General features: G+C 42.4%; 3 protein-coding genes across 6 annotated transcripts; 2 read left to right on the top strand and 1 right to left on the bottom strand.

The window, feature by feature from the left end:
- Window positions 1–4,849: 4,849 nt before the first annotated feature.
- LGI2 (leucine rich repeat LGI family member 2) lies at window positions 4,850–24,095 on the top strand. Its single transcript, XM_063336664.1, has 8 exons — window positions 4,850–5,116; window positions 5,227–5,298; window positions 8,044–8,115; window positions 10,991–11,062; window positions 11,576–11,647; window positions 12,749–12,918; window positions 18,100–18,264; window positions 20,058–24,095. The coding sequence occupies exons 1-8, from the start codon at window positions 4,929–4,931 to the stop codon at window positions 20,873–20,875; spliced, it is 1,629 nt and encodes a 542-aa protein (XP_063192734.1). The 5' UTR covers window positions 4,850–4,928; the 3' UTR covers window positions 20,876–24,095.
- Window positions 24,096–53,389: 29,294 nt separating this feature from the next.
- On the top strand, window positions 53,390–108,548 carry CCDC149 (coiled-coil domain containing 149). Of its 4 annotated transcripts, none has more exons than XM_063336118.1 (14): window positions 53,390–53,545; window positions 62,644–62,805; window positions 63,344–63,382; window positions 75,846–75,953; window positions 81,495–81,611; window positions 83,796–83,968; window positions 85,451–85,523; window positions 86,859–86,943; window positions 88,194–88,338; window positions 94,573–94,649; window positions 96,027–96,059; window positions 99,730–99,837; window positions 104,409–104,999; window positions 105,621–108,548. In XM_063336118.1, exons 1-13 carry the CDS (start codon window positions 53,498–53,500, stop codon window positions 104,996–104,998), a joined length of 1,758 nt encoding a protein of 585 aa, XP_063192188.1. In that variant the 5' UTR covers window positions 53,390–53,497; the 3' UTR covers window position 104,999; window positions 105,621–108,548. The 4 variants fall into 4 exon arrangements, with proteins under 4 accessions (XP_063192188.1, XP_063192187.1, XP_063192190.1 ...); XM_063336117.1 differs by having other exon boundaries at window positions 104,406–104,999; XM_063336120.1 differs by lacking the exon at window positions 96,027–96,059.
- Window positions 108,549–109,399: 851 nt separating this feature from the next.
- SOD3 (superoxide dismutase 3) lies at window positions 109,400–110,911 on the bottom strand. The gene is made up of 2 exons (XM_063335993.1): window positions 110,772–110,911; window positions 109,400–110,320 (listed from the first exon to the last, which is right to left on the bottom strand). The coding sequence occupies exon 2, from the start codon at window positions 110,302–110,304 to the stop codon at window positions 109,594–109,596; it is 711 nt and encodes a 236-aa protein (XP_063192063.1). The 5' UTR covers window positions 110,305–110,320; window positions 110,772–110,911; the 3' UTR covers window positions 109,400–109,593.
- Between the last annotated feature and the right edge of the window lie 13,082 nt (window positions 110,912–123,993).

Below are 123,993 nucleotides of genomic sequence, written 5' to 3'. Positions count from 1 at the left end.
AAACAATCATTCATTCTTAGTTTTAGCAAGACAGGGCCGTCTGCTGCATCCTGCTGGCACTCCAGGCTCTCTCCTCAGCTTCCAATGAAGCCCTTGCTCTCCACGCCGGCTCCCTCCTGCGCAGTATCCCGGCCCCGCCGCACCTGCCTCCCCTTCCAACCCATCCTCCTCTGGCTTGTGAAGAAGGCTCCGCAAAGCCTCCGAGATCCCCCCAGAGAGCATGGTTGATGCTGTAACTGGTTCATTTTTAAAGATTCCAACGTACAAACCAGAGCCCACACAAAGGAAAAAAAAAAGGTTAACTCTGTTGTAAAGCCTTGCTACAGAGAAAAAAAGCAGTGAACTCAGCTTTATTGCGAAGCTTTGCTAAGCAGTTCCCAAATGTCCCAAAAGTCACTTCAGAGAGTCTTACCACCCCATAGATTGTAGTAGTACCACTGAGCAGCAGGATAACAAGCAGACCCATCAGTACGGCAGAGGGAGGTAGGCACGGCTCTTGCTAAGCAGTTCCCAAATGTCCCAAAAGTTACTTCAGCGAGTCTTACCAACCCACAGATCGTAGCAGTACCACTGAGCAGCAGGATAATGAGGAGCTACATCGGTACGGCAGAGGGAAGGCAGGCACAGCGCTTGTTCAGGGCATCCCCTGTATCTTCAAAGTGCGCTCACCTCTCTCTCTCCCTCTCCGGCCCAAAACAGCCCCCCTTATATCCTGCACCGGATTGAGTGGAAAAGTACAGGCTAGAGTCGCTGCACGCGTGGCCAGCACATGCAGCGAGCCTCACCAGGCTCATGATCCAGCTTTGCTAACAGCGGCTGTCTGATACCTGACTACACTGTTGTACTCCCTTCTTGTTACCTTCTTCTTCGAAAGTCAGGTTCTCATGGATACACACATAGTTTTTGCAGCAACAGTACTGAGGTCCTTTTTCTCAGCACGTATACTGGGTTTGGTTCAAGTAGTAATTTTCCATCATGTGTCACTCAGACCATCCTCTATTATCGCTAACACACATGCCTGGCAGCCCCTTGTTTAAACTGTAGCCATACCAAACCCCAGACTGGGCTTCTTGACAGTGTGTCGAGTGCCACTTGGAAAGGGTGGACACACCTTGGAAAGGATGGCCACAGCAGCCATGCTTCATGGGGGAATGTCTTGGGTTCATGGGAACATCACTTTGTTGCCGTTTTAGAAAATTATTGTGGTGCCTTTTTTATTTAATGGAATCATAGAATATCTCAAGTTGGAAGAGACCCATAAGGAACACCAAGTCCAGCTTCTTTCTCCTTACGGGGCTACCTAAAACTAAACCATATGACTAAGAGCTTCGTCCAGATGTTCCTTGAACTCTGTCAGGCTTGGTGCTGTGACCACTTCCCTGGGAAGCCTGTTCCAGTGACTGACCACCCTCTCAATGAGGAACCTTTTTCTAATATCCAATCTGAACTTCTCCTGACACAGCTTCGTTCCATTTCCTTGTGTCCTGTCGCTGATTACCAGAGAGAAGAGATCAGCACCTTCCCCTCCACTGCCCCCCCATGAGGAAGTTGTAGACTGCGATGAGGCCACCCCTCAGCCTTCTCTTCTCCAAGCTGAACAAACTCTTTCACCATCTCGGTTGCCCTCCTCTGGACACATTCTAATAGTCTGATGTCCTTCTTACATTGAGGCACCCAAAACTGCACACAGTATCGAGGTGGGACCGCAGCAGTGTAGAGTGGGACAATCACTTCCCTCGACCAGCTAGTGATGCTGTGCTTGATGCACCCCAGGACACGGTTGGCCCTTATGACTGCTGGGGCACACTGGTGACTCATACTCAACTTGCCATCAACCCAAACACCCAGATCTCTTTCCACGGCACTGCTCTCCAGCCTTTAGTTCCCAGTTTGTACATATAACCAGGATTACCCTGTCCCAGGTGGAGAATCTGGCACTTGCTCTTGTTAAATTTCATACAGTTGGTGCTTGCCCAGTTCTCTTGTCTGTCCAGATCTCTCTGTAAGACCTCTCCACCCTTGAGGGAGCCCACAGCTCCTCCTAATTTAGTATCATCAGCAAACTAACTTAATGTACATTCAATTCCTGTGTCCAGATCATTTATAAAAACATGAAAGAGCACTGCCCCTAAAATTGAGCCCTGGGGAAGCCCACTGGTGACTAGCTGCCAGCTTGATGGAACCCCATTTACTATAATCCCGACCCATCAGCCAGTAGCTCACCCAACATATTATGGACTTGTCTAGCTGTGTGCTGGGTGTTCTGTCCAGAAGGATACTGTGAAAGACAGTATCAAAAGCTCTTGATTTCTGGTAGTCTTCTTGTATTTATTTTGGGGGGGGGCTTACAGTGACCTCAGGATAAAGCACCTGTGATCCAGCTGGGAGAGAACGATAGGAAAATCCAACAGGGCTCACGGTTTGCAACAATTTCTGTCTGCTTGACAATGAAATAAACATCCTGAGATTATTGTGGTTGTTGAATTAAGATGCAGATGTGGTGCGGAAGAGCTCCTGCTAAGAGGTGTATTACATGAATCATTAAAATCACTGAAGAGATAAAAGCAAGCACGGAAAACTGGGAATACCACTGACCTCAAATCATTTCTCTGCCTTGTTTCTACCTAATCAGACGATAAAGGAATTAACCCGCTCACTCAGGTGTTTCTCATGCTTTCTGAATTTTTGCTCCCCCTCCTCCCCCCCAAGGGATTATGTATGGATGGAGATGATGAGCCCTGGCTCTGCTCAGCACGAAGAAGAGGTGTCTCACTGCTGTCTTCAACTACCTAATGGGAGGCCATGCCAGAGCTCGCGGTCACTGGCGAGAGGCAGCAGACACAGGTTGCAGCAGGGGAAATTGTCACAAAAATTTCATGGCTGGCCTGTGCCAACCGAGGAGAGAAGCTCGGGTGCAACGGATAGAGTGACAAGAGTAATTCTTTTATTCATGCGCATGAGGTGTCCCATTCAGGTTGGGGCACCCCAAAACAGAAATGTGGGGCACACATTTCTGATACCTTTCAAGCATTCAGATACAATATGATTTGATCAATCGCTACTTAACATACACAGGTCACTGTTGTGTAAAGCAACTGTAATTCTGCGGCGTCATCATCCATCTGCTGCTTTCTTGATCTAGACGTCCATGGAGTCAGTCTTGCTACAGTGACTTATTTATGATGGCAGATAATCGGAGGGTATCACAGAAGTGTTAGGGGGGATAAGGATGCTGGCATCATCTCGGTGCTCCAACGGTATCCTTTTTTCTTCAGGGTGGGAGCTGTCATCCTCCTCCTTGCAATGAGCAAGGAGTCTTTTAGTCATGCTTATTTATTTATCATTTATGATGTTTATTTATTATTTATTATCACCTCTCCTGTGAGGAAAGGCTGAGAGAGTTGGGGTTGTTCAGCCTGGAGAAGAGAAGGCTCCGGGGAGACCTTATTGCAGCCTTTCATTACCTACAAGAAAGATGGCGACAGACTTTTTAGCAGGGCCTGTTGCCACAGGGCAAGGGGTAATGGTTTTAAACTGAAAGAGGGAAGATTCAGACTAGATATAAGGAAGAAATTTTTTACGCTGAGGGTGGTGAAACACTGGCCCAGGTTGCCCAGAGCAGTGGTAGATGCCCCATCCCTGGAAACATTCCAGGTCAGGTTGGACGAGGCTCTGGGCAACCTGATGTAGTTGAAGATGTCCCTGCTCATTGCAGGGGGGTTGCACGTGGTGACCTTTAAAGGTCTCTTCCAACACAAACTATTCTGTGATTCTGTGATTCTATTTAGGCGTGTGTCATGGTTTAACCCCAGCCAGCAGCTAGGACCATGCAGCTGCTCGCACAGTTCTCCCCCTTCCCCCAGGAGGGCAGGGAGAAGAGGGAGGAAAGAAAGGGAAAGGGAAAGGGAAAAAAAAAATCTCGCGGGTTGACACAAAGACAGTTTAATAGAAACAATAACAGAAAAGGAAAATAACAGTACTACTACTAATAATAATGACACAAGTCACTCTCACTGCCCGGTAAATTGGTACTTTCCCGAGCAGCCATCATGGATTCCCTGCCCCAGCCAACTCCCGTTTGTATACTGAGCATGACATCTGTGGTACAGAATATTCCATTGGCTTCCATGGCTCTGTCTGTGCTCCTTCTCAGCTTCTATGGGAAGCTGAAAAGAGCCCTTGAAAAGCATAAAGATCACTTAGCAACAACTAAAACAACATGCAGTATTGGCATTCCTTGAAATTTCTTTCAGGGCAATTACTAGACAGAAAATTATTTCTTTCCTGTCTGAAACCAGGACAGCATGACTATGCAGTACACAATGTAAAAAAAACCAACCAAACAAACAAAAAAAAGTTAAGCAAGTTCATACAATTTCACGCTATAAAGACTGACAGGGAGTGAGATTTTCCTAACAAAATTCAAGCTAGCTAGGAGGAAAACAACATCCTAGAGACAGCACTCAACCACTAGCCCAGGTTGCCCTGAGAAGTTGTAGCTGATTTTTTAATTATTCTTATTATGATGATGATTATTTTTAGTTGCCCTGAGAAGCCGTACCATTTCATCTGATTTTATTTTTTTTTTTTATTTTATTTTATTTTAAAAGTAAATTCGGAATCCCTGCGTAAACAACCCATCCTGAAGTTAAGGTGTGCATCGATCCAGCGACTCTTTCAACTCAGAATTTTGATGATTTTTTTTTGCAGGAACATCCAAGGAAATGATGGCGGGGCTGGGGGCGGGGGGGGCACCCGCCGGGAGGCTGAGCGCGTCGGTGGCCCCCGCCTCGCACCGCCCAGTCGCCACGCCGGGACCCCCCCTCGCCCGCCCCCGGCCCATCCCCGCAGCGTCGGGGCGGCGCCGCGCTGATGTCAGGGCGCGGGAGGCGGCGGGGAGCGTCCGCCGGCCGGCGGGGGCAGCCGGGATGGCGGCCCCGCTGCGGCTGTTGTCCTTCGCCACCGCCATCCTCCTCCTCCTCCTCCTCCTGCCGTCCCCCGCCGCTCCGCGGAGGCCACCGCGCTGCTCGCCGCCCTGCAGCTGCTGGCGGGAGTCGGCGCTTTGCGTGGGGGCGGCGGGGGCTCCGCGCAGCCTGCCCGCCGGCCTGGGCTCCTTGTGAGTGCGGGGGATGCGCGGGAGCGGGAGGAAGGTGGTGGTGATGATGGTGATGGTGGGGGGGAGGGTGCCGTGCGGTCCCCCTCGATGGGTGGCTTGTCTTTTTGCAGGAGCCTGGTGAACGGGACCTTCTCCGAAGTCAAGGACAGGATGTTTTCCCACCTGCCCTCCCTGCAGCTGCTGTGAGTATGGCACGGAAAGTAATTAGCTCTTTGCCCGTTCCTCCTAATTAGAGTTACGGGGTGCCCTTGGTGAAAGCGAGGAAACGGCTCAATCCCCAGCCTGTGCTGATAGAGCTGCTCTTTCGTAACAGAGGGATGCATTTTCCGCTCATAAACCACTTCCTAAAACGTGTGTTTAGTTCCAGAAGGAGGAGGACAAAATGTTTTCTGATGCCCAAAGTTCTTAATTTTAAAATTTCAGCTTTAATAAGTTCAAGGCTGAGTTTTCCCCCCGGAGTCATGTGGTGGTTCTTGCTCGTGCTCGCTTTTTGCCCGTTAGTCTCGCGTTGGCTTTGGGACGCTGTGGGTGCCACGGGGGGTGAGCGGAGGCTGCCGGGACACGCCGTGGAGGAGAACCTCTGTGGTGTCTGCAGCATGACTCTGGGCTTCAGCATCCCGCTTGGAGGGCAGCCTCTCAGATGCCTTCTGACCTGGTGGTCCTCTGTCCCAGGGGACGGCGGTCTACCTCCCACCGCTCTTCCCCAAACTTGCTTTAATTTGGTTGTTCTGGGAGGCAGCAGCAGGGAAGAACAGAGATAATGTGGTGCTCTACAACCCCCCCGGGGAGCCCGGATACTTGTTTCTCTGGTCAATTGCAGAGAAGCCATGCCACTGCCTGTCCCCTGGCAGCCTGCCTGGGACGCCTGATGCCATGCGGACCCTCCACACCTCCCCATGTAAGGACCCAGTTACCCCCCAAGCAAAGACACGCTGCAAATAAAAATTCGGCAAAAAGATGCAAGGCACACCAGAAGGCCAGGCTAAGCACTTGCCACAGAGATGGATGTTAAAATTGGTCTTGGCAAGAGATAGTCCCTAAAAGCACTTGGTAGCCCGATGGCCAGCCTCCTCTCCTCAGGCACATCCACCTCATTCTCAAAGGCCTGTCTCGCTTGTTTTGAGGAGCAGCACCCCATGGAAAACGCTGAGGAGAAGTGGGCAAAGCAAGGGGTGGAGGCTGTCACCTCCTTTAGCGTGGCACTGGTCCCAAAGCCAAGTTTTTGTGGGAGATGGGGGCTAGCACAGAGCCCTGGGCAGAGGGTGGGGGACTTTGCCCACTGGTGAATGGGGGCAAAGAGCAGACCTGTGCCAGCTGGGAAGGAAAGGGATGAATCCAAGAGTGGGTTGAGAGAAACTGTGGGTGGAAAATTAGAGATGGGGGGAATCTGGCTGGTTTTGGCTAGCGGTACTGGGAAGAGGGAGGAAGAGCAGAGGAAGGTTATCCCTTTTCCTTAGCTGTAGCAGATTTCCAGGAGGAGATGGCGGGGTGTGTGGGGTGGTGGGACAGAGGTCAGTTGTTGAGAAAGTCAGAAGTTGCCCATGTCACTCGTGGGAGCGAGAGGGGTTTGTCACCGCCACCACCATCGCCTTGGGCCCTGACAAATTGCGTTGGTTAGTGTAATTTGTGACTTTTCCCTTCAAACAGGAGAAAAAAAAGGAAAGATGAAATGACAAAAGAGATACATGCATAATTGAGCACTTGGGTACCTCAGGACTACATCTTCTGGGGCAGTAGCCATGGTAAAATAGTAACGCAAGGATTTATTTTTGATGGCAGTCTGCATTTTTGTCAGATTTCTTTGGGATAATTTAAGGAGCATTTGTCTAGTATTAGCATAATAACCAAGGATCACAGGGAAAGTTTGCATTTCATGTTCATTAGTCTTCTAAATTAATTTTAGTAAAACGCCTAAAACCATACAAAGAGAGGATTAATGTTACTCTAATAAAGTGATTAGTGCAGACATATCCTATCATAGTGGAAAATTCAGAGATTTTCAAAAAATGATTTCATTTGAGTAGCGTTCGGTTTTTAGACCAAGGAAGCAGTTTTGCTGTTTTCTTAAAAGGAGATCACTCTCTGTGCCTTTGAACATCGGAGATCGTCTGCTGTTGTGCTTTGATTCAGCAAAGAAGGAACTTTGCTGGCAAAGCCTTTCCATGGCATCCTTCTCCCTGCCTGCCCTGTCCCGGCTCAGGTGACAGCCGCTCTGGCGCTGCTTTGACATGTTTTGTCCCTGAAGTTCACGTGGGAGGGCAAGGCAGTGCCTGGAGCAGGCAGCACCGCCGCTCTTCCTCGCTGCCTGCGGACACAGGGCTTTGCTTTGCAGGGATAGCAGGGCTCTGTCTCTGGCGGTTTGGGCACGTCTGTGTTTCCAGCCGATGAACCGGCTGCATGAACCGTGTCCTGTCCTCCTATGCCATGGGCCGTAGCCCATCGGCGCGTCGGGCTTGGAGCATCCCCCCGGGAGCGCAGAATGAGCAAGCGCTGGCCCATTGCCACTGCATAGATGAGAGCTTGGGAGCTCAGGAGCAGTGCTGAGGTGGTCTCTTGGAAATTGTCGGTGTGGCCAGAGGAGTGGCGGACAACCACGGTCCACACTCTGCAAGACCTGCCCTCTAAAGACAGCTTGTCCTGCTCAGGGGACCATAAAGTCGAGGGCCAGGTTGCATTTAATCAAGGTGAATGGCACAGTGAGCATTATTCCTGGGGAGTAGTGGACATTAACTAGCAACACATTATGCCTCTGATTTTTTTTTTTTTTTTAATAGATCATTCTACAGTATTTTATGTGTGCTGCATTGGTGGGGCAATATGGGCTCGAGTCAGTAAGATTAGTTTGGTCATGGGCAATAAACACAACGGGCATAATCCAGCGTGTCAAGCTTTAATGTGCTTTCCTAATGCCTGCTCTCCGTTTGCAGCTTGCTCAACTCCAACTCCTTCACCGTTATACGAGATGATGCCTTTGCTGGTCTCTTCCATCTAGAATACCTGTAAGTTTGGTATTTTATGTCTTCCCCAGTCCTTTATAAATCAGGGTGTTTTGATAAGTTGCCAAGGCTCCTGCTGTGGAGTCTGAGTCTTTAGTGTGATTCCCAGGAGCAGGGGAGATGAAGGATTTATGTTCCACTCCTGTGCAAATGTCCTTTACGATGGCTCACCATTTTTCAGAGGTTGCAGTGGATTTTTAAAATATGCTGTGAATGCGAGGTGCCTCTGTGCAATCACAGTACACCAAAAAAGCGTTGCTGAGCAAGACCTTGTCCTGGCTTTCCAGAATAGTGCCGAGGGGCTCTGAACCTCGGGAGAGACGGGGGGAAGCCTCTCCTGGCCCGCTGGCAGCCTGAAGAGGAGCTGCGGAGTATCTGTACTGCCCAGAACAACCCTGGTTACCAGACTTGTTCTTTGCCCCCAACTTTGCCTTTTTTTCTGATATGCCATTTAATGCAGGTGGCATTTATCTTTATATTATAAATGATGATAAATATATGAATACATAAATATATATTTAATATAATAGAAATTACTGTAATTATTTATATTATTATTTAAATTTATTTAACTTTACTTAGTTCGCTTGCTTGATTTTTACATTACCTTCACTTCCTGATTTTTTTTAATTTTTTTTTTATTTGTTTAAGGTCACCCTTTTTTCTTTTAAAAAATGTGTTAGCCCTGGTACCAGGTTGTCCTCGCTTCATACCCCAAAGGACTGCCATGTCTCTGTGTTACTGGACATGAGCTGGTGTGTTTGAAACTCCGAATACGAACTGAAAAAAATCCCTCTTTCCGCCCACGTTCCCATGCTGAAGGTGGCTGTGGAAAACATTTCCGTCTTTTTCTAAAGGAAAACCAATGCTCATAAAACTGACTCTTGCTAAAGTCTGGCAGGCAAATAGGTATTAAGGTGGGGTGTATGTATTCAGGATTAATCGTCTGATACGTGCGGAGCAGCCAGCAATGAAGACTGGTAAAGCCTTACAGGTTCAATTTCCTTTAGCAGCAGCTGAACAGTGGTCTCGGCTAATGGTTGTGGTCGCCCACCCTGCCAAGTCCACAGAGCTTTTCCTCTTCCCAGCAAATCGCACCTCCACCTCTTGGGAGCCTTTCCCTGGGGTTTTTCTTGGCCTTGCAGCCAGTAACACCATTACACCTTCTATAACTCATGTCTCTCAGTTACCAGTGACCAGACCTTGCAGAGGATAAGAAAACCTCCCTGACAAACAAGAATGACACGTTTCTTTGGGTACAAAGCAAAGTCTCTGGATGAAGAGCAGCTGGGGACCACCCTGGGAGATACCTATATCTATCTCTCTATCCCTATATATACCTACCTATATATATCTATATATAGGTGTATACATAGATAGATATCTCTATATGTATCTCCAGCTGTGTCCTGCTGTGCTTGCAGCACTGATAATGGCATTCAATACACCCTTAAACTAACTGACTGTACCAAGTCTGGATAAGACAAGTCTGATAAAGACAGGAGCTTTGCTGGTGAGCAGAGTGGCGTTCCCAGGGTAGCATCCCTTTGAGGCCAGGTTTGGTGACTCAGGAATCTGGCAGATTACGGAGTCCCAGCCCGGATTTGCATCGCCTCGCTGCAGTGCGTGCAGTGAAGCTGTGTTTCTTTGCACGCAGGGCTGAGCTGGCGCCGTGCGGGGATGGCAGGTGCTGGTGAGGGTGTCGGGAGGCAGTTCGGCACTCTGCTCTGCGGATTGAATTCATGTCCCCAGGTAGCCTTGTAACAGCTGACCCTCCTCTGACATGTGGACACAACACTTTCCCATCCGCACCCTTTGCACGCAGTCAGGGTCCCAGTCATTTTGTGAAGGATTTTGGCTTTGTCTAGACAAGTGCTCTGGGTTCTACCGTTAACTCCTACATCCCCATCTTGACTCTCTCGAGAAGAGACCTTGGCTCATAGCATTTTTCCTCTGTTACCCTGGAAGGCAAAAAACAATGTATTGGAGGAAGGGAGACACTTTTATCTCATAAAACCTTTTATAAAGTCAGCAAGCATAAAGTCTTCATCCAGGTACAGCTGTACCGTGCAATATCTTGATGGCCACCTGGCTGCGATCGCTTTGCAGGGCTGATGGTGTATTTAGGAACGCGTCCTCAAGCGCTCAGGGGTCAAGATGCTCAAATATCAGCTCTTCCTTTAAATGCTGACGTGCAGTCAGGGGGAGCAACATGCTCCTGGAATCGATACGTGCCTGTCATTGTTTCCCTGGCGCACTGGGCCGTGACTCGAGTGCAGCCAGGCGCCCTGCAGAGGTGGGAGACAGCTGGACTGGGGCAGCGAGAAGAAAACCGAGGCAGTGGTCCTGCCATTTATGCAGCCTTTGGCTGTCTGCAGGTCCTGTCACGGCTCTGTGGGCGCAGAAGTGACACTGTGCATGCAGCCACACGGGAGGTCCCCATCAGAGGGTCCGTCTGCAGCCAGGGCACTGCTGTGCTGCCCCCTGGCTTTAAAATGCAGGTGATTGGCAAGAGGAAGCTTCTAAAGTCCATCTCAGAAGCCTGTCCTACACAGGTCTCTTGCCTCACACAACACACCCCAAGAAGATTAACCAACAGAGGAATAGTGGTTTTTGTTTTGTTCAATTTGTTCCTCTTCTGCTGGATGTTTGTGCCACGTCCTGTCCCTTGTGCTGCCTGGAACCCACATCATTCCTCATGGTCCACCTGAGGAAAGGGAACGTGAGCAGCTCCACCGAGACTTCCCCACCTTTTAAGTCTGAAGGGGCTGCCTAGGAACCTGCTGAATTTGGAGACCATAGCTTAAAGCCCTGGTGATGCTAATAATAATGTTAATTGAAGTATTTTAAAATACTTTTTTTTTTATTTATTGCTTAGATTCATTGAAGGAAACAAAATTGAAACCATTTCAAGAAATGCATTTCGTGGCCTTCGAGACCTGACTCACCTGTAAGTTATTTAACAGCTGGTAGAGTAATTTGAACTAGAACAAAATTCTTCTGGGGGAACGGCTGGTTTTCCTGCTTACACAGAAAACCTCCCTTCCCCTCCCCATGTCAGCTTCCTCCTGTTGTCGACAGTGTGCCTTCCACAAATTAAAAACTAGCCTTAAAAGATGGGGGCGGCTGTAACCTGGGAATACAGTACCGGTCCCACTGTCACACGGCCAATGTGTGGCTAACACCCCCGCTTCTTTTAACCGCGCTCACTGATTGCTCAGTGCGTTACATCCCCACCTGGGCAATAAAAAAAGCTTGATGTATTTTACTTTCACCTGAGCTTCAAGCAATCTCCATTCTTGAATGAGAATAATTAATTTGTGCCTGGTCCTCATTAACTATTAACAGTGCCAGTGGCTGGATGGTAACCGGATAATTAACAACCTCTAAGTGAGCTCAGGCTTAGTAAGAGTCAGCCAGACAAGAAGCAGCAATGATACTAAGCTCTAACTTTCTTTTCTAGTTCTTTGGCCAATAACCATCTCAAAACTCTGCCAAGGGATGTCTTCAGTGATTTAGATTCTTTAATTGAACTGTAAGTAACAAGATTCTTTCTATTGCCTGCCCGCTCTGTCATTCTCAGTTTTACATCCTGGGTTTGTGTGGTGCTGTATCTGATGTCTGCACAGAAAAGAAATGCGCGTTTTGTTGTTCCAGCTTTTCTCATTTGAAAATTGTTGACTTGGTAGACTCCTCTGAAATGACTGCCATTTCTCAAATCACTGTTGCTTTTTGTGACGCTGTACATAGCTTGCGTTATTGTACTTCTTTCTGATGTTTCATATAAATTGTTTTTTAGGGAAAGGGAGACAATGAATTTTAAAAACACAATTTCTCTGAACACTTTTTCCTGTTATTGTTGCATATGTTCCCTGAGATTATTTTAGTAAAAGGCATTCATTAAAAAAAAGAGCTTTTTTTTCTTGTTTTTGTGCAGTTGTAGCACATTGCTGACTTGCTGTCAGTGTTTTCTTGTGTAACTGAGCTGCTAGTCAGCTTCCTCTATTTTTGGCCTGGCCAAACAGCAAAGTATAATTGTAAGCCACAAAAATTGCCAAGGAATCGAAGAGCAGGTACAGTGTTGAAATTGCACGTACATTAGTTGCGGGAGGTTAAATTGACTCCACATCAGCAGTGACTCTAAAAATGCAAGCTTTACATCTGTTTTTTTAATGTAACGCAGAAGTGGTACCAGCAAGGCCACTCTGTCAACTCCGGCGGTACTGGAGTAGTTTAGTGAAGGAATGGGATTTATCTGTGTCAGCAGTAGATAGTGGGAAGGATGCTCGCAGCAGACGACCAGATTGTCAGGATTTATTACTTTACAATCCTAATCCTACGAAAACTTATAAACATGAGTGACTTTACACGTGAATTATGGTGCTCTATTGCTACAATTATATGTGAGCATATTTCCTAGATTAAATCGGTTTTTCCAAGGACAACACTCCGTGAAGGAAGAGTCCGTAGTAAGAGAGTCCAAATAAAACTTAAGAAACTTCCCTGTTCTCAGTTCAAAACCAAGTCAAGGCTACTCAGATATTTTTAAATTCAGCATGTCAGGGTGATAACAGTTCTGTAGTATTCATATTGCTATCAACCTTTTCAAATATGTTTATTTCTGTGTGTTTTTTAGAGATTTAAGGGGAAATAAATTTGAGTGTGACTGCAAAGCCAAGTGGTTGTTTTTGTGGTTAAAGATGACAAATTCCACTGTTTCTGATGTCCTGTGTATTGGTCCAGCAGAATATCAGGATAAGAAGTTAAATGATGTGACAAGTTTTGATTATGAATGCACCACTACAGGTATTCAGAATGTATATTTCTAAGCACACTACAAATGGTTAAATATCAGAAGTTTAGACTTTACCCTTTCGCTTCTGTGAGCATGACCTGGGGGGAGGAAAGGGTTACGTACAAAGCACTTCCCAGTACAAGCATAAAATAGGAAAATTACATTTGGAAGCCCAAGTAAGTACCGAGTTTTTATTTGGATTAACCGATAATGGGAGAAGAGCTGTGACTATTCATATTCCAAAGGACTTGATTATGACTCACTTTGTGACTTAATTTTCATCACAGAATGCTTTCTATTGTCTGGAATAAGGCCATATAGTTATGGCAGATGAGCTTCCCCAAATCTCTGTATTTCACAGAAAGCAATGAAAAGAAGTTCAAATAATGTGGCTATATCTGTTATCTTTATTCAATAGGCCACAATTTAATAGCATCAAATGTGGCAGCAATACCGCCAGCAGTTCTTTATGGAACTCCATTAAGTTGGGGAGAAATATCCAATAATATTCTGACTACTGTCTTGTTTAGGATCTTGATTTTTATTTTAGGTAATGTAAAGCATGCTGAAGGAAGTGAAGAGAAACTTGCATGTGGTAATGCTTATATTTTATGACCGAACAGCCGCAGTTACCTACCTTTAAATGTAGTCACATCGTATAACTGAGAATATCAGCTGCGAGTGTTGTTTTTCATCTTTCATGTACACGATGTCAGCACTCTGCCTTTTTCCTATACGGTAATACCAGAGGCATTCAAGTTCTTATCTGTCATCAAGTCAGCCGTCACTATTAAAAGACAATAGAAAAGTTGATTACTAGCAACGTAAAATAAAGTTTCAGGACAAGGTAATCCAAGGGCAATATATAAAGGAAAAGAGAATGAACTCAGAATTCAAAGATATGTCAGAAGAGCAGCAGAGGTAAAGCGCAATAATCTGCTACATAAAAGGATGTCAAAACCAGGAGAGCAATGTAGCTTAGAATGGTACCGAAGTTACGTTCCTGTGTCTGTAAATCCACCGAGATGCAAAAGTACAAAGTAAAAGCAGGCTTCGTTTCATCTCAATCTCGTTTAAGCAGTTGCACAGCACTAACAGTGTGCGAGGAGAAGCCTTATCTCCCCAGTCCTCAGACCTGCACTGACCAACTGCCCTCTGCCGTCTCTTTGTGCCTAGAAAGCTAACTATAAAGTTGCTGCAGGCAAAATTCACCCTTCACGTTAGTCCCTTTGTCTTCTGTAAGTGACGAAATTACACCAAGCATAAATCTAATTTCACATGCTGCAGAGTTTGCTGGGGAGCTAAGGCATTACGTGGTGCAAGCGTTGCCCAGCTGAGTATTTGCTCAAATGGCATTAGAGAATTGTTCTTGCAGCACAGCATAGAGCTTTAATATGTTCTTCAGGTAGCAGAGGAGGTTTTCAAACCATTCCTTCTCTGGCTGCTGTGAGGGCAGGCTGTGTGCCTGGCCTGGGGACAGGCAGCACCACGCTTCCCGGAGCTCCCCTGCATCCTGAAGGTGGAGGGTGTGGAAGACATGGAGCTCTGGCGTCCTTACAAAGTGTCCGCGAGGGACAGACTGTATGCAGAAGTGACCCGTAAGAGACAAACCAGAGACAAACAGAGTAGAAATGCAAATCTTCAGGAGTGTGTCACCCCTGAGACAGCACCGCGTCCCCCGCGCTGAACTGCAGGCTGCCTTGCTCGAGCTGTAACCCTCCGGTGGCCCTGGCAGTCTGTGGTGTCAGGCCACGGCTGCTTTTTCCTTCTCTGCCATTGCCTCCCCCAGACCCAAAGGGAGTGTAAATATGCCCGTATTCATTCCCTGGGGATTGATGATGGGTCACAGGCTCAGGCTTGTACCTTATTCTGAAGTAAAGCAACACACCCTGTAGGTGTGTTCTCCTTTCCCACTTGGTGACGGGCAAACCTCTGTCATTCATCCTAGTCTTTAGCATCATGTTTCCCTTCTTTGCCAGGCATGATCGAACTTCCCATCATTTCTGGTCTCTGGTACTGTGTGTCAAGCATGACTGGATATAGGATGTGGTAATGAAGCCGTTTGCTTGGTAAAACGTGCATCTCAGTGGCTCCATCAGTTCATTGCACCCGCTGAACTGCCTTGATGGTAACAGGAGGAGAGGTGTAAAGAGATGCTACCAAATTAAAAAGAAAAAAAAAAAAAGGCCAAAGAACAAAACGCTCCTATTGCTTCTTCACAGAGAAAGTGATTCTCAGTGTCAGTGATCTGCACTTCTGACTCTTTTTGTGATAGCATCTCTCTTTTCCCTTTCTCACGGCTTGCATCATGGAGGCAGGTTAAGCTGTTTCGTTCTGTTTGTTGTCTTTCTCCTGCAGCAGGAGGCCACATGAGGGGGCTGTGCTGTGGCCATAAGCATGACAGGGGAACGTGTACTTACTTTCAGGAGACTGTGAAAACGGGCCTCGGGCTCCCACAGTCACTGGGAACAGGCCGTGTGTGTACCTGGAACCTGCTTTGCCCAGGCCTGCCAGCAGCAATCTTCTCCCCAAGCTTAGGAAGCTTGGTTTCCTCTTTCTTTACCTAGCTGAGACTGTCTTCTGGAGGTGGTCCTCTCTTTCCCCGCTGGCTGGAAGGAAGGTAGTTTACAAATGAAGAGTTACCTGCTCCATAGTCACTCCTGTGCTAGAGGTCAACTGTGCCACCACGGTGAGAGATGGGAAGGGATGGCTAATGCTCCCTGACAGCACTTCCAGGTGCCTCACCTGGAGTAGTCATCTCCACCGTGGGGAAGAAGGGCCATGAGAACAGGGAAACCGACTGGCAGCTGAGTCACAGGATGCAATTTAGGAGGTGCTGCCCAACCAGGTCATTGCTCCCTTTTCTCTTTAGTGTCCTCCAGCATTCCCCACCTTCTTCCCCTCTGCGTCGGCACTCCTCTGTGTTGGGGAATCAGGGAAATCAGCCCAACCACTGAAGCGCTGTGTCCCTCATCCATGATGGCTTGCACCAGTTCAATAGCCAAAGGAGCGGAGGCAGATTGGGCTGCTGGATGATGGGGGGACCACCCCAGCCCTTTAGCTGGCAAACAAACAGCATTAAAAAGATGTGTCTTGAGACAGGGAGAGTAAAACTGTGCATTGGGGAGAGAGGCAGAGGGCGACAGCCAGGAAGAAAGGGCCACATCCCCTTCCCCCTCCTGAGCAGGCTGATCCAGCTTAAAAGTGAAAAATGTTGGGAAACATCCCCCCCCATCTCTATATTTACTGTACGAGCTCTTTCTAGCATTAAAGCAAGGCATGTGGACCTGCCTGTAAAACTAAATTGAGCCCCCAGGACCTAAATTTTTGGCAAGCCTGATGTGGCAGCACCTCCTTACTGTGTGACCCTGTTCCACATTACAGCCTGCTATTTCCAACTGGTGCTAAAAACAACCTTGATGATTGCTTTTTACGGATCACGACTGATTTTGTTACCCATTTTTACTCATCCAGTGACATAAAGAGCCCAATGACAGGTACAAGTAAAAATAGCGGTGTTAACGCTGAATCATTTCTGAGTGAGCAGTGGGTTTTAACTCACAGACGGGTTTGTTTTAATTCACAGATTCCCTCAGTGTTTCACAACTGTTCAGATTTCAAGAGATGTCTTTTTCAGCACTAGTTTTTTGTTTGTTTTTTTTTTCTCAAGATTTAAAAAATATTTTGATTTTTTGTGACTCTATCTGCTATTGTTCCATCCTTAGCTCCCTTTCATGATTTATCGCTTACTTTTACTTTCTGCATACTTCAGTGTCAGTTTTCTCCAGTCTTTTCATTTTCCCAGTGAGAATGAAGATAACTTTCTTGTTTTCCTACCAGCATTTATGAATCAAGCCCAAACTCTATTTATAATAGTCCCTCGAAGAATGGAGACTGTCATTTCTTTCGCAGCTGTAGAATCTGCTCTGTTTGTTTAATGGTAGTCATCTATCTTTATTCTCCAGAAGTGTAACTCCTCAAGGGCAAGGCTTTCAAGCATACAGAGGCGGAGAGTTCTTCATTCAAAAACAATTATTTCATAATGCACCAAAATGAGGAACTCGAGTGAGGACTTAATTACCATTTCACCAAAATCCCTGGATGCTCTGGCCCTTCAAGCGTAGGAGAGCATGGTGAAGGCACGTAGCAAATGGAGCTTGAGACAGAGCGGTGCGCGGTTCTGCAGAGAACCTCCATCATAGCGGAAGATGCGTTTCCTTTTCTGTATATCTATATCCATACATAACTTCGGCGCAGGCCTTCTGCCCCGCTCCAGACGCAAGTGCCAGCCTTTCTTTGTCAGCTCTGCTATACCTTTTCCTGTTTCTCATAATAATGACCTTGTCCAGCTGTGAGGCCAAAGATCAAATTCAGACCCAAGTCTCCTCGCTTTGCCCCAGATAGGCTCTATGCTGGCTGCTGACTTAGCCCAGGGTGAATTTTAGAGTTAAATCTACAAAGACACTTGGATTTTGAGAAGAAATCTTGAATTTTGAAGTTACGCTCTTAGTCTTTACAGGTTGCTCCAACTCCTCAGTCTTAGTATTTAGAATAAGTTTTCCAGTGGATAGTAATTTGCAGGTTGGTTGTATTTTATGCCTAAACCACTTTACAATGCCCCATAAAATGTTATGTTAACTAAGTTTTTGATTACACCCTGTTGTCTATGGTCTAGCCAAAATGGGGTTATCCCCAGGCAAACTTCAGATTATCATTTCGCTTTCTGCCTGGTTTAGCATAACACAAATTGCTAGTGATTAAATTTGCATGACTTAAGAAATTATTGGACTTCAGCTGGAAGTTGCTGTCTCTCAGCTTGAAAGTGATTCTAGCAAGGCCATTTCTCTTGACGAGAAAGTAACTTCCAGCTGTGGGGAAAGAGACTTCTCTCTCGATATCCTGATTTCATGGATACCAGCCAGCCTAGCTGGAAAATCTGATTTCTGCCACTATTTACCCATTTGGTCTCCTTGGCAACTATATTTCCGGAGGACAGTTTATGAAGCCTGAAGCAGGAGATGCTTTCCCCTCTTGCTGCATGCCTAACGTGAGCACTGACACTTCCATGCTAGTGTTATACCAAATCCAGAGTATTTCACTCATTTTTCAGTGTAAATTGTTATACTCAGTGACCACTTACTCCATGTTTCCAGCAATGATGTATCCTAACTGTTGTAAATGTATGTTTCTAGATTTTGTTGTTCACCAGATTTTGCCCTACCAGTCAGTTTCAGTGGATACGTTCAACTCAAAGAATGATGTGTTCGTAGCCATTGCACAGCCCAGCATGGAGAACTGCATGGTGTTGGAGTGGGATCACATTGAAATGAATTTCAGGAGTTATGACAATATCACAGGTATATGAACACTGGGATTCCAGTCATTGATGAACTATTGGTCTTTCACGAGGACGAGATTCGTAGATGGGACCAGCTGATGGATTTTGTCCTGAACCTCTGTTGAATGTGGCAGATCAAAGTGTGTAATTTTTGGACAGGAGTGACTTCATCTTCTGAATACATGCACATTTAACCTCACTGAAGAACACAAACTAGGCTTTTTTTGTCTGATCTTGTAAATTGTTCTAAAGGCTGCACCCTAATCTGGTGGTGTCTACAAAGGCAGCAAGCCCTTACCTCCTCACATCAGCTGTGTGTGTTGTTAATGAAAGTTTACAAGATGCTACCCCTCAGGAAATTTTGAAAATGAAAAATTTTGCTTTTTTAGGTTTCATTGTGTTTTGGTAGACATGGGGGAAATTAAAGGATGTAAGTTCGGAAATCGACGGCCCAAAGAGAGTTAGCAGAACTCTAGAAAAGCTCTGGAAATGATGTTGAGACTTTGGGTCATTTCCAAAGACAGCTGTCTTCCAAACATATTTCACCTTCCTGTGAATGACATGATCAGGAGACACTTCTGCTGGGGACATGGGTCCTAGCCCCGTACCCACTGTACCTGCCCAGACTCATTTCTCAAACAACCGTCCTGTGTTCCTGGAAGGCCTGAGCTTGAGCTCTGGACCCTGAAATGTGAGTGAGAGACTTTTCCCAGGGGACACAGGCACTTAAAGACCCTTTTGCGGAGCCTAAAGAGTGTTTTGTAGAGCTCAGGAGCCAGCTTTGCACTCCATGGGGAGTTTCATTACTCACTCTATGCTTGGCATCCGGGTATCTGAATTTAGCCCTTTACGACATGGGCTTTTGGAGCTGAGCTAGTTGTCCAGATTGCCTTACAGTCAACATGCAGAGAATAGGCGTTGCTGTCCTCTGCAAAAGGAGACATCTACAGGCCAGATGGAATCTCTTCTAGAGTGCTTTTTGACTAAGTTAGACCAGAAAGAGCCTGGGTGATCAGCTTGAGCATTCACGTCTCTGCTGCAGTACCGTGCGGTACTTGAGATGAATCCCACCCCTCCTACACTGTGGTGGTAGATCATCCCAGCCTGGCTGTGAAACAACTATGGGTAGGGGACCAGCAGAGGTGCCAGGGCAAGTCTCCTGTAGGGACTGTGACCAAGCACGCGTTGGGGAATCTGTGTAGTTACAGTTCTACTTAAACCGTGCGCTTCAGGGAGGAATTCCTCCCTTCTTCCAACAAAACCTCTCATAAATAGTCTGGTTGTTCTTCTTTTGATGTAGTTCTTGTATAGTGACTTGACATTCTCCAAACAGACCATAACCCCACCTGATCTAATCTGGCAACTGCAATATTCCTAAATATTTCTAGTTTAACGTAATCTCAAGAGTACCTAACAGAAACAACGTTGTTAGATTTTACTTTTTCATCTTGCTGTCGGGTGATACCTCCACGAGATGTGTAAATATTTCTATTTACAGTAGCAAAAAGTTGACTCATCCTCTTGGAGCAAGAAAAATAGACTATTTCATTCTTCTAGTTAAGATGGAAAGGTAGACATTCTAAGGATAAGAGAATTTCAAATTCCTTTGAACATTTGAAGTCATCTTTCCAGGTACTAGGGAGAATAAAGCATGAAAAGAAGCTCTTAAGGCGTGTAGCAGAAGACAAAATTATGAGATGGTGCAGGTTTAAAAAAGGGGTGGGATGATTTGATAATCTCTCTGGTTTAAAAGGTGCTTTGTACTGTGCTAATATACGTGCTTTTTTTTTTTTTTTCTTTTTTGGGCAATAGGTCAGTCCATAGTGGGATGTAAAGCCATTCTTGTTGGTGACCAAGTCTTTGTGGTGGTGGCACAGCTCTTTGGTGGCTCACACATTTACAAGTATGATGAAAGCTGGACAAAGTTTGTCAAATTCCAGGATATCGAAGTATCTCGCATTTCCAAGCCAAATGATATAGAGCTTTTTGAGATAGACAGTGAAATGTTTTTTGTCATAGCAGATAGCTCTAAAGCAGGTTTGTCAACAGTGTACAAGTGGAATAACAAAGGATTTTACTCATACCAGTCCCTTCATGAGTGGTTCAGGGACACCGATGCTGAGTTTCTCGATATAGATGGGAAATCGCATTTAATCCTCTCCAGCCGCTCGCAGGTTCCCATTATACTCCAGTGGAACAAAGCTTCCAAAAAGTTTGTCCCACACAGTGAAATCCCCAACATGGAAGATGTCTTGGCTGTGAAGAGTTTCAGGATGCAAGATAGCCTGTACATCACGCTCACGAGATTCATTGGTGACTCCAGAGTTATGAAATGGAATAGCAAACAGTTTGTGGAGATACAGGCTCTTCCATCCCGAGGAGCCATGACGCTGCAGCCTTTCTCCTTCAAGAACAATTACTACCTAGCCTTGGGAAGTGACTATACCTTCTCCCAGATTTACCAGTGGGATGGTGAAAAGAAGATCTTCAGGTTATTTAAAGAAATCTATGTGCAAGCACCACGGTCTTTCACAGCTGTGTCAACGGATCGAAGAGATTTTTTCTTTGCCTCTAGCTTTAAAGGAAATACTCAAATATTTGAACATATCGTCATTGACTTGAGTTTATGAAAAGCTGCTGGAGTGAAATTGGTGTAGAATGACATTTATACACAGAACAAAAAAGAGACCTTTCCAAAACCAGGGTGCACCTATGGAGTATGATGACATTTTCTGAACTTTTCAAACTTGCATATTAATCAGGGATTGCATTTACTTGGTTACTGCATGACATGTCCATCTTATCCTTTTTCAAAGACACTTTGCAATCTGCAGTCATTCAGAGGAGAGTGCAGTGCATTAAGATTAATGTTGACATCTAAGAGAATGGTCTAAATTTTACCCAGAAAACTACCTTGAATTGATCATCTCATAAAGAAAGCAAAGAGTAAGCCATACAAAGTATAGAAATGATCTTAACTCTTAAACTAACATGTTAGTAATGATTTTAAGATTAGAGACAGTTCTTCATGGTTGCTGATGGATTGTAAAAGTAAAGCTCCAGAATACACTTTATTTTGGTTTCTTGAGGTCTGTCTTCAAAATCTGTCTTTCTGGTTTATAGCAAGACTGAAGCATCATTTTAATTCATTGTAGATTAAAGGGAAAGTCAAAATCTCTTGCCATTTTTCTTCCATTAATCACTATTTCAGCAATAAATTGTGCATAACAAATAGCCCAGCCCACAGTATCTGGGTAGTCAGGAAAAGCAGGGTATGTCATTTCTGGACTGTGAGATGTTAACAACATAGACAGATAGTAACAGAGGTCTGCTTGGGGCCATGAATGAATCAAATACAAATTCTGTCCACTTTCTGTTTTCATAGGTATTCCAGAAATCCACCCCATTTTGCCCCCATTTGCACTCTTTATGATGATCCCAGTAGACTCTGGGATGTTTTAACAAGTAAATCTGTAGTGATCTCTCATTCTAGAAGGCGCAGCTTAAGTTTAGCCTGAAACATCTACGTTCACCTTCTCCGTGCTGTAGCTTGTCTGTACGCAATGAGATGATTTATTCTCCGGTGTTCTCCCTTCAGCACAGCTCACAAGCAATAAATTCAGGTTTTGGCCATCACAAGCTGCATTTGGGGAATCTTTTGAAAAAAAAAAACGAGTCTTTTGAAACCAAGGCAGCTGGAGCCGTTTCAGGCTAGAGTTAACCCTGGCTCCAAGAAGGTTTTCCTCTTGGTAGCTCCATGCCTTTGCCAGGTTGCCAAGCCATTGAAGGTTAAATGGGAGGATGTGAAGGGACCATGCTGCATTGGTGTTTTGGGTGGCTACAGACCAAGGCATTTAGTCATTCTAGATAGGGCAGAACCAGTACGCAGAGCCTCTGTCAGGATAGCAGCTAGGGACTGTTTCCCTGGAAAGGTTCTCTACCATCCTTACCCAACAAAGTTGTGTGTCAGAGCCCTTTTTTGTTCACTTACACAATATGTTTCTTTAAGTTTTCATGCCACTTAGCATACTACGTTGTTGTATCACGTCTTGCTGCTGCATTTCTGCCTCGGATAATAGGGAGGCTTTGCGTAAAGCAGGCGGAGCAAAGGAAACTGTCCTTTATTCCTTCATACTCAGGGCTGTCTCACCATTTCTGTGCTGAGTGAGCTTCACATTTTTCCCCTGGACACATGGAACATGGCCTATTATCACAAATAGAGAGGTTCTCAGGGGCTTTCTGACATCCAAGATGTGAACAGTGCCACAGAAGAGGATTATGCACAAGGACTCCCATGAGGAGTCATAACCTAGCAGTGACCTGGCGTATCACAGCCTTCCCCAAATTTTGCCTTGCTGCTATGAAATAAAATTATTACTGGCCTGTCAGAGACATAGCTTGTTTTATTCTGTTTTAAAAGTGTGTGTTAGGTTTTTTTCTTCTTATGGAGGTGCTCATCCTGGTTTTATTTCCAATTACATTGGCAACTTAGCCCATCCAGCCATCTGAAGTATTGCACTCTCCCCTCCGAATCCCAACGCGGTGTCAGTCCCTGTTGTTCAATCAGACCAGTAGATGCAAACCAATCCTCTGCAGTAGGTTTTAGCAATAGCTCTCCTAGGATTAAGCTAACAAATCCGACAAAACGCAGAGATGATTCATATGTCTGCCAGTGAATGTGATTTCTTACCATGTTCCCAGTTTACTTTTTGATGTGGGTATAGCTGGCAAGCGATGTTTCTTTAACCTGTGTTGTAGGAAGGCGTTTTTTATTGCTTTTCTGTCAAGCTTGCGTGTTTAAATAAGAGGCAGATATTCTGACGAGGAGGGGCATTTCTCAGTGCGCCAGCACTTTCTTGCAGGGCTCACTGTGAGTACCATTCCCTCAGCAGGGGCATCACTCACAGCTAAAGGCTAGTTTAGAGAAATTGGATCTTGACATTCTTTACTTGAAGAGAAGCAAGAGGATGGTGAAAGGGGGCTTGTATATCCAATACCAGGAGATTGCACTCTTTTGAGAGCCACGGGGATTTTGAGACTTGGCTATTAAGTTGAATTAAATTAAAATGATCTCTGAAGAGACAGGCTTAATAAAGAGGATAGAGTGAGCCACAGGAGTCTAGCTCATTCACATGGGACCAGAAGAAGGAAGCGAGGGAAATGAATTCTGCGGACAGGCTGATGCTTCTGCTGAGTAGCCGTGTTGGCTGGTCAGAAAGCCCAGCTCAGCATCGCTCCCAGCTTCAGCGGGAGCCTGGAATCGGACGCCGGCCCCCCTGTTCTGCTGAGTTAGTGCACAGGGGGTCAAAGCAGCTAAAAGGGAGAGCAAAAAGCGCCAGTTGATGAAGAAAAGGTTGCAGTACATTTCTCAGGATTAAACAAAGGCAGTGTCTCAAAAAGAGCCTTGTTCTGCTCTTCCTGCTCCCAAGGAAAAGCTGCAGGAGGCAGACGTAACAACAGAAATCACTAAGCATTGAAAATACTTTCTGCCTTTCCAAATGCAACAACAGTTTTGTCTCCATGGCCTATATTCAGTAATAGAAATTGTTTTGAGTAATAAATAAACTATGCATCCATAATTTACTGCAAATGTTAGACTGCCAGGACAGTGAGAAAGGATAACAGAACATGCCACCTGGTAATTTTTAATGTATTCTAAAATACATACAACTGTGTAAAGAACGGTAGTTTGTATAAGCGTAGATTTAATACAGTGTGCTACCTACAGTGGGGGCGTTTTAAGGCTGTATATACATTGAGCTTTTTTTAGTAAAGAAGAGCTGATGCAATCTATGCCACTGACCCATGTATGTACTCTTTCAATGTATGAATAAAATGTAGTTAATGAGACTAATAGTGGTGCGGGGTGTGTGTGGTAAAAGATCCACGCTGTGAAAATTCACGCTGCCAGAGAGATGGACAAGGTGGGCAAACGAGTCCTTCTCCATTTATGATCGGGTTTGACTTCTGAAACCTTGGAGGAAGCCCTGCGCAGCGTAGTTAACCTCAGTTTCTGTGCCTGAGGTACCTCGGCCCTCCAAGGTGTTGCTGTTCCCTGGCTTTCCCCTTCACTCTTTCCTTACACCCCATCTAGTGTTAGCAAGTATGTAATGCAGCTATTACTACGATTTTCGGTTCGTATTGAACTCAGTTGTTTCCTTTCTTTCTTTCGTACCACAAAACCGAGAGATCTTAATTTTCAAAATAGTTTTCAAAAGATACTTAAGATACTTAAGCGGGTTTCTTACATGCAGAGTGGATAGGAACCAAGCCCTAAAATTAATCCCTAGACTTTCAGATCTTAGCTGTGGGGTCTCTTAAGATTTGTTAAATTTTACTGAATCATTGCCATTTACTCTGAAATTGCCGAAATAAGTATAAATCTATCAACAGTGAATACATTTTATTTAAAGCAATCCTTGAGCATTATCCACTGATCCTGCTGGTCACTAACGCGGGGAATAATTCTTTTTGTTTCCTCTTCTTTCTTCAGAAACAGCGCAATTCTCTGTAACTAATTATAGGCTTGTGCAATCAAAGACATGTCTGACATACCATAATGGGATGCAATTGCTCCGGGATCATTGCTTTCCTTTTGGGTATTCCACCTTTTTATGAGTCAGCAGCCCTTATGGTGTGGTTCACTGAAACTCCATCAAACATCAGCTTCAAATCAGCGCCATTGCCCCACCTGCCCTCCCCCGCTTTCTTTGCCCTTCCTAGATGAACATTTTTTTTCCACTCATTACCACCTTCTTCAAATCTTCCTCAGAAAGTTTCTATTCCTCCTTGAAAGTAACAGCGAGATACCAAGAGAACGGCATTCCCAAAGAGCAATGCGGGGATGGTCGGTCCTCTGCAAATCTCAAGGGGAAGAGAGAGTGGGGTCTTTCCAAAAGGTCAAGCCGAAGGCAGATGTGTAAGAAACAGCTGTAAGAGTCCCACTCACCCCAATTAAGTCCCATTCACTCCTGGCCCACAGACCTGAGCTGCTACCACTGCTCCCTCTTGGCAGCAATGCTCACAGCCAGGAATTACTGCAACTTTTGTTTCACACCCTAACCCAGAAAAAATGGAGCCGAGCTGCTAACACTGGGGCGTTTTTTTCCTAGTGTCTGGAAACCAGCCCCTTAACCCCTTTTGCATTCCCCGTACAGTCCATCCTCCTTTTTGAGAAACTGCAGGCTAGATGATCTAATGAGCTTCAAAACTGACCTTCAAAATCTGACAAAACCAGCTGGCCACGTGCTGTTACATCCTCCACAAAATAAGAGCCTGATACTGTGAAAGCATTACAAATGACAGCTACAAAAAATTAATCCACCCTGCAGTACCACTTTCCCCATAAGCCATTGCCATTCTTGCCACAGAGCTGCGTGATGATTTGCAGAGGGGTTTTGCAAAATCTTGAATGGGAGGAAAGTTTCTGGAAGATGAAGTCCATGTTATGAAGCGCTAGGCAAATTCTGGTTTCTTTAGGTCTGAGCAGATGGTTTGGAGCCATCCACTTACATGTTGGGTAGCTGCATACATTGCAAGTTGGACGTGACAAAGCCACACACAGCAAAATCAAAGTCAGCCTGAACCTAAGATCATGACTCCCAGTGAAGAAAATGTTGAAAGGAAGCATCTGGAGTTGCACAGTGCCACCCTGGAATGATTCACAGGGGGGTATGATGCACTCCAACAGGCAAGCAAGGGAGATATATTTTTTACAATCTGTGGGTTGGGTTGAGAGAGATGATATGGGTCTTCATAAAATCATAGAATGGTTTGGGTTGGAAGGGACCTTTAAAAGTCATCTAGTCCAACCCCCCTGCAATGAGCAGGGACATCTTCAACTAGATCAGGTTGGTCAGAATTCCATCCAACCTGATCTTGAATGTTTCCAGGGATGAGGCATCTACCACCTCTCCAGTGTTTCACCACCCTCAGCATAAAAAATGTCTTCCTAATATCTAGTCTACATCTTCCCTCTTTTAGTTTAAAACCATTCCCCCTTGTCCTATGGGAACAAGCCCTGCTAAAAAGTCTGTCCCCCTCTTTCTTATAAGACCCCTTTATGTATTGAAATGACACAATAAGGTGTCCCCAGAACCTTCTCTTCTTCAGGCTGAACAACCCCAACTGTCTCAGCCTGTCTTCACAGGAGAGGTGTTCCAGCCCTCTGATCATTTTTGTGACCCTCCTCTGGAGGTCCATGTCTTTCCCGTGCTGATGGCCTCAGAGCTGGATGCAGCACTCCAGGTGGGGTCTCATGAGAGCGGATTAGAGGGGTAGAATCACCTCCCTTGATGCTTGTGATGCAGCCCAGGATGCGGTTGGCCTTCTGGGCTGCAAGCAGCCATTGCCGGCTCATGTCCAGCTTTTTCATCCACCAGTATCCCCAAGTCCTTCTCGGCAGGGTGCTCCCAATTCCTTCATCACCCAGCCTGTATTGATACCAGAGGTTGCCCTGACCCATGTGCAGGACCCTGCATTTGGCCTTGTTGAACCTCATGAGGTTCACATGGGCCCACTTCTGAAGTCTGTCCAGGTCCCTCTGGGTGGCATCCCATCCCTCCACCTTGTCAGCCACATGCTCAGATTGGTGGTGTCTGCAAAGTTGCTGAGAGTGCACTCAATCCCACTGTCTTTGTCAGTGGTGAAGATATTGAACAGTACTGGTCCCAGTATGGACGCCTGAGGGACACCACTTGTCACTGATCTCCATCTGGACATTGAGCCATGGACCACTACCCTCTGGATGCAACCATCCAACCAGACAGCCCATCCATCAAATCCATATATCTCCAGTTTGGAGAGGAGGATGTTGTGGGGCACTGTGTCAAAGGCCTTACACAGGTCTCTCTTGTTCACTGATGTAGTCACTCCATCAAAGAAGGCCACTAAGTTGGTCTTGAGAAGACCATGTTAGTCAGGTAGCCTAGATGGAATTTGGTGGAAAGCCAGGAAAGCAGGTGCCAGAAGTTTAATATAAGTAATATTGAAGTAGAGATTAGAAAACTAGAGATGGTGAGGCTGTAGACAAATGTTTAGTTACCTTGAGGGAAACAAATCACATTCTCTCAGCGCAGAGATAAATTGATGCGAGATCAGGGAATCAGGGAGAACAAAAAATATGTTTCAAAGTAAAGGAAAGGAATAGGAGTGACAGCATATGAAGTGTGAGTTTACTTAATTGCTGTGTCGAGAAAGTATCTAAGTGCCTTTCCAAGGTCACTCAGAGAATGCAATCCACATCATTTTCCTTTCCAGAGTCACCCTAGTTTATGCTTAATTAAACTATGCAAGCTCTGCACACTCTGGAAAATGCCCTTTTTATTACATTGTAGGCAATTTGCATTTCTGAAGGGCATTTAGGAACCATGACATCACCAGAATGAAGGGCTTGAGGTAGCGTTGCTCCCATTTTTATTCATTTGCAATTGTTGACTTTTATTCCAAAGTTCATTTCTATTTCCTGCTTGGACATTAGCACTGGATTGTACAAGAATGCTCATTTTCCAACTTCAATGGCCATTTCAGTTCTTCTGACTCAGCAGCCCCTTGGGGCTGACTCATCCTCCAGCTGCAGGTGTGCCCTGGCAATTAATTCTCCATTTTGGTCCCGTGAATGAAAGGCCAGCAGGTCAAGAAAGTACTCACCACCCACCGCTGGTGGGGTCAGTGCGGAGCCTGGGCCGGCACATGGAAGGAGAGAGCGGCGCTGCTCTCTGCATGTTGATTACTCGCTCTCTGCCATTTCTTTCTCTTCTGGTCTCGCCACTGTGGTAAATGGTCTTACCAGAGTTTTACAGAAAGCAAAGTACCACTGAGGCCAGGATGGTGCAGATTTACTTGAGATGCTTCTGAGAGCAAGCTGGAATTAGAAAGGGGAAACAGAAGTTAAATCAGCAACCCTGGTTAATGGCATCTGCCTACTATTTGTTTGTAAACTCTGTAGCCCAGGGGTCTCCTTGAATCCCCAGCTTCTCCTGGTTCCTGCTGACAGCATTTTCCAACTCTGCTCTGTACCATTAGCATCTGGGGAGAAAACTGCAGGCCTTTCATTTCGGAGGAAGGCTCATTACAATTATCTGTGCCTCTGTCACCTCGGGATCTGATTACGGTGCCTGGGTTGCACCTTGAAATCGTTACAGTTAAGACTTAATGAAGTGAGTAACTATGGAGTCCTGCAGTTACTCCCCACCAACTTATTGCATCTGCCTCTATCACAGGAATAGCTACCACCTGATTTTTACAATTTTTAAAAGGTGAAACCTCATATTTGGAGTTTGTCCTATAAAATCCCACGCAGCTGGGACTGTGAGAGCCTGGGCGGCTCCCCTTCCCCGTCACAACACAGGCTGGATGAGCTTGGAGCACGCTGCTGGCTGAAAATGGGTGCAGGTAGGAGTTAAAAAACCCACATTCACTGCTTTTTGGGCTGGGAAAACAGTAAAGAAACCCTGGGTGGCAACTGTGTGGGGAGGGCTGTGCTTGCATCCATGCTGAATCTCGGTCCCGCTCCATGCAGCGGTGCAGACAGAGGGGTGCAGGCAGCCCCCTCCAGCCCTGCGGGAGCTCCACGGCTCCCACGTGCTTTGTCCCAGTGTGCATTGAGGATGCGCCTGACCTAAGCCAAGGAAATAAAGTGAAATACAAAACTAACTGGGACTTTAATGCCTTCTTGCCACTTTTGGCTTGAAACGGAGTGTACACGCGTGCAGACGCACTTCCCGATCCAGTGCTGCCCCACTAGTAACAAATAGTGATGGGTTCCTTTGCTTTTTCTTGAATATGGATCAAGACAGATTTGGGGGTAAAATGGAAGGTAATAGAGAGTTTATCTCCTTTCAATTTTCTTTCTTTCCCCTTTGCCCCCAATTTATTTGCCTCTGTCTTCCTAATCGCTGGGAGATTATTCTGTCTGAATCATCAGGTTTGAAGAACTGTATGCCATTTCCCCTTAAATGACAGCTGAGATATTTATCTGCATTGTTGTAGGGAGACTCATATCAACATCTGCAGGTCAGATGAGGATAACTTGCCTTTTGATATTTTTGATGGATTATCAGTGAGGGCCAACTGGTGCAAATCCCGGCCCTTTGGTGTGGTGGGCGGAGGAGAACAAAGAGTTTCTTGTAGCTTGGCATTAGGCACCTCCAGGAGCCGCCTTCTCCGTAAAGAGACCAGCTTCCCCATGGACGGTGCAGAGGGAAACACTAAACTACCTATCCATGAAAGTAACGAACTAAAAAAACCTCTTTTAAAAAGACATTGACTTCAGTGTCCTGCTCTACTCTGGAATATTTTGGCAAATATGACCAGGACTTTGAACACAATACTGCTAGCTTCTATGATGTTGCTTGGTATACAAGGGTTGCAGGAAGCATTTCTAAGATGCCTGGAGCTTTAGGATAGGCAGAGATTTACCAGCAAGGGGCAGGAGCGGGATGCAGTTGGGAATAGGTTACTTGCTGATGTGCTAACAGCTGTAGGGGTATGAGAGCTACCCTTTGAATTTGGGAGTTCATGAAGATGCTGAAAGCTCCAGGCTGCCAGGTGAAGCTGTACGCGCCTTTGTCATCTGACCATAGGCTCTGGGTCTTTTGGAGAGATCCTCTTCGGTGAGCACTGGGAGGGAAGAATCCATTTGCAATATGGGGACTGTAAAGACAGCTGTGCAAGTCCAGTGAGAAATGCTGCACGTTTGCTGCAGTCATCGGTCGAGGCATACTAAATTCCTTAGGAAAAAATGCAGGAATGTTCACTTTTTCAGCTGTTACTCAATTCCTTATTGGTATTGTCTTTAGTGTTTGCTTTCCTGAGACTCCATCTCCGGGTTTTATTTAGTGAGCTGAATATTAATTGTGTTTTCTACCTTCTTTGTCCATGTTGGTCAGACCTGCGATAGGAAGGATCAGCAGAGACAAAACATTCAGGTATCAGAAAGGCTGTTAGACCATGACCTGAGCCAAAACAGAAAAAGTCACAGAATCACAGAACGGCTAAGGTGGGAAGGCACCTCTGGAGGTCATCTGGTCCAAACCCCCTGCTCAAGCAGGGTCACCTAGAGTCAGTTGCTCAGGACAATGTCCAGAAGACTTTTGATCTCTAAGGATGGAAACTCCACAATCTCTCTGGGCAACCTGTGCCAGTGCCGGTCACCCTCACAGTAAAAAAGTTTTTCCTTTTGTTCGTTTTTTTTCTTTATGTTCAAGTCCTCCATATGTAAGGGGAGCAAAGAAGAAACATACTGCTTATAACCACTTGCATAGAAAATCCAGCCCTTCTAAGAACATTTAATTCTCTGTTCCTCCTATCCTTGTCAAAATGTGTATAGATGAAATCACTTCCATGTCATTTACAGCACCAAAGTGTTCCTAAGTATAGACTTAGCTTAGTGACCTTGTAGTGAATGTCAGCAGTCAGTTAAGTCACCACTTAGCACTGACACTGAAGCTATTTAGGAAGTAATGAGTTGGCACAGCATACTAACTTCTGGAATAACTGGGAGCTTGCTAATGTCTGATGCATGCCCCACACAGTGGTATAATTTAAGGAAGAGAGTGAGTCACTCCTACTGCTCCCAACTGCAGCCCAAGGCATTAAGTTTGTCTTCACTAAAAACATCTCAGGCTCATCCATGGGTTTCTTCCCCACTGTACTTCACCTTCACTTGTCTACACTGACAGCTAGCTCAGGATCTTCCCATTCAACCCAAGAAGACCAACTATCTGTAGTTATCTGTGCATACTGTGACACTGAGGTAAACACTGTAAAAATTATCTAGAGTCATAACAACGATGACAAAATGGTCTTCCACAAACCCTCTGATCTGACATAGGTTATGAGTTGCTCTCAGGGTCTCACCATGGGTGGGCAAAGGAGAATGCTTATTGGGCCCTCTCTTATTTGTAAGAGCTTGGGTGGTAGGAAAGCTTGACCAACCCCCTATCCATTTGGGGAGACAGGGTCTGGTATCGCCGTCCTGGCGGTCCCCGGAGCCTACACTTGGAAATAGGAATAGATAAACAACCCACTTTGTTCCTTGGAAATGATGCGTGGTTGATGGGCATGGGCAGCATCTGAGGGTGTGCTGGTCTTTGGGCAGAGGACAGAGTGTTATAAGGATTTGAATTTCTCTGAGCAACAGAAAATGGGGATGGGAGCTCCTCGGGGAGCAGCTCCTCCCACCTGGAGAAGGCACAGTGTGTGGCAACTGCTCCTGCAGCTTATTTTGTACAAAGAAAATTTCAGTCAGAAGCACCTGATTTACATGAACAATTCAGCAAGAGAAACTGGGAGGAAGTTTGCTCCAATTTGTAAGGATGGGGTTTGGGGCTTCCCTTCCCTTATTTGGTAAAACCTGACAATCGTTGTCACCAAGAAACCAAAGCCCAGCATAGAGTTACAAACCATTTTGTGTGGGGAAAGCAGAAAGGACGCTTGGATGCTCTCAGCCCCCCCCCTTCTTCTTGCAGCATGACCTCGAGCAGGTACTCAAATGTGCCACCTCGGTGTGCTGGCTGGTGACCCTACAGTTACAGGCACTACCTCCAGTAGGTATCACACCTGCAAAATTCTGTATTTTTGTTTCATGTTCTCAAATCAAGACCAGTCTTCCAACTGGTTCCTCTACAAAGGTACAAATACAGTCCTGTGAGGAGTACACAGCTTCAGTCTGAGGCAGCTTCTGAGCAAGACAGACCACTTCTTTCACTGAGTTCGTTCTCCAGCGTCAACAAGTCAAATCTGAATTTGCTCATATTAAATATAGTTTCAGAGAAATCCACCGTTGGATACATCCTATTACACAAGTGTATGAAAATCAAAGGGAAATTGATTAGGAAAGGTTTCTATCTTCTTCTTTTTTCTTTTTTTTACTGTTTCTTCTCTCTCTGAAATCTTTCACGTGCAGATGTTGATGGTTTGTCAAGCACATGAAACAACTCAGTTTCTGCAGATGCAAGGAAATAGAATATCTAAGGAAATTGCAAAGTAGAAGCAAATGAAAGATCTTTTTCAATAACGTGCAAGGTTACAGAAAACAAGGATATTCATGAACCTTCTAAAACTGAATGCAAAGCAATGAGATTGTATTTACTTTAACAGGAGAGCTTTCTTTTGTCTCTTTGTATTTAACCCCAAATTATTTGCATTGCCTCCCATGGCAACAAATTCAATCCTTTGGAAATGTATTTGCTTTTTGCTAGTAATATCTATTACAATAAAACATATGACATTTATTGTCAAGAGCTGCACGGGAGATACAGATGGAAATTCAAGAAAAGTAAAAAGGAGCTATTATACCGTGGGTTCAGCACACCAAACTACTTAACCTCTCGTCTCTAGTCTTTCACACTTCAGGTCAGCAGGCATTTGAAGTGTTGCCAAGATAACATACTCCTTTTGCATGGACTAGAGATTGCTCAGTAGTGACCTCTCTGCCCAGTTAAAGGCTGGACTGAAAAAAGACTGTGTGTCTCGAGGGATTTCTGCCTCATCCTGCTTGGCTGCATACTGAGAAAGACCATGCAGGTAGTGAAACCAGCAGGTCGTTAGATGACTTTCAAGAAATAGCATGAAAGAATGACTTCAGCTGGTGCAAGTTGTGTTTGGTTTGCTTCTCAGCAGATGGCTAGGTAGGTAAGGGTAACACCAAGAGCACCATGTGTGATGCGTGTGATTGCAGCACTGCTGGGGACCAGGAGGGACGGGAGATTTGCCCATCCAAAAGGGGTGGATGGCTGAGGCAAAGTACTGCACCAACACCGCACTTCTGAGCTGGTAGATCCTCAGGTCTCCACAGCGCGCGTGGGTCTGTTCGGCTGGACATCGTTGCACTGTGCACCACTGGAGGTGTGCCACTGTGCTTCAGCGGCTGTAAATTTGGCGTCCCTGCTGGAAGCTTCAGAGGTAAAGAAGGCATCCTACTTTTTGCTTCTTACTCCCTTTGTGAAGAAACAGAAAAGGCGATTTCAAAGATCTTTCCTTGCATAGTCCACCTATCCTCAATTCCTCTGATATCTGAGATTTATGATAAGTAGCGTGGGATCATGAGCAACTCAGGGAGTAGAAAGAGCTCTGTTATGGAGAGAGAGCTGATTTCTGACCAGGAAGACCACACATTGAACTGAGCCCTTTCAGCTCCTCCCCTTGGTGCAATCCATGGACGGAGGACAGGATGGAGCAGCGATGCAGATCTGTACCTCTGCAGAAAGACATGGTGCTGGCTGGGGAGGAGAGCAGAGCTGGACTTCAGTGAGTGCTCGTCTGTTTAACTTCCTAATAAATCGCATCATTACGGTAGGCCAAACAGTGACTTGGAGCCCTTGAAATGGGAAACAGACCTGCAAATACCAAAGGACTACTGCTGCAAATTGCAAGGAGGGAAAAGTGGATGTGGAAGAAGAGTGGCCAAAGAGTTATAATCTACTTGGGTGGGAAGGAACCTAAACCAACTGTCAAAGAGGGGGAAAAGATGTTTTTCTTTTTGTTTGTATGCGTTGCCTGCTGGGTTCTGAGTTTCTGACTGCATTCACTTCCCTCAGGCAAGGTATCCCTCTTCATACACAGCTTCAGGGAATGCAGTCAGATGTTCTGAACACCCACAGTGGGTGCATTCAGTCTTCTGGGATTTCAGGATGCAGGTTTAGCCCATTCTATTACTCGTTAGATTGCTCTCAGTACCCTGAACCATAACCATCTGATAGCATGGCAATGTAGTCAAATATTCCCAAGACAGTACTGGAATACATAATGGATTCAGTGGAAACCTCTGCAGAGCTCAGGCACCTAATATTTCCACCTAAGACTTGCATCTTATCCCATCGTGTGGTTGAGGATAATGGAAATTTGAGGCGATGTTTTCAGGCAGTTTCTCTTCTCATACTGTTGTGCAGTCCTAAGAGGGCTTTTTACTCTGAACCCTGCATAATCTGTGCCCCCAGAGTTGCAAGCAAAATATGCTTAAGAAAACCACAAAACTTGGTAAACATTGGAGATTTTCCCACATGATTTTTCTGACTATCAGTCTAGTTTATGCTTCTGAAGAGCACTCATTTATCTCCTCCTGGCTGTTAAAGCTCCTTTTCTCTCTTGTTCCCTCTTCCTATTGCTCTTTCAAGCTACATCTGGTGTGGGCAGCTAAGCTGAAAGAAAGAAAAAATGGATGGAAGAGAAAAGATGAAAGACCTCCACCAGAAATCTCTCACTGATGGAAATCTGAGGTATCTCTGTGGTCAGAGGGTAAGAAGGTGTTTCCAGAGGTCTTCCTGTCTTTGTCTCTTCCTGTCTGTCATGGGTATTACTTGCAGGTGAGTGAAGCAGAACTAAAGTGTTAGTCTGAAATAATTCGAAATAATTTGAGGGCTAAATCCCTCAAACCATCATGGGGTGGTTGCATTTCAAATGGGGCTGACTTTGCCCCATCTCTGCCAGCTCCCCTTCTAGTCCCATTCCCAACACCATCCTGAGCCACATGAGCATTTTTCAGCAGAGTAACCCCCACAGGCACTTCTTGCCCCCGTCTGGTAATTTGATTAATAGGCTGGATTGAGCAGCATCATCTTCTCAGAGCAACCTCACGTCACTGGGTGCAATGGCTGGTTTCCAAACCACGCAGTGTGGAGCACTAGGGCTTAAGAGACGGCTTACAGAATTGTCCTGATAAGCAATGACAAAGGAAGCAGGGACATTAGTCACAAGGAGACCCGGGCTTTGACAGCGACAGCTGATGATGTACAGCACCTGCATTTGGTTTGCAATCAGTTCAGGCTACACTTCAGATGTTTAGGTGTCTTTTTGGTTTGGGTTTTTTTATTGAGTTTTGTTTTTTTAGCGCATCCACAGAATTATGCTCATTGCTCCAGTTGCTGTGTATGCGCCAGACTGAAAAAGTGTTCTCTTTCAAATCCCCAGTGGCCTGCTAAAGCCCCAAACCAAGCAGCAAGGATTAATTCCTCCCCAGATAAGATTTTCCTAAATCCTAACAGATAATTTGTTTGAAGTTTAATTTTAGTCTGTTATTACACACATGGGCCTTATCTTCATTCAGAGTCGTTAGCAAAATTAAACAAGCTTCTTCAAATAGGAAAGGGAAGCACAGCAAGAGCACAAGCCAATGAGTGAAACGCAGGGCTAATGGCCCTAATGGTAGGCTTACGCAGCACTGGGAAGCCCAAGCCCTCAAGGAACCTTCAGTTTGTCATGTTCTTGCATGTTTTGATCCATGCGGCAAGGGTACACCCTGCCCTCCAGAATCCCATGATGCTCGAGTCACCTGTGCTATGATCCATGTTAGGGTACCTATACCCTGTCTCTCCTTCTAGTTAACAGGATGCCTCCTGAACTCCATGCTTCCCCAACTCTTGCCCATCTCTCTACATTGCAACAGCTCTGGGTTTGTTTCCTTAGGTGCCAGAAGAAGTTACAACGGCAATCCACAGCAGAGCAAAGAAGAGAAGAAAAATGCAGCCACATCACATCTTTAAAATATGCCCTGTACCAGCCGTACCACTGGTTGAAGTCTATCCTAATTGCTTTGCATGGTGAATCCATATCTCCACCGGTGGGCTGAGCGCTTGCCCTCTAGCCACCGTGACATAGGAGCCTGGGGAGGAGGTCACCTCCTCATTACACCACTCTGTAAATTGGGTTTGAGCCCTCAGTCTCAAGGTGCAGAGGAGTGTCTGAATATGTTAGCATTGCAGGGTGCTGGTGGTCAGGGTGATGTTGAAGGGAACACCTAGACAACTGCCATTTTTATGCTATTTGACCTCGGTCAACAACGTTTCTACCAGTGCCCAGCTGACCATGTTAGCATTTGATGTATAGTCTTGTCTTCATAAAATGCAAGATTCTCTTCAGAAAGTGCTCTGAATTCTCCCTTCCCCAACTGCAGTTTGTGTAAAAATACCAGATCTAGAAATGAGAGAAAGGGACTAAGTTTACTAGTGATTTAAACCAAGTTGGGAAAAGAGCAATGCTGCTGGTCTCTGCCTTTAGATCTGTTTCTTTCTTCTTTAGCTCTGCCAGGACCACATGGGCTCCCTCTAGCGAGTACAGGACAAATTCTTCTGCGGTGAAGCTGGGAAGGTTACCTGGAGCTCATCAACTTTGGCATACAAAACTGTGGGTGATAAGGTAGTTAGGACGTGGTATCTATAAGATTAGGCCTCAGGACAGGATGCTGAACATCTTAAGTTGCGTTTTCTGCCCTGCCTTCAGTCCATATGTCCACGATCAAGTCACTTAGGGCTGGACTGATGGGAATGTCAGGGGAATGCTAATGTGTCCCTTGGGCATCCAACCAAACAGCCTGGGGGCTGTCCCCAATGCCTTGCACAGCTCGTAGGTAGAGGCAGCCACCTCAGAAGAGATTGAAAATTGTGATGGGCATCCACAAACCACTCTGTGGGATTTTCCCCTCTCAGGATTAAGTGTTTACTTTGAGGGTGGCAGAGCACTGGCACAGGCTGCCCAGAAAGGTTGTGGATTCTCCTTCTCTGGAGACATTCAAAACCCGCCTGGACGCATTCCTGTGCAACCTGCTCTGGCAGGGTTTGGACCAGATGATCTCCAGAGGTCCCTTCCAACCCCAACCATTCTGTGTTTCTGAGATTTAACCCCGGCCTTCCTGCAATATGCAGATCCCTATTATCAGTAGGTAGGGTTTCACAGCCCAGGCCTCTCCTGGAGCAGGATCGGTGATGAACCCTATGGGCAAGTTTCTGTGGGATGAGCTAGATGAGTGCTCCAGAGCATCTTTGTGGGTGCTTGCTCATACCCTGCAATGAATCCAGGATTATGCAGGGTAACTTGCATAACTCCCATGAAAGCGAGGCGCTGTACACATCTGGGAACCTATCAAAGGTAAAATGACTTGCTGCAGAGCTGCACCCTGCATCAGCCTGCGAGAAATGTGTGTGATTGATTGCTCGTCAGCGTTTGGGGGCTTTTAGGTGGAGCAGAGATACATCCTTATCTCTAGTATCTTCTCCTTCAGTGCTGCTTTTAAAGCAAAGTGGTTGTGATCACTGTAGACATATCAATTGTGCTCTGAGACACAGTGGATCAAGTCTAGGGGCTTAAATAGAGGAAAGCCGTCTGGAAGTTTTCGAACAGACCTTATCATGAGACAGATATGGAGTTGTTCAGTCCAAATGGAAAGGTGGTTCTGACCACATGCACAAGTATAAATGCAGGTGCCCAGCAAACTTTACCTGCAAAACAGCATCAGATAGGGCATGAGGGACTGCAGCCTTAGGCAGAACAAAGGTGTCCCAGCCCAAGGTCCAATGCAAGCTCTAAGTATGGATTTTGGCGCTAGTCTCACTCTACCTCGGTTCCTAACCTCAACCATTGATAATCGTATTTCCTAATCTTCAGGTGTATTGCAGAGGTAGCCACCTAATTTATTATTTGCCTCTGGGTATAAAAATCATGACAATGATAAAATTCTTAATCTTTAAATCAAAGATTGTAAATCAGATTTTTTTAATCTCAGTTAAATAAAAATTAAGCAAACCAATCTAGATTAAGGATGTAATCTCCCTTCCACACAGTCTACCTATATGTTCACTAATATAAATACGTTTTTAACTATTAACTAGCAACTTCAGTGGTTACAGCTCTGCCCCATATGTTTTAAGGACAAAGTAGAACAGTGAGTGAATAACACTAGTTCCTCCTATTTCTCATAAATAGGAAAAATCTACTTCTAAGATAGAAATGAAGACTTGCTAATCCTCGTAAAGGCAGCCTTGAGGGATGGGAAATCCTGTATCTGAACACCAATGTGATGCATCAATAAAAAACATTGAATTCAGCCATTACCTTCTGATAATGGAGAATTGACTGTATAATTTAATTTAGGACAGCCTGCAAAAAGAAACTATAATAGCCAGAAAATATCTTCATTCTCCCCGCCTTGTAATATGGGTAGGTCTGTGTAGAGTTAGATGGAATGGAGAATTATTTTTCTTCTAAATTTAAGTATTGCACAGCCAAAGGACAAGAGGCAAGAGATACAAGTTGCTGTAAGTGACATTCTGGTTAGATATAAGAGGAGAAATTCTTCTCAATGAGTATGGTCAAACACTGCACTGTGTTGCCTGGGAAAGTTGTAGGATCCTCCATCCTTGGAGATACTCATAACGTGACTGCACAGAGCCTTAATAACCTGATTTAACTTTGACGTTTGCCCTGCTTTGAGCAAGGTGTTGGACCAAATGACCTCCAGAGGTCCCTTTAGCCTCAATTATTTGATGATTTTATGACAGATACCAAAGTCCTTCTGACACATTAATTGACAAGGGTTTTTATATTACCAAGAGGGGGCAACGTGTTTTCACTCACATACACATATACACACATATGCTGGAAGTAGGCAGGCTGAGTTCTAAAGGCAGGACAAAAAACACCATATAGGCTTTAAATACCTACATGTAATTTCACGACTTCAGAGAGCAGCTTCCTGTTGAAGTCTTAAAGATGAATTTTGAGGTCTGCAAGTCTGGCTGTTCCTTAGAGGTCGGACCACATCTTTGTAAAGTGGCTCACAGTCGGAGTTGTATACAAGTGAATACAAAATAATAGTACAAGTGAAATCAAAAATAATTTGTTCAGAATGCCATTTTCAGGCTTTCTACTTGCACTAATCTGGAGGGTTTGGTTTTTTTTCTGGAAAGAATATACTACCTCCAAATAGACTAGATAGATAGTGTTACGTTCATCTAAGAGGTCACTAAAATTAGGCCAGTTCTTAAGTTATTAAGAGCAGGTCATATTTTCAAGTTACTTCTTTCATGATATTTTCCACAAATTCATTTTGAGCTTTTTTCCCTTTCCCTTACAAAATGACCCATTTTGATACCAAAACTATTTAAAAATTGTATATATTCAAGTTTCTACAGCAAATACACCAGTGCATATATGTTCCGCCTCAGCGTGGATAGTCATGCTAGCCTGTTTGCTGTAAACAGTAACAGCATGGTGTACCTTCACACTGGGAAGAGGAAAAAAGCGTTTTCAACAGCAGCCCGAGTAGGATCGTAAACAACATAACAAGCTGTAGAAAGACTAAAGTGACGCTCTCTTGCTGAACAAAGACCTCTAAAGACAGATAAGCAAGGTAAGGTACCTGCGTACCAATACGGCTAGTGCAGATAGGGGCTGAATTTCAATTCCTCTGCTGTGGAACTGTACATCCCCTGTGAGATGCAAAGCATGCTTTCCATAGACTGAAAGCCATTCTGATTCAGACTAAGCTTTGTAACTCACTCTCATTAGAAGTAAGTTAGGTAATTTAGATTAGTCTCAGGTAATTTAGATATCCAAATCCAAGGTTCAAATGACCAAGCAAAAAATCTTCCTTCTTTTCATCACTTTGCTTTCGGATCACCTCTATACAGTTTGGAAGTGTGATCTAGTGGAAAGTCAGCATTCAGAGACAAGGAGACAAAAAAAAAAACCCAATGTTGTGCCTCTGATGAGCAGATGACAAGGCAGCAGGTAAATTCCAGATATTTGGATTGCTGATGGTGTTGATATCAAGAGGGGTTTCTCTTTATTGTGATCACTTTTTATATCATTGAAACTTTGATTTTTTAAAAATTTTTTTTTTTTACTCCTGTACTAGTCTAAATTTTTGTATTTTTTCAGTATTTGGAGATTTACACATACTGAGGAATGGAATTATGGGGAGTATTCCCTGTCACAGTACAACTTTACATATTGTTCAGCATCACAGCTAAGCGGAAGAAGTGTTGTTAGTTTCCGTAGGGAATGATGCTAACTCTCACGGTGGTAGTGTTGAACAGTCAACTACGTTTTCTGAAAGCACGCTTTGGTAAGTCTCTATACCAATAGAGCTCTGGGATCAATCAAACCTTCAGATGCTTTCCAAATAAACCATATTTGTAGACTTTTCAGTCTTATGTGGTGACGGGCACAATCCAAAAGAAAAACTGTGCTCCGAACACCCCAGACGTTTTGGGAGGCAAGTTTGAAACTCTCACCCTAATATGGGGTCACCTTTAACAACTTTATTTACGGAAGCAAAGTTCTCTCTGATCGAGATCATGGTCTTGAAATCTATAATGGGATCTGATTTGTGTGGTTTGATTTCATCTGGGGTTTTAAGAGTGTTGGTTCATATTTCTTCATGTGCTATTAATTTGTGTTCCCTGACAGAATAAGCACAAGATTCATTTACATGAATAACCCCTGAGGGTTGAAATGCTCTAATACTGTAACAGAATACCTCATTGCTATTTATTTCTTTTGTGGCAGTGGTTTTTTTCCCCACTGGTTACTAACTGCTTTTGTCCTAACATTATGCCAGTGTAAAACTTGAAGCTGATTTAAATCCTTCCCTTAACAAAAAAGAAAAATGGTAGCTGTAGTGTCAGGTGTGACTGCAGTAACCAATGCAATGGGGGGGTTCACTCCCACACTGGCTCTTGCCAGCGTGATACACATGGTCCAGGTGACAGAAGCAGCTACAAAGCAACAAGACAGCTGTGGATAAACATCTGTGGTGCAGCCTGCGTGGGACAGCTCTTTGCCTCTTATGTAGATAAGCCATAGGGCAAACACTATCCTGTGGACTGCTCAAACTCATGAAGTTTTTCCCTCCTTTTACCATAGATCACTTTTTCCAGTATCATTTTTTAATATGCCTAATTATTGTAAAATTCAGCAGAAGTACGGTACATGTGGAATGGATCCTTGAGCAGAAAATATTTTGCAGAGCTGCCTATACTACTGGTGCTCACCTGAAGCTCAAGAACCTTGTGTCAGACCCCTGAAAAGTCACCGAATCCTGCCATTTTTCACTTGCACATAGGATCACATAACACCGCTGATTTTCTGTGTAGTTTGCACAGGGTGCAGCTCGCTCTTCCATGCCAGAACCCCTCTGCTTGGGCTGGGAGCTGAGCAGCTTGGTCTCCATCGCTCTCTTGAGAATCTGCCTCTCCTCAGCTTTGCTGTGCCACCTTCCCCTCTTGCTTGGGGATGTGTTTAGTGCCCACACCCAGACTTGCTTGCTGGTAGGTAATGGCTTAGTGCTTTGACTCTGCTGTGGGAACACTTTCAGCCTGCCTTGGTGTTGTCCAAGTTGCTCCTGCACCCTTTGTAAGTTGTTCAGGTGCTGGTACTTCTACCTGTCAGGCTCTGCTTGGCTGCCTATTAGTCTTTGAAAGGACTACAGGGACAATCCACCATCATTAGCCCTCTTCCTCTGTTCTGTGCCTGTCCTTTATCCCTTGTGCTGCTTGGCGAGGAGGTGTTCCTCACTGAGCTGTTCTGCATTCTGCAGCTGCACACCTTCACCACTAACTGACCTGCTCCATGGGCTCGGATGTGCCATGCTTTGCATCACATGCCCGGACACATGTCTTGCCACTGTGAACAGAGGGTAGCTCAGCTCCCAGAACAGGAATGCAACACACCACCAGTATGTACGTCCTGTTGTATGAAGGCAAGAACCATCTTCTGGCTTTTTCCTAAGTAATAGCCTCCTTTTTTTTTTTTTCTCCCCCATTTTCTTTTTTTGGCTATTGAGATGGAAACAGTATTGTCTTTGTATGTAAAACTGTTCCCATTATACTATCAGACGGATATTCAATGCACTTGGCTTAGCCCAAGCCTATACCTTTTACATCCCTAGCTTTGTATGGCTGGTATTCATCTTGTTTGGTCAATTCTTGTGCTTTCCATCATTAGCTGGCATTTTTCAAAATCCTGCCTCAGATACCCAGCCCACCCTCGCAGGCAGTGGAGCGAACAGTCTGCAAGAGCCGTGGACCGATCTGCTGGACCCAGCTCTTGTGTATCGCCCAAAGGAAAGGCAGTGGTCCGACAGCACGCTGATGGATCCAGGTCTGTCACACACAGCCTCTGCTTACACTCCAGGCCGAGTGTGCTGCTCAGGCTGCTGACAGTAGTTGCGCTTTGGACTTATTTATCCTTGGCTTACATTACTAGAGGCTCGGAGAGGATGTGCTGTAGTGCCTCACAAGTGCTTTCTTCATGATGCTCTGCAATGGCCTCTGTTCAAGCTGCAAATGCACCTCTTGCCCAAAAGTAACTGCCAGAGTTATGCCAAAGACACCAGTCCTCACTCTGGCCTCGTCTGAGAACGAGCTGGGTGCCGTGGATGGGCCAGTGACAGATCTGAGGATTCAGGAGAGGAAACCCTCTCTGATCTAGGCTTTCGTAACCATGAACTAGTCCTTCAGTCAGGCCCTGGTGTGGAGAGCGTGGAAAGCTGCTCAAAGACAGACGCGCAAAATAAAATCAGAGAGAAAAAGGGCCCATGTAGAGCCAAAGGGCAGAAAGAGACCAAAATTAAAATACAAAGAGGAGGAAAAAGAGACAATGCAACAAAAATAGGGAAATTCAGAGTAGATTTATTGTAAAGAGGGGGGAAAAAGGGAAAGGGAAGCTGAAAGCTAGAAAATTACCCAGTAGTTTGGTAAAGGGCAGGTAGATGCATATTCTCAGGCTCTAATTGTCCCTTCAGTTAAACTTTTGTGCTTTTATTTACAGTTAAGAGAAAGAAGATGGACTTGTCACATAACGAGCTGCTATTTCAGGTCACAGTGACAATCTTAGATCTTGCAGCCCTAGGGATAATATTTTCTGTATTACTTGTGGAGTATCTCTACAGCACTCAATGCTGATGTAACCGTGCCCCAGCACGCAAAAACTTTTATAACTCCTGTCTCAAAAGGAAGGATTGAAACCTTGGCCTTTCTAACGTCAATGAAAAAACTCTATTTCACTTCAGTGTGAATTCAGGATTTCATCTCAAACATGGAGTTTGTTCAATACTGAGAGCTCTGTGAACTGAAGGTCACCACCAAAGCCAAATCTTGGGAGTTCAGGTGTTTTTTTCCCAGAAACTAATGTAAGTTGGCAGGAGTTTCTCCCATTCCTCCTAAGTAGAAAGGCTGTACAGGGTTAGTATAAAATAAGCTGCAATTCGTCTTACTTTGAAGAGGAATTCCTCTGTATGGTACAGCAGGGGCAGGTTTCACAAAGGTGATTAGAAAACAAGCGTTTGCACACAGGACTTTCAATGAGGACGTTATCTCCCTCTAATCCAATAATTCTCGCTTTTTTTCCTGGCTTGGGGTGTGCAGCGCTTTACAGGCAAACACAAGGCAAAACAGCCATGTGCTCTGAATAGCTTACATTCAAATTAGATTGACAACATAATGAAAGATGAATAATGTTATATTTGGAAGTCGTTGATAGAAATCATCCCCAGCTCGTATCTTGAGAGGATAGTAGGATGAGTGGTTATCTGTGCCTCTGCTGCTTCTTTCACAGTCATTTTCTTTTCTCAACTTGCCTGGCACTCTTCAAAAATAGCCTCTTTAAGATACGAAATTTATCTCTATTCTTCTAAAAAAATATCCTCCTAACTTTCTGGATGGACTCTTATAACGCTCAGATTATGTTTTAGAGTTGGTGTACTCAAATCCCCACTGATTTCCAGGATGGATCTTAAATCACACATTATATACCCTTATCCCCCAATACTCTGCTTGGGATTTACAGTTCCAGTTAAAGTTACATCTGTGAAGGAAGATGACATCTTGCTGCTCCCTATCCTTTTAAAATACCAAATCGATTTAAGGGCTTAACTTATTGTTATAGTTTATCCTGAACCTTCTGAATCAGTTCATTGAATTTTAGCTGTAGCTATATAAAATTCTATACAGTGAAATTATTTGGCCATACTGAGAACGGCTATGCCATGATCCATCAATGCCACTAACTGCCAGCAATAAAGAAATCCTCCTTTATTCTCCATTCATTCCAGTGAATTTCTAAAACTACTATTGAACACCAGGAGTATATTTTACTAGGTTTTAATTTTTTTCTCCTTCTTTTAAAGAACACATCAATTATATTTACCTGAAATGCACTTCATTGTTGAGTGGCTTCAGTAGCTGTCAAAAAGAGACACTGGGAAGACCCAACGAAATACAGACTTGTAAGACTGAGTGTAGTAGTGAGCAAGATAATGGAAACATTTATAAGGGAGAAGATTACAATTCAGTTAGAGATGTGATTTAGTAAAGGGAAAGCTGCATGGTTCTGTTAAAAGAAGATCATGTATGACAAATGTATTAGGGTCATTTCAATGCATTGCTGAATTGATAAAGATGAAATCGTTGACATAATTCATCCAGATTTCAGGAAAGTATTTGTTACAGACTGTACAGGAGATCGATTTACAAGGTCAGAAAGCTGAGCATAGGGGACAACTCTTGAAATGGAATACAAATTGGTTTAGGCACAAGAAACAGATGGTGTCAGTAAAATGAAACAATTCAGGGTGCGATGAGGTACGGATATGCTTGAATGCGAATACTGAATACCACATGATTCAGGTCCCAAATCATTTGTTGCGCTAGGAATGTGGACATAGGCAGGTCTTCACAGCTTTGGAATTAAAAGATTTGCAAACCTCTCTGGGGTGATTGATTGAAAACAACCATGAAAATGCAAATCATCGTGGAGAAAACCATGCAGTAAATGCACTTCTAAAGTCCTCTATGGACAGCAGAAAAATGCCTAAAATTCACAGGTGATTAACCACTTCTACCTGCTTTTTAACACCATCTGTGCACCTTGTTAAATACCAAATTGAAACAGATACATTTTCCTGGTGTGTCAGAATCTGCCCAACCACTAAAGTTGAGACAAATGACATTGTGCTGTTAGTGAAAGCCATGAACAGTGCAGAACTGGAGGGCTGGAGAGTGCAGAGTGCGCTCTCCGTCAGAAAAATGTCCAAAGAGATGCCTTAACCAGGCTTTGACTTCTTTGTTCTTACTATGTGGATTTTTTTATCTTTATTTTAGGAATAGACTGAGAACAGTCTAGAACTGAGAACAACTATGACTAAGCACAGCAAGCTCATAAGAGGGTCCTAAAAACTAGCAATGTTCCACCAAAGTCTCATTTTTTGCATACACAAATTGGCTGCCATCCTACTCAAACACGGAAACACCAAGGGGCCTCACTACTCAGTACACTCTGCTAGACAATAGTGTTATTGTTTCTTTCAAAGCAGAAGGGCCAGAGGTCTTAAAGTTTGGATGGGAATTAGGCTCCTTGTAGCATTTAAAGTTCCACCACGGGTCTCTACACATGTTCTAGCCCTAGAGTTTCTTAAACAGTGTGGTCCTCTTGGCTCCCACCTCCAGTGGTGAAAGCACTAGTTAATTTTATTTACCCCAGCCTTTAAATGTACACATTTCTGTAGAGCAAAGATGCTTCTACTTAACGAGAATCTTGATATAGAACCATAGAATCATTCAGGTTGGAAAGAACCTAAGATCATGGACTTCAATGGTAAACATAACACTGCCAACTCCAGCACTAAACCATGTCCCTATGCGCCATGTCTACACATCTTTTAAATACCTCCAGGGATGGTGACTCATCCACTTCCCTGGGCAGCCTGTTCCAATGCTTGGCAACCCTTTCAGTGAAGATACAAAACTTTAAAGTCCATGATGGAGAAAACCCTTTGCAGAGAAAATATTTCTGGCAAAACCATGTAGGGTATGAACTATTCAGCAGGGATCTGAATGTCTTTGGCGCCTTACCTCTGCATACAGCTAACCACACCAAATTGCTAGTACACGCCCTCAAAACCACTGCCTGTGCCTTGCTGGCAGGTTTCAGGAATCTCGCTTGCAGAGAAGGCAGATACAAAACAGATGGCTAAAGAAAGTACCATAGATACGCATGGCAGTAATTGAAATTAATTTTCATTCATTTCCATAAGCTTGGCTTAAAATAATGATTCAGAAGCTGGTTCATAATTTTCATTTGTCCCTACAAGCTGCCTCTGGAAGACAGGGCAAGGGCCAGGGAGAGTATCCACTTCAGCCTGTGATTTCTGCGCGCTGCTGAATTCAAGTCAGAGCCCTCAGCCCTTATTTTATCCAGTTTTATGGGGTTCTGCTTGGTACTGACTGTTTGGTGCCTCCACCACTTGTCAGAGTAAATAAATAAACATACCATCCACATATGACCTCTCACTAGGACCAGGAGATTATATTTTAAATTGATTCAGTGACCAACAAGCATGAAGAAAAAACCCTTTCTTGGTGAAAGAGTTTATTTTAAAAACAAACAGTTAGGAACTGAGAATAAAAAGAAAAAGCTATGAAATGCAAACGTAAAGCAAGCAGCAATTAATAAATTAAAGGTATAGATCTAATTTCAGTGGAATAATAATTTAATAGGATCATAATCTCATCAGTAAAATTGTCACCAATACAAGAAAGCAGCAGGGGCAAAGAAAAGAGATGGTCACCCCAGAACAGCATCTACTCCAATGGCTCCTATGATAGATGCATTATGTTGTTTGATTTCTTTCCATTTGATTCAAACCTGAAGCGTAGAAATAGATCTCTCAGTTTCTTCTGTTAAAGCTGTTGCACTTTTATAATGAAGTATTTATGTGAAGAGCGGGAGGCTATATCCCACCAGTCGTGGCTTTATCTGGGATGTAGAAACTCAAGCTTCAGCTCCTCGATCCAATTAACATTTAACTGCTTTTAACAACTGGAGAAGCTTCCACGGAGATAAAAGAATGCTCACCAAACTTCTCTTAGAAGAGACTGAGGTTGAAGTCCCAAAGATCTGCACAATTTGAATGTAAAACAGGCAAACTTCGGCTCAGTGTCTCTGTATGGTGCCATTGCCCAGTCTAAGGCATGCAGTCAGGGTTTGATGAGAAATTTCCTCATTAATCCAGAAAAACTGCATACCAAAGCATATACATTTTGGTTTTTTCCAGATAGACAGTTTCAAATGGAAAATTATTTTGCTGTGATGTTCTCAACAAGTTTTGTTTAAATTTAATTTTTGTGCTTTTAGTCAGTGAGCTTTCTTTTGTTATTCCCTCTACATTGACTGGGAAGCACAGGATCAGGCTGGTTGTCCTTCATGTTCCCCACCTCATTCTTTGCTTACAGTCTGTCGAGTATTGACCACATATGTAAAGTGATGGTCTTTGTGCCGAAGAGTCCGGTGTGGTCACAGCAATAAATGTCTTTGCAATGGTCAGACAGCTTTCAGGGATTTGATATATCCCACCAGTTGAAAAATGAACTTGCAAGTCTGAAAAGCCACTCATATGTCAGATCTGATGACAGTACTAGGTCACTCTTCAATTTCATAGTAGCAGAAGGTAGTTTGAATTCCCCACCTGGATTTCTTAGTAAAACGAACTATTTCTTATATTTTCCTAACACACTCAGAGGAACATAAAATGCAGTACACGTTTCCTTAGTACCCGTCAGTTGTGCCTGTCTGAGTCACTTGACAAAATATTTTCTCTGATCTTATATTGCATTTTAGTTACATCAATAGCACTATATTTTAAGGGAAATAATAATAAGGCAGGAGGAGGGCAGTGAGAGACTTTCCAGTCTCTCTTGAGAGACTGTCTTGACAGGAGGAGTTTGATGCCTCTGGGAAAACAGAATTCATTTACACTAACTCTATATTCAATCGTAATGACAAGGCCTTAAAACAGGCTCTGAGATTTTGTACTTTTTTTCTTTACTGCTGTCTAGTTCCTACTGATTTGTCCTTATTCTTATGGTGAGGGGAAGAAGAGCCATGAATTCTTCTGGTGAACATAAAATAACTTATTGACAATCCCGACACAGTTATCTACTGTTGCTAGCAGAGACAACATGCCAAACTTTTCCAATACATCCTAGATCAAACCAACTAATTTTACCAATGCTCTTAAAGAAGTTAGAGCCTTCTTGGCCGAGTTGGATTTGAACTCCCCCCAGCATCTTCCAGAGTCTCTTCTACAGTTTTGGGGGACTTCACTGAAGTCCATGCTTGGTGTCAGGCTGAGTACGCCCACACAAGAGTGTGATTGAACTGAGCAGTTCTGTATAATGGGTGTTTACCAGGAATATCTAAGGGCTGGTGACCTGCTCAAACACCTGTGCCACCCTACCCATTTTCTGAGCACTTCAGCCATAGCTAGCTAGGAAGCACCCAAACAGCTATTTTCCGATGAAACCTTCCATATTACCTGACACTAAAGATTTCTCTAGACAGAAGCGTGCCTAAGAGGTAGATGCTGCAACACCACAGGGCCTTGGAGAAACCAGCCTTTAAAACAAAATTGCTGAAAGCACTTACATATGAAGTTAGACATACTATAATACTCCTCAAAAATCTATACAACAGGCTACTATTGACTTTGGATTCTCAATTACTCAGAAAACCCCAGAGTTAGGATTGTTCTCTTGCTTATATGTGCTCATTAATTTTCAAAATCAGTTTGTTTTCAAACTTGCAGTCTCTCCTCTGCCCTCCCACCTCACAGCTTTTCCTTCAATTCTTTCCATGAGCATCCCACCCGCTACCTGCACTCCTTCCTCTTGGCTGCTGCTTTGCATAGTTCTTCCCTTCCCTCCTTTGGCCAGACCTCACCTCCTAGCTCCTTGCTAGACCTGGCTTGTGAGATGACAGTCAGTTCCTGTCTCTTCCCTCTAATTCTCTTTTTACCACTCTCTCTAGGGGAGAGACCTCCTCTACTTTGAACGCCAGTATCCAGTCGCACCAGCTAACAGTCATACAATAGCTTTAAAAAAGAAAAGAAAAAGAAAATAAAGACTGTCTCCAATTTTAATGTTACATGGAGCATCTAATACACAAAGGAATACAATACATTGAAGGTCCAAAACTGCTGAAGAGGAAAAAAGAAACACCATCACTTTAAAGATCTTTGTTGTTTGCCTAAGATGTGTCCTTCACGGACTTGACTGGGCACAAAAGGATTCAACACAAATGAATAACTGCTAAACTGCTTCTGATCTGCAGATCATATTGTCCTGCTGACAGATCATGCATGTGAAGTAGAAGAGCTGATACAGGATAGTGAAACCAGCAATGAACCTGAGAAAATTGAGAAGGCGCAGCTGGAATATAAATGGACAAAAAGCAGCCTCTGACAAGGAAAGGCAAAAGCAAAGGAAAGAAAACAAACAGGGGAACAGATAAACGCTGAAAGTAATGGTACCCCCCACAAACATAGGATGCTTCCAACAAGATGTGTGCATAAGGGTTTGAGCGTGTATTTATCTACCATCAGATTAGCAAGAGCATGAACTAAAATAATGCTGATATAAATTAACAAAGGTACTAAAGTGGATGTTTTATCTATGATAGGTTGTATCCTCATTCAGAGGTATTTAAACCCTGATTAAATGGAACCCTGAAACATCTGTGGAGAGTCAGATTGAATCATCCTTCAGGGGACAAGCACTACATGTTTTCATTACATTTCAATTATGTAGCCTGTCCAGGTCTTAAGGATTTACACTGTTTTTTTAATCATATATTTCTTTAGAGTTGGACATGGATGTAATGATGATGTTAGTGCAGTAGACAAATGTTGACAAAAATAAGCAGCAAAATTTGAAGCGATCCACTCATTGGCTTACCTACAGATAAAAAAAATGGGTTGTTTTCTTTCTTAATGTCTGACAAAGACAATGATTTCTGAAAGCTGTGTTTTAGAACTGCTGATTAAATCTCCTGCAAGTGAAAACTGTTGGTTAAATCTCCTACGTATGTTTAACTGAACAGTTGCATCAAGGTGCCACAGTAGCTTGGATCTGATTCTGAATGTGTAATTTGTCCAGGCCAAAAAAAGTTTTTTTTTAGGAAGTCTGGAGCCTTCTTAATGAAATGTGGAAAATGCTTAGAGAAGTGGAGGGTAATCTGGTGAAAAGACAGATGAACTCAAGATACTGAGGGAAAGACTGATCACAAAGCAGAATTGCAGAGAAGGAAGATGAAACACTAGAAGCAGGTAAGTTTATCTAGTGAATGTATAGAGGAAGAAAGCAAAGAAGACAACGGATCTAGAGAAAAAGACAATGGGATGGTAGCTGGAGTGGAAGGCTGAGAGATGATTTTTTTTCTCAGACGTTCAATGCCAACACTGTATTCTTCTGATGTTGGCAAGGTAACAGTGCAAAAGCAGTCACCGCAGCAGGTAGGAGATGCATCAAGACACCTTGTTAGTTTTGCAATTAAAACAGCGGATCAGTACTCCTGAAACCTGCAGTTTTGCTTCATGGTTATGTTTGAAACTTCGGTTTTCTTGGGCAAGGCAATTACTTCTCTCTTCGGTTTCCTATTTATAAGCGAGGGGTGATAGTACTTCTTTTCTATCACCTCCTTCTTGTCTGTCTGAGCTAAGGCAGGAGCCGTATCTCGATACATGTCTGCCTGGAGGCTGGCAGAGTAACCTGGTCCCAGGCAGGACCGTTACATAGGAGTGTCACAGCAACCACTGGTGAGGGAGGCAGAGAGGATCAGGAAAACTGAAGAAGCTGCCAAAAGGCTTGATACCAGGGACTAAAAGTGATTACTTAAAAATACATATTTGGATTCTTTTATTTCTTTTCTGATCCTATCAAGTGTACTCAAGGCACATTTCAGCTTATTTTTTATTTATTCCCTTGAATCTTTCTTTTACTTCAAAAGAAAGTGGTTATTCTCATCCAAGAGCTTGGGCTTTCTGAAAAACACCAGCTCTCATCAGACTTTTGATAAAATCATAAGAGCTAGAAACATTGAGAGTTTTTTTGTTTTAATAACCTCTCTTTCATGAATATTTACTTCTCATTTGAATAATTATCAACAATAAATATTAAAACCTTATGTTTGTGGGGCGTGCGAGCAGCTTTGGGATTAAAATGAGTGACATCCTGAAAAAATGAGGGCTATTAGGGGGTTATCTTTCTTACAAGCAGAGCTCTTTCTGCAAGAGCATTCTAAGTCTGGAGTACTACAAGACCAAGAAAATGAAGGAGAGAAAGATGCAGAAGTGGGAAAAAGATTCTGTTTGGTTCACCTATACTAGCAGTTATATGGCTTTAACTATTAAAAATACTGTGAAAATGATAGAGTTTCTAATATAGTTTTCTTGTTAATTTCATTTTCATTATTTGCTATTTGCCCGTGCAAACAAGATGCTGTTTTCAGCAATGGTTTGCCAAGAAGCCTGTGAGGATATGCAGGATTGTGATATATCACACCCATGACAACATAAACCATAGAAAAATATGACCAAAGACGAAAGACAAATGTACCCTCTAGAGCACTAAAGTTACAGAATGCCTAGAGTTGAGGAACAGCTAATTTTGGAAAAATAGGCTATAATTTGGAGAAAATGTCTAAGTTTGATTTATAATTTGCAGGTAAAATGTATGAACTCGGTATTTATCAAACTAAAGTTCCATGCTAAAGCTAGCTGCTCTCCTGGACGTTTTTATATGGAGATAACCACAGGTATTTATTAAACTTGATAATGTTACATTCAAAGAGAGCTCCTGCTCGGTTTATATGTGCCCTGTGTTTCTTCCCATATAAGCCATAAATTAAGCACCCTGAACAGAAATATTGTCAGTGGCAAGGCTGAGGCATGATCTGCTCGAAGGGACGTGAAGTTGTCAAAGGAGGATCTCTCAGCCATTCTAGAGAACAGAAGGACTCTGTCTAGGTGCCAAACCACAAACAAATCTTAACAATGGGGAAATTGTGGTAAGGAATGAGACACGCATATTTTATTATGTTGTCTTGCACTGCTTGTTGTGTTATTTAAAACAAAAAGTAATTGTGGCTTAAACTGCCCTAATATTCCATGCAATTACTTGGACTTTGCCTGGAAAACATATGTCCTGGGAGCACTTGCCACATTAGGAGCATAACAAAGATTGCACGTGATGTGCCTCAAGGTAGACCTGGTCCGTGGGGACATACCATGCAGTGGCTGTGGCCACAGGGCTGTGGAGGGTGCATCTGAGCCATGGAGGTATCTGGAAGGGTTTGGAGTGTCACGTGGGTAGTGTGCTTGGGTTTCAGTGCTGACGGAGGAGTCTGCACTAGCAGGGAGAAAAAGAACTCAGACCAAGTCCTGGGTCATTGCATTATTTACACCTCCATGAACTGAATGACAGTAGAGATCTGTGCCCAAAGTTAGCAATGTTCCAGTATCACGTTTTGAGAAGATGGTTTTCTACCTCCTTGTCCTCCTGCTGTGTCTTACTTTACACATACAATGTGATTGTGTACCTAATTCACAGGGGTTTTGTTACATATAAACAATATCTATGGTTGATGAAAAATTGGACATGAGCTGACAATGTACGCTCGCTGCCCAGAAGGCCAACCGTATCCTGGGCTCCATCAAAAGAAGTGTGGCCAGCAGGTTGAGGGAGATGATTCTGCCCCTCTACTCTGCCACCTGGAGTACTGTGTCCAGCTCTGGAGCCCTCTGCACTGGAAAGGCATGGACCTGTTGGAGCGTGTCCAGAGGAGGGCCACAAAAATGACCAGAGGGCTGGAGCGCCTCTCCTGTGAGGACAGGCTGAGAGAGTTGGGGTTGTTCAGCCTGGAGAAGAGAAGACTCCGGGGAGACCTTATTGCAGCCTTTCAATATATAAAAGGGGCCTACAAGAAAGATGGGAGAGACTTTTTACAAGGCCTGTAGGGACAAGGAGAAACAGTTTTAAACTGGAAAAGGGTAAATTTAGACTGGACTTAAGGCAAAAAATTTTTATGGTGAGGGTGAGATGCTGGAACAGGTTGCCCAGTTGGATGCCCCATCCCTGGAAGTGTTCAACACCAGGCTGGATGGGGCTTTGAGCAACCTGGTCCAGTGGGAGGTGTCCCTGGGTTAGAACTAGGTGATCTTTAAGGTCCCTTCCAACCCAAACCATTCTGGGATTCTATATAGAAGTCTGTATTGCAGTACAGATGCAATACCCTGATGCCCGTCCCCTCATTGACGGCTCTAGCAGTATGTCTGGCTGTTCAGTGGCTGTGGTGACAGACCCCAGGGGTTCTTTGGGATGACCACGTAAGGAGAGGAAGACCGTTCTCTGGCCAACACACCTAGACACCTCTGCAGGGCCCTGGGCAGGCGCCCTCCCGCCCGGCCACCGCGGCCCTGCCCGCAAACTTCGCCGCGTGGAGGCTGCTGGGGCCCGGCAGAGGCGCCCTAGGCCGCGGGCCGTGACCCGCCGCCCCGGGCCCGGCTCCGGCAGGCCCGTGCCCAGGACGCCGCTGGGCGGCCGCCGCCGGGCGGCAAGAGGCGGCCGCAGGCCCCGCCTCTCCCCGCAGGCTCCTCGGCGGAAGGCCGGGGCGGGCGGAGCCGCTCTCCGTCGCGGCCCGCCGGAGCCATGAGCTCCCACCGCAGCGAGAGCGACTGGCAGGGGCTGGTGAGCGAGGTGAGGCGGCGAAGCCGGGGGCAGGCGCCGGGCCGGGGCGCCCAGCCTCCCGCGGCGCGGCCTGGACGCCGGGCACCGGCCCTCCCAGGGCCGCCGGGGCAGAGGGACGGGCGGGGGTGGGGGCGGTCCCCTGCTGCCGCCGCGCCGGGGCGAGGGGCACAGCCGGCGGGAGGGGACCCCGGCCCGGGGCCGACAGAGGCCCCGACCTCCGCGGCTGGGGCGGCGGCAGGGGGGCATCGAAGTATCGGCTGGCGAGGCTGAGCTGTGCGGCGCCGACCCCCTGCACGGCCGCTAAATAGCAGGGACGAGTGCCTGCGAGCCTCTGGCCTCCATCAACCGCCCTGTGGCCGCCGTTAGTTTCCGGTGGCCGGGGACTCGCCCGCGGCCGTGGCCCCCGGGCCCTGGCCCCGCTGCCGGCTGTGAGGGCGGGCAGGCGGCGGGGGACAGCCCTGCCCCGGCGGGTCCCCTCCTCAGGCACAGGCTTTGTGTTCTTTCCTCACTGCAGTCACGAGTGAAAGGGGTTTGACACCCACGGTGTCCTGAGTGCAGTCTGGTAATAGGGTAGGGGGACCATGAGCTTCAACAGGTAGAGGGAGGATTTTCAGTAGGCAAGAGCAGAAAATTTTATTACCTTCTACGACCACATTAAAAGATCCACAGCATTTACAGGTACGCATTTCCCTGTAACGACTTGAGGTCAGTGTTCTTTAAAGGAATATCATCAAAGTTGAGGCTGTTTAACAGGTAAAGCCATAAAGTTTGAAGTAGGTTGGAATGACGATTTTTACATTGCATTCTTGAGTTGCATTAATTTTGCATAACTATAAAAATAGTATTTCTATGTTTACAGCCCGCAAACAAAACTTCTGTGCAAATGGCATGGGCCTAGATCAACCTGACCGAGTCTTCTGCCCTGAAGTATGATTCACACTGGTGAAATCCTCTGATTTCAGGAGGGCTTTGCCTCCATTATATTAAGTGAGCGTGGCTTGAAGCCCTGACCTGTCAAAAAGATGCATGAATTCAGGGTCCTGAACTTGTCACTTCTCCCAGTGATTTCAGTGGGAGTTTGTGTGGGCCTAGATCGGTGCTAGTACAGTACGTCCAGAATTGGAGTCTACCTGTGCGCAGAGTGCTTGCAAGCACACAAACTAATCCAGAAGAAAGTGAAAAGTATGCTTTCAGGAGCATCCTGCTTGTGCGGCGTTGCATCTGATATCTCGTTTCCCAAATGGAGTTTTATTTGGGGGCAGGGGTGGTGTCACATGGCGGGGAAGGGTAAGAGAGAGAAACAATTCACGAGGTGTGTTCAAAGGAAATGTCCCTATTTTTGGCTTTTAAAACTTATCTAGAATTGCTTTGGAACTTTTTTACTTTTGATATGATTTTACCTGGAAACTCAATCCTGAAATAGAACACTTATTTCTGGTTTAGGGGCTTCTTGATTGTAGTGAAGTTTAATGACTGTGCTAAGCTACATTCTTGCAAATACTTAGGTATACATATAATTTTATTTTTTTTCAGGAACTATTAGGAGCCTAGTGATTTATATTCCATTTTTCCTTCCTTCCTTTCTGTTCCCACAGCAGGCTTGCAGCCTGTTTTTCTGTATGAAGTCTGTAGCACATGCTGTCAGGGTATAGACTTCCCCCTTTTGCCTTCCCCTTCCTTTGGCTATTGTGATTAACTTTGTGCGATTTACCCATTAACTCCAACATCCTAATGGGTCTGTGAGAAAGTGGCTCTAACTTCTGAGGTAACTTGTAATAATTTTTTCCAGTTTCCTGTATCCCTTAGTGGTACAGAACTTCTCCAGGCCTCTTAGCTTCAGTGCTAGGTAATTTAAGTTTTGTTCCCTACACATTTCGTAGGTACTTTGAAGTGCTTTCAAAATGTGAGATAACACAGGCAATAAAAGACATGGTAGCTCTAAACAAACACTTTCACATTGCTGATGCTGGGCAGTTAAAATATAGAATGGAGTTCAAAATCTTGGTATAAAAGACCAGAAGCTGATGGGCTCAGATCCATGGTCACATCCTTTTTCATTTCCACAGTCTCAGTCCTCCAAATTTGAAAGACAGAAGTAATTGAAATACTCATCAAAGCAAATGTAATATTTTTAAAAGTCTGATATTTTTAAAAGTCTGGTAGGATGTATTTTTGGTCCTTATATATATACATACACAAACATTTGTGGACACAGACCTTTTTGTAGTTTGGTTTTTCATTCTTCATTAGATAAAAAGAATGCTTGTGTTTTTTTAGGTGTGTTCCAGTCTCTTTCTGTGTTTACTCTTTTTTTTCCCTTTTTACTTGTGTTCCATTTCAGTGCCTTTTCCCTGTACTCTTTCACACATCTTTCTCTGCTTTTATTATGCTCATCACTAACTTCTTTCTTGTTCTTTTGCCTCCATGTTTGTGTATTTTTCCACTTTAGAGCCACATGCGTTTGGGGCCTAGTGTGCACCTGGTACTCTGAACAATCTTTGCACCATGTGTACCTTGAACATTCTTTAAGCTAATTCTAAATAGAATGACGTAGGAAGGAATACTGGGACAAAGCCAACTTAGCAAACACTGAAGGAGCAGAAAGAGTCATTATTTCCACTGATAATCTTACCAACTGAATACAAAAGAACAAGCTTCAGGAGTGAGAATCCACATAAATTTTGCCCGTTCTTAAGCTGAGTTCAAGTATTGACAATGGATGAATACATATATAAAAAGTAAAGTACTCTATTGGGTTAACACAGAATTTTTTCTTGGAGTCTGGGTTTTTGTCTTAACATTTACCTCACTGAATGACCCATGTTTAGGGTATTTAAAAGCCTGTGTAAAGCTGTAGGATGAAGACCTGGTCAATAACTGCTTGTTTGACACAAGTGAAACTGAACCATAGCATGAACTTTCTTGCTGGCTGGACTGAGATGGTGGCCTAAGTCTTCCAGAAACAAATGATCTTCATAAATCTCAAAATACTATCCCAAGAGTATGGCCTATTCCTTTGAACAAGCTTTTGAATGTCTTTTATTAAAAAAAAAAAGAAAAATCCTTGCTGTAAACAAAATACGTTTCCCACCTGCAAGAGGATGTAAAGAGGAAAGTGTGACAGTTATTAGTTGCTTTGCAGCGTGCCCTGCTAGAAAGCAATCACGGAAAGGTGGTTATACAGTACTCTTCACTCAAGAGAATAGAATTCTTGAAAATCATTTTCATCACCAGGGTCTTGGTTGCAGAGTTTTGTTTGTTTGATTCTAAGTGTTTTTAAATGTCTGTACTTATTTCTCAGCCTGACGACAGTGTTTATGGGTATGCTACGCTGTTGACTTACACAAACTCATGTGAGTCAGCTGAGTTAGTGGCTCCGTTTTCCTGTCTTGATAAGGGAGATGAAAAATAACTAAATCTCATGAATACAAATTAAAACCACAATATATGAACTTTGTTCAAGGGTAGTTGGGGGCTGCTTTTTGAAAGGCTGTAGAAGCTTCCAACCATGTTCTGCTGTGGAGAAGGGTGTGATTTCACTTTTTGCCTGAATCCCGTGTAATCTGTCTTGGAATCATTTGATCTGAGGACGGATGACAGAATCAGGGATGGAGAAAGTAGTAGGTGGTAGCATGATTTTGGGGCGGTGGGATGAGTTGAACAGTACTGGACATCATGTGTGATAGGGAAAGAACACTTTTATGTAATCTGCAGTACCACCTCTGTCCTTGCTTTAGAGAGCTGACTTCTACAAGTTCAGCCTCCTTTCTGCTGCAGTCAGCGAGTGTGCTTCCATTCACTTCATTGAGAGTTGGCACCAGTCCTAATTTAATACTGCTTGGAGAACGTGTACTTTTGATGGTGTTTTCCAATGGAAGCAAGAAAGGTTTCCTAGGAAACCCATAAGACTAGAGTGGTTGTCCTCTGTCCTTTCTGCTAGCTTCTCCCTCGGATTTGCCAACTTATTAAATCCAATGTCAAAACGCTTCTCTTTTCCTTGTCACCTCCCACACATTAGAACATTTACTCTGTGCTATTTACAGCTACTCATATGTGACTGAGCCTCCTAAAATTAGTTTGAAGAAATTTAGTCTCCATTTAATTTGTCATTCTCAAGAGGCTATTTCTTGATTATTAACTGTGTATGGTCTTCGGCAATACAGAAGGAAGTGATATGCTTGTGCTCTTGAGCTCCCTTGCCTAGGAACTGCCAACCTAACACTTGGAGAAAGAGTTTTGGGGAATTATTTATCGAACGTGTGACTATTGAGCGGTAGTTCTAGTTGAAATAGCTAAATGTTCCAGACATGAATTCTGAATAAGAGTGAGAAACCTAACCTGCTTGTAGTTGGCAGAGCATACCCTTCCCATTAGTTGCACAATCTTTTTTTTACGTGGACAAGAGAGAAGAGGAAGGAAAATTAGTGAGATTTTCATGTTTATAATAATCTCTCTAACTTTCTGTTATGTTGCCTTTTCAAACAGGATATGAAACGTAATTCACCAAACCTACATGAGGGGACCTGACAGGCTTTGAAGCCACTAATTTCAGAGCTTTTCTAAATGTGGGCAAATGCCAGTGGCTGTAGGGAAGAACAAAGTGGAGCGGGTGCTCTGAGGTCCCTAAGTGATTGGGTTGGCATCGTAATGGCTTTGTCATTTGGAAAAGGAAGTGGAAATGCTAAAGGAGTTGGCATTGTGACTTAACTGCTCTCCAAAGTTCTCGGGACCTATGGGAGAGATGCTACGGAGACCTGCATACTGGGCTTTTCAGGCAACCAAACAAGTGTTTTCTTCTCATGTTTCCATGTTCCGGGTTGGACTAAGGTACATACAGCAACGGTAAAGGGCAAACACAGAGAAATTGATCACATAATTCAATGCATACAAAACTTTTAAGGGCTGGGCTGCCTTGCAAAATAGTGTTATTTTGACTAATCAAATCAAATGATGGTAATTCTTAAGTGACCAGTGAAGATGATGTGGTGTAATATTATCATCAAGACAAGACATGGTGTTCTGGGGAGCTGCTTATATCGCTTAGATCATCAGTGAATGATACCAGCCTGATGTGTGTTTCAGCAGTCAGGAGGTAGCTGGTGAAGCAAGTGCTGGGCAGCAGGAAAAGCAGAACTGGTATTGCGGGATAAAACCAAGGACACTGCATTGTCTCGGGTTTTATCAGAGATGAGGACATGAGATGAGATGGCAGGCAAATGGCCAGTAATTGTGTATTTCTCGGGCTTTTGAGAGCTTGACTCTTTCAGGTAAGTTGAACAGTTTAATCTGAAGTCAAGGGCAGCAACATCACTGAAACACAGTCAACGAGCACCCCAAATAGTGATGGTACAATGCATTTTGTGACTCTTCAGTTTGTCATTGGCACAACAAAATTGCCTTCAAGAGTACTGTGAGGAGAAATTTGATAAAACTCCAGACCAAAAGGTGGTGAGTAGGATTCGTGGTTTCTCTGAGAGCATGGTGGACAATAGGGCTTCCAGGCCCTCGTACAATGTGGTGGACCATCAGCATTTGAGAGAATGCTGGGTCCTGGAATGTTGAGAGAACACAGGATGTGATCCACAGTGATTCCAAAGCACAGTTTGGAGATAGTATCTCTACTTTTACCCTCAGAAAATTAGGTATTTTCCTCTTGGCACTAATTGCCATAAAATACCCAAGTATAGGCCAGTAATTTGTACAAATTTAAAATAAATTATTTTGTGATAGGAATTTGGTGTGTTTGTTGGTTTAAAAAAAGAAAGTCTAAAACCTTGACAGTGTCCCAGCTTCATCAGATTATTAGACCATGTCTACGGCGTCGTTAATGAGATCTGTCCAGATTTGTCACTAAAAATAGCAATGGACAAATACAAAGTGTTTGATGTAGAGGGTCACCTTGGAGCAGTTACACTCTCCTGTAATGTCAGTCTCTTTTTACTCAATTTCACTAAAGTAGTTATCTGGCTGTAAAGCAGTTCAGGCAGTAATGTAGGATGTCATATATATTCCTTTAATTATTATGATCTTCCTTGTAGCAATTATAATTTGCTTTATTGCAGATAACAGTAAATTGGTAGATAAAAGTCACTAGACAGATATGAAAAGTTGTACTCTGTAGCTTTTAGATTGAAAGTGTAGCAGCTGGTTCTTGGTTAACTTTGTTTTTTAAACTTAAGATTCTTTTGGAACATCAATTAAAAAGAAACAAAAGATAATAAGAATATTTCATAGTAACTGTAGCGCATAACAGAATTCACTTGTTTGTCTCACTAATAGTATGTGAGACATAGGCTTTTTCCTTCAGTTGCAGAGGAAGAAATCTCTGTATCAATGCCAGAAGCATCTATTGAATGCTTTTGCTCAAACTATATGAGAAAATTTTTCTTACTGCTTGCATTGCTCCAAAAAGACTGTTAAACTCCTATGTTCCTTTTGACAGCATACCAATTTTGCTGCACTTATTTGTCTATATATGGGAAAATGGGTGGGACTCAGTTGTTTCCCTGAGTAGAATTCATTTCTGGTGTACAGTTGTTAGGTCAGTTTATGGCCATTATTTTTTTTAACATTCAGAGTCACATATATTGAATAACCTCTTTGAGGTCTGTCTTTGTATAATTTGGTTTTCCTTGGTAATGGGAATTTGAAACACAGCTCTGTCAAATAATCAAATTCCACAGAAATGCTCTGGCTTTATTGTTTCTTGTACCATAAGCCCATGGAAACAAATTACTATACGTTATTACTATTTTTATCCCATTTATTTGGGAAAGTCAATATATGCAAAAGGTAAAAAATGGCTTCAAAAAGTCTTCTAGGTGATCACTTTTACAGTAAAATCCAAACAGTACATTGATGAGAGATGCCAAGCCCCTTCCTTCTGTATGGCAGATCATCAGTATATCAGTCATCAAGTATAAATATACTTTAAACAAGGATGAGGTCATTATTCCTTTTCACTTAGACCCTGAACACAACTGTCCCCACAATCTGTTTATGGTTCATTATCCTCAACCTAACAGATAACGGACAATTCCCTTGCCCCCACCAATGCTGCTGTGAAAGGTAAAGCCGCCTTTTGTGCTTTGAGTGTGTCCTTTGTGGAGAGCTGTGACTCATGGCAGAAGCAAGATTTGTTTGGCATTCGGTCTGCATTTCCTGCCTGATAAGTATAATTTTTTTTATAGCCATATCCACATGCTCCAGTTAGCTTCCGACTCTCTCGTACACTGTTCTGTACACCAGCACTTGTGGCAAGTCTGGGAGGCACCTGCTGGTGGTGTGGGTGTCCTAAGGCAGATGTTTGGCTTTGCTCCCCTCCCACTGTGTACATTGTATAGGCTGTTCTGCACCACGTAGGTGGTGTCTGGATGGGCCAGCTTCATTCTTCCTGGTGGTTAAAGGAGCAGGACAGGCTACTCAGTTCAGGGGTTTTGGGCTGTTGGTTTTTTTAGAGTGATTGTGAGGTTTGCTTTTACTCATTTTTACTTGCAATTATTGTATCAGGTTGTTAGCATTCAAAAACAATTTAGTGAAGCATATTTTAGAATTGACTAAGACATGAGACGAAACCGGGAAAAGAAGAAGAGAGATTGGAGATTGTCAGAGGCAAATCTTTCCCTGTAAGGAAAGGAATTATTTTTTCAAGTTCGAAGCAATTTACCATGTCACTACAATCACTTGCTGACAATATTAAAGTTTAGCTTCTAATACCTTTCAGTCCTTTATCAGGGGACTTGACATTTGTGTAAGGTATCAGTAAGGACATAAGTACATAGGTACAGTTGCCTTTGTTGATGCCAAGGCATCATAATCCAGAAAATTTATGGCAGGATTTCAACTTCAGTATTGCCAGAAATAAAATTAATCCAAGGTGGAAGTGTCCTTTTTGAGAGTTCAGATCCCTCTTGGAATTGGTTTTCTCATTCCCTTCCGGCTTTTTTGCAACTAAGTGTTTACCATTTTTGTAAAATGTTGGCTGTACTAATATACCAAACTCACTTTTCCCTTTCTCATTGACTTGAAATTGAGGTTAACAAAGTCAGTTCTAAGCAAGTAGTACATACGAGTGTCCCAAAGAACAGCACTGACTTGAACAGTATGGAAATGCTGATGCTCTTGCTTTGTGCAAGAGCCCATAATGACAAAGTATTCTTGTCAGAGTATATAATGAAACTATAAATTGTTTTCATGACTGCTGTGATATTTGGTCTCTTGCAGAGCACATTCAGAAAGTATTTAGTGCCACGTCTTATGTGAGTAACATCACAAATAGAAATAGATGCTTTAGCATGAGCAGTGTCAAGTAATGGGTAAGAAGAATCTGCTGATTGAACATCACATTAAGTGAAAAAAGTTGCTTGAAACTTCTGATAGGTAAGTTCAGGCACTGCAGGAAAGGAAGACATACACGTTACTATCTCTTCCTCCCAGTGGGGAAGAGCAGTGAAGCAGATCAGACTAATGCAGAACAGCTAAGATTTGCAAGTTCTGCTTTGCTTTGTGCCTGAGCCCTGTGCTTCATAGGCAGAGGCTGGAGGGGAAGGCTCACCTCTGCCTCCTCTGCCTTCCCTCCCCATTCAGGTGTTTGCAATATTCCTGCATTATTTCCCATTCTTTTAACTCAACAAGCACATGTGTATGATATCACTGCAGAAATAGTTTTTTTACCCATGTGGGTAGGGTATCACACTGTAGTTGTTTCAGACTCAAGGTAAATTTTGGTTGTCACTCATGCGAGCCCTTCTGCTGTAACATGGTCCTGTTTCACTGCCCTGGTGGAAGACTCCCCCCAGAGGACATTGCTGGGAGCGGGGAGGAGGAGGAAAGAAGGGGAAATGAGGTGGGAAATGCTGGTTGCTACCTGACAGCTGGCTATTGTAGACACAAGTAGAAAAGGGACACAAGTTACAAATGGATTTCAGGCTTCTGATACAACAGATTTCTTTCCTGTGATTAATAAGCTAAGACAACTTGCAGCAGACTTTGATCTTGTGCAGGGAGCCTTCCTCCATCTTTTCAGAGAAAGACTTGAGCCTCTTGAATACAGTACTGGTTGTGGTAGAAAAGCCTTGTTACAATTATGGTGTTTTTTTCTTCTGCAGTATCTGGTGTGCAAAAGGAAGCTCGAAAGTAAAAAGGAGGCATTACTAATCCTTTCCAAAGAGCTGGACACCTGTCAACAAGAAAGAGACCAGTACAAGCTTATGGCCAACCAGTTGCGGGAACGACACCAGTCTCTGAAAAAGAAGTACCGGGAACTGATTGTAGGTTGTTCTTTATGAATACTCTATAACTGGGTGACAAGGGTGAACCTCCAAAAAAATGGAAAGAAGTCCATGACGACTCCTGTAAAAATGTTTAGGTACTTGTTTACAGTAGTCCTTCAGTTGTACAGCCCTGATCGTATTATTCCTCATTTGTTCCGCATTGATGAGGTAGTACCTGTTATATAAGACACAGAAAGACAGTGTGTGCTCTGAGGAAATTAGTTTCAGTCATAATTTCATTTAAAAACTGACTGCAGTATTATTATTCCACAGCAACTTAATGTACTGTTATGAAAAATAATGCAACATAAATTTGTAATAACTTGCTGTTCTAGAAATGTAAACAAATCTTCAGCCTCAGACAATTTTTTGAGTTGAAATTAATATTACTGGTATTAATCAAGATGCAGTATTTTAGAAACAATTTTGATAACAGTTTAGCTAAAATACATGTTTTAAAGTTTGATCCACAAAGTTAATATGGTTGCTGGCTTGAGAAATAAGTTGCAAATAAAATATGTCCATTTATTTGTAGGATGGGGATCCATCCCTTCCACCTGAAAAGAGGAAACAGGTAGGATTTATTTTTCAGTTGGTGTTATTTATCTGCTACAAAATTACTTAGCAAAAATGTGAAAATATTAGCTAAGAAATCTGGTAAAAAGCAAGCTTTTCTGTCTATTGAAAAGCTCAGTCTAAACTGTGGCTGCTTGTGCTTTTGTCTGAACATGTTTCGCTCTAAAATATCTGAACCATCATTAATTAGAATATATGGCTATTGCTTTTAAACTCCCCTGAGACTGAAATTGGTCAGTGTACGGAGACTTGAGATTGTTCACCTTGTTTATCCTTCTTGTATTGAGTCGTAAAATGCGTTTGTGACAGGACTTCTCATACTTAAAAGCAATCTGGGAATGCATTGTCTTCATTCCATAATTGTTAATTTATTGTTGTGAGTACTGATTTCCATTAGGTACTCTCACAGGTCACTTAGGCTCTATGAGTTATAAATGGTAGAACAATGGTAATTGCATTTTATGGTTCCCCTGAAAAACTTTTTGCCTGCTCGCTTTTTTTTTTTTTGTTCCTGGAGATCCACGTAGTAAGTCCCTGTTGTGAAGTGCGTGTTGTCACATCCTAAAATTATCTTAATTTTTAGAGAAAAATGGCACCCAAAACACCACGTTTGAGCAGGGAGAGGAGGAGAACCCAAAAGAACAAAAATTGTTACTGTAATTGACAGTTCTGAACGTCTTTAACCGTGTTTAAAACATGGTTATTGCATTCTCTTAATGGGTCAGAAGTTTTACTCATTATGCTTTCCCTGGGAGTTTGCATGTAGTTCCTGCTATTTTCTTAAAGCTTTAGGGACTTAGGGTTTTGGTTGTTTTAAACTAAACTTTCAGATGCAATGTAATTACTCCTTCAGGCACGTAAACAAGTAGCTGCCAAGAAGTCAGTGACTCAGTGTAGAATCATTTAACTTCTTCAATATTTCGCATAATTTATTTGAAATTCTGTTATTTCAACAAAGTTCTAATAAAAGTTTATGACCAGATAAGTTTGTGCATTCTGACTACTAAAACTGGAGCTGAGGAATATACAATTAGAAGGACAAAACCCAATGCACTATATGGGTCATTACAGAGATAAGTAGGAAGGGATGCCATCCCATGGATGTTGTTCTAATTCCTCTTCCGTCTTTCAAAACAAATAAATCTGACACTTGTTTCTAAAATAATAGCAAAATTTAGTCTAAATTCAGAAGCTGCAATTATCTTAAGTTTGGGCAAATCGTACTGTGGTGAGCGCCTGGAAAGTCATTTAATAATCTAGCTAGGGGTCTTTTTTCTGAGGAAGTTACGTATTCACGCTAGGTAACAGTGAAAGAAAGAAAATCTTGTTCTCAAATGGGGTCATTTATAGATCTCCCCCAAGGACAATATATACTTTAGGTTGTACAGTAATAGGCTGTTAGTGCACTTCTTGAGTTTTCATTTTCCCGAGAAGTGTGTCTGTTGCATACAAGGTGGATAATCTGGAGTAGTTAGGGCAACCTTTCTAAAGAAGAGTATAGTTTTGATTTGAGAAATACATTGAAGAATAATAAAGCAAAGTTATGAATATTTCTCCATTATTCATGCACGTATGTTTCTTAGCATTTTCTCATCTAAGAAAGAGTGAAGTTCTCTATGCTCTTTTGGACTTTTTCCATCGCCTTTTTGCCCAGAAGCCTAGTTGCCTGCTGGGAGAAGTTTGTGACCTCACTCATTTTATAAAAACAGAGACCCTGATCCTATAATGAATTTTGTGTGACGCAAAAGTGCATGCTGTTCTCGTGGTCAGAAATTAGATAAAAAAATGATATGCTGAACAATTTGCTGTTACATTTCTTTACCGTAACTGAGAAATCATTGTTGAAATTGCAATCTAGAACCTTAAATGTAATAGGTGGGTTGGAATTGCTACTTTCTTCTCCTTCATCTCTTCATTTTTCACCTTTATTATCAATTACGCTTTGTGACTTCTTAAAATATCTTGTTTTCACAACGTGCCTTCTCTCCTTGTTTTGCAACACAGAATTTTCATGGTTTGTATGGAAATACCATGTAACCAGGCAATTTCTATCAGGAAGCAGTTAACTCAGAATTTGGTTTTGTAAAATTGGTGTTACTTAAAGGTGTCTTCATGTGCAGTGCTCTGCAGTGTTTTCCCTCTCAAAGCTGTGTGTGCAGTGATACACATCTCTGACATAATCCAAAGATTGCTCTGTGTGTATTCACTTCTGCTGACCAACAAAAGCGGGAAATAAGAAACTGTGCTACTGAAACCTCTTTTCCTGCAGTAAGTGTTTTACCATTAGTGTTGTTATCGCAGCCTGTGAGCTGTCAGTGCTTTCCTGGCCCCTCTTACCAAACATTCACAATTAAATGTTGCGGTTGAAGATAGTTTTATAGTGTCTTGTGGGGTCAGGTGTAAGGTAGTTTTTGGATAAGTAACGGAAGGGTGAAATGTTTCAGGAGGATAGGAATAACAAAGAGTTGATTTTAATGTTAAAATTCACCAGAGATGGTAAAAAATAGACACTTCCCATTTTGAAAGACACGTTAAAATGTTGCTCTGTCTACAGAGCCTCTGTTGTGCATCCTATATAAATAGAAATTCTACCGTTCTGCAGTGGTATATGCATCTGCTGCGATACAGAACTTTTTAATGACAAATACTGGCTATCTCTTGGACAGTGTTGCCATACTAGGAAACTTAAAGAAAAAAACATAGATGGGATTTCTAGCTTTATTTATACTGACTATTATTTTCATCTATATTGCTTGTATTTTCGGTATAACTTCAGTTCGGGAGAAGCTTTGTCATTGAAATAACAGATCAGTGAATCCTTGACCTTCTATATGAAATGGAAGTTCTTTTAATACAAGTGAGTTCCTTTGAATAAACAAAGGTGAAGTAAAATGCATGATTAGGAAAATGACTGTGCTGGGCCACACTCCTAAATATGCTTTGCTTAATTTCATCTCGTGAGACCACTCAGTTGGAGATAATGGGTTTGCAGTGGGGCTGTGTGTCTTGAATAAAGCCACAATGCATATGTTCACTGGTGAGGGCTTATATTTGTATTTTAAATATATGAGGAATCAAATTAAATGGAGCTAAACGTCACAAGATCACAGAATGGTTGAGGTGGGAAGGCAGATCAACTAGTCCAATCACACTGCTCAAGCAGGGCCACCTAGAGCATGTTGCTCAGGACCGTCTCCAGTCAGGTTTTGAATATCTGCAAGAATGGAGACTCCACTGCATCTCTGAGCAGCCTGTTCCAGTGTTTGACCACTTTCATAGTAAAAAAGGGGGAGGGGTGCTCTTCAGATACCTGCAGGTATTGGGCTGGCTAAAGTTCCACATGAGGACTAGGGCCTGTGAACATGAAGCTTCTTCCAGTTGTGTGAAGAAGGCCTCATCTACTACTTCCTGATCAGGAGATCTGTAGCAGATACCCAGTACAACAGCATGCATGTTGATCTGCCCACTAGTCTTGACCCAAAAGCTCTCAACTGACTCCTAACCTGTCCCAAGGCAGAGCTCCATGCATTCCAGCAACTCTGTCACATAAAGGGCAGCACCCCTCATCGCCTTCCTGCTGTCCTTCCTAAAGAGCCTGTATTCCTCCATCACAGCACTCCACTTGTGTGAGCTATCCCACCATTTCTGCATGATCCCCATGAGATTGCAGCCCTGTAACTGAACACAGTCTTTGAACTCCTCCTGTTTGTTCCCCATGCTGCGTAAGTTAGAGTACAGGCCTCGGAGGGGCATCCAAGTGTGCCAAGTTCCACAGTACAGGCTTCAGAGCTTTCCCCACAAGGCTGTTCTTCAGGCATTTACTTCCTTATGTGCCTGTGCTCAAAGGAATTAAACTTCAGCTCAGTTGCTTTGTGAATTGCTATGTCCCTTCTCTTCCCATCACCCCAGGGTCTTGGCTTACCTACCCTATCCCAAGTCTCCTTTTTCCCTCCCACATAATTTCTAGTTTAGAGCTTTCCTTCTGAAGTCGGACAGCCTATTGGCAAAGATACTTTTGCCTCACGTAGTCAAGTGGTTCTTGTGTCTTCCAAGCAGTTGTTGAGCCTTAGAGAGGGTCCCATGGTCATAGAACCCTCTTTGAGGCTCCTAATAATGAGCCTCATGACGCAATGATGACATAGTCGTACTGTATAGCACAGCTTGATAGCTACTCTTTTTGCCAGGCAAAAAGTCTCATCAGAGAAACTGTGCATCTTTCCTGAAGGTCGCAGCCCTTAACTCTGTTATAGTTATTAGTGGGTGTTCCAAGGTGATTCATTCAAACCAAGACTCTGACTGCCTCAGTGATCATTGACGTCACAGCAGCATGCTACCCACTCATCGAGACGTTGGTCAGGCAGCTTAACTTCCACTAATGAATAAATTCATGAGTGTGGCATTTTGGGGAAGCAGAACATCAGAAGGAGCAGAGGTTCCAAACAGAAGTGTGTTGTGACATACCACAAATGGACTCATTTTGATCCCATTCACTTCCACTCTCAGCTTCTAGCTTAACGTACTCAGCTGTCACAATTCCCTTTCGAAACAAACTTCAGGGATTACCTTATGACAGTTTTTGATGTCATCAGCAAAGATGATGAATGTGACTATAGTGTGACTATTTCTTATTAATTAATGAATTTGGGAAGTTTTGCATGTCTTGTGCTAAGGCACGAAAGCTGCCCTATGATGAGATGAGAGCCCTATGAGAGAAAATCTTCAGATAAAATACACTACAGGGTAAGTATTTATCTCACAAAGGTTCTGTGAAGATTGATGTGATTTCCTCCTCTCTTCAGAGGGTTTGAAGATGAAAACCACTATGCATGTGCCAAACTTAGACCTGTGCGCTTTGCTCTGGTTTGTAGGTGCATGTGTTTGACTCCCATAATGCGAAGTAGCAGATGGAAAACAGTGAGATTGTTTGCCCTTGCAACGCATCAGAGAGCAATATTCCCATGGATTTCAAAACGTGCCTGCTCTGAGAACGTAGCCGGTAGAGACATTTTGATTTCTGCACACTGAAATTTGCTGTTCCGTCGATAGGAGCAGGTGGCAGTATGCAAAACCTAGAACTTCTGAGCCGCTCTAGGAGTCCTGCCTTGTGAAATGACACTGTTGTTTCTTCACCCTCGTAGGTTCTTCAGTAAACACGAGGCTAGGAGAGAAGAAATGCTGATTCTGATAGATTTGATAGTCCCTCTTTAAAGTTTGGAGTGCTGTTCAGACCTGATGTGTACAACAACCTCTCCTCTGGTTGCTGCGTCTTACCTTCATGGAATAGAGAGACACTTGTCCGCACCCCTGCACCTGAATGCTCTTGATAAATATTCTATTAGTCAGAACACTCAAAACATTTAAGGGATTTTGATTCTTTTTGTGCATTATCTCAAAGTTTAAGTTGTCCTTAAGGTCTTAAAGCAGCTAAAATATTTCTGATAAAACAAGCCAATGAAACAATCTTTTCTTCTATCCTAATATAGTAGTCTTTGTATTAGTACAAATTAATCATTTCTCTTTGACTATGTTCATCTGCTGTCAACAAAAAATTGATGCCTATGTGAAGTACGGGAGGGCTGAAGTACCTTATTGAACCTCCACAGTGAAGGAATTTCTGCCAAGTGACTTCTAATGATACTAGTTCATACTGACATCCTCAGTTGCTGGTTATGATGTATATTAAGAAGTTGCTTTGCAAAACCTGGCCTCATAAAGGAGTCTGTAGTTGGTGCTAACCTTATTTTGTTTGTCAGCCTTTGGCAAATGCTCTAGGTCCATCTTGGTGGTGTTTGGTCTTGTTCAAAACTATGCTAATCTAACACACAGAAGACTGGTTAAAAGGAGAGAAAAAAATATTCATTTTACATGTCTACTGCTAAAATGGCATTTTGGTTCTATTAATCAGCTCTATAAAAATTCCGATTGCTGAGCGTCTTGAAGGTATGTGAGCGCGAGCGAGTCTTTCTCGTTTTGTGGAGCCCTGTCAAGTTTTGGCTGGTGTGCTTCTGTGGTGGCATCGCTGCCTGGTTCTCAGAGTGGCAGATACTCAGGGGAGGAGAGGATTTTCTTCTTCTCTTGTTTCATGTCAAGTGACTGCTTGGCAAAGCTTTGATTTTTGCTGTTGTTTTTCTGTGGGGAAATATGACCCATAGTAAGTGTATTTTGTTTAGTATGCCCAGGACCTATAATTTCAGAAGTCTTCCCTACGGGGTTTTTCATCTTGAAGAGAAAAATACAATAATTTTTGCTTTTTATCCTAAGGAAGCTAGTGCTAGGGGAGGTCGTCAGTTCTTCTACCTTGGAGTGAAGAGTGGTAGCTGGTGAGCAAAGCAGGTTTTTCTGCGTTAATTCAGCCATTGCAATCATATGAATGCACTGGAGGAGAAACTGCAATTAAATTTGCTATCAGTCACACCCATCAAGTGTGCTTAATGTTTCATCAAACTTTTCTTTCTGTCAGGCCTATAATTCAGTGTTCTTTGTTTGAATGTGTGACTGAAAGAAACAAAAGACTGTAAACTGCAGTATAGAAATGCTTGTTTGTATTTAAAAATATTTTTAAACTGTAAAGGTATGTTGGAAGTGTCCCCCTCTTCCCCCTTGCCAAATTACTTTTTCAAGCAGTATCTAAAGGCAGAAAGTCCTTTTTTTTAAAAAATTTTTTTTTAAGTGTCGGATAAGATTTATGTGCAAGAGAATTGAGAGCTATATTAAAGACTGTGTTACTATCCATCATTTTTAAAGTGGTGTGAAGAAAAATAACACTGTGTGTATGTGTGGCTAGATTTGCAAAAGTGTTAAAGGAGCCAAATTCAAGGGTAGTGCATAATGCCAGGGATGACTATGTGGAGTTACTTCCCCCTGCCCCCCCTTCTTCTTGGGTCATTGGTCAGTAGTGAGCAAAGATCTGTTGCTGTCAGACAGGTATTCACTGGCTTATGTTAATAAATATTTATAGGTATTCACTGGCTTATGTTAATAAATATTTATAGGTATTTTCCTCAGTAGTTTCCTATGCTCATTTGTAGCCAAAAGTAAGGCTCTTTTCCACCTTCTATCCCAAAAACGTTCTTGCAAATTTTAACAAATTCTAAGTGGAAAAGGGTGAGGTCTGTGATCCCATCCCATTGAATCTTTCACTCTCTGATCTGTACTGATTTGTGGTGCTTTTTTTCCCCTATGTAATAAAGGTTGGCACTTCCCACTCAGCACTCTCACATCAATCTTTTTCTCCTTTCTTCCTAGCTTCTGGTGGGATCATTGACTATGATCATGCTTGCTTTTGGTCAGAGGAGAAAGGAATATGGGGACAGTTTCTTATGTCTAGTACCGCAATGGGGGTTTGGACTGCGCTTGAGCATACTTCCCTGAGAGGTGGTTGGTCACTGGAACAGGCTCCCCAGGGAAGTGGTCACGGCACCAAGTCTGCCAGAGTTCAAGGAGCATCTGGACGATGCCCTTAGTCATATGGTTTAGTTTTAGGTAGGTCTGCGAGGAGCAGGGAGTTGTCCTCGCTGATACTTATGGGTCCCTTCCAACTTTAGATATTCTATAGTTCTATAATACATGCAAGCTTCCCGCGACAGATGGATGTAAAACAAATAGCTTGTCATGCTACAAAAGCTCAAGAATACCTTCTGGAAACTGAATGTTGACAGAGGTGGGTAGACCTCTAGAAAGATTGTCTGGTACGGGGCAGTTAATCGGAGAGTTGAATAAAGCACTATCTGTTATTCAGTATTACAAACAGTTGCATCGAGAGAGGCTAGGAGAAACAAACAGTTTCCACTGCTGTTGGTTGTTGCAGAGGCAAGACAAGATGAGGCAGCAGAACGGTATAGACCTCTGCATCTTTCTCTCCATTACCCATGGCTCAGAAATCTTTCTTCATCAGTACTTCGTAGTTAGTTTTGAATAGGGTGAGTGAAAGAAGTCTCTGGCAGTTACAGGAGTTTTTTTAAGGCTTCACCTAGAATCAAAAGAAACTGTTGAAGAAGTTGAGTCTAGAGAAGCTGAATTTGGCTAATTTTCAGAGTTGTTCTCTGTTGCACAGGTAAATGATATGAGCATTATTGTCTGCTGAAGTAACCAGTCTTGAATTTCTAAGTTAATTCTGTGTTTGTTCTATGAATATTGAAAAGAATTTGCCAGGTGGAAAAATGAACTGCCTTTCTCCTTGCATAGATTTCTCCCCTTTCCTGAAAAAAAATACATGCTTACAGGTTCACGAAGCCAGTCCTCCATTGTTAGTTTTATCGTCTTTCAAACATATGCTATGTTTTCTTATATATGCCAAAGAAATGGCACCAAGTTCAGGTGTTGTTCAGTGTATCCTCTTGGCTGGCTCTCCTTAAGCCCAGTAGAGCACTTTTGAAAATCAAATATTTCTCCTTCTATCCACATTTAACCGAGAGTTTTAATGAGATCTTGCCAAAACCTTTAAAACTCGGAACAATCTAAATTATACATTGTATGGAACCTCTAAGCCAGGGAAATGAATAATTGCTGGAGACTACTTCTGTGACATAGCTTGGTTGTTTTAGTTTAACAGAAGTATAATAGAAGCTTTGCATTAAGGAGCAAGTCTATACTTAGCTCATTGTAATGCTCTTAGCATGCTTAAACGAGGCTGTTTTATTTTGGTGTCTAAAATTCTTCATTTCAAGTTTTTTCCAAAATCCCTGTCTTGGGTATAAAGGTTTTTGTCACGTTGTCATTTATATGACTGACAAATAAAATTCAGCATAGAATTGCAATCCCAGAGAAATGGTTTTAAAAGAAATAAATCTGAGCAGGAAGATTTAGTATAGGCATGGTAATGCCTTTCCTGCAGTTACTGGGATCTGGGTTTTAACTACAGACTGCTAGAATCCTGGTGTTGTGTCTGTAAACACTGATTAGTGAGATTGAGTTCTTCCGAGGTGTTGAAATTACATGTGCTATTGCAGCGTTATGAGTTGTTTGAATTCCTCATAAAAAGGGACTTTATAAATAGAAGTGTTTCAGAGAGGTTTGTGCAAATCACGTTCATTTTAACTAACTGGGTCTGGTGGTTGAATGGCCTTTATTGAAAGTCAGCTTTCTTAAAAAACAAAACAAAACAAATTGCATCTGAGCAGTAGCCACAGATGCTTCAGTTTAAATAGTTTTCTGCAAACATGCGTTCTTTGTTTTCTTTCTTCTAAACAGCCATTAAGAAGTACCCCTCAAAACCATTGAATGTGTTCTGAAGCTCCTTGATTCATTCAATATATGATTGACTATTACATAGTTCTTTAACATATAGAAAAAAAAATCATTCTACCAAAGCATACTTGAGGAACATTTTGTGTTGCTTGAATGGTTGCTGACTTGAAAATAAAACTGGAGATAGCTTTATTTTGGCCCTATAATTGGCTATTTACATTTTTTTTGCTATTACGCTCTTTCCCCAAATTATTTATTTGCAGTCTTCAGGTTTATCAGTAGTTTAAAAAAATGCTTTAATCTCTTCTAAAACTGTGGGAAACTTACCTTACTTTCATCTGAACCTTTGATCTCAGAGTACCAGAAGTACAGAAGCTGCAGCAGTGAATTAGGCTTGTTGTTCATCAAGTAGGGTATATCAGTTTCTCGAGTTATTTTTCCCATTTAAAAGTTTGAAGCTATTGCTATTTTAACCCAAGTGGAATTTGGACCCGGCTTCTTCATATAGTAGCGTACAGAAGTTCCAGTTGATTATAGTGTAGTAGTTTAATAGTCTAATCCTCCAAATGGTCAGATGCATGTATAGCTATGTTCATGTTAATATTCATGTTAATATATTTGAGTTAATAGTTCTCTTAAATATAAAACAGGACATGTGAAAATAGCAGTAGTTAGTAAGCAAGGGAAAAGATTGCAGGAATGGCTATCAGACACCTTGTTGATTTGATAGTGTATGAGTTTTAAAGATAAAACTCACAAAAATATCCTATGAGACTGTCAGGTGGTAGTGAGAATGACTGGGTGAAAGAGCAGGACTGAAAAAGAGAGAAATTCCAAGATAGAGAAGTGGGGGAGTTCAAAGAGAAGCACGGCAAGTAGGGAAATTAAAGCTAAACCTAAAATACCAAGAGAGAACTAGGAACAGTCAGTTGATGCATTGGCCTCAAACCCAGGGAGCGTGTGCAAGGGTATCCAAGGTATACTGGCTCAGGAGGCTTTACCAAGTCATGCTTAGAAGATCTGAAAATTCTTTTTTCATTTCTTTTTATACTCTTCAGATTTATGGCAATGGATGACACACCTAGCTGTCCATAGCCAATGTCTCGAAAGGCTGCACGTTATCCACTGTGATTGTAACTCTCTTAGAAAAGAGATCTCATTGGTAGGCTTTTCCTGTGCTGGGTCAATGTTTGTGTATTCATGAGATATTTTTAGGGTAAAAATAAATTTATCTGTAGTATTTACCTATTTTCAGATATCATAGATAGGGAAGGAAGAGATGGCATTATTTTTTGGTTAGTGGTCAAGCTTATGGAATTTAGTTATAAAAATTATAGACCAGACTGCTCGCCCTGCTAACTTAGTAGGTTAATGGGAATGATAACTTTTGACCTGGATTATTTGGGGGTGGGGTGGGTGTTAGCTTTCACCTCTGTTTTTCTAGAAGTCTATGTACTTGCTAACAACGCAAGTCAGGTCAAGTTTGAAGTTTTATGCTACTAGATATCTATGGTTCAGCTCTGTATAGGGGCAGGGACTCCGGCTGGCATCCTCATTACTGGCTAGGAATCTGCTCTAAACGCTATTAGGTAATATAATTGTATCATAATCATTTATCAGCTGTGCCTTTTGTCCTATTATATGGAAGTTTAAAACTAGTATTTTGGCAACTTTGTATAAATATTGTCAAAGTGCTCTGCATTTTGCTCTTCCCACCAGCCAAGATACCAGAACTAGTGCAGATGTTCTCGCCTTGTCTTGTTTGGGGTTTGTGTGCTGTTCTGTGAGTGTCTATGCACACATAGAATCATAGAATGGTTAGAATTGGAAGGGACCTTAAAGATCATCTAGTTCCAACCCCCTGCCATGGGCAGGGACACCTCCCACCAGACCAGGCTGCTCAAAGCCCCATCCAGCCTGGCCTTGAACACTTCCAGGGATGGGGCATTCACAGCTTCCCTGGGCAACATGATGCAGTGTCTCACCACTCTCACAGTAAAGAATTTCTTCCTAATATCTAATCTAAATCTACCCTCTTCCAGTTTAAAACCATTCCTCCTTGTCCTATCACTACTCTCTCTGATAAAGAGTCCCTCCCCACCTTTCCTGTAGGCCCCCTTTAAGTACTGTAAGGCTGCTATTAGGTCTCCCTGGATCTTTCTCTTCTTCAGGCTGAACGAGCCCAAGTCTCTCAGCCTGTCTTCATAAGAGAGGTGCTCCAGCCCTCTGATCATCTTCGTGGCCCTTTTCTGGACTCGCTCCAGCAGGTCCATGTCCTTCTTATGCTGGGGGCTCCAGAGCTGGATGCAGTACGCCAGGTGGGGTCTCACCAGAGCAGAGCAGAGGGGCAGAATCACCTCCCTCGACCTGCTGGCCACGCTTCTTTTGATGCAGCCCAGGATGCGATTGGCCTTCTGGGCTGCAAGTGCACATTGCCAACTCATGTTGAGCTTCCCATCGACCAACACCCCCAAGCCCTTCTCCTCAGGGCTGCTGTCAGTCCATTCTCTGCCAAGCCTGTATTTGTGCTTGGGATTGCCCTGACCCACGTGCAGGACCTTGCACTTGGCCTTCAGGAGGTTGGCATGGGTCCACATCTCAAGCCTGTCTGGGTCCCTCTGGATAGCATCCCTTCCCTCCAGCGTGTCGACTGCACCACACAGCTTGATGTCGTCAGCAAACTTGCTGAGGGTGCACTCAATCCCACTGTCCATGTCTCCGACAAAGATGATAAACAGTACCGATCCAAATACCGACCCCTGAGGGATGCTACTCATCAATGGTTGCCACTTGGTCATGGAGCCATTGACTGCAACTCTTTGAGTGAGGTCATGCAGCCAATTCCTTATCCACCAAGTAGTCCATCCGTCAAATCCATGTCTCGCCAATATAGAGACAAGGATGTCATGCGGGACAGTGTCAAATGCTTTGCACAAGTCCAGGTAGATGATGTCAGTTGTTCTTCCCTAATCCACACATGCTGTCTTTATTTCCTACTATTAAAGATAAAGGAACCCTGGTGACTTTTTTTTTGTTATCTCTCTAATGAAGGGGAGGGGGGTTGTGTGTGTATGGCTGGACTCGATGATCTCAAAGGTCCTTTCCAACCATGAAGATTCTATGATTCTATGAATGAAGCATGAAGTCTCGGTACCAACAACAATAAAACTAAAGATTCTTTGTTGATAAGGAGTAAGTCTAGGGTTTCTTTTCATCACCACCTACACTTCTCTCCATAGGCACTAATTTCTGATTGATATTTACTCCTTTTCTAGGCAAATCTTGCCCAACTACTGAGTGAGGCTCAAGATCGAAATAAGCATCTTGGAGAAGAGATTAGAGAGCTTCAACAGAGACTGGGAGAAGTACAAGGGGACAATAAGGTATTATAAACTTTTGTTATCAGTAAGTGACATGGAATGTGTAAACTGGACTGAAGTTTTGCATTTACTTCTTAGGAAAACAAATAAAACAATGAGTTACAGAACTTCTAGAATACTTTGATTACAATAAATGCTCAAAACAGTAGAACAAAAGAAGCTTGTAAAAGATACCAGTAAGTGCAGCTTATTATACATTTTTTAATGCTGCTTTTGCTCTGTTTTCCGTAACTACATATTTTGCACCTAGCCTTGCTTTAATAATCTCAGACTTAGTTTCTTTTTTTTTTTAAATGTATTTTATTAGTGGTATTTCCTCTTAGAAATAAGTACAGATACATGTCTTCATCATGTGATAATTTTCATTTTTTTTGCAATGAAAATGCAAAATTTTAGTAGATGGTAAAACCAGGAGAGGCATAATTTTCCCCTTCAAAAATATGGAGTGGTTGATCACAAATATTAAGCCCTCGTCCCATTACCCTTACATAACCAATTTATTTTATTGCTAAATTTAGCAAGTTATATGGAACATTGCTCAAAATCTGCCATTTGGTATTAATCAAACTCCTGTTGTCTCTGTTAATTGAAATATTTAAACTCAAGCCAAATGTGTGTAACATTCACAGCTGGAGCTGTATGCAAAAGTACATTCAGAGATCAAACTAGTGAGAAGTTGAATTTGAGAATCGAGGTGGTTAACGAAGTAAAAAATGAAAGAAATAATGAATGATAACTTCCCTCCCTTAACTACAGTTTTAAAGTTACGGGATTTAAAAATCTGATTAAAAATGATGCAACTTTTAATTATTCAGGTGGTTTTCTTCTTTCTATTTAAGTTCATTTTATTTATTTTATTTTAAACATAAGTATATTGTGATAATGCAGTTTTATTCATAGTTTATCACAAAGGACTTCCTTGAAGGTGTGCCGGGAGCTGGGAAAGGGTCAAGTGAGACCTGAATTTGTAGTATGCATAGCATTCAGTGTAACTCGCTCAAGTCTTCAAAGACCAGCTTTCCCAGTGTTTCTTTTCATTTTGCATGTTATTGTTTGAACTATATTACAGTGTAGAAGACAGTGCTGTGCAGTTCTTCAGTACCAATATTACGCCATGCAGCCTCTCCCAAGCCACTCTTGAACAGATAACGAGGGTTTGTCAGTACAAGCAGAACACAAAGGCAGTAAAACTACAACCTATTCAAATACCAAGGTCATGTACCTATTCTAATTCCTTACAACTATATGATCTTGGTAACACAGGCTACTTCTTTGTGCTTGAACTGACTTTGTTTAGATTTGCCGTTGCGTGTTAACTTGATATTAGCTGGTCATCTTTGTGACATCTGTATTCTCAGCGCGAGTTTAAATTCATGCTTCTCATAACGAATGGAAAAATACAAAAAGGGTTATTCTGCCCACCATGCCCCTCTCCAAAAGGTGCAAAATAGTGCATCACTAAATAAAGAGGGGGAGGAAAGAACTGCATCAGACAGGGATTAATTTAGACTAGGTTTTTCATTTTTGGAACACATTCTTCACTTTCCTAGTAAATGAGAAATAGAGCTTATTTTAGAGTCAGGTTGCTGGTTTCTGAAGTGCCTAAAAAAGCATTGCCATCTCTCTGAGGGATTTAACACTCTCCTCCTGTGTCAGATTTTGCTCCCTCCTAGCTTCAGTGATAAAATTCTAGGCTTCTTCCCGAAGCCATTCTGCTCTGCGCATCAGTTCTCCTGTACCGGCAGCTGGGTTACTTCAGGCAGTGGAGTCCAGATAATGCATGGTATATACAAAAACAAAGAACTTTAATAATTTGCTTGTTCTTACATTTTTCCCCTGCATTCTTCTCTCTGCTTTTTCCAAAGTGAGGGAGGGCATCCTGCCCAGCTGGTCTACGTCAACCTTACTTCTGGCAAGAGATGAACAAACAGCTGCTTTTGCAGCAAGTGAAGCTGCTTATGGATGAACAATTCTGCCTGTGTCTGAGCAGGGGTGACTCATGCAGGCTTTGTCACTGAGTGGCAAGAGCTTTGTAGGACTAAAAAAGAAAAAAAAAAACCTCTTTAAATATCACACATTAGCTCTATTGATAAAGAAATGTTTTGATGGCTTGGCTTGTTTTTCACCGCTTTAATGTTTGCTACTAGAAGCATACGGTCACTTGGATTAGCAAGAAGCCCTTAAACTGGTGACATTTTACTTGTTGTTGAAATCATGTTAAGTACGTCACCAGTTAGGCAATAACAAATTACTTGCATTTGGTTTAACTGGACTAATTTTTTCCTTTAATTTCAGCTAGAATTTTGTTGGCACAAATAATAAAACTTCTTCAGGCAGTCTCTGGAAGGATTTGTTGCTGCAGTTTGAGAAATACAGTAATAGTTAGACTGCAGCGCTCCAGAAACAGATATCTAAGACTATTTATTTTTATGATTGATCGCAATCTCTTATCAGCTCTGACACATGAAAACTATTCTGTTTATGATAGTTATTTGTAAATCTTTTTCCTTCCTAACATTCTGGCAGCAATGCTTGGAGAACAATTACTGAAACTGAGAAGAAGGTAGTTAGGAAATCTAATTCTCTCTTGTAAAAGGGTGAAAATGGAAAGCATAAGAGAAACTGGAGGCTTCTGGAAGACTAGATGACTCAGTTGCCTTCACTTGAATTCCTACCCACACAAAGAAATGGTTTTGTGAGCTGTTGAGGGCAGTGCTGAGCAAGAAGAAGACACACGGAAAACAATGGCTGCGGTATTACTGACAGTTCATTACTATAAGGCAGACAATCATTCATGCAGCAACAGTGCAAAATGTTAAATGTGGTGTGTATGCTTTGGCAGAATTGGGACTTAAGGTTGCAAATTTGCATAGTTCTGGTCCACTTTTTAAGATTTTTTTTTTGTAGACAACGTGGTGAAGACAATTGCTGTCAGTGGCAGTGGCTAAACATGATGGTGTCTGTCTTCTGTGAAGAATTTACTGCTTGTGTTGTTTCCATTTTCCTTCTGCATGTTTTATCGATAATCAGGAATGCACAACTTTGGCATGGGCATTGTCTGTGGAGTCCCAGCCTGCACAGCACGTCTTGCAGTGAAGCCTGTTTGGGGCATTGTGGGGCTGCTACAGAGTTGCTACTTTATGGATAATTATTTTAGCTGACACTGATTAAGAAGAAGGTGTGATATTAAAATAATAAAGACTAGTGGCTTGCAGCAGTGGATTGTTTTGGTTAACAATCTATGGGTCCTTGACAAACAGGCGCTATCTCTGGTAAGGTGCCGTTAATTTTAACCCACCCTGCTGTGGATGCTGTTCACAGAATCCTGAGGGGTAGCGTTAACTTATTCTCTAGCTGCAAAATGAAGTTGAGCGGTCCTTTCCTCAGTGGTTTCTGAATGACAGAAATAAAAATACGGCAGCCAGAGGGCAGGTGTATAAAGTTTATAACAAAGCACTAATATATGAAATAAACCTTTAACCCTCTGGCATAACACTTAGTGTCTCTTTGGGTCACAGCATTTTCAGGGAAGATTTTTATAGCAGGTGGTGCTGCCTCATAAGACATTCCCGATGCAGAATTAAAGGACTTGGCCTGTTCTGCCCTGTCAACTCTCTGATTGGCCAACTGTCTGGAAGAAGGGAAGAAGCACTCTGTCGTTTTATGGATTGGTATTTTACTTTATTTTATGTATGTTTATAAAGCCACTTTTACTGTCTGAATTTGGATTTCTGAAGCATTCTTTTCATAAGACTTCATACTTTTTTTTTGGCTTCAAAATTAATAGTAAATAAAGAGTTCTCCATTTATTGGCAGACTGTTTGACCTTGCAAGTAATAATTGCTTGTAGTTGTAATTGCATCGTATGCCTCACCCCCTCCCGGGCTAGAGGAGGGTTGATCATAGTGTGTGAGTCACAGCTCTGATCCAGTTCCCAGCCTGGGGCCGAGCGTTACACCGAAGTTGTGCTCTGCTGCAGGCATTGAAGATGTTGGGAAAGAGTGATTCCCCTTCCCATTTCCAGTTTTTCTGAACAAAATTGAGTCCTCAGAATGTTATTACATTTGTTTCTTCCTGCCTTTCTCACTAGCGAGAGATTTGAGAAGTTCAATTAATCTAACTGAATTAAATCACATTACCATGCCTTTTGTTCATCAGCCTTTTAGCATTTAAAAAAAAAAACTCAGTCCTATAGCTATGAAGCCATTCTGGGATTTGCTAGTTGCTTTTCTGATTCATTTGTATAGATAAAGAAATTAATAGGAATTATATCTCCTAGGATCCATTCAGCCTTACTAACTGTGCAGTGGTTTGTACTTTCCCTGTGGGGATAGGGAAATGTAGTTTGCCAAAACCAGTTACTTTGGGGGGCACAGCTTCCCCTGAACAAGTGAACTGCTTATCAGAACACGTTGTACTAGCTTCAGTGACTTGCACTGAACTGGAGCTGAAATAAGTGGGGAGGATGATTTTGGTAGTCTGTCTTGCATCAGCAGGATTTTAATTGGCACATTGCAGCTATGGTGACTGGCAACCCATAAATACCAAAGATAGATTTTAATGTACAATCTTCTACTTCAGAAGATTGATGATTTTTTTTTTTTTTCCCCTAACTCTGCAATATAATGATGTACATTAATTCCTTGGTGCAGTCAAAGATATGGGGAAAGTCAGGCTGGTTATTGTGGTGCGTTTCTCTGGTCTCTGTGGAGCTACTGCAAATGAGGCCATGGGGAGGCAACACTTCTGCCTAGTTGTGCTCAGTGTAAACAACTGTAAATGCTGAATGCCTTACAGACTGTTATTTTAATACTCCATGATTCTTGAAAGGTAGTTGCTTTTTCCTTCGGTTATTGAACATAACTGTGTATTAATTCAAGTCAGACTGTTTTCAGCAGTTGCAAAGCTCGTGAGTTCATTACCTGTTCAAGCATTTTGGCCAAGTCTTTTTGTTGTTGGCCCATTTGCATTTTTTTTTTTTAACATGAATTAACTTTTGTGAGTAGATGAAAAAATAATGCACAAGGAAATGTATTAGCAGCTGTTAATGCAAATTCTGCACTGATGTAGCGCAGTGGGATTTTAAGTGGTAGCAGTAAAATGAAGCTGCGCAAGCCACTTAGTGCCTTTTTAGTCTTAACTAGGGAGAGTTCTCTGCTGCAGAGAATTTTAAGATTTATATATGAAAATGGCTTTCTGGGAATTCTCTGGTTTTATTCTGACTGGAATTTGTTCCTGTCACTCCTAAAAATCATTGACCACGTGTCTGTGTTTACTTGGTCTGTCATCATTTATATACTCTGGTGACTGTTGTTGCAAGTTCTAATTCAGCTCCTGCTGATGCTTTGAGTGTTCGACTGGAATTTTTCACTAAGGACAGGATTGAGCCCTCAGCTCAGAAAACTTCCTCTAGTTTAAGTAGTACCATCTGTTTGGCCTGGAAGAGACTGGACTCTGTGACAGCTTTACTCTTTCTAATACAGATGTAGTCTAATGCTACAGCCTGTGTTCTCTTGCTTACCGCATCTTTTTTTGTAATTGCAGCTCCTTCGAATGACAATAGCAAAGCAAAGACTTGGAGATGATGAAGTTGGGACTCGCCACTTTGCAGCACATGAACGGGAGGACCTTGTTCAACAACTGGAGAAGGCTCGAGAACAAGTAATAATTAAATGAGCATGTGTTACAGAGTTAGTGCAGTAGCAAGTAAATGACTGCTTCTGTTGTGTTTGGAGGGCTGGTAGCTGATTGATTAACGTTGCAAATAGTGGTGAAGGAGTTGGGACTTTTACTGAAATAGTTCTTATTGAGCACTAACTTAAACATGCATACTTGGTTAGAGTGAGTTTCCTAATCTCAGGAATTCCTTCTCTAGATTATTGATTCTCCTCTTTTTATAATGTGAAGCAACAACTTGTGACAATTGAATATTGTCAATGAATGTCAATGAAAGAGACTCCTTAGCGAAAGCTTGTTACAAGTATTCAACACAATACGTGGCACCTGATGCATCTTACAAAGATACCGTCTGAATCAAATTTTCTGTAAAAGTGTTGTTAGTCTCCCCTTACTACCACCTCTTAGCTGTTTCTTCCTCTCTTCTGAAAAATTCTTGCATCAGGCTTCTTTTCCTTCCTTCAAGTCTGTATTAATCCTATGTACCATGCAGCATCCAGTTCATCACACTCTTTCCCTAATACCAATACATAGCTTTCTGGACAATCTGAGGGGTTTGTGTTCCCTGTTGTTCCCACACGTATTCCTACCAATGTCAGTTCCACCCTGAATGAGCCATTCTGTGATCCATAAGCAGGTGTGTATTTCTTTGTTTTCAGTCTTCACTCAAGTGCAGTGCTACTTTAGCTTACCAGAAGAACTGTTGACTGCACTTGGTCTTCTTAAACATGATCCTCTCTGGTATCTCTGTTCCCAAGCTCGCACTCTCTCTATTCATCACTTGGCCTCTTTTCAGACAGTCTTCTGTTGTCCTTCCTGGCTTATCAGTGTTTTCTGAGGTGCCAGTGGAGATTTCTCAACTCATTGCATGTTTTCCTCACACTCTCCATTGCCTCTCCTTGGAAGTTTGAAGCTCTTTGTCCCTGAGTATCTTTCGTACTGGACCCCTTCACCCTTTTGCTTAATAGCAAAGCTCCCCCTGTCAACCACACGCTGGCTTATTTTGTACTTTTCTCAGTTCTTCTTCCTATTCTGTGGAACTTCATTGCTGAAAGTCCATAATTAGTATAAATTCCCCCTTACAGACTACTTCTTCATCCTCCAAATTTGCCAAATTCTTATTCAGTTGAGTTCATTCTTGGAGTCCTAGAAATTGTATGCTAAAACCATCTTAATATGGTTGTAGAAGAATCATAGTATGGATTAAGATTTCTTTTGCTGTTAAAGTTTTAGAATCATAGGATCATCTAGGTTGGAAGGGACCTTTAAGATCATCGAGTTCAGTTATCAACCTAACACTGCGAAAACCACCACTGAACTATGTCCCTAAACACCACATCTACACATCTTTTAAATACCTCCAGGGATGGCGATTCCACCACTTGCCTGGACAGCCTGTTCCAATGTTTAATAACCCTTTTGGTGAAGAAGTTTTCCTAATATACAATCTAAACCTCCCCCCGCGTAACTTGAGGCCATTTCCTCTTGTCCTGTTGCTTGCTAGTTGAGAGAAGAGACTGACCCTCGCCTCTCTGCAGCCTCCTTTCAGGTAATTGTAGAGAGTGATAAGGTCTCCCCTCAGCCTCCTTTTCTCCAGACTAAACAACCCCAGCTCCCTCAGCTGCTCCTCATAAGACTTGTTCTCCAGACCCCTCACCAGCTTCGTTGCCCTTCTCTGGACTCAGTCCAGATTCTTAATGTCTGTCTTGTAGTGAGGGGCCCAAAACTGGACACAGTACTCGAGTACACAGCGTCAGCAGTGCTGAGTACAGGGGGATGATCGCTTCCCTGCTCCTGCCGGCCACACTATTCCTGATACAGGCCAGGATGCTGTTGGCCCTCTTGGCCACCTGGGCACACTGCTGGCTCATATTCAGCCAGCTGTCGACCAACACCCCCAGGTGCTTTTCCGCCAGGCAGTTTTCCAGACACTCTTCCCCAAGTTGTTTTCTAGAAATTTTGTAAAACACATCTAACTGCTGAAGTTACTTAACTTCAAATTAATGAAATAATACCAAAATAGAGTAAAAATGCCAGGGGTTCTGAGCTTTGACTGTCCGAAATCAATCCTGTTCAGACATGCGGTGTTTGTTGCTGTTTTCAGTTTGGTCACTATGTAATCTTTTGTTTAAACTTCAAAATAGTCATACAGCTCTCCTTCCTTCTCAGATCGAGACTCTCAGATACGATTTTCAGGCTGCACTGGATGAATTACAGGATGTGAAAGAGGAACGCTCTTTTTACCAAGACAAGTCTGACAGACTAAACCAAGAACTTAACCATGTCTTAGGAGGGCATGAAAACCGTATCATCGATGTAGATGCTCTATGTATGGAAAACAGGTGAGTGCATTGCAAACCTTACAGTTGCCCTAGAACAAGCATTGTATTGCTTTAACAGGGAGCATCAGGAAGTCAGTCACAACAAAATTTTAAAGAAAATATGTCCAAGAATAAAAGTCAAGTGATTTTGGTAATTTGTTTTGTCTGTTTTGTTGGTACTGTAGCTAACCATCAACTAATATCGAGAAAGTTCGGCTGCAGGAAATTACTAATATTTTATTTGGCTGCAGAGATGTCAGTGATATTCCCAAACAGAGCTAAACAGGGGAAAGGAAGGGAAGCTCAGGCCTTTTTATTCCCATCACTGTATGGCACCAAAAGCAAGAATATTAAAAATCGGTGTCTTCAGAAGCTCATAGTGAGCTGTAATGAGCTAATCTTGGATTGGAAATGGGGACTTTGAGTACCCTGAGTTAACAGTTTTGGACATAATTCTCACCACAGGGAGAGGCTGTCAACATGGAGTGATTTGCCAACAAAAGTTGCTGGTGAAATCACCCATGTAGATATTCTTGCCACTTCCCTGGGAAAAGAATGTGTTTTATGGTCTCTGCTGAGGACAACACAGAGGAGTCACTGTCAGAGCCAGAGCAGATACCTCCCTTAATGTCAACAATTACCTTGAAGTGAAATAGATCTTGTAAGACACTTTCCATTTACAGGGACTTCTGCTTCAGGTAGGAAAGTGTAATACCAAAGGCATTACTTCCTCCCAACAACTCCAGGAGTTTTTCTGTTTTGCGTGACCTACAGAGTTCTGTATCAATTTAAGGCCCCTGTTTCCCTGACAGTGATATGATTTTTTTTTTTCCTCTAAAATAGTTAAATTGTCACAAACCCTAATACAGCTGCAGTTGCACTACTTGAAAGAGGATAATTTATAGACCCTTTATACATGAAAAAGGTATTTTCCTATGTGGAAATAACCATCTAATCCAAGTGCATAAACTCTATTAGGAAGAACTGTACTGTTTCAGTTAACTGTATACCATTTTTCAACTAGACTGTTAAATTTTCTACTTTGTGATTGCTAATGAGAAGTGCCATGTAAGTGATGGATATTGCAATGCAAAAGTTCTGCATAGTTGAGTCTTGTGTTGACATATATACAAATCTTCATGTGTCCATCTCACAAACCTTCAAGTACAGAGGGCACGAGTAAATGCTTCCTATTTCCTCTAGACATAAATATATCCTTTTAGCTTCCCTCCCCAAAAACCTGAGGACCGATATAAAATGGTTGTGCAGCATGCTTGATAAATCTAACAGAAGGGCAGCCTCATTTTCTGATGCAATTTGTTTCTCTACTTAAAGTTTTATGGGGTCAAGAGCAGTAAGATTTTGTTATTTTATCCCTCACAGAACTGCAGAGGGAAAAGAACTCTCAGTAGCTCAAAGAGAGGACATGCCAAATAGTAAAGAGGAGCGCTTGAGGCAGTACTTGAAGGTAACATGAAGTAAAGGATTACTTTTCTTTTTCAGGTATCTTCAGGAGAGATTAAAACAGCTTCAAGAGGAAGTCAACCTTCTTAAGTCTAATATTACTAAATATAAGGTAAGATCCTCTCAGTGTATCATCTAAACTGTGCTTCGTTGTTCATGGAGGTTATTGTTCATTCTCATGTTCATATGCATTTAAAGAACACAATTGTGTCTTCGAAGAAAAATCCACCATTGACAATACCAGTACATATACATATTACATGCCCAGTCTTCCTTGTAGGCTTCTTGTCTGATGTAGTACAAAGGGATACCCATTAAAAGTATTTTGAAAAATGAATTAAATACCTTTTTTTAACTTCTATGGGGGAACCCTCCTGCTGGGATCACCCCACCCCAGGTGAGCAGCCTTCCATCCTGATGGTAGGTGAAAAGTAGTAGGTCACACTGTGTGTGGTGAGTGACTGCCACTGTGTTGCTGTCACAAGCAGGTCTTGTTTCCCGGTGCCCTAATGGCCACATGATTTCTTCATATGTCTTAGTGATTGCTAAGTCTTCATTGTTCTTCCATTCGTGGGTTAAGATATATGCTGTTTTGCGTGCAACCTTCAGGACTGAATCCTGAGGGCAAAATATTCTTGCTCTTCCCTGAAGTCAAGCACTCTGTTTTCTTCTGCAAGTGATTTTGGGGTGTGGGAGGGCTGTTTGTCAGGGCATGAGAAGGGTTGTCTTAGGACTGTCAACAGGAATTCTTAACCATTTAGGTCACTATGAATCAGTCCCAGCACTAATTGCTTTTTGTGCATGAGCAAAACTCCCCTAGGTACCAGGTTCATTTCAGTGTCTGTTCACACTTATGACTTGGGTCTCTCAGATTGTGACTTAGTTTATTGGTAAGAATTTAGCATCTTGGTGGTCTGGTGGGTTTGATAGAACTGTAATTGTTTTGGAAGACCTGGGCTTCCGTAGCAGGATCATTCTGCTGCTAATTCCTGAAAGTCAAGTATTTGCTACTAAAAGGGCTTCTAAAATCTCTGATAGAGGAGTTTGAGCTTTCACTTTGAAGCCTATCCAAAGAAATGCTGGGGAAAGTCTGATTTTGTTCCCAGCTGATGTTCTCTACAGGATACTGCAGTATCTTCACTGTCACTCAGCAGATTATTGAAAAATAGGCAAGTCTTCAGAATGCATTGGGGGGACTGCGTGGGAGAGACTACGATAAAGTGATTGCAATGAGACAGAATGAGCCTTTGTAACATTGCAAAGACTGTTTTGGCTGGAGAATAATACTCCAGGAAAGTCACACTCCCGTAGGTTACTATGGGTGTCAGCTCCAGGCCCTGCAGAGTTGTTCTGAGACCAAAATCCAAAAGGTTCCAGATTCTTTACTCCTAATGAAAGGATTTGTTGGCTTCTGGTTTTCTAAATAAGGTATTTATTCTTTCCTTAGAATGCACTAGAGAGACGAAAAAATTCAAAGGCTCATAGCAGATCCAGTAGCAGTGCTCTGACTGGAGTCCTGTCTGCAAAGCAAGGTATTCCATAAATGCAGCGTGGTGTTGCATATCTCATTGAATTCCTTCCATTTTACCTCTAAATTTCAGTAACCCTTTCCTCACCAACCAAAGCAAAATCTTTCTTCTCTTTCCCGTTTATTATTATGTGCTAATTTTTTTTTCTCCGTTGACTTGACAATATAAAATTTGCCTTGAGTACTGTTTCTCCTTTTGTTACTCTTTTGCCATTCATTCTCTCCCCTGACAGTTTTATCAATTTTTTTTTTAATCTCTAAACCCTCTGCAGCTTTGACCCTGACAAATCGCTTCTTTATTCATCTCTTTGCTCTGCTAACAATGGCAATCACAATTCATATTCCAATGAAAAATAGACTGGGTGGTAGAGGGGGGGCCCTAAGTCAGGTTTTCTGCTACTGTTCCTGGAAGCTTTCACATTCAGACGTTTCGCAAGAAATCCTTTTGTCCTATGTTTGCTACCCATGGGTAGCAGCAAAACGGAGTAGTCTCTTTTTCCCCCTTCAAAGAGAATGTCAAGATTAGGAAAGAAAGGGGAAGAGAAAATTCTCTGAGCCAAACAGGTGTTGCTGTATTCATACACACACACACACACACACACGAGATCAGTAGTATTTGTCACGGTAGGTTGAAACTTGCTTTTCTGTTTTTGGCTTCTCTTCTGTTCTCTTCTCCGTGGACTTGGATATATTTTTATATGTATATAAGGGCAGAGCCAGATTCCGGTTACAAAAGTTAATGATACTAGTGAACTTCCTGATGTGGCTGAGAGGTACAGGCTCTAAGCTGCAGAGAAAGAGTTCATGGGTAACTGTATTTTCACATCGGTCTTAAATAACCTGAAGTACATAATAATTCTAAAAAGTAATATAGAGGCTTCCTTGTCGGCTTATGTTTTAATGTAAGGAGGAGAGAAATGACCAGTTTTTGCCAATCTGGAGACCTGTAAAAGAATAGATTTGTTTTCTTCTGAACAAAAATAATATTCCAAAAGCGGAATTAAGTTAACATAAGATGTGTCTGCCTATACTTGTTCTGGCAATTGCTGTGGAATAACGATCAGCTTAGAAAGCCACCATCTTTATGCCAGCTAGAGATTATATTGCTGGTGTTTTGACTTTGTTTGTTAATGGAAGGAAAAAAAATATGTATTCATTTAAGTAATGAGAATCATTCTTTAATGTTAAGTAAATGTTTTTGTCACATCTCTGTGCATGAGAATCAAAAACTCATTTGTGTTTTTAATGTTATAGTCCAAGAGCTGTTGTCGGAGGATCATGGATGTAGCCTACCAGCCACACCACAGTCCATTTCAGATCTCAAATCACTGGCCACTGCATTGCTGGAAACTATCCATGAAAAAAACATGGTCATACAACACCAAAGGCAAACCAACAAGTAGGTAGCATGACTTCTAAGTAAAATAGAACTTACCAAGCTATACAGAAGTCATAGTTTTGGGGGAGTTTCAGGGAAATGGGAAGGAAGGTCCATTTTCACAGAAAATTCATTGTTATTGTTAACTGGTGGGTTCTTTAGTTTTTGAGATCAGCTATGTGTTTAGAGAAGAATTACGTTTTTGAAGTCTGGGGTTCAGACCTGTCTGCCTCTGCTAGGCCAGGATTGGTTTGCTGCTCAGGTTTAAGACAAACCATAATAACACGGGGGGGACTTCTAGCAGGTAGTCTGTAGGGAGGGCTAAAGAAAAGCTGCTGGGAGGAAGGACGCCCTTGAACTGGAGGAGAAGATATGTGATAATTGCTTGTTAATATAGGAATTTGCTAATGAACACTGGTGGGAATAGTAAATGTTGCACCTCGGAAAGGGTCTGAAAAGATTTAGTGTAACATTTGTCACAGGCTAGTGGCCTACGTGTCATACAAATGATAGCTGTTGCTCCTATAGTTACTTTGCCAAAAGTTGTAGATCAACACAGTTGGATTGCTACCATACGATTTTTTTTTAAAAATCCGAACTGAACTTTCAAGGAGAATTTGTTTACTCTTAGCTGTTCTACTCATCAGTACAATTCTTTGTGTCTTGCACAGCTCCTATCATGGCAGAATATAATAATTTTTGACACATTTTCTGACATTCTGATATTATTGTCCTTATACAGTGCATGAAAATCAGCTAGGAAGTGTTCCTTGATTCTGTGCTCAGTTTTCTTCCTTGTTTTTTTTTTAACACTGAGTCACTACTGGTAATCAGAGGTTATTCAGGCTTCTCAAAAGCACATCAGGACCAGATGCCAGAAACAGGCAGACATCTTTCATGAAAGGAAGAAGTAGTACAGAAGTAAACTGTATTGCACTAGAATAGATGATTCATTTTGAAAATTGATAACTCTGATACTAGGCAGACTCCATTGCATAATTCTTGGTGATGCGGCAACAGAAGTGGAGGAGCAGTTTATAGCCACTCTTAATACTCTTGAGAAAGCAAATGCCTAATCAGCTAAAGGGAGACTAAAGCGGTGAAAATGTAGCCCAGATCTAACTGATGGCAGCTCAGTCAATTCACGTTTGTATGTCATGTAATGCAAGAGGAGTTCCTGCACTGAGCAGTGCTAATGAAGGGCTAACACCTGCTTGCTCCCTTCTTGCTGTTAACGTAGCATCAGAAGGAAAACATCCAGTGAACAATTTTTTTGTCATTCCAGATATAACCAATCTTTGCCTTATACATCCTGATGCTGTATCATTACCTGGTGTTCTAGTTTGTATACGCTTGCCTGTAACTATAGCAAACTTCTTTCTTAATTTTGTATCTCTCTCTGATCACATGCAGTCTCTTGCATCTCTCACATGTATCATTGCGATGATGGCTTTACTTTCTGATACCCCTGTCTCTGCTTTCACCTACTGAGTATGGCTTTTCTTGAGAAAAACCCTTGTGAGCCTTCACAAGGAGATACAATTCTGCATAGAGGAATTCTGCAAGGAGATACAATCTGCATGCCCAACCAGTCATATATAGCTGTGGGAGTAGACACTGGATTTGTGCACAAACTAATATTCTGTGCCCAATAGAAGATGAGGTCGTAGAGGGAGGTGACAGTCCACATCTCTCCCAGGACAGGAGTGTGCTCAGAGCTGTAGTGTTGTATTCAGTTCAGGATGCTTCAGGGGAAAAAAGAGAAAGATAAATCCTGGGCAAGTTGAGTGATGAACCTCAGCAACACTCCTGCGTGGTGTGCTTATTCTTTTTGTCACCTTTGGATTTAGTGGGATTAAAGAAGCTTTTAAGGAGCTGGGAGGAATGGGAACTACTTTGAGTAGAAACACCTAAGACACAAAAGAGTTAAAGTGAAAAAGGGAAACGCAGATAGGTCATCAGGGAAAAACATCCTTTATTTGAGGTGCATTAGCTGGTTGTTGGGGCACTTATTTGCCATGTAAAAAGTTACAAGTAAGGTCCATAAACTGGTACAGGTAGAAGATGCATTCTTTTGTTGAAGACATTTCTCCATTCAAAGTAGGAAGTTGAGAAGGATGTTGGGCTAGGGAGAACTATAATGACAAAAGACTTTACATAAATCAGAAGGTAAAAGTCTCCTTCACCCCTCTGTGCTGTTTGCCTGGCTTTCCCCATGCAAAGAGCATGTTTGGAGGACACAGTTACTCCTTCAGATTGTTGCGTGAAGAAAGTGAGATTTATTGGATAAAGAACATGATATTTTGGGCAGTTGTTTTATTCAGGGAAGAAGTTCTGCTTTTGATATTTGGTAGTTGATTGACCTATTAGTGATTCTATTATCAGTAAATGAGACTTTTCAGACCATATGAACTTATTTTCCTCCAAACAGTTAACCTGCTCTGAAGTCAAAACCTCTCTTGTTCCTTGCAGATTGAGCAATGTCTATATAAATTTACAATAGCAGAATGGTAGATTTTCTTTCTGACTAACTGCAGCAATAACAAGACAGTGAATTTTTTTGCATAGATTAGAATTTGGATGCGCTGTTGAAGTTGACTTTCTGCTGTAACACTGTTGTTAAAAACATTCGTTGCGACTCACTCTTGGAACAGATACACTATTATTATTGACGCTTTTCTAAATATGTGGCACGATAAAAGGAGCTGTGGGAGTATGTGCCTAGGAACAAGTAGGCTAAATCCAGCCTTCTTTTTTTAGCCCCACTTTTAAGAAAAAAATTAGTTGTTTGGGAAGAAAACAGGTCATTTTCACCACGTGATTTGTAGCTACTACTGCTAAGTTTAAGTAATGTCCTATGTTTTTCCTCACAAGCACATTAGCTTAATTTGAAAAGGCAGTTGTAAATGAATTCTGTATGCAGTAATGTCTTGCAAGATTAAATAGTTACATAAATGCAAAAATAAACAGTCCTAACCCTGCCGAGCAAATGGATAAAAATCCTTTTTTCTTCTGCCAGCAATAAACTGTTTATTAGATGTTCTTTTTAGTGCAATGTGTTCCTGAAATTGCCAGCACCCATGCAAACCAGACCAGTGTAGAAGCTGCTCTGCTGCTTAGACATGGTGCACTAATTTTACCATTTCTAACTTGGGCAAGCTCGGTCATGACCAAAATTACAAAAAGGATTGTGTCAGTCTGTAACTGAGTAAGTGTTTCCACGTGATGTGTAGAAGTAGGTATGTGACCGTGACAGACCCTATTTACAGACACTTGGGTGATTGTATGAGGGTAAATGTCTTCTGTAGCAAGATCTAAGTTGAAGGAGAGGTGAATGGAGCTCAGGTGCAGTAAATCAGCATGGCTTCCTTCAGATTATGGCCATGTGTGTTGGAAGCATGGGAGAACCAGAAGGGAGCTTCTAAATTCAAGTGGAAGCGTTGCTGCTGTCACAGTAACAACAGATTTCTGTAAAACCTTATCCTGGAGGGAGGTTTACACTAACTCCCGTGTTGCATTAGACACATAACCAAAGGACAACGGCAATAGCTATCGATCAGCACCTTTGTCCATGACATGATCTTTCTGTTGTAGTCAAAGGAGCTGGTCCACCATGGCTAGAGATAAAAAAAAGAGATGAGGAATTTGATGCTACCAACCTGTGCAGCCCCATTAAAAATATCTGCTGTTCCAGGCCACCACAGCTCAGTCTTCTCAGAGCACATATAGAGGTGGCAAATTATCTGGAGGTCGCTGGGGAAAGGGAGGAATGGGGCAAGCCACGCTGTGTTCAGGATTGCTTACATGTTTATTTTTCAAAAAAGGTTTCCATAATAACTCGCAGCTTTCTGTAGGGTTCATTTCTGCCATACCTGTCAGATAATGTAGTTTGGAGCAAACTAGAATCGTACTCACCACTGAATGTACTTTGCTTTCTTCCTGAATGAAAAGAGCAGGTTTAAGTATTGTCCTCTCTTTTTGCCAACTATTGTTCACAGCTGCAGAATGATCCTTCTATGTGAGAAATTGCAACAAAGGTTAAAAAATAGCTCAGTGCCTCTTCTGAGGATCTAGTAGGAATTATCAGGATATATTTGCTCCAAAACCTTTAGAAATAGTGTGGTACAGCTGATAAATGAATTACAAAATTTAAGAGAAGCAAGGGAACAGTGACTTTGCTATTGTTGTCCGAATAACAAGAGCAGTAGCAATAACTGAACTTGATGCAGAGGACTGAGTTGCCTTCTGTGATACGGCCAGCCAACAGGGAGGGCAGTATCTTTCCCCCTTTTCTGCCCTGGAACTACTGGTGAACTACTTAGGAAAATAATAAGGATTTTTTTCTTTTCCTGGCAGAAGTGCTAAACTTGTGACCCATTTGTGGTGACAATCATTAGCCATATCAACATTGTTTTGTCAGCTCCCTGGCTGAGCTAACATGATGCAGAAGAAGTCTTGCATCATCTCTGTCTGTTCCTGGCCTCTCTGAGCCAGGGGAACTCCAGCTCCTTCGGCTGCCCCTTGTTGGGACCTTAGGCAGGGAGACGGCAGTGGGCTCCCTGTGCGTGAGGCAGAGCTTCTTCTGACTTGCTCTGTGCCTTTCTCCATCACCTGTTGTCTGCACTGCAGAGCGCAGCTGCTGGATGTCGGGCCATACACTGGGATATGAAAATAGAGTTCTTAAGGCTGAGTCTCTCACACCACACAGAAACATTCTGAAAGCAAAATCTAGACATCAACAATTTTGATTGTAATCAGAGAAGACAGTAATAGATCCGTCATAGCCTTGGTAACCTATTTGACTACGCAGTTTCAATGGGGAAATAAACATAACTGCTCACAAATGTCTTCTCTTGTCTGCTTGTAAACGTGATGGGCTGTTTGCTTTTTAGTTGATACACACCCCTGTACCTGTCAGTGCTTTCTTTGGTATTTATTATAAGCTTTCTCTTTCTCTTTTACATTCTCTCTAATCTTGATATTATCGTAATCTTTAAAACACAGGCTTTTATCGTGTCTTTGCAGAGCCCTCACAGTAGAGATTTCAAAAAAACTTAGTCCTTGTTAATCAATTTTTCTAGCCCCTTTGATATTTGCTGGGTTTGCTATTCTTCACGTCCTTCCCAGATTCTGCCATCTTGTCAGTAATGACATTCCCAGTATGCTCAAATGTCTGCAGCATAAAACCCTCACTGGAGAGCACGCAGTGCAGTATTACACAGCTCTGGTGGGCACGGGAAGATACTATTGCCTTGCTGTTTGTGATATGCTGCTTCTCAGCATTCAGTTCAAATTTAACTGACTTACCCTGTTGCTGTAATTTGATGAGTAAAACTTGCTGTCCATTATCTCTGCTGTCATGTTTAGAATTGCTGCCTCGTCTAGGTTTCTCACTCTATTGAGTATTGTTTGGGATTTATTTAAAGACATCTGGTTCTAGGAGACTTGCTGTGCCTGGGAGAGAAACACTTTCAAAAATTCATTGGGAAAAAGAGCTTTCTTTGCAAGATAGAAATCTCTCATTTGATCTGGGGAGAGAATTAAGACTAAAAGTTAAATCCTGCAGGAGAGCTAACTGCAAATAGTATTCGTGTAGGAATCAGATACAAAGGAAGAGATGACCCAAGAAATGCAGTGAAAACTGGGAGTGGGTCATAAAGGCACTAAAGAGCTTGAAGCTTTTTAGTGAAGTAGAAAACAGAGTTCAACGCTAAAAGAAAAGATATAGTGGAAAAGATATTCCTTGCCATTTTAAGCAATCTTAATGATAGAGGAACCTCTGTGAATAAAGGACTAGGCCAAAATTGTGTCTTAGAACTTTAAAATCAGTCTAGATGTTGTCTTGAGTTTCCCATATTTTGTCTGCCTAGCGTTTACCTTCTGGTTTTAGCTGTAGAGAAAGTCAAAGTAACTGGGAAGAGATATTTGCAGGCAAGGAAATAGAAATATTGTGAGTTGCTGTTCTTGTCTTTAACAAAGGACAAAGGTTGAAAGACGAGTAAATCTACTAGACTTTTTTTTTTTTAAACCATGGGATAGATTAGACAACTATATTTTATTTTCTGTTAACTCAGGGGGAGGTTGTCCATTGCCATTAGTGAAAAGAGATGACTGTGTACAGGTTTACTGCACTAGTTAAGTTAAAAATTCAACTGTAGCTATGTAAGTAATTGGGCTTTGGTTACCTTAGTACAACAAAGAATCTCACCTCAACTAACTGTCCCTGGGGTTGGTTTTTGTTTTCTTTTTCCAAAGAATTCTAGGCAATCGAGTGGCAGAACTAGAAAAGAAATTAAGAACCTTGGAAATTGCTGGCTTGTGGAGTCTTCCAGGTTAGTAAAAATTCAGGAGAACAACTTGCCTTATTTAGTTTTCAAGGGTATGTTTGCATTTAACAAAAGCTTGGCTATAATTTTTTTTAATGACAGTTATTTTGCAAATATGCTGTTCAGCACATTTGCAAAATTAGAAACCTCTAGTAAATGTTAAGTTGAAACCAAGAATCACTAGACTCCTTTAAACTCTAAGTCTAATACGTATACTGAAAAAAAAGTTTTAAATACTGCAAATACTGCAAAATCAAATTGTCGCCACAGTCTGCAGGGAAAAAAAGGAAGTATTTTATTTGAACAGTTGTATAAAATGATACACAGGATATTGGCCATTATGTTTTTCAATAAATTTTATTTATTAATTTTGTACTTTTTGTAACTTCCATGGATTTTATCACTGTATTTTTAATGTTTTTCTCTACAATCATAAACTCTGAGAAATTGGAAATGTAAATGATCTTAAATTTTCTAGTCCATCTCTCCAGAACAGGCTTATTCCCTGTAGCATCTTAAGTATTGTATTTAGTTTTGAATTACTCAAGTAATGGGAGATTAATCTGCTTCCTAATAGACCTCGCTGTTAGGAAAATGTGCAATATTTAATTTACATTTACTTTTTGTTTCTTTTCTTCCCATTACACCTAATTGTGTCGTCTTTTAACCACTGTAAATTATGCTACTCCATTGCTGGTGTTTGCATCATTAGGCTTTGTTGTTTACAGCTTCGTATCAGGACTACTGGGGGTGGGAGATAGTGTGGTTTAGGCTTCTGGTTTTTTCGATCTGTGTTTTTTCCCACCTAACCTTTCCATCTAGAAGAAAACATCTGACAAAGCTGAGCAGACCTTGTGACAAACCTGTGCTGTTCAACCGTTTGGACTGATGTGGTGTATTTCCGCTTTAGGTTGCCCGTTGTAGGCTTTCTAAATCACCTTTCTGGAACTGGCTCTCTTTTTGATGCTTTCCAGGACTGAAGGTCACAAATTTGTTTCCATGGATTACTCTTCAGTTAGTCACCTAACGTACATAGTGCACTTAGTGCACTTGTCCTTCCCCACATTCTCCAAAAGATGCAGGTGAAATATTTGCCTAACAACCTGCTAATGCAGTTTCGTACCTTACTACAAACGTGTATCAGAAACTCACCAATTTAAGGTACTGTAGGTTTGGGGGTTTTGTTTTGTTTTTTTCTTCAAAAATAGCGTTCCATGGAATTAATACTAATAAATGCAGCATTTCTAGTCTTTGCAAAATGTATTAAAAAAATGGATCCGTGGGAACTTCTTGGACCATTGTTGGTTTACGTAGGTAAGACATCAAATTAATGTTTATGCAATAACAGCTGTCTCTTTCCTTCCTTTCTTGTGCTGCCTGAAGGCCTGAGCTACAGTGTCTCAGTGGGATTTGGGAGTAGGTTCTGCTTGACATATATTTTTAGTAACTGATTTTAGCAGTACGTTAAATATTGTCACTGCATGTAAATAAACAGAAATGTTATCTGAACATTTTTATATCTGACAGATTACGATGTTCGGTCAAGTGAGTTAGATGACCACAAGAGAAATAGAGACTGCTCTACCAGACAATTCCTTTAAATTGAGGAAAATAGTAAGAAAGGATGATCTTAAATAGCTGTAAAGGGATTTTGAGCCCTGAGGTTTGTTGATTTGCTGCTTCTCTTTTAAATCAAGAGTGCACTTTTGTCTCCTAGTCCCAAGGTGGTCAGAAAGAGCCTTGCAACACCGGGTGGGTCACCAATTCACTTTTCAGAGGGTGGAAAGCTTCCGCTCCATAAAACAGCAGCACGTACCAAATAGTGTGGGAACTACCACAGTGGACTCTGCAGCTGAATGTTGGCTCGGGTGAGGGGCAGAACATGGAAGGTATATCATCTAGGCAGTCTTAAAGCCAGAAAGAAAAAAATATTATTTGGTTGTGAGTTGAACTTTTTGTCGTTGGAAAAAATACGCAAATGAAAGCTGATGTTCAGTCTAGCACTGGAAGAAACACATATTATAAATGGCAAGGTTTTAATATGAAGTTAATGTTCCTACTTAGGCATTATTGTCCATATAACATTTCTAACATCCTGTGTCACCATGGTATTAATATCTTCCAAATGGTGTTAATAAATGAGGTTAATAAACTTTATCCTATTGAAGACAGAGATTGACCACTTCTGATTTTTTTGTTAGGTGGCATAGTTGTCATCTGCTTTTTGGGCTATGCATGAATGAACTATAGGAAAGCTAAATCAAGAGGAAGTACATACTTAATTTTTGAAACTGGTAACATAGTTTGTTTTCTGTAGAAGTTCTGCCTACCACAAACTTTAGGTTTCCCCTGTTTGGAAAATGGGCTTTAATTAAAGTGAATCTCTTGCAAAGTTCATTGCTGAAAAGATAGCAAGCTTGGGCGTAAATTTGGCTCTGATTTTCATTTTATGAGCCCACTTGCCTTGAAAAGGAAGCAGAGAATGTGATGTTCACAAAAGTATTGTCTTGGGTACATTGTGGTTCAAATTTGCATGCATAATATATTAAGTGTCTTCAGTAATAGTACATAGTAAACACCACCTTATTCCTCTCACAATTTGATGTCACTAGACATTCAGATAAGTAATTCTTGAAGTATTTCTTAAAATCTGTCGTTTCCTGAAAATTCCAGATTTCCACTGGGGGGGGGGGGCGGGGAAAAAGCCTAAGAAAAGAGCCGACCATGATTCAGCCTTTTTCTGCCTGGGATGATAAGAAAGTTTCGGCAGTGCCTCTTGCTCTGCAGTAATCAGCAGGGAGCAGAGGCAAGGTAGAATTAATGGGCTCAGCAGCTGCCGTGGGTTTAACCAGTTGCAGTGGTGTAGGGTGCAGCAGGGGTTATAAAAGGATGCCCAACCCTGGAGAAGAAAATTAAGAATTTACTACTCTTGAAAATTTATACGTCTGCTTATTTTGAGGTCTGCATACTTTTCACTAAAGTCCTTGAAAAAATCATTAGAGGAGCACAAAGCTATATAAGTTACAAAATTGAGCTTACACACCAGCTGATTGAAATTCCCCATGTGTAATCCAACTTCAGATAATGATTCACAGACTATAGTGCAGCAATACCCCCATGTCCCTCCTTCATGAATGGATGTGAGTCACTGTTAATAAATAAATATGCACTGGACTCTTTGGGCCACATCTGTTGCTTAGATGTGTGGTTACTGAGCTTAGCTCTATTTTCTGTAACCAAGTTGGTTTTCAGAGAAAAATGTGAAAGTGAATGTGTTTACTGTGTAAATGCTGGCTGGAAGTCAACAAGTTTCTTTTTTTCAAGCTTGTCTTGCAATCTTCAGGGGGTTTAGCTCAGGCTTTACTTTTTTATTAAAAAAAAAAAAAAAAAAAAGACTGTTTTCTACTCTCCTGCTAAAGGCTTGCCCTCCCAATTCTTTATTCATCGTCTTTTTGAATTTTACTTCCTCTGTTAGATTTTTCATATCTTTTTGGATATGTGGCTACTTTTGAATATCTATTGGATGTTTTCATACTACTATTCCCCTGTATGATTTAGTTCTTTTTCCAACACAGAATTCCTTCACAGTTACAGGACAGTGCATTCTTCCAGGGACTTTTGCATTTCGAAATAGCCACCAGATCTGTTTTACACCCCCCCCCCTTTTTTTTTTTCTTTCATTTTAATTAATTTTGCCTTACAGTGGGGGGGTATTCCACTTTGCTATTAGTATTTTTCTTATTACTTGCTATGGTGAAGGCGGAATTCTGATGCATACTTGACAGGGGGAACAAAGCTTGACAAATCCATGTTTAAAAAGCATTAATTGCATTCATATTGCTGCAGTATATACCCCAGCACTTGAAGGATATAAAAGTGTCATTAATACCTTCAGGATCAAGGTATTTACAGCCAGTATTTTCAAAAGTAGTGAGGGGTTGGGATAGTCCGGTTAGACTCCATGGGAACAGCTTGACTTTCATTATCTCTTAGTAGGTACCAGAACTTTCTCAGAGTTGGGTTTATTCTGGGTATCTCCTGACCTGGTGCTCTTTTGAAAGTCTTTGTCTTGGATGGGTGATTAGATTTAGGATGTTGCCTTAAGGTGAAACGTGCAAACAGATTTAGAGGGGAGAAGTGGTTGTTACATAAATGTCCGTTCTTATGGAGATAAATAGAGCAGTAGCTTGCTGCCTCCCCAGCCGTTACTTATGGGTTGGCAGTTGTTCCGGAGGCCACACAAACACCACGCTTAGCTGATCTTGCACATTTCCTGCCATTTCCCCTCTAGGTTTAAGGTAGTGTCAGTCACTGAAAACATGAGCATCCTGAATAGTGGAGGACTTCCTAAAGGATCTGCAGGTGTTGCTTTCTGTATTGCTAAAATATGTAAAGACTAGGCATCTACCGCAGAGTCCTAGCTGAAGAGTTTCTTGCACTATTTTGTCTGCAGAAGAGCTGGAAAATTGCCCTTTTCCATCTGGCTTAAAACCAAACTGCTCAGAAATGTTTTTGGAATTTTCAGATTAAAATCCCTCCTGTTCCCCAGCAATGTATACTTGTTCGCTCCCTCAGTTCTTAGTTATGCTAAGCTTTTAATATTTTTGTTTAAGGCAGCATTGTAGGATAACATGTGTGCATCTGTGGTGTAAAACTACCTATGTGATAGGAGCGGGTTCATCACTGAGGCAGAGTAATAGAGAGTAAAGAGTCAGTGCTGAACGCTTGCTGGTAATAGCATGCAAATGATCCATTGCTCTTTGTAAAATTTTTGGTATGATCTGATTATTAATATTCTGAATTGAATGCTAATTGCTAATACAATTTGCTGCACACAGCACCTGGTCTTCTTTAAAAATCTGTCCTTTACTCAGTACTGTGGGTAAAAACGTACGCCTCTTCTGTATTTGACTTGCATATTCCAGCTCCAGTACAGAGTATTTTTTTCCATGCTGTAGAAGGATCATTTGAGATGCTTTTCCTGTTCTGTACTTTTTAATAACACTGAAAAAAAAAAAATAGTAGGATACGGTTGGATATCATTAGATGTAATTGGTGAACTAATGGTTTTAACACTTTGTTTCAGGTGGAAAGGATACCATAACATTCAGTGACCCAGCCTTGCCTGTTATACAGAGGTCCAGGTCACCGTTGTTAGCGTTTACTGAGAAGCCACAGAAAACTGAAGTACAAGGTGAGCACCTGGAACGTAAGGAACATGATGAGAGCTGAGGAGTCATTTCTTTCCAAATAAAAAGCAATAAATTTTCATGCTGGGATAGAAGGCAAAGTTTCAGTGGTCACAGAGATTGAATAAATCATCCACAAGTAAAATGGATAGATGGTCCCAGTACAAATAGCAAAGAAACGACTGAAAAAGGACTGTTGAATAGATTGCACGGGGCTAGGGATCAGGTCTTAGTCCTCAAAGAATTTTCCTGCCAGATAACTTGATACTGTTGGAAGTTACTCATGCCATCTATGTTACAGTTAACTGCCTCCTGCTCTTTTTCCCTCAGTTAAAATGCACAGTGGGAAACCAGTCTGTGGAACTGGCTTAGCACTTTACTGCATTATAGCTGATACCTAGATGAAAGGCTTCCTGATTGCACCTGGTAAATAGAAATACCCAACTCGTTTTCCCAGAGAAATTCGCTGCTGCTTTTTTTTTTTTTTATAGTCTTGCATGTGTTTTGTTAAAAATCCTTCCCCAATAGCAAGCTTTAACATCTCTCCAAAGTCAAGCTTAACTTTATTTGACAGTAGCAAAAGACAGTGTTTTACTGATAACCTTGATTTATTTTTTTTCCTTAGTTTTTCATAATGGATGGGAGATGGATTATTATGCTTGCCTATAGGTATTTGGATAAGCTTTTTAGTGAGCATAACATTTTGGTTTGCCCAGATCTTACTCAGATAACCATGAAGCATCATAAACCATTTATTTGTTAGTCCTGAAACTAAATAGGTTGTGGCTTAATTTTGACTTTATTATCCATGTCATCATCTGATAAAACTTGACAGCCAGACTGATCATTTTTTGTAATCTTGATCAGCTGATATTTTTGCTACAAATAAGAAGTAAACTATAGTGAATAGTTCTCTGGTGAGTAATAATAACTCATAAATATTAATTTTTTGCTTGCTTAATCATTGATTATTTTTTTTAATTGAATCTGCAGTAACTGAAAGTATTTACTTGGTCGCATTATGCTCTTTCCTTTACGTACTTATCCTAGGTGAAGTTGGTATTACAGTTGTGATTAAAACTGCCTGTCAGATCTCATCAGACCCTGTTTCTGTTACTTTGTACCACTGCCAAACTTTTAGCTCTGGACTGAAGCTTTCCATGCTCTGTTTTCTACTTCAGCTGATTTTTTAAATGTCAGCCAAATCACTTTTTTATGTTAAATTCTGAGGACCACATGTTTTGGGTTTTGGTTTGTTTATTTTTTTTTTTAGTTTGTGTGTTGTTGGTTCGGGTTTTTTTGTTGTTGTTGTGGTTTTTTTTGTTTTGTTTTTTTTTAACCTACAAGTATTTAGTATATCTGTAATTGAAAGGAATTTGAAATCTGGGGAAAAGGCTTCCACGCAGAGAAACCAGGTTGGAATTTCCACCCCATTCTAAACGATTCACTTTGAAATCTTATCTGCTAAAAACAATGAAAAACAAACCAATGATTCTGTTGAGCTTGCTTTGTGCCACCAACGCTGGTAAAACTCTGCATGCTCCATTCCTTCAAAATAATGTAAACCTAGAGGGAACAAAACCTGGAGCAGAGAGGAGAAGGCGGCTGAGATCAGGACTCTCAAGTGATGGGAAGACTAGAGTAGATGGGGATTGACAGACCCGAAGGAAGTCTGAGTGAGGGGGAACCTGCATCTGGCTGAGCAGAGGTCAGAGCGCAGGAGCGAGGAATCAAAATGCTGAAAGTAAGGTGTGATGAAGAAGATTGAGGTCGATGAGAAATTGGCAGAGGGAGTGTAGGGACTGGATAAACAAAGGCATATCTGGCAGGATCAAAGAGCTAGGCAGGGAAGAGTAGAAGAAAACAGTCTTGGAGAGGAGGCAGCAGACAAGGATTAGGGCTGTGGCAGTCACGGGAAGAGTTGGCTCCCAGTAGGTCATTGCCCTCTTTCCTCCTCCCTATCCCATAACTGTAACAGAGCCAAGATCAGTCACAGAAATCCTGTCATTAAACTGGAATAGGTTAAGAAATTACTGTTCTGCCTGAACAGCTCGTTTTTTTCCAGTATACCTGATAACCTGCAGTGAGAACTCAGGCAAAAGCCACCTCTATGATAGTGTATTTAAACTGGACCAGCGTTTCGGTGATATAGATGAGCACATATATACTACCAGCTGCGCAGGGGACGCCATAGCTTCTAGCAATAGATGGAGCAACGATAACTTCTGTTGCTCCAGATCCTTTTTCTAGAGGATGTTTGGGGCTGTCGTCTTCCCTTCGAAGCCTGGAAAGGAAGCAGTGTGTTTTCAGCCGTAGGGCATGTCCCTGTGCTTGGAGTCACCCCGCTTCTCTCCAGTCAGCAGCTATATGGGAGTGATACACCCAGTCACCTTTTGTGCCACTCAGCATAGAGAATTAATGTCTGCTGCAGAGTTTTAGGAGCTTGGTGCATATTGCAATTTTTCATCTATTCAGTGTACCTCCAAAATCTGGGGGAGCTTGGCAGCTGGGAAGAACATAGGAATGTGTCCATCTGCCTTCATTTACCAAGCAAGTATGCCCTTGGTTTAAAAGTATTCCAGAAATACCAACAAAACCACTTTTATTTTCCGATTAGTTGATCAGTTGAGTGAAAACAGTTGATAAGCAAATAGCAATGAAATTCTTACATATCTTTAAATACTAGGCCTGATGTCAAGTCTGTCAGCTATGGTCCTTTAAATAGCACCGTTGGTATTTGATGCCTGTTTGGCCCGGGAAACATTTTTAGCTTTTGCACTAACATATATTCTTTATCAGAACTTTCTGTATTACGTCAAGTGTTGCTCTAGCTAGATCTACAGATAATCAGAGGGCTTTTTCAGGCTTTTTTTATCTAATCTATCTGCTTACCCTGATCTCATCAAGGCCTGTTTTAGTCTGTACTTGTTATCATTGTTTCAGTTAAGCTGGATGATAGAAGTCTGTAGGATGTACTGTGCAGTTCCTGTGTGAAAATGCATAATGACATGGTACAGTAATATGAATTAAAGACTGTCTTGTGCCACTAAATCTCACTTTATCCAACGCACAGGATGGATAGTGTCATGGGATAGATTTTCTTGAGCATCGCAGCTGCTAATGAACAGCTATTCAGGTTTTTTTCCTCTCCATTGTTAAATGCATTGCTCCTGCTGTATTGCCTGTGTGCTATTTCAAGCATTCCCAGAAGAAAAAGTACTGGTTTTCTATGAACTCTTCTCTGGTGTTCTAGTGCTTTGAAACAATTTATCTTCAGAAAATTGCAGCAAGGTGATGGGATGGTGTTGTCCCACTGTAGAGGGAGGAAACTGAGGCACACAAAGAATACGGTAGAGTCCCTGCTAATTTTGAGTGCTGAAGTACATACGTTTTGGCTCTTTTTGGAGCACTTGGGGTATGCGTGTTTAGATATACAACATGAGCAGAGCAGTACTGCAAATCAAGCTCCTAGGTTTCCAGCTGAGTGCTCAGATAATGAGGATTAGATCCAGTGGGTGGTCACCTTTTGAAAGTTAATTTATCCCTGCCTTTTCCACAGACTTAAATTCCAGCTCTTCAGACTAGCATTCTTGGCTTCCTTAATGGTAGGAAGAGTGTCTGTTCCCTTCACGCCAACCCTTGTCTCACCCACTCGGCAGCTCCCGAATTATACATGAGGCGGGTCTGATAGAGGCAGTGGGCTCCTCTGTTGTGTAGCTCTGGTCCCTCCCTGCAGCCAGGCTGTCCCGTGCATTGCGTGAGGCAGCATTCCTGTGCGAGAAGGAGTAAATGCTCATATACTAAAAGGTAATGCATCTGCATGACAAGAGTCATTTTAAGCTGTCAATGCAGCCATACTTCTGGTATTTCCTGATTTTTCTTACTTGATTTCGCAAGCTTATTTTCAATGAGGCTTTTTGTCCTTAACTGAGATGAGGACAAATTCTCTCTTTCACAAAGCTGTTTGTTTACACGTTGCTGTTTCTCTATTCTGACACTTTGTTCAGTGTTTGCCTTTTGGTATAATGGTATGTTTAAAATTCTTCCACTGCTGCTTTGGTTTATGCTGTTACCCAAATTAGAATAATCTTTTATGTTAGGAGAAATGTTGCAGGACCAGTAACGAAACTTTGTTATTGGATGAAAGCCTGTGAAAAGCTTCAAATAAATGGAGCTTGTGTTAACCCCTGAGAGTGGTAGTGATGTGGGGATTCATGTTAAGCTGTGCCAAAAATTTCTGTAGCTGAGTGCCTTGCTTAGAGTTGCTATACTTTTGAAAAAGTTTGCCTGAGCCTGCTGTTCTACAGCATGGTATCAAATATGACTCTCTTAGAGTAGTCAGTGTTAGGGAAAGACAGGCTCTAAAACAGGGCCCGATCCACCAAGAAACTTCGTGTTGATTGCTTATCATCTAAGAAATGGGCCTGGGATGGGATAGGGAATCACTCTTAGAAATTCCTTACTGAGATAAACATCTCTGGGGTCTGGCACTGGTAGTGATGGTCTTCAGCTCAGATATGTAATAAATATATGTGACTGACTAGAACATCTCGCTATTCCATTTCTTTTTCAGCAGAACAGAAGGGAGAATGTGATGAAACTAGTGCTGTTGCAAGTGAGTCCCTGGCTCCAGAGGGAACCAACTTAAATAACAGAAACCAAAATAAACATTTTTATCCTTCATTACCCCAGTTACCTTCCGAGGAAGAAGAAATAAACAAGCTGGGAAGTCAGATAATTAAACTGACAGAGCAGGCAGTTGCAGAACTGGAAGGGAAAAGAGCAGGCGCTTCCGCAGGGGAGCAGAACACAGTGGTTGGAGCAGAGTTTAATGGTTCATCTGAGGGAGAGTTCCCACTTTCCAGCCCTGACTCATCTGACCCCACAGATCCCTCAAACTCGGAGAATGAACAAACAGCTGAAACTGAGGCCCTGAAAGACAATGACGAAACCTCAGAGAGCGATTGTGAAATTCCCAATGAAAGAGGGGATGGAAATAGCAGCACCGTGGATGCGGTGCATACTGAGGACCCTAGAAGGCACGGAGGGCTCGGTGTTACAACTGCACACACCAGTAACAGCTTTGAGGAGCTCCCTGAATCTGAAAACAAGAAGCCATCTGATTCTGCTGAAAACTGTGAATATTTGGATAACAGTTTGGCTTGAGGTATGAAATCCAGGCCCTGGGGCTTCTCACCATAATCCTTTTGCAGTGGCTGAGCTGCTGCAAATATGATCAGTGAAACTGCATGCCGTAGGGTATATTTTTATATCGATCTGTTAATATTTGTCTAATGAAAGTGTTTTTCTGTTAGTTTTGGGCTACAATGTACCAAAAATGTAAATTACCTAAGGGAAAGAATTTGAAGCTGATGAGGCTTAATCATGTTGGTTCGTTGTAATGATTTGAAGTTTCTACATAGATTGATGTAATTTACATTAGTGTAGCAAAGAGACCGGTGATAATGATGTATCATATTATCGCTAGGCCTCTGTAATGTGTATGGTCCAGTGTTGGACTGTAGTTTAATCGTTAGAAGTGTCTTCCAAGGATAAAAAACTTGGAGTGATAAATTGAGAAGCATCTTAAAGTTGGAAGCTTTTGCTTGTTTCTCAGACTGCCTTCTATTTCTCTTTACATATAGCCCCTGCAAGTACATCCATAGAATAAAATCACTATTCCCTTATAGGAAGTTTCTGAAAATGATCCCTGCATCTATACAGTTCTCTCATTTCAAACCTGTATATCTTCTCAACTGTATGAAATTTTTTTTCTTCCCTCTCCCAGCTCATCTCATGAAAATATAGGGAGTTATTTCGCCAGTTACTGAGAAGCCAATTTAATGAAGCTCTGAAGGAAACATCGTCAGAGAAGCCAGAATTCTTTCTGTGAGAAGTGGCAATGCTGTTCCAAAGCAAGGAGAACAGCAAGAGGAGAACCGGTGATGCTCTGTCCACCTGCTTGGCCCTCTGTTACTGGAATTGCATTCCTCAACCTACAGGAGCTGGAACAGCCCTCGGGCTGAGTAACGGGTGGTAGATTTCAGCCTACTCCATCTGTGCCCTCCTTTTTAAAGGAATCTGTGTCTCTTTTTTTTTTTTTTTTTTTTTTTGAATTAAGGATAACTTTTCCTTTCCTTCTCATTTCACCAGTCTATGGTGTGGTAGAAGGCTTATTTGCATCGTTGCCACTTTCTTAAACTTACTCCCTTGTTGATATTTAGCCATAGGAAAGCTTTCCTGTAATAACTGGCGAAAAGGGAGGCTGCTGTGTCATTCCCTAGCTCGCTCCTCATGCTGGAGCTGTGCCACTCTGCTCCTAGGAAGGCAGCAACAAGGGAATGCTTAACGTTGGAGTTAGCAGCTGTTGGAGAAGGGGAGGCACGTCCTTCCTCTCCTGTTTGTAGCATAAGGAATAGTCTCTGCAGCTGTGGAGCTTCTATGGGCCAGCAGCCGTCAAGGCAATTTTTCTGCTGGCTTGGGACCTAATTGTCTGTAAATGTTCATTTTTCACTCCTAGAACTTGAAACCAATCAGAGAGAATTAAACCAAATTTAATAAAATACTACTAATAAAAAGGAAAATCCCTCCCAGATTGAGTCCTCCTTTGACAAATAACTGCCAGCTGCAAATTTTTACAGCCCACTTGTCAGCTACTGAATGAACAGAGTTTATATTAGCAATACTGACAAACTCTTCTGTATATGGAAGATGAGCTAGCAGGTGCTGCTGTAATCAAGGTGTCAGAGTCCATGAACAGTTTGTATTCAGCAGAAGAAAGGCTGTATGTAAATGATTACATATAAGTATAAGGAATGGTAGTGGGAAGGTGAAAAATGTGGCTTGTCTCTGTTCTCATGTGTTTTCCCTAGCAGGTGCATTCATGTAACCCTTTCAGTGTCTGTCTGCAGGCAGTAAAGCCATACTCAGAGTGCTCCTCAAACATGTTTCCCTTCTCTTTAAAGGTAATTTGACATTGCAGCATTTCACTGATATTAAGCAGCAGCCCTTAGGAACAAAAGCCATCTGTATATTTAAGTGTGTTATGAACACGAAGCAGTAAAAAGTTTTTCTTTCACTATCCTGATCACCATTAGAGTTCCTCATCACCTGAAAAAACAAGAAGAGTTTAAGTATTTGAAAGATTGTTATGCTGTTCCCATTAATTGTAACTGACTGTGTTATTGACTCATTTATGTGACAGTACTGACAAGTCGGAAGAGAAATAGCTGCAGAAACTGAAATCTCCGGGAGAACGTGGCAGGGTTTTTTCCTTTAATGCTTGAACGTCACATGAAGTAGCATTTTATTCAAGATGTATTCTTTTCCATCTTTCACAGACTAATCCTGCGCAGAGCTAAATATCAATGCAGTCAGAACTGAGGCAAGCGAAGAAGAAGGTCAAGGTTTCACGTAGCTGAGCTCTGGAATGTTCAGGGCGTTATAGTGTTTCCTTGTCCTCTCTCTTTCCTGACCCATAGTTGAGTGAGTCGGCATTTGCTCCTGGTCCCTTAACAGCCAGTTAATGCTATTAATTAATGAAGAGCTTCTCGCAAAAATTTGAGCAGATAGAAGCAGTGCCGGAGTAACAGCTTTTTAGTGCCTCATTCGTTGATTCTTTTTAGTATGTTTTTTCTGTGAGAACGTAGTGATGTACAGCCCAGCAATTAGGACATCTTGGTAATTATCCTCACACCATTCTCCCTCTTAGATGCCATTTTTATATCATTGCAAGCATTACATTCCAGTGAGATACCTAGATCTCTGGAAAACTCATTTTTAGTTCTATATCATGCTGCAATACTGTCCCTCTCCTTTCTGCTGTAGTGAATGCGTATTCTAGCTACGTTTTTAGCCTTCTCCCAGGAACACAAGACTACAAAGCCAGGAGACTTGTAAAAGTAAGACATCTTTGCTGCACTATGTGGTAACTAATTGAATATTCTCGTCAGTATCTTCCTTGGATATTGCTGTAGTTGATATTGTTGTGCTACTAGAACAATGATTTATTTTTTTCCCGGTAAATTAATTGTTTTGTTGTGAAATCAACACTACTTTACGTTTTTCAGGGGTGGTTTGGTTTTGTTTGATTGGGTTTTTTTTAGACTTGTGTTCCCTTTTTCTAGGACTTTAGAAATGCAGAAATCGCATCCAGAGATAGAAGCCTTTTTGGTGTTGGGCTCTGGGGAGGCAAACTGGGAAGGGAATGTTGTGGCAGGGGTATGGAGAAGATACATTTCGCAAAGTGAATTTAAGGAGGTTGTCTCACCTAAAAGTGAATTCATGCATTGCCTGTGAGAAGTATTTCATTTGAAAGTACGATGTTGCGGTTGTTTGAAAAACAATGTTCACAGAATTTGTAAAATAAGTGTGTCAAAATGACAGATTAAGAAGCATCTTTTAGAATGCTGCTTCTTTTCTAAGTGAGACTATTTTAAGCATATGGAAATTTGTATCATAAAGACAATGGAATTTCTTTAATCCATATGAGCTCAGGAATGTATTTCAAAATCTTAACCGAGATTAAGTTGAAAGCCTGCTACATTTCTAAAAGATAGGATTTTGTTTACCAGCTTCTTTTTGTAGTTTTACTTTGTAAATTATGCAGTTTAATTTATTTGCAAACCTCTCTCTTGTTGCTGCCTGGGTTAACTGCACAACATGGTTCAACTCTATTAATATGTTTTGTCATCTTTAATAAAAACATTTCCTGATATGCTTGTTCTACCTGCTTGTTTCCTTTTGTCTTCTCAGTATCAGATGAACGATAGTCATGAGGGAGTGTTTTAGTATTTTCAGTGAGTTGTGTTAAATTAAAAAAGTAAAGCTTTACTGAGTGGGAGTTTTAAGTCTAAAAATTATATGGCTTAAATCTTTTCACTGACTTCTCCCAGTCTAAATTGTCTGATTTACTTCCTACATTTTTGCATGAAGAAACACACTCAGTATTTTTTGGCTTTGAAAATATTTATCTGTGATCCGTTAACTTTAGCATCATTGTCTAAGCAGCATTCAAAGTTTTGTACACCAAACTTAGTTACTAACAGGCACAAGCTAGAGGCTTTAGGGAATTTTTGCTGGGGAGTGATGGTAAACTGGAATATTTCTATTAAGTGTACTTTCAGATGTAAACAGTGTGACTTAGCTGTAGCCATGTGGACAATTTAAAATAGTTAAGAAGCTTATACGTGTTTGAGAATAAGCCCTGAAAATACAAGTAGAATAACGTAAAGGATGTAAAGTTTAAACCAGAAATGTCTGTACTTTCCCTTATTTTTAGGGGAGGTCCATTATCCTGGTCTTGCAACACAACACGGTTGAAAGCACAGAGATCTTTTTGCCTTTCAGATTTGCAGCTGAATACAGGATAGTGTCTAATGAGAGGCAATTTCTTATTCATATTCACTATTTTTTTTCTTTGGTATCTAAGTTATGATCCCTTAAGAGCCCTTTCCAACACACACTCTTAACAGACTATCAGCCATATCCGTTAGCACTCTTACATGCATTCAACTCCCAAACTGCATAAAAGGGAATCTTTTCTCTTCAAGAAAATACATCACAATGTTGAGTTGATGCTGGTTTTATTGGTGGGCTTACAGAAAGGAGGCTCTACAAAGTGATAAGCGTTTCTTAGAGGAGCAAGCAAATGGAAATGGGAATCCTTTAGCCATGTATCTTAGTGGCCAGTGGGATGGCCAAAAGGTACTTTCTGCTGCCCAGGCTGTAGCTGGCTTGGTGGTCTTCACTTCAGCCTGGTTCTATGTTCGTTTGAGCCCTCTCTTCTTCTTGTCTGTAACCTCAGGCAGTTTCTCTTCCCACAAGTTCTTGTTGCATATCCCAATCACGCAGCAAGCCAGGCGTTTCCCAGCATTTCCATTTTCCAAACTGGCCTTATTGTTGCCCTTGCCCATGTCATCTTCCTGCTCGTGGATCACAACGGACCTGCCCATGATGGAATACGGACCAAACATAGTGGCAGAGAGATTTGTTTTGTATTTTCTGATTTTGCCTTCTTTAGGAAAAAAGTTGCCGAAATCCCCTGGGTGGCGGGGGTGATTCACGCTGAAAGGGTTATAGTGTCCTCCTGTAGCATCGCAGCCGTTGCTGAGATCCCCAAGCTCGTGGATGTGTATAGCTCTACCAGATTGATTATTATCCAACGGAAACCCATCCAAGTGAAAAATGGCTTCTAATCTTCCATATGAGAAATACTGTCTGAATAAGACTTGTCCAGTCACTTGTGGCTTGTCAGCATCTATTTTGGAGCTGGGCTTCATTTCACAAGTGGCGTAAATTATCCCATCGGTCCCGTTACCAGGCATTACGGGATAGAGCAAATTCTGCCAGAGGTCGTTCACTTTTTTCTGGATCTCAAAAAATGACTCGTGGCTTGGATCAGTTTCTTTGCCTGTCATGACACCAGAGGCAGACAGGGCAAGCCCAGTGACCAGAGAAAGAAGCAGAAGCATCGTGGCGACTCGGAGCCTGCGAAAGGTAGAAGAAGCTACAGCGAATTAAGGGCTTTTTGCAGCAGTATGACTGGAGAGAAAGGCACGCAGCCTGTGTCAGGGCTGGGCAAAACCGCTGGAGCATGGTCCCAGTAGACAGCTGCTTTCTAAATCTGTCTAATGTGATTAATTGAAACTAAATCAGAACGCATACGCATGTTGAAACACATACAACTGACACCCATGACTAAAAGAAATCCCAGTGATTTTATATTTCATGCTAGATCTTGATCTTAAAAACTGCCCTTTTTTCGCTGCAGGAAGCAACTAAGCCAAAGTGCTATTTAATCTGGTTTTGTTTGTATTGAAACTTTTCTCCTACTACAAATTCCAGCAAAACCGTTTGCCAGGAGGCTTTTTTTGGTCCATCTACTTAAGCACTAGTTAGGCATGACAAACGAAAAGTAAAAATCCAAGGAGCTGGTTACCTTGCAGAGCTGCTGGTGAAGCCCTCGGTGGTCGCTCTTTGCCTCTGCTCCCCTAACCCGAGATGTGATCAGAGAGAAAGCCAGAGCTGTGTGAAGTTGATGCTTATGGGAACTGCGTGTTTGTGTAAAAGTTAGGTAACGCTGGCTCAGGGGAGGCGTCACCGGGAGAACCGTGGGAGGGGAGGAAGAAAGGGAGGGAGGGGGAAAAAGGTTTGGGCATTTTCATTTGGGGCAGGGTGAACGCTTTGTCCTTTCTTGATTACTTTATTAGCCTGGCTCTCGGTCCTCACGGACATTCCAAAAAAAAGGGGGGAAAAAAGTTAACAAGCTTGTAAATTAATCTTCCTTTTGATGACCTAATGTGCTTATCTAAAACAAGCGACCTCCAACATGCAGCGAGGGGAGAGGAAGGAGCTTTATTAGGGCACAGCTGGGCAGTTCGCTCGCTTGCGTGCTGGTTGTCATGGGGCTGGTTTGCATTTTTATTTATTAGCCAAAACTGAAAGCGGTGCTTGAGCAACGTAAACGTAACATAAACATGGACGTCTACCGAAGTTTCTCTGGTTTTAAAACCTGAAGGGCGCAATTCAAACTGTCAGATGCTGAGGTACATTTCAGCAATGCTTCTCTGTAAAGTCTTAGAGCCACTGTCTGCTGCTTTACTCGCCAACTTATCCGCTCCACTGAAGTACGTTTTTATTCCTTTTATTTTTTTTTCCAGACAGCAGTGATTTCTTTCCAAAGAGAGCAGTAAGCAGTACCGAGGCAGTGCAACAGCAGACTGAGGCGCGGAGAAATTGTTTCCCAGAAGCTGTCTGGAGCACGGAGAGTTCACATGTGTTTCATCATCCCGTGAACTGAGAAATGCTCTCCTCTTGGGGGCATTGCCCTGCCTGCAGCGCTTCCCACTGTTGTAGCTGAAATGTGGATTCAGCCTTCACGAGAGCAATTTAACAGGCTGAGATTTCTGTAGAGAGAGGGGAGCAGCTCTTATTACGCGGGAACAATTCTCAACGCAAGAAAATTGCAAAGAAAATCCTTTTTTCCAGTTCAGGTCTATTGCCAGCTGGGTAAGGAATGTGGCTGTCGGCTTCTCGAATGGTAGAATTTTGTGTGTTAGTCTTGCTGCTATCATATTCTACATCAGATCTGAGATACTCATCTGAGAGCTGATTTGTCTTTTTTCTTTCTGTATGAGGGAGATTAGAGATAAATGGGCATCCACTACTTGGATCGTTAGCCAGGGACTGGAAATGCAGAGCTAACTTCTGCTTGGGATATTGGGATGTTGAAGGTGTTACGTTAGCCCTGGGCTTCCGTTCCTAATCTATGAAATAGGACAACTAGTATTTCTTTTCTTCAGGGTATTTATGAGTTGTTCAGATGACTCTGCCTGTGGGAGCCATGCGGTGTTCAGAGGAAGCTGAACTCTAAGACCCGGAGCCAGGATTGCCCATCACCCCAAGCCTTACGCTACCTCCTTTGCAGCCTTTTCCCAAGTTCATTCACTGCCAGCCTCTGAGCTGGGGAAATCCATACTTGCGACATGGTAACACTATGAAATTGCTCAGTTTTAAAGCATTTGAAAGAAGTAAAATGTCTTATAATCAGGTTTTATAAATGTATGCCCAAAATGTTCAGCCAACAGCTAGCCAAATGCAAAGGGGGATGGTTTACGTTTGTAAAATGCAAAAAGAAACTGTCCAGTCTAGCTACTATTAGAAAAACTATTTCTTAGCGCCATAAACCATTTTTTAAGGGGACAGGATGAATGGAAGGAAGAAAGGACCATCGTTCATGGTCTACTCCTTGAGTCACAAAGTAACAGACTGCAATTGAGTTTCACACTTCTGCAAGGAAATTTCCAAGCCAGCAGTCAGCACTCCAATAATAGAATTTTAAAGCTTTAGTTCAATTCTAAGGCATTTTGAAATGGGAACTAGGGTCAGAATTTTACCTGGTTTAAATACAATAATGCTGCTGACTTCAGTGGCGTTTGTGCTGGTTTAGACCAGCTGGGACTGTGTCCCTGAAAAAAAAAACCCACCCTGAAAAGCCCAAGGTACTTGCTGCAAAGCTCTTTTTTGATGTACTGCACATGCGGGAACGAAGCAGAAATGCAGAGGGGTGTAAAGGAGATGATCAAAGGGACAGAAAGGACTGCAGCAAAGCTAAATGATGTATTTGTAGTGCTCTGCGCTTCAGAGAATGAGAAGGAAATACTAGCTGTGGGCTGCTGTCAGAAAGATGTATTTTAAAAAGGAGAAGGGCTGGTAACTACAAGAAATGCAATTGCCAGAGTGATTTGGCATTCAGTCTGGGTCTGAAAGATGGTCGCTAAGTACTAACCAGGTGTATCATTAAAGTCTGTTGTTACCTACTGCCTATGTTTTAGTTTTCTGGTTAAAAAGAGGTGCCGAATAACGGGCTAATAGCCTTTAAAGCAGACAGCGCTGAATGGGAGGAAAGCCCATGGTGACCTGACCACGCACTTGTACTTGTGTTACAATCCCTGTTTAAAAAACAGACCTCTGCTTTTGTCCCAGTTGTACAGGACCTATCCTATCCTGAATTTCATGCAATGTCCTAGAGTTTCCTGGGCTATACAAGACAGAGTCGACAAATCAACTTCTGCAAGGCTCTCTAAACCACGTAGAAAAACCACACTTGGCTTTACTGATGGGCTTTACAATGGACTTTATATGTGGCTCTTCTCACAAGCTCTCAGTCCATGCTGTGACCTTCAGTGTTGGTTGGTCAGTCAGTTTGTTTTGTGGGGACATTGTCCCATTGCATCACCCTGCTGTTCAATTTAACATCATTTGATTTGTCCGGCATAGAGTTAAACATGAGGAAGAAACGCTGCATAGGAGAGCATCCTTTTGTCGCAAGCAGTAGCCTTGTTTTGTGTCTCCAGCAGTTGGATCTGCTCTCAGTGATTTTATGGTAGAATGATTCTCCATAAAAATGACATCCAGAGAATGCAGGTTTTACATCTTCTGCAGTGGGTGATGGAGCTGACTGCTTTTCTCCACGTATGGCTGAGGCTAGAGCCACTAAAAGAATGGGGATGTCTGTAGCCTGAGGGAAGCAGTCAAGATCTTTGGGAACCTAATCTGCTCCTTCAGTTCAGGGCACTTTCTGCCATTTCTGAGTCATGGTCCCAGCCTGGGAGACAGTTACTACGCTGGTGGGTCATCAGGCAGCAGCAGGGGCATCCAGCATTTGTCGGTGTGGGGGAGTTACCTGCTTGCTGTGTAGAGACTGCAGGGCGCCAAAACTGCCTTCTACGTGTTGAGTTTGGCACCGTATCATACATGCTCTGCTCAGCAATTGCCTGCGAGGTCATCGCCAGCCTCAGCTGACGTCTGGCGTGTCCCAGGACCTGTGGGTCAAGCTGCAGTGCTGATTTTCATCCGTAAGAGCGATGAGCAGTGCTGCCGAGGCAGGGTGTCCGCAAAGGTGCAATGACTTTGGCGATTTACTGCCTGTCATGTTGTCCAGCGCAGCCTGTTGATGTCTCGTGGAGCCCCGGTGCTCAGGGGAGAGGGGCTTCCTCCCGGGCTGAGCGGGTTTGGCCTGGGTGGGAAGCACAGGGCTGTGGCGTGGATGGAAGCAAGGCGCTTCGCTGGTAGAGAGCAGCAGCAATATGTTTATTGATGTAAAACAGGGGTCTAACAAAGTTTGATGGTAAATGCGACAGTGTTTTAACAAGACTTGATGGCAAGGCACGCTTGGTTATTTACTGCACAGGGTCAGACAGAGCTGTCAGGGAGAGCCTCCCGTTGAGTCCTGAGGTTCAGAGAGGACCCCCTTGCTTTCTGAACTCCTTCTCAGAGAGGAGTGTAGGGGCAGCTGGATCCAATCCTAGTGCCAGACTTGGCCAATGGTTTATCTAAACGATTATATACGTGCAATCAATCCTTTATATGACTTAGCTAAGATTTCAAGGTTTAGCAAGTAACCTTGAGAGGCGTCCCTGCTCAAGGGGAGATGCTGGCGTGCAGCCCGCTGCCGTGCGGGAGAGCTCAGAGGGCTCTTGGGCTGTTCACTATTTATGGGGGTAAGATGATTGACTTACTTAATAGTCATATTTGCACATTGACCACAGCACCAGCATTGCTCAAGTTAGCCCTTGGCTATTGTGTTGTTATCTGTCTCCCCAAAACCAGGTTGAGCTGGATGCAGCCATCATGACTAGATGCACGCATTGTGACCACCACGGGTGGTTATCGCTTGGGCAGGGTTACGGGAGATAAAGGCAAGGTTGGTGCCTGGGGAGGGGGAGCACACCACCAGGCTGGCGCTGAACTGCAAGCAGCACCTCGTCCCGCAGAAACCACAGCGGAGGAACTCGTTTGCAATTGCTATCAGGAGGAAAAAAAAGAAAAGAAAATGAAAAATCTTGCTGTAGCAAACAGAAAATCTGTCACTGGTCTAGGCTTACTCTTCCTGTTTATTCCTCTTCCTTGTCTTGGCGTTTCTATTTAAAGAAATCAAGATATTTAGTGCCTGAGATAAGCATCCATTTATAATATTCTTGCAAAAGAGTTATATGCATTTCCAACTTTTCAGGGCATTACCCATAAAAAATCAAGTTAAATAAATATACAAAAGGGAAACAACACTGTTCTCTCTGGGGAATAATTTCTCATGAAAATAGAAGATCATGCAACTGTCAAACTACTCTACATCAGCCGATTTGAAAAATTCTTGAAATTCTTCCTCTTTAATAGCTTGAGAAGAAACCATTTTATCAGAGTGAGGGAGAGATGAACTGTAAGTAAGCTTTTTGAAAAAGCTGCATTCAGAAACTCAATCTAGGTCTGTCAACCTAATTGTAACAGAATTTCATCTTCACGTGTGGATATAAAATATAAATATGTAATGTAAAATGTAGGGATGGAACCCAGCTACTGGATAATTTAGGTTATTACTTAAGAGTCCCAAAACTGGCCTGATCCTTCTTCACACATTTAAGTTTATCTTCTGTTAAATAGAAATAGAAATATTGTAAATATCATAAATATGTTTATATAAATATAAACACATGTAAAGAATTGGTCTGGTTTCACTTAAGCAGCAGACAGTAGTTCACATAAGGGAGTTTAAATTCTTTTGATTTACATATTGCAATACAGATACGCTTTGCTATATTTCAACCAAACATAACCCAGCATTCCCTTTAAATAACCTCCAAAATCTATTTGAAAGGCTATGAAATATCCCGGATACCCAGTGCAGTTAAAGAGTAGGAGGAAAAAAAAAATGTGCAAAGAAATACAAGTTATTTTAAAGAATGTTAGGAAAGTGGCGGTGTGTTCACGCATGAGCCCTTGTTTCGTACCTGTGCTAACGGCTGGAAGGGGTTTAGAGAAACTCTACCCAACCACAACAGTGTAAATCATGACTTAAGCTTGTCTGTCCTGTTTTCGAAACTCATCATTAAGGAAGAATGTACCATCACCCTTTCTCTTCTAGGTTTTTCTGCTCTCTAGCCTGGTTCTGGCTGCAGATTAGACCCTTCGGTTTGGTTGTTCCCACTGCAGAGATGGGGACGGATCATTCACTTCTTTGCAGCAGCCTCCGGCAGACTCGAGAGTTCAGCTCTGCACCGATGGCCCTTCCCCCTTGCAGCTAAACGGCCCCAATTCTTTCAAGCTTTTCTCCTAAATTCTGTAGGCTCCTATGTTGAGTAGATCGCCTTTTCCTATGGACTGTGCACCTCTTTCTGGAAGAGAAGCGCACACATCTCAGCGCGTGGGCTGACCGGTGTCGAGCACTACGGCACTTGTCTTGGAGGCTGCGTTACTCTCTATAGCACAACGTGATCTTTGCCTGATCCTTTCCTGCAGAACTGCTGTCTGTGCGATTGTTTCCATTTTATGTTTCCTTAGTTGGCCATTCCTGTCAAATACGGGATTTTACCTTTGCCTTAATTGAGTTACCTCCTTTTTTTTTTTTTATTTCCCCCACCCCTTATTGTTTCTCCGGCTTGTCACGAACATTTTGAATTCTAATCCTTCCCCACAGTGTATTTACAGCCCTTCCAGCTTGGTGTCAGCTGTGAATTTAATCAGTTTACTTTTTGTTCCGTCATCCAAGTCATTAACAGAAGGGCTGAATAATAGCAAATCGCAGACAAACTTCTGCACCCGAGGCAGGCTCTTCTCCCCATTGGGAACGGACTGGTTTCCAGTCTGGGTGCAGGTTTCCTGTCCTTTCTGTACCTGCTTTATAAGACTGTGATCAAGACCATTTTTTTTTTCCTCAGCTTGTAAGAATTTCATGTGAGATAGTAGTTAAGGTACTTAGTAAAGTAAGTAAAGTTAAGGTAAGTATCTACTACTTCTCTATATGCAAGACTTGTTATTCTCTCAAAGAAAGAAAATAAAAATTTCCCAGTGTCTTTTATATATTTCCCTTTCTGACTTTCAGGCGAATGCAAAAGGTTTGCCTCTCTTAGTGGTTTTTCTGTGGCTGTGACTCCTGGCTTGAGCCTCACCTATCCTCTCTGAATCTTCAGACCTCATAGGAACCAAAATCATTTATTGGCCCTATCCCAATGTATCCGCATTGCCATTACTCCCTCGGGAGAGAAGTGTCTTTGAAGTGCTGCTTGACACAAAGTGGTGTCTGAAACCTTCAGCATCCAAAAACTAACGAAAAGCCACCTTTTATGTGCCCATCCCCACGTTGCTGTATCTCCCTTCTGCCAGAAGAGGTGATGGGACCTGTTGTGTTTTAATGCTACATCAGCTATGGAAGCACAGATGAGGTTACTCATGCTAACTAGACTAAATACATTTCCAAGGGTTCACATTTCTGACGCTCTTACTTCTCACAAGCAGCCCCCGTTTGTAAAAGTCTCCCACTCCGTCCATTCCCCACCACCTTCATTGCAATTGCCAATACCATAAGGCACACCTCACCAAAGCCAGGAAAGCCATGCCCATTCCTAAGTTTGCACTTTAACGTGGAGTCACATCTGCATGTCAACTTACTAACCGAAGTGAAAAATCATGAGGTTTTATTTACAAACTGGGGAGGATCTTGGTTACTCCCATGCCGCAGACAAGAAGCCTCCCACTACCACGTAAATTCTCACAGGCGCCAAAGGCTCTGCTTTGCACGAGCGCAAGCTGAAGCTCAGCAGAAGCTGAGGGCCATCGTGTTTTATGAAGACAAAAGCCCACCTGGCTTTGATAGCCAACAGCAGCTCCTGCTCTGGTAAGAGCCCAGCTGCAAACGCTGCCTCTGGAGGCAGGAACCAGCGACCTGCAGCTGCGAAAGCCAGCAGCCCTGGGCTTTTGCTGAAGTCGACACTCGGCAGCATCCGGGAGGCTCCTCAGGAGGTTCCTCGTCCTTGAACGCTGCAGGGGGCAGGAGAGCAGGTGGAGTTCCTGGAGGCTTTCTCAAAGCAGGTATTTCAGCACAGGTGTTGTGGTATGCTACTATTTTTAAAAAAAAAGTAATGAAAGTATGGCTTACTGTTGGATACCCATCTCCTTTGAAAAATGTGCAGAGTAGCTCAGGGCCTGAACCTCTGAGTGCTTTTCAAAGCAGTTCGTGGTAAAAAACATTGCGCTTTGTATCTTTCAGAACAGCGGGGGGCGGGGGGGAAACATGCGTATTTTGTAGAGTAAAAATTGTTTTCATTGTAAAGTGGCTCCCCACTTTTTTAGCCATATTTATTCTAGCGGGTTGATTTTTGTAAGCATAACTGAAACCCTGGGAGACTAATGAGGTTTAACACTGTGTGTTAATTATATCCACTTTTGTTGTCTCAGTGAAAACACGGGATCCTAAATCCTGTTTACCATCTGAAATTTCACAGGTTCCAGCCCCTCATCTGACCTTAACATCTCTTAGTTTCATGCAGCTTTTGTAAGCCTGTGCACATATTTAAGTTCCCCCGTGGAGAATGGTTTTAGAGATCAGATGTTCAGGGATTAGGAACACAAGAGGTTTTTTACCTTGTTTAAAATCATTTTGACATTTTAGTGTAAGTCATTAAGATTGTTTTCTTGAGCTGTCAAACGGGCCACAGTATGGGCGAACCATTTTTAGGAAAATTAAATAAAACCACTTTAATTTCTAAATGACTCACCTTTTAAGAACTGGAATATAAATATTTTGCACGCTCTGAAGTTTCTATCTGAGGTAAATATTTTCACCTGGATTCCTCCCCTGGGAAGGTTAATTCCCAACTAACTACATGATTAAAGTCAGGGGCCAGGAGAGCAAGTAGGAATAGTCCCTTCTATCTGAAAACACTCTCAGTATTGGTTATATTTGCATTTGCTTTTTTTTTTCTTTTTTTCTTTTAACCGTGCAGTGTAACAAAGTTTCCCCAAACGGTGTCAGGTTTTAGGATCTCTGCAGAGATGCGGCGTGGTTCCGCGGATTCTCATTTCAGACCAGGTGAATCCCATTAGTTCCAATCGAGCAGCACAAAGGATTCGAGCATCTCTGAAGCTGGGTGTTTGGCTCTAGAAAAACGGAGGACAGACAGGAGGCAAAACACATGAAGGGACTATGTTTATACTAGCCCCGGTGTGCGCATTAATAAGCAAGCCTGAGAATGCCACCTGCTTACAGAAAGGTTTTCAACTCACAGGGCATGGAGTTCTTAATAGTATTCCATTAGATATAATGAGGTATGCTGGTGCAGATTTCCCCCATGAAGTTAGTACACATTTGTACAAAATAAGGTTCCTGCTGGGGCATTTTATGAATGTGGAGTCTTTCAGTTCCAGCTAAATAGGATAACCAGCTGTTTTCCAGGCCACACGGAGAAATCCTTGGATTGGTTGTTATTCCTACTCTCTCAGCATTAGGATGCCTGCAAAAAAAAAAGAAAAGAATAAAAACACAGAAATATTTCACCGTGGCCTTCTTGAAGGGAAAGCAATTCTTTGAATGCATCAGAAATTGTTCTAATAGATTCAGGAAAAAAACAAAGAGAAAATTCCATTTTCTTTGTCCTTTTATTTTGTTACAAACCTTCCTTCCACCTTCAGCCTCCAGGTTTCCCTCCCATGAGTTGTCATCTGTTTTGTCACTTGCAAGACTTTATTCCCCAAACCTGCAGTTGTTTTTAAAACTGAGGATTATAAGGTTATGTAGTAGGTGGTAGAAGCCAGATACAGATTGGACGTTTTTATTAGAGGATTACCAAATTTTGTTAACAGGAGTGCGCCTGAGTAATTCCCCTGAGTAATTCTGCCGTGTTTGTTATGAAACATCTGATCCCCAGGCAGACACGGAGCTGCACCTCCGCAAGGCCCAGCTCTCTGACCACGCCGAGGATGGGTCACGTTTGCGATGCATAAAGCTGGATCATTGCAAATGATGGGTAATGGTTCCTCTGGGAAAAGTGTTGTGGTTACGGCAGAAAATATCTCACCCACCATAAAATGCCAAATATCCCAATGCCTCGTTCACTTCAGAATCCTTTCCCACTGCTGGCACACATTGTAGGCAACAAAATAAAATCAGCATATGAGGTATGTGCTTCAAGGTTAGTTTTAAATATAGTGAAAATATCTGACACTTCTTGTAGCTTTTTATAACTTGTATATCCCTAGTACAGACACTAGGCCCTTAGGCAAACTTGTTGCTCCTAAGGCATGAGATCGTGATGACATACAACTAACTCTCTTAATGTCGATACCTTGGTGTGTCTGGGAGTGAGGGGCTACCTCAAGCTGGTGAACCTAAAGCAAGGGATCAGAGGAGAACGTCAACACTAAAAAAATAAAATCTGACCTTAGAGCCACCATTTTCTCAGTGTCCCTTCCAACCCAAACCATCCCATGATTCTAAGAATTTGTTTAACTAAGGCCACTCAAGAGTTACTGAGGAGGTAATTTCTACAGGTCCCTCATTTAAAAGGAGGGTGAGTCAAGAAATTTCCAGAAGCTTCTAGCATTTTGCATAACAACTTGTACGCTGCTGTGGTGGGTTAACCCCGGCGGGCAGCTCAGACCCACCCAGCTGCTCGCTCCCCCCCAACAGGACGGGAGAGAGAACTGGAAGGGCAAAAGTGAGAAAACTCGTGGGTTGAGATAAAGACAGTTTAATAAGTGGGATGGGGCGGGGGGAAGGCAAAGACAACATGTGATGCAAAAGCGACCACTCACCCACCAGCAGTCCTTGAGTAATGGCAACTTTGGAAAAGCTTTGGCCACTAGGTTTATTGCTGACCATGACATCATATGGATTGCTGAGCACAATGTCATACGGTACGGAATATCCCTCTGGTCAGTTGGGTCAGCTGTCCCAGCTGTGTCCCCTCACAACCCCTGCCCACCTACCTACAGAAGGCCTTGACGCTGCATAATCACGGCTCAGCGATAGCTGAAGCATCCCCGTGTTGTCTATGCTGCTTTGGTCACAAATCCCAACCACAGCACCCTCTGGGCTGCTATGATGCAAGTTAACTCCCTCCCAGTCAGACCCAGTACAGCTGCCAGGCTGGATGCTGGCGGAGCCCTGTACTGGAAGGGAAAAGAGAAAACAGATTTGGAAGTCACAGATAATGTGGTTTGCAATTCCAAGAGGAAAGTGAAAAGTATTGAATAAGGACTTTGTTTTGTGCTCTCAGGTACACCTTTCCTTCTGCTACAGGGCTGAATCACCGCTGCTGTGATAATAAAGTCCACTTGATTTGTCTGAGCAGACTCCTAATCGCTTAATAAATCACTTGAAAAGTTATTTGGTAGAGTGGCAAATTATTAACTGGCTGGAGATCCAGCAAGCAGCAGCTGTTTCCTCCTAGAAACCTAACTGGGAGAACTGGCCCAAGAATGCCCACGTTCAGTGCCAGAACCATGATCTTTTTTCCTAAGTTTTAAAGTATTCCCTACTTGTATCCACAGTGAAAGGGAAAAATTTGGGTCCATGTATATAATTTTAAAGTGTAATTAATGGCATAAATGAACAGTTGGTATTTATACTATATTCATGTATTTCCTAGCTGTGAATTAGTCATACAGATCCCGCTCCACTCTGACTCTATTCATCAATTTGAGTTCTTCTGGTTATTCAGTTTATTAAAATCCAGTTGTTTGTTTCTGCCTTGGTTATGGATACTTACGCAAGTTTCTGACTAGATCTAAAATGGCACAGTAAGATTCTTAGTTTATCTTTTGATTCAATGGGTAATTTTTAATTTCAAGATTGCTCTCACAATATCCAACTGGGTGGGGATTCTAAAATTAGCTTTGGGAGAGTTCAGCTAGAATTCCACTATGAAATTCAGGTTGTAAGAAAAACATCGCATCAAAAAGTAAATCTCTCTCTAAGGTAGAATAGAGGAGGCACACTGTATGTAATTGCGTAGTTACGTAGTTCCTCGTTATAGCCATAGAGTCCCGTTTTTCAGGCAAAGGTAGAGAATCTCGGTGTTCTGAATGCTTCTGGTGTGGTGTGACTACATAGTTTGATAATTGCTGTATGTGGCTTCATCAAAGAATACTGTCACATCACAACAGGAAACCGGGTCCTAAGATTAAAAGGCAGATTTGGATTCCGGATGCATTTTAGGCAGTGTCTTTCTCTTGACATGGAATAAGCCGTCTAACCTCCCCTTACGTCCAATTTGCCCTTCTTCAAAATGTTCATAACGATGACTCACTTCCTCATGGGGGTACTTGGAGGCTTAGATGAAGTCTGAGAAGCTGTCTCTGACCCTGAGAAAACTGATGTCAGAAATTGCAATATTGGAATACTAATCTTTCGAGGCTTGGGTAAATAATTGCCCGCAAATGAAAAGCTATTTTATCCGCAATTTTTTGGCCCCCTCTCTAATATTCTTTGAATTAGTAGAGTCCAAACTTAATACAGACAACAGAGGAGAGAGTGGACACCGCTTGCTTAAGTAAACAACAGCCAGAGCCCAAATTATTAGTAAATACCAAGGCTTCATTTAGGTTGAATAACGCTGCAATCCAACAAATAAATGAGCCATCAAGTTTGAATTTATGTAGCATACGAAACACATTAAAGCCATCTGACCATGACAAAGGCCTTTTCTGCTGTGAATAATGAGGCCAACACATTATAATATCCTTTAGATGAGACATTAAACCCAAGGTCCTTTCTGTTTGTCCCTGGTGGCTGTCCAGGTGGAGTTAAAGACTCCACGGCATTTCACTAAAACCATAGAAAATCTCCATCCCCCAATGGTATTACTTTCCCTGTAAATAAATAAAATAAATTAAAAAATTAGAATAGGCGAGGCTGTGTATGGGTGGAATATCATCAAGCAAAATGCCAGTTTTCCTGTCCATGAGGACAACAGGGAAAGTTCTCTGGTTTTAGTGAGAGCAAGGACAGTGTCCCTGGTACGAAAGGACTTTGAAAGTCCTTTGGGATTTTGCAAGTGTACAGCACAGAAAAAATGCTTCATTCTCATCATTAAGAAAAACTCTGCTAAAGAAGAACAAATCTCAATAATATATGATATGTTTGCGTGTGCCTGTGCTTAAATAACTAGGCGTGCACATACACACGTGTCAATTCCAAGAGGAAATGGTTTGGAGACAAACAGAAAATAATTGTGCCAGGCAAAATTTCTTGCCGTAGCCTGTACATCTGTGATTCACTTCAAAAGTCCATCTCCGTTTTCAGCTTCTTTTGTATAATCCTAATGATTTTGTATCGCTTGAGATATTTTAGCGATACCTTTAGTTTGATACAAGCCTCGGTGAATATTTATCTACTGAGTGAAAACCAGGCTCTTGTTCCCTGAGCCTGCATCTTAGTTGCGCAGTTTCACCCCAAAGTTTCTCAGCGTTCGTAAGGGTATGGCACAAGAGGTCATGTGAAAGGGAAATTTCAGAGTCCTCTCATAGGTGTAGAACTATTGTCTTATTGTTATCGAGCTGACTGGACTCACTCATTTGAATTTAAAGGAATTAAAGAGAGGATGAGAGAAGAGCCCCCTTGAAAGAAACAGAAGAATCACGCTAGAGCTGAACAGATGATAAAGGCTTTCGTGAAGAACTGACTGATGAATCTGGGCATCTTTCAATTTTCTGAATAATGAGCCAGTTCTTCCCTCTTGCCGAGAAACATATGGGATGTGAGGAAATCAGCTGGAAACCCAGCCATGTCTCTCCCGTTCCCCATCCTCTCCCCTACAGGCGGGAAACCGGTGCCTTATGAGGAAAGATGTTTTGAGGGAAACCTTAGTATTCAGTTAAAGCAAGCCCAG

The sequence above is a fragment of the Chroicocephalus ridibundus genome, chromosome 5, assembly GCF_963924245.1.
Source record: "Chroicocephalus ridibundus chromosome 5, bChrRid1.1, whole genome shotgun sequence".
Classification (NCBI taxonomy): domain Eukaryota; kingdom Metazoa; phylum Chordata; class Aves; order Charadriiformes; family Laridae; genus Chroicocephalus; species Chroicocephalus ridibundus.
Note: the sequence above shows the minus strand (reverse complement) of the source record. Positions and strands in the feature narration are given on the sequence as shown.

Excerpts from the sequence above, each read along its gene's own strand:
- LGI2 (XM_063336664.1), top strand. The coding sequence starts at position 4,929 with ATGGCGGCCCCGCTGCGGCTGTTGTCCTTCGCCACCGCCATCCTCCTC. Across the intron at positions 11,063-11,575 it reads CTTCGAGACCTGACTCACCT|TTCTTTGGCCAATAACCATC; the intron begins GTAAGTTATTTA and ends TTTCTTTTCTAG. Across the intron at positions 18,265-20,057 it reads GAGTTATGACAATATCACAG|GTCAGTCCATAGTGGGATGT; the intron begins GTATATGAACAC and ends TTTGGGCAATAG.
- CCDC149 (XM_063336117.1), top strand. The coding sequence starts at position 53,498 with ATGAGCTCCCACCGCAGCGAGAGCGACTGGCAGGGGCTGGTGAGCGAG. Across the intron at positions 86,944-88,193 it reads AGTCCTGTCTGCAAAGCAAG|TCCAAGAGCTGTTGTCGGAG; the intron begins GTATTCCATAAA and ends TTAATGTTATAG. Across the intron at positions 94,650-96,026 it reads TGGCTTGTGGAGTCTTCCAG|GCCTGAGCTACAGTGTCTCA; the intron begins GTTAGTAAAAAT and ends TGCTGCCTGAAG.
- SOD3 (XM_063335993.1), bottom strand. The coding sequence starts at position 110,304 with ATGCTTCTGCTTCTTTCTCTGGTCACTGGGCTTGCCCTGTCTGCCTCT.